Below are 144,179 nucleotides of genomic sequence, written 5' to 3'. Positions count from 1 at the left end.
TATATTCATGATTTTCTTATATATTTGTTGAGATACTTCGTATTTGAGATATTTTATGCATTGCTATGATTCGTGGTTATTCATGTGATGATGTTTAAATGCTTTTATATAATGATTACAGTTAGGATTATGATGATGTTTTATATACATTATGGATACTTACCCCATACTTGCATGTGTATGGTGTGTGTGTTTGTTTTACTTTTCTATTTGTCCTGACTAATGTGGTTGATGGTGGGAGTCATAAGCATCTGCTATTTGGGATATACATGATGTATCACTCCCTATCATTGCATGTTTTGTGTGTGTGTGTGTGTGTGTGTGTGTGTGTGTGTGTGTGTGTGTGTGTGTGTGTGTGTGTGTGTGTGTGTGTGTGTGTGTGTGTTGTACATGCTCGTCTTTTATGCAGGTTGCAAGTATCGGGCATCAACTTCTCTGGATTGTAAGGATGAGCATGCCCTATTGCAATTTCTCTACCCTTCTGAATTCATCAAGGTGACATGAATTTGATTACTTAACCCTTAAGTTTATTTTTTATGTTTTGTTTGGTTGTCGAGTTTCTTTTGAGTATGTAATATACTTTGTGACTTAAAGTGTAATTAGTCAGCCTAATGAATTAATTAAATTAATAATTTAAATGAAAAACTTTAGGAATAAATCATTACCATATTTTATTTAATTAATTGATAATTAATTAAATGAAAGCATTGGATTAAAAGACTTGGTAAAAAGTCTAACTTTGGAATTAATAACAATTAAATTTGTCTAAAAAGCCAAAATTGACGAAATAATAATTATGTAATTTAGCCTTTGTAAATTTAAAAGTTATTTTTTAAATAATGAGAATTAAGTATTATTTTTCTCTCAAAGCATCTTGGTAAATTAAAGTCAAGTAAGAATTATAAAAATAAAATATTGAAAGGCACTAAGTGTGCATGAAAGATCTAATTAAAAATAAACTAAAAAGAAAATTAATAAAGTGACAGGTCTTTTGAAAATAGAAACCCCAACTACGACTAGAGGTCTTTAATAAAGAATTTGAGCTCATTCTCCACACACGGGTTTAGAGGAGCAACTTAAGAATTGGCAAGCAGGAATTTCTCTATGGGCTTTTGGAGATAGGAATTTTCGTGAGCACAAGAATTCAACAGTTTGATTAGCATCAGATTGAGGTAGGGTTTTGTAGAAACCCATTTTTGAAATTCTCTCAAAACCTTTGTCTTTTTTGTGCCTACAAGAATGACAAAATATTATGGCAGATCTGTGAAATTTTTGCATTGTTATATTTCTGTAAATCTAGTAGAAGAATTGGAAACCCTCATTGGAAGGATTGATTGTTCTTGGTTTGGAAACATCTTAGAAAACTAGAGACTGAAAACCCAATAGAAAATATTGAATTTAGAAAATAATTTCACAAGTAGGGTTTGAGAAAAAAAATAACTAGATCTCACTTGGAAAGAAAAAAAAATGTTTGAATAAAACTAGTTTTCCTATTAAATTGATATTGGAAAAGTTTTATATATGTGTGTGTGTGTGTGTGTGTGTGTGTGTGTGTGTGTATATATATATATATATATATAATTGCCACAATAACAATAACATATATTGTTGTGGTAATTTTTGTTGTGCTTATTACACACAACGAGGGCTTGCTGAAATAAAAACACATTTTATAAAAAAATAATATATTTTAAAAAAATCAATTAGGAGCAAGGGGTCCCAACCCCCACCCCCACCAATGGCCATTAGAGTTGTCGCGAGCAACATTGATGTTGCCACATCAAGCCAAAGGGTTTCCACAGGCAACTAGCCCCTATTTAGGGTTGTTAAATTTTTATTTTTATTTTTTTAATTATTGAAGTTTTTGAAATAAATTTTTTTGTTAAAAAATAAATAAATAGGGTTTGCTAGTATGTGTGAATTTAATATTATTCAAGATAGTTATATTTAGTTTACTTTAATTAAAATTTTGATTATAAATAAATAGTGTTTTTTAATATGTATGAATTTAATATTATTCAAAATAGTTATATTTGGTTTAGTTTAATTAAAATTTTGAATGTAATTTAATAGTGTTGAATTTAGTTGATTATTAATTGAATTCAATATGTTTTAAACTATGATTACTATTTAAATTTTGTTTAGTTAAATTTAAAATTTTTTTCAACATGAATTAATCTATAGTTATTAAATTAAGTAATTAGTCATATGTATTCAGTATTGTTCTCTAATAAATAGCTAGTATTTATGGAAAAATATGGATCCTTAAATAATGAAAATGGAACTTATATTTTGATCGAACTGACCTAGGAAAAAGTTATCTACTGAAAAACTTTGGTAAACAAAAACTTAAACTTTATGCAAAATCAAACTTTATGAAATTATAACAAAACTACATAGCTGAAATCTACACTTGTTTTATTCTCTGTTGAGATGTTATGTATTGATCTTGTGATGGATTTTGGGAAACCTCATAATTTAGCCAAATAGGAATGTTTACCAGAGGCTTGGGAAGTGGTTTTGTATGATGGTTTTCTGTGATATTTTTTATGATTGTTCCTTTCTCAACCAATATTCTAAACTCTTATGTTTTGTGATGAGAGCCAGTACTTCTGTGCAAGCTCATGTGTTGTGATTCTTTTGATGTAACCTATGAGGGTTTTGATTTGTGGTCTATTTGTGATTCTAGTTTCTTATATTAGATTGTGGTGAATGATCAGGAAAGTACTGTACATACTCCATAATTAGTGGGGTTCGGGGCATCGCCCCGAAAAAAAAAATTCGTTCTACTCGTAGATTCGCCATTCGTAGATTCGCCACTAAAGTTATGTCTAATTTATGGCCGACATGTTATAACCCTAAAGTGATTTAATACTTGTATAAAAGGGTTTAGGGTTGGGTATTTTCATTATGTTGAGATGCGAAATTGCTTCTTGCAGTGGTATTGAGTTGTAAGGGATTACGGACTGTAATCAAGTTGTAATCACTAGATTGTAATAAGATCAGACTTTCTGTTTGGTGGACGTAGCCTAGGGATTGGGTGAACCATGTTAAATTATGGTGCCTTGTGTTCATTTCTATGTGATCTATTATTTTTTTGTTATTGGTTATATTTGCATGTAGATTTTTATTTCTGTCTGTGGTTTATCCTAACAAGCGGTATCAGAGCGAGGTTTTCTTTCAGTTATCCTCTGTAGGAAAGTCTCACGGTTAAGTGGGAGTCTCACAATTGAGTGGGAGCGATGGAAAATGAGGGTAAGCTGAGGTTTGATAGGTTTAATAGGCAAAACTTCCAGTTATGGAAGATGCATATGGAAGACTATCTTTATAAGAAGGATTTATGGAAGCCGTTGGAAGGAAAAGCCAAGAATCAGAGATCTATGTCAGATGTTGAATGTGATCTTTTGGACAGAAAGGCACTCAAAAGCATTTGATTATGCATGGCACCATCGATGGCATTTAATATTACAAAAGAAAAGATGACAAAAGAGTTGATGAAAACCCTAGCGACACTGTATGAAAAGCCCTCTACTTCAAACATGGTATTTCTCATGAAGCGTTTATTTAATATGAAGATGGTAGAAGGTGGATCTGTTGCAGATCATTTAAATGAATTCAATACTATTACTAGTCAGTTATCTTCCGTGGGTATCAATTTGTTGGCATAAAGTTATTTTCCATTAGTGACAACACTCATCTCACAGTTCAAACCGAGCACAAAAGACACAATTCAAACCGAGCACTGAAGACACAGTTCAAATTGAGCGTCAAAGATACAGTCCAAACTGAGCGTCGAAGACACAATTTTAACTGAGTGAAGATGCACTTAGTGTTAACCGAGTGAATATGCACTTAGTGTTAACCGAGTGAAGATGCACTTAGTGTTAACCAAGTGAAGATACACTCGGTATTAACCGAGTGAGGAAGGACTCGGTGATAACCGAGCTCAAGAGGTTAATGAAGAAGTTAGTTTCTACCGAGTGACACTATATCTACCAAGTCACCAATGGTTACTGAGTTCCAAGCAACATTGTATGACTAGTATGAATCGAGCCCCTACCTCTACCGAGTGCATGACGATGCTGAGTAATGTAGTGGATGCCGCATATCAGAAGGTCATCAAGTCTGTCTGAAGAACCCGAGTTTATTTTACTATTTGGCTGACTCAGTTATATTTTGTTTACTTGTTTTTGGCCGACCTTGCATGAATAATTATTCGAATGGTATATATATGTAATGTATTAAATCATTCAATAGAAATACAAGATATAGAATATTGCAAAAAAAAGGGGACATAAGATATGATATGAGAAGTGGAATATATGGAATTATGATAATGTGAATTCATCAGCGGTAAAGAATACTCAGCAAGGTCTACAAGGAGTAGAAATGATTTCATCAATCACAGAAGGTGATCTACAATAAAGAATCCAGTCAAGTTGTAAGTTGATTAGTTGGTTCATCCTAACAGGTGAATCATTCTTGTAAATCCTTTAACAAGGTAGACTTAACCGTCTTTATTCAAATCTCCTAACAGAGTGCATACTTGTAAAGTATGTTTGTAAATCCTCTAACAAGGTGGATCTAGCAATCCTCTATGCTCCTAACAGGGCAGATCACCAGAAGTGATCATTGTAAGCCTTAACTGGCCAACTTCATACTGCAGTAACAAAGCTTTGTGGGTATCATCCCCACCCCAGTTTTACTTTCTATTTTGGAAGGTTTATGGGTCACCAAATTGCTATGCATATATGGTTTAAATGTTTAATAGTTCTTTTATGCAGCAGGCTAGATGAGTGAATGTTGTATATGGTTATTCTAAATTGACTTAAAAGTTTTATTGTTACTAATTCAGCCCTCCCCTCTTAGTAACCTATTATATCTTGAATATTTCCAACACAATTTTGATGAAGAAATTCGAGCTCTCTTGATTTTGTGTTCTTTGCCTGAAAGCTAGAATGGCTTGGTAATAGCTATGAGTAATTCTGTTCCTGGAACTAGTACCCTAAAATGTGAATATGTGATCGGTGTTGTTTTGAGTGAGGAAACTTGTAGGAAATCCTCAGGTGGATCTACATCAGGCAGTGCTTTGAATGCACAAAGCAGGGGCAGAACAACTGAGAGAGGAAGTAGCTCTGGAAATCATGGGAAATCAACAGGAAAGTCAAAGGGGAAGAGGTCTCAATCGAGAGGACCAAATGATTGCTGGTTTTGTGGGAAACCAGGACACAAAAAGAAATATTTCTCAAATCGAAAGAAAAATGAAGGAGATAAATCAGATAGAGACAAGGAGGCAAATGTGGTAAGTAACAAATTCAAAGAGGATGCTTTTCTTCTATCTTTAGAAAGTGTTGATGATTCTTGGGTTTTAGATTCTGGTGTTTCATTTCATGCTACACCTCATAGAGGTTATTTCATTGATTATGTCTAAGGGGATTTTGGGCTTGTTTATTTGGGGGATAATGAACCCTGTCAAATTGTTGGAAAGGGAAAAATTAAGATTAAGTTGCAAAATTTGAATCATTGGCTACTACATGAGGTAAGACATGTTCCAAGGCTGAGTAAGAATTTAACTTCAGTGGGGTAACTCAATGATGAGGGTTGTGTAGTTACTTTTAATGATAAAAATTGGAAGGTTTCAAAAGGTTCCCTTGTAGTAGAAAAAGGTGTGAAAGTAGGCACCTTATATCTTTGTACAAGTCATATTGTTCCTTCTATTTTGATTGTTTTAGAGAAAATGAATGTTAAGGAACAATTGATGCAGTTGAGCAGGGAGAAAAAATAGCTGTTGTAGATTCTAATACAACGTTGTAGCACAACAGACTTGGGCACATGAGTGAGAAAGGTATGAAAGTACTTCATTCAAAGAAAGTTTTACCAGGTTTGAAATGTGTTAATATGGATTTCTGTGAAAGTTGTGTGTATGGAAAACAAAAGAGAGTGAGTTTTGTAAAGACTGGGAAGGAAAACAAAAAGGAGAAATTAGAGCTTGTGCATACAAATGTATGGGGACCAGCTCAGGGATCTTCCCTTGGTGGCTCTCATTATTAAGTTACATTTATTGATGACGCAACTAGAAAAGTATGGGTTTATTTCCTCAGACAAAAATCTGATGTATTTCAAACTTTTAAGAAATGGAAATGCTTGGTTGAAAATGAGACTGGTAAGAAATTAAAATGTCTCAAATCTGATAATGGTGGTGAGTATTGCAGTCATGAATTTGAATACTATTGCTCCACTAATGGTATTCGTAGACAGAAAAATGTTCCAAGAACTCTACATGAAAATGGAGTGGCTAAACGCATGAAAAGGAATATAATGGAGCATGCAAGGAGCATGAGGTTGCATGTTGGGTTGTCCTTACACATGTGGGTGGAGGCTATCAATACTGTAGTATATTTGATTAATAGAGGTCCCTCCACTCCTTTGGGTTGTGGTACTCAAGAAGAGGCATGGACTAGTAAGAAGGTGAGTTATTCTTTTCTCAAGACCTTCGGTTGTGAAGCTTTTGCTCATATAGACTCTGAAAATAGAACCAACCTAGAAGCTAAATCAAAGAAATGTGTCTTTTTTGGATATGGCATTAATGTATTTGGTTATAGGCTTTGGAATTTTGAAAATCATAAAATTGTAAGAAGCCAAGACTTCATATTTAATGAGAAAATGTTGTACAAAGATCTGTTGTAGCAACATGAGAAGAAAGAAGATGATTATGTAGTGCTGGATGATACTCCAAAAGCTGATGTTCCGTCCATTCCTCATGATGTACAACAACCACAACAACAAATGCCACACACACCAGTGAATGTTAGATGGTCAACGAGGCCAATTAGACCTCCACAAAGATTTTCTCCCTCTTTGTATTCTATTTTACTTACTAATGCTGGTGAACCTAAAAGTTATGATGAAGCTATGCAAGTGGATACTAAGATTCAGTGAGAGTCTGCAATGAAAGATGAAATGGACTCTTTGCTGAAGAATAAGACATGGGATTTGTGCAAGTTGCCTGTAGGTAAAAAGGCTTTACAGAATAAGTGGGTTTATAAGTTGAAAGAAGAGGAAGGAGGTAAGAAACAATTTAAAGCCAGGTTAGTTGTAAAAGGATTTGCACAGAAAAAGGGAATTGATTTTGATGAGATATTTTCTCCTATTGTTAAAATGACTTCTATGCATACTGTTTTAAGTCTTGTGGCTACTTGATTTGCATTTAGAGTAGTTAGATGTTAAAACAACCTTCCTTCATGGTGATTTGGATGAAGAAATATATATGAGTCAGCCACACAGATTTGAGGTCAAAGGTAACGAGAATTTAGTGTGCAAATTGAAGAAAAGTTTTATATGGCTTGAAGCAAGCACCTTGGCAATGGTATTTGAAATTTGACAAGTTTATGCATGAGCATGGCTATAATAGGTGTCATTCAAATTATTTTGTTTATTTTAAGAGGTTGGATGATGATAGCTACATTATTTTATGTTTATATGTTGATGATATGCTTGTAGCTGGGTCTAACATGGATCATTTTAAGGGGCTGAAACGCCAGTTAACACATGCATTTGCTATGAAGGATTTGGGGGCAGCAAAATAAATCCTTGGTATGAAGATTTGCAGAGATAGGAAGAACAAAACATTGATGCTATCTCAAGCTGATTATGTTGAGAAGGTGTTACAACGTTTCTCTATGGAGAATGCTAAAGTTGTCAACACACATTTACCTAGTCATTTGAAGTTGACTAAGGAGATGTTTCCTAAGACACAAGAAGAGGAGGATAAGATGTCCAAGGTACCCTATGCTTCATTTGTAGGAAGCTTGATGTATGCTATGGTATGCACTAGGCCAGATATTGCACATGCAGTGGGAGTCGTTAGCAGGTATATGAGTCATCCAGGATTTTAGCATTGAAATGTTGTCAAGTGGATTCTCAGATATTTGAGAGGAACATCCAATAAGTGTTTACACTTTGGGGGCTCTACTACTGATTTACAGGGCTATGTTGACTCAGATTTGGCAAGAGATATTGATACCAGGTGAAGTACTATAGGTTATGTCTTTACTGTTGGTGGGGCAGCCATGAGCTGGGTTTCTAGGTTACAAAAGATTAATGCACTATCCACTACAGAGGCAGCCAAGGAGGTGATATGGCTTTAGTTCTTCTTGGAAGAATTGGGACATCCTCAAAAAGATAATTATTTGTTTATAGATAGTCAAAGTGTCATTCATCTTGCCAAGAATTCATCTCTGCATTCTAAGACCAAACACATACAGTTACAGTACCATTTCATTCGGTCAATTTTAGAGGATGAACAGTTAAAGCTAGAGAAGATACATACAAATGACAATCTAGTAGATATGTTGACAAAGGTTGTAACAAGGGAGAAGTTGAACTCCTCTTCAGCTTCGGTTGTTCTTCTAGACTGAACATGAATAAAAGAATAGTAGAGTCTAGGGTAGTTTGATCTAGTGGGAGCCCCATGTGGTAGTGGTATTGCTACAGGATTAGTCTCCAAGTGGGAGATTGTTGTTTAGTGTGGAGCCTGATCAGTCCCCAAGTGGTAGATTATTAGATTGTGGTGACTATTAAGGAAAGTACTGTACATACTCCATAATTAGTGGGGTTCAAGGCATCGCCCCAAAAAACAAAAAAAAAATTGGTACTATTCGTAGATTCACCATTCGTAGATTCGCCACTAAAGTTATGGCTAATTTATGGCTGACATGTTATAACCCTAAAGTGGTTTAATACTTGTATAAAAGGGTTTAGGGTTGGGTATTTTCATTATGTTGTGATGTGAAATTGCTTCTTACGGTAGTATTGAGCTATAAGGGATTACGGACTGTAATCAGGTTGTAATCATTGGATTGTAATAAGATCAGACTTGTTATCTGGTGGACGTAGCCTAGGGATTGGGTGAACCACGTTAAATCTTGGTGCCTTGTGTTCATTTCTGTGTGATCTATTATTGGTTATATTTGCATGTAGTTTTTTATTTCTGTCTGTGGTTTATCCTAACAGCTTATATAGAATTGATGTGACTAGTGATTTTATGAGATGCATTTCTTTGAGCATAGGACAGGTCATCTATGTGTATGTTGGGAAGTGGCTTGCAATTGGGGTCAGAGCCCTAAAGAGACTACCTAGGTAATTCATTGTAAGTTGTATTAATAAGAGATAGCATTCTCATTAATGGGGTTAAAATGAATTAACAAGGTGTTAGTTTGATACCTCACCCATACCTCAAGTGCTAGTACAGACTAGGATGGGAGTAGAGAGGATGCTTGGTTGCAACTTGCCTCATGAGTATGCCTTGCCTGTATGAAAGGATATTGATTCCCCATTGAGTCACTAGGAGGCCGAGGACCTGAGAAAATATCAAGGTAACCTTATAGTTGGCTCATTTGATGAAACTTTCTTGTATGCATATTAGGTTTCCTATGTACCTTGTTGACTCTAGGATTGTATGTTACCTTGTGTACTTAATAACTTTACCATAGATTTCTTTCAAGTTCTTGGGACTTCATTTCTTGTTGTGACATAGATTTATATCTATTTGGGACTTGAGATTTTCTCCTCAGCACAATGGGAGTGGGGCCACTTGGGTTCCACGAGGCCGAGAGGTATTGATTCTTTACCATTGAGATCTAACAATTGGACAACGATACTAAATATATCATTGATGCAAATGTTCCATTCTTTCTACTTACTGATTATGTTGTATGTTCACACTCTATTCCTACAAGATGATGTATATAATTTTAGCATTTCATACCCTATGACGTGTGTAGTGGATAAGTATGTACCTTTTGTACTTGTATATTCTTTTATGAGATTTTGTACATGTAATTATCCATGTAATCACCTAAAAATGGTCATCTAGACTATTAGCCCCCTTCTCAGCATTTTGGTTAAATTAATTAATCATTTCTCAAAGAAAATTTGCTAAAACTCAATTAGTTTGATTTTAACCTACAGTTTGACTATATTATTCTAAGTTCATATTTGATTAAAATAACATGTCCCCTTTTAATTAAATAAAAGACCCCATTCTCCTAATCCACTCAATGTGCATGCATAAAGTCATCTTCTTATTTTCAAAATAAAATAAAAGTCTTTTTTCTCACATGAAAAGTCAACTCCTTTTCATTGGTTCTTACACATGGATCATGCCAAAAGTCAACCCCCTCCCTTGATTATCCACTTCCTTGATCTTGATCTCAACCGTTCATCTAACTTTAAAAGAGAGAGCTCTCTCCTTCTCAAAGGATCCATCATCTTGAGTATTGTTATGTTGCAGGTTTCTTGATAGATTTCTTGGAGCTTTGTGGAGAACTTCTCATTTCTTCTCTAATTCTCTCACCACCACTCTCATATTAGCTTAGAGTCATGTGCATAGTAGTTTAATTCATTTTTCAACAGTTTAAATCACCTAACTTAACTATAATGGTTGTTGTAACACTCTCATTTTGATTAGTCTAGTTGCATTGTGCATATCATTATATCATAAACCCATTGCAAGCCTTACTAGCAAGTGTTGTGTTTCTGAGGCTTAGTTGAGAGCTATTCATTTACTCAAAAACACTCCTTTGCACTCCATGCATAGGGAGCTCTAACACAACGTTCAATCATTCCAATTCATGGAATAACCTAGATAGAAGGGTTTAGAGTGGTGCATATTTCTAATGTTCATTTTTGGTATCCACCATGGGGTAGAACATTCTTGTTTTGCTCCTACTCTGCATCTTTTTTCTACATTTTATGCTTGTTGTCTGATCTTTTTATTTTTTACGATCGTGAATTTCTTAGTACTATCGTGCAATACTTTTCTAGTAAAAGTATCATGCACCCATACGGAATTATATCATATTGGTATCGATAGTTTTATCACATGGCTATAGGGAAAAATATCACACGAGACAGAAGTATTATACCACTATATTAAAAAGTATCATATGATACTTTGTCAACAAAAAATAATGCCCAACCTGAAACTAGTTGTTGTTTGGGTTCTTTGATCAATTTTTTTGGTATGTAGCAGTCTTTTTGTTGGGTTTTCCAAGTTCATTAGAGTCTAACAGAGGTCTTATTGCAGATTTTCATATTATTTTTGGGACTAACTCTAGTTGGACTAACGGTTGTGCTTGTAGGTTTTTCCCTAAAGGCTTGAAAATTTTTCTTAAAAGAATGCATGTCAAAGATTCAAATGCAAAAAGACTACTAATGATTGTTTTTAGAGCTTCCTAAAAGCATAAAAACCAAATAGGTGCTTGTATTTCCCTTATTTTGTGTGTGAAAATCTTACTAATTATTTATTTTTCATAGACACATAAGACTTGTGATTGTGGTCTCTCAGCGGTATAAAAGCATGCTCTTCACCCTTGTGGTGAATCAAAAATTTTGACCCATCTTTAGATTTCAAAAGCAAGAGGGTTAATTGAACTTTTTTGGCATGTTTGGGGGAAACAATTGGGATAGGAGAGTATTCTCTTCACCCTCATGAAGAAATCTTGACCCACAAGAGTGGATCTAATTTGTTTAGTCCAGCATCCTTTAGAGGGTCTGCTCCTAAGCAATAAAGGGGAATGAGCCAAGTGGGGATAAGTGAACTCATCTACTATTACCCATTATAAACTCAAGGCTACCAAAGACACAAAACCTTGGTAGATGTAGTGCTCATCTTTGCTTAATGTGAGTACTTGTGGGATTGAGACCATGAGGAAAATTCTAGGCAAGAATGCTTAAGGTTCTGTTGTGACTGCAAGATTGGTTACTTTCCACAAGGCAAGGTTTCCCATAGTTGGGTGCAAGAGGAGCATTACAAATGAAAGCCCAATCTAAACACTCTAGGTTAGTAACTACCCTATTTTTCCACTCAACATCTTGGTGCAAGGATCGATCCTAGTGGATTACCTGGATCACCCCAAGTTTTTACACTCACCATTTGTGTCCCCTTGGTTATTCTAATAGAATCTCCAAAAAAAACCAATATATCTTGTGGGAAAGCACTTGGTGTGAGGTGTAGGGGCACTTAGTGTGGGCCAAGTTGTTGAGTAATGAACCTTGACTCTTAGGTAGATCTGCTTGGCAATTGTTTTCAAATGTGCTAGACCTATGTAAATGTTCTTTCAAATCAAACATCTTGTTAGCATTGGTAGGAATTTTCTTTGATATCACAATTGCGTGTTGGGAAGGTTTCTTTGTCCATTGCTCAATTGTTTGAGACATACAAATTACCCTAATTATTTGCAAACCATAATGTTCTTTGACTAAAACTAAGGTCCTATTCTATCTACATAACACTCTAGTCTAAAAACATTCAACAAACAACCTGAAACTTAAGTTTTTTTTCATAGTTCACTATCACTCTATCTTATGGCCTCTTGAGAAATATCGTGTGACATTTTTTGATAAAATTATATCGCCTACTACAAAGTATATCTCCTAATACTAGTGAAGTATATCATCCTCCTTAAGGAAAAGTATCACCTAAAATAAAAGTATTGCCTCACTATTGTCAACTCTATCATATGATTTCTTTTTTCATAATATCAAATGGCTCTCAGAGAAATATTGTCTGGTTTCTATTGCTTGTAAAATAGAGTTAAAATTGCATCTTGGCTGGTCTAGGGGTGTTGTCACTTCATCCTGCCTAAATCTGGTCAAAAATATTTGTGTTGGGTATTGCTCTAAGTCAAAAAGATGGCTATAGTCTATCAGATGTAAGATAAAAACTATCACTAATGGTCACTTGTCAAATTTTGTTTACCATTCTATGCTAGCTACTTGCTATCGAGCTTCTTACTCACTCTCTTGGCTCAATTCACTAGTGTTGTAAATTCTTGAGCACTCTTGACAAGCCACTCATTTATTCTATCTTTGATAAGTGATTGTTCTTGTCCTTACAAGCTTCAAATCTAAAATACTTCTCTCATCCTATTAAATGAAGACATTCCCTTACATGTCATTCACGACTAGGTTCCAAGTCAGTAAAGGTAGTCATCCTTCTTTCACCTTTGAACAATTGAAAACTCCAACTAGGCACCCTCATGGACAACCTTGTGTGGAGGATCTTGTCTCTAATAACCACAAGAAGATAATATCTGGCATAACCCACTCTATAGATTTGAGAATCCATTTGGTACACCCTTTGATACACCTAGGGGTGAAGACAGTGTCTCACTCACCATGTATCCCGAGGAGATAAAATATTTCTTAGAAGAACAAGCGTGAGAAAATGAAAGACTTAAAGAGGCCACACATATGGCCACTAGAGAAAGAGCCTATCATAAAACTAAGTCTGATGCTCATACACATAGTGACAAAAATAGGGAAGGCTACTACAGCAACCCATTTGATAGCATCCCTCTCAATGGAAATGATGGAAAAAATACACCTCCTAGGACTCCTAGAGTCAATGCAAGAGCATGCCCATTACCACCCAAACGTTCACAATCACATCACAAAAGTGATGATGAAATCATTATTGAAGACTCGATGAGATTCCAATAAGAGGAGGTCACCAAAAGGCTAATGCTCAAAGCCTTTAAAAAAATGGGGACCAATACTTACAATACATGATAGCGAAAAAGGTGATTGAAAGCTTTCGAGAATGAATATCACTTCAGGGATAGACATAGCCCGCTGATGTGTTGTAGTAGTGGGCATGCCTATGTCTTTGATAATGAATTGATGTATGCAAATAAGAGTTCAACCAGTAGGGCAATGGAAAGTCCCTCAAGACTTTTACATGCAAAGGATAATCCAAAAATGATAACCTACCAAAGTTGATATCTTCAGGGAAGAAATGCAAGAACTTAAAAATCAACTTGCACAACTACAAGTCTCCAAGGAACAACCCAAGGTCTCCTTGGTTGAATCAATATGTGCTCTTCCTTTTGATAGGAGTCTTTACATGCTTCCATTTCCTAGGGATATAGAGGTTCCCAAATATGATAAATACAATGGAAATGGTTATCCTCACAATCATATGAGACACTTCTACACTCTTAGTATGGATTTCATGCATGAGACACGTACCTCATGAGGTTGTTTCCTAAGAGCTTGAGAGGCCAAGCCATGGAATGGTTCACAAAACTATGACCTCCCCTCAAAACATTTGATGAACTTGCACAACACTTCATCCAATAGCATTCTTACAACATTCAACATCCCATTACTATGCTAGATTTGTGCAACATTAAACAAAAACAAGGTGAATCCTTTGCAACATATCTCCAGTGTTGGAGATCTTTACATTCTAGATACCCTCGGTAAATTCTTGAAATCGAGAACATTGACATTTTTGTCAATACACTTGTACCAAAACTCTACTTTGACTTTAGAAAACAAATGTTCACATCCTTCAATCTCATGGTTGAAAATGCATACTACATTGAGGATATTGCTATTACAAAAGGTGACATTGTCTTGAATAAAGACAAAAATGGCAACATGAATGGAAAAGAAAAGAACAAGCATTGGAATAAGAACAAATACGTTGTTAATGATGGAGTAGTGAATACTCCTAAGACCAAGGAGTCTTCCTTTAATCTTTCCAATGTTATTTATGTTGTAAAATAACTACAGACTTCAAAGTCTCAAACATTTCATAAAAACAAAACAAATTCTAAGCCAACACTTGTTTATACACCTATGGTAGAACCTTATGAAGTGGTCTTGAAGATGAGAACTCCTGGCCCTATGATCCACCCATCAAACCTACTTGGTGAAGAGAGGGCCATGTCTATAGTTACCATAGGAGCAAAGGCCATAACACTGAACACTAGTTACTTCAAGCTCAAAGATGTTATTCAAGATCTCATCGATGTTAGCAAAGTCATAACTAATGGCTTAGTCAAAATTCTGATCACAAAGCCTTCAAACAACCATTATTGAAATATGTAAAAGGGGAATCACCTAAGGCTAACAACAAAAATCATGATGCAAAGATCAACTACACATTCACTCTTACTGACAATGTAATAAACATGATAGAACCTGTTGAATATCTTTGCATGATGGGTCCTAAGTTTGACAAAGAACCCAATCAGGATATAGATGATGAAAGACCTAAGGTAGTCCTCAAAATGCACAATGTTTCACAATAACATAGGGACACTTGACCTAAGGTAGTTTTTAGAGTGGTGAAATCTTTCTCCTTGTATGGTGAGATGCTTAATGTTGTCAGTAGGGGGAAATCTAAAGTTGTCCTTAAAGTTTCCAATGATCTTAAGAATCTCTCATCGTCTAAACAAGTAGCCACCTTAGCCATCTCTAACTATAACCTTGTCAGTCAGTTGCAAAGAACCCTGAGATAAATATCAATCTTTGAGTTGTTAGAACTATCTCCCTTGCACAAGGAGATCTTTGAGAAAGCTTTACGCATAGCCAATGTCCCCACAGATATTGATGTTGAGTGGTTCCAAACTATGGTGAATTACATTTCTTCACCATATTACCTCACATTCTTCAAAGAAGATGCTAGATCCCTCAGTCATCCCCATAATCTAGCCCTACACATAGAAGTCCAAATCTATCATACTCTCATTCATCAAGTCTTGATAAAAAATGGTGTAGAGTTAAACATTATCTCTTTCAATGTTATTCAATAGCTCGACATGTCTGAATTTTCTATCGACCCTAGATGAAAGATCATTATCAAATCCTATGATGATGTTGAAAGGCCTTCTAAAGGTCTTATTGTGCTACCAATCTGCGTTGGTCCTATTGAAAAAGATATGATCTTCCAAGTTCTAGACATCCCACTAGCATATAATTTGTCTCTTAGAAGACCTTGGATTCATGACATGCAGGCAGTACTACTATGTACCACAAATGTATAAAGTTTCCCTTAATGTAACTAAAATAGTTGTTCTTGGAGACAATTCTATGTCTATCAATACACTATCTATTGGCAAAACACGTGTCCCTCACAATCGCTCTTCTCATGAGCTCAAACCATCTCTCTAAGAGTGTGAACAAAAGTTGAAAATGATGAGCCTAGGTATGGATGAGTACACTCTGGATTCTATTGTTTCTCTACTGATTTCTCCTTGATCTTTTGGGAAGCCTTTTGAAACATTGAAGCCCTTAGCTTTTGCTATGACTATTTTTGGCACTTTTGTTCAGTTCGTGATTCCCTCATAAGTAGAAAAAGAAGACCAAGCTATCAAAGATTGGATATATAGGGAAGAGGAAGATATGGAGGAAGTCATAGTCACTACGCCTATCTCTCCTAAGAATTTTTGAAATGGATAGAAATTTCCAAAAAAACATGGGCTATCAAGGCCACAGATCCTTAACTATAACAAGAAAGCTCTCATAGAACCCTTAAGTCATACTAAGGGTCACAAAAATAAAGATACTACTGGCCTAGGCTATGGGATAGAAGATGAATTACGAAGATTTGACTGAAGAGCTCCCATGTTTAGTGAAATGGAGGATGATGAACCATCCTCTGCTACAATTGTCCTACAAGAAGAGGATTTTTTCGTCCTACTTCTTTCCTTTAGGGAGAAGATTGTATAGTTACTTCTAATGATGTTGAGGCTTCCACATCTCGACAACACCAATCTAATGAATCTGATCATGAAGAGCCAAATAGAGGAAGGATAAGAGAGAATATTTCTTGCTCGATTGCTAGGAAGCAAAGTATAAATTGGGAAAGTCTCTCAGATGTATCTTGTGAATTAGGAGTGGATGTCATCCATGCCTATGCTACCCAACCAAATGTGGTTGAATTTTCTAGTTTAGGGTCTAATGAGTTTGGTTCACAAACTACTTTAGTTGATCATGTTGATCTCTCTAGGCCTATTCTTGATCTGGATTCCTTTGGAACTTTCACTATAGGCTTGACTTATCATGTTACCAAAGATGACTCCTACCATATCAACAACCTTAAAGCCTCCACTTCCCTCTCGTTAATCCATCCCAATCTCAGAGATTGGTCTGCTCAACACCAAAGACCTAAACTACCATCTTTCCAAAATGACTATGAGATCGCCTGCTACCTCAATGCTATCAAACTTGTGATATCTTCCACTAGTCAAAGTTAACATCATAAAAATAGCTATGAAGTACTTAGGTCCTAAAATCAAAAGAAAAGAAAAAAAATGAACATTCAGATGACGAAAACCACTTTGTACCAGTGTCTGAACCTAAAAATAGTAAAAATAAAGATGTATCTAAGGGTGAAAACCTCCTTGAGGTGCCTACGGATGAGGTACTTAGTAGTCTTCCAAGCTATTTTTAAGATAGATCTTCTATTCTCATTGAACCCATGCAACCTATTAACTTGGGTACAAAAGAGTCTACTAAAATCATTCATGTGGCTTAGTCTCTATCAACTAAAGAAAAGGAGAACATTACTAATTTCTTTCAAGAGAACAAAATCAAATTTTCTTGGACCAACTCAGATATGTCTAGCCTTGACACTGATCTAATTATGCATCATCTATTTATTTCTCTTGGTGTCAAGCATGTTCAAAAAAGTTGAGAAAAATGCATCCACATGTGGCTCTTTCGATCAAGGCGGAACTAGAAAAACTCCTCAGTAAAAACTTTATCAAAGATATTGATTATGCATAATGGATCTCCAACATTGTACTTGTGTCTAAACATGAAAATTCCATTCGAGACTGCACCGATTACAAAGGCCTAAACAAAGCATGCCCTAAGGATGATTTTCCACTTCCTAACATAGATATGATAGCCGATATGACTGGAAGATATGATATGTATTCTTTAATGGACGGCTTCTTAAGTTAGAATCAAATCAAAATTGCCCCTAGAGATCACGAAAAAATATCTTTTACATGTGCATGGGGTACCTTTTATTGGAATGTCGTGCCCTTTGGGCTAAAAAATGAAGGAGCTACCTATTAACAAGCCATAACCACCATCTTCTATGACATGATACACAAAAATATGGAAAACTATGTTGATGACACAAGCCAAATCTAAAAAAAGAAATACACATCTCGATGAGCTTAGTTTGATATTGGACCATATGGAACAATTTTAGCTTAGGATAAATCCCAAAAATTGTGTATTTGGTGTCACGTCAAGAAAATCCTTAGGCTATATCATATCAGCAAAAGGCATTGAAGTTTATCCCAAAAAGGTGCAAGCCATCATGAAAATGCCTCCTCCTAGAAATATCATCCAATTAAGAAGTCTTCAGGGACATCTACAATCCATTAGGAGGTTCATTTCTCAACTAGTTGATAAAGCTCAAACTTTCAATAAGAACCTGCATAAAGGCTCCACATCTATATGGAATAAAGATTGTCAACAAAGCTTAGATCGTATCAAAGGGTATTTGGCTAAACCTCCAGTATTAACACCACCTATCCCAGGAAAACCTTTTATTCTATACATCTCAGTTGCAAAGTCTTCCCTAGGAGAACTCTTAGCACAAAGTGATGAAACTGGCAAAGAGTGTGCTATTTACTACATCAGTCGCACTTTGGTGGCTTATGAGATGAATTATAACAACATTGAGAAGGCTTTCCTTGCAGTGGTATTTGCCTCCCAAAAGCTTAAACACTACATGTTGGCTCACATAGTGCATCTCATTGCAAAAATAGATCCCCTCAAATATATATTGAGTAAAGATGTGCTTAACGGTTGTCTAGATAAACGGATGATGATTCTCTCTAAATTTGACATCCAATACATCGAACGCAAAGCTATCAAGTGGCAAGCCATAGCTGACTAATTTGTTGATTTTCCATTGCAAGATACAACTTCTATGCAGATTGAATTGCCTAATGCTTCCATCATGTATATCACTAAAAGTACCTAGGAGATATTCTTTGATATTTCTCACATCTAGAATTGGGTTGGTGCAAGCATCTTGTTTATCACACCTCATGGTTACACGATCACTGAGTCCTACAAACTCATGTTTCCTTGCACTAATAATATAGCAATGTTTGAGGCCTTAACAAATGGAATTTAAATGGTTTTAGAATGGAGAATCACATAGCTGCATATCTATGGAGATTTCCACCTTGTCATAAACCAAGCAAATAATGATTATCAAACCAAAGATGACAAGTTGGTACCTATGAGAAATTGATTGGTACTCTATAGAACTACTTCACATTCATGGTATTTCAACAAATTCCTAGAGCAAAAAATAAGGCTACACATGCTATGGCCACCCTAGCATCTACTCTTTAGTTACAAGAACATGAATCATGTTTTGAGTTCCTAGTGGAAGAATTAAGTCACCCTGCATATGACTCCTCTAATAATCATGTGATCCACACTGTTGTCGGCCATGACTCCTCACATTACTTTGTCATTTTCTCCTACGTGCATAATTAGGTCATTCCTGAAAGTTTCACGCGAAATAAAATATGTTAACTCCTTCACATTACTTCACATTACACCTTGGTCTCTGGTGAATTGTATAGGAAGGGTCTAGATGGAACACTTCTTAGGTATCTAGAACTAGAAGAGTCTAAAAAGGAAATTAGCTGAAGTCCTTGACTACATTTGTGATGCACACTCTAATGGCCTTGCACTTGCTTGAAAGCTACTTAGGGAAGGGTACTATTGGCCAACCATGCAAGCTGACATTATTCGATAAGCTAAATCTTGTAAGAAATGTCAGCTTCATAGTAACTTGATTCATGCTCCTAGACATGAGCTCATACTTTTTGTTACATATTGGTCATTCAACTGGGCCTTTGACTTGGTATGAAAGATTCATCCAAGTTCATCCAGTGGTCACAAGTTTAGCATTACAATGACAAAATACTTTACAAAATGAGTTGAAGTTGTACCTTTATCTATTGCTATAGGAAAAGATGTTGCCTTATTTATTCGCAACCACATTATTTGTCGCTATGACATCAAATCTTGCATCGTTACTGATAATGGAGGATAGTTTAAAAATAAGGACCTTAAACACATGTGTAAGATATTCAAGATCAAACAACACTGATCCCCAATCTACTATCCCCTAGGGAATGGCCAAGGTGATGCCTCAAATAGGACATTGCTCAAAATCCTACACAGAACAATTCACAAATCAGGTAAAGATTGACAACTACAAATCAATCTGGCACTATGGGCCTATAAGACCACCATACGTACTCCTATAGATGTTGCACCTTTTTTTGCTAGTCTATGGTTCTAAGGTTGTCTTACCCTTAGAAGTCAAAATTCCCTCACTACAAGTCTCCCTACATGGGTTGATAACTGATGAAGATCCTAGGGCTATGAGGATACAAGAGCTACAAACCCTCAATGAGCACCACAAGACTACTTTTGATCACATGAGGGCATATCAAAAATGAATGTCTACTAACTACAACAAAAAGGTCATCCTCGTAAGTTCCAAGTGGATGAACTGGTACTTCGAGAAAATCCCAAAAATCAACAAAATAGAGAGTAGAAAGGGAAATTCAAGCCTAACTGGTTAGGTCCTTACATTGTCACACCAATATCTAGATCCGGGGCATATTAGCTTTCTACTCCTAAAGAGGAACAACTTTTTGAGCCTATTAACATTCTACATCTAAAGAAATTATATGCTTAAGGCTCACAACTCAGCTATCTATATATATCTATTGATCTTGAAAAAATCAAAAAAAAGTCCTAAAAAATGATCATCTCAATAAAAACCTAGCAATAGGCACTTTGATGTATCACCAAAAAATTAAATAAAGTCAAAAAATACAAAAAAAAAGAAATAAAAGTCCTAAAACAAAAATCTTCCAAGTGGTGAAAACTTGGAAATGGGTGCTACTTGAGACCTTTGCATCTATGTCTATTAGTCTCACTCATTCACTCCATAACACATTTCCTAGCTTGGAATTATCTCTTATCCTCATCTTGGGGGCACAACTTTTTATCTTATAAGGGTCTCCTTGTGTGTTAGGGTCTCTTTGGCAACTCATTTAAAATAGCGTTTCTCAACACTACCCCCTTGACATCAAGTGTTTCTCCACACTTTTTGGATATCCTATCTATAGCTAAGATGCTACAATATTTCACATTATCAAATTTGAGTATTGAAGAAATGGCCATGTGACATTGACACACGCACTTAAATGGTAAAACTCGTTGAGCTATGATGAACTTTATCTTCCTTGTGTGTTGTTTATGATGTTTTCTTTGCCAAGTGTTCCCTCCCTAATAATCTTTCGAGGATGTCATGGACTAAAAGACTGGGGGCATGGGGCATGTTTTACTTGCTTTCTTCTTGTGGGTATACTTTGTTAGTCTAAGGTGTTTAGAACATTCGCTCTTGTCCTACTTAACACTTTGACTTAAAACGTGTCATTCTTGTCTATTTTCGCAAGACTGCATTCAAGGGTTATCCTGGTGCTTATGCCTTGATATAGGTGTAGCCTTGTTATACTAAACTTAGGGAATCTAACTACATTAGTCATCTTGACTTACATGTCTTTGATGCTTAGGTTGGATGCCCACATTTCTATCTGACATAGATCATATTCATATCCTCATAGTTGTACTAGCGATGATTGTATGATCTTTCAATATCCCTAATAAATGCCCAATGATGAAATTAGAGTCTAAATGTTTTGCATCCCTTGCAAGTAAACCATTTTGCATCTTAGTTTTCATTATATGCTCATTGTAGCTTAATCGTGTATTTTTCATATTGGGAGAACTCTATCTTCATCTTTCACAAGCATATCAATTAATTGCTTTTATCTTTCCTTCACTTTCTTCTCGATCATGTCTTTTCATCTCCTTAATCTGTTGCTTTGCCTCTTTGCTATCTTGTCATCACAAGGGGTTAATCTAAAAAATGACATCTAATATATCCAAGTATTAAATTTTCAAAACATGAGTCTACTTCATATACAAAAAAGCTAAAATTATCCATGAGCATATAAACACGAACATAAAACTGAGCATACATAAACATGAGCAGAAAGCTTAAACATCACCTAGACACATAAACTCAAAATCAAACACATGAGCATAAAGAAAAGACAAATACACAAGTACATCAATTGAATCCAGTATCTCATATATATCAAATGAGTCAAAGTACACATATAATATGGGATACAAAATTTGGATTAATGTCTCAAAATGCATATGGTACAACAAAATTGTCACAAGGACATCATCCTAGACCTACTCCTCACTATAGGACTGACTCCTGCCCTCTTGGGTTGGTGGTGGTCATAGAGGTGGAGCCTGTCTCTTGTCTAATGGTTGAACTGCAACCTCTGATCTCCCAACCTGCTCTGAGTAATCTGGCAGTCCTTGTCCCGATGGCACCACACCTCTGTAGGCAACATAGTAATAGGCAGTATGCACTCCATCATGCTCTGACTCTCGCCTAGAAGCATCTCACTCACTCTGGAGCTCCCCTCTCTGTGCTTGCTCGTCTATCAATTGTTGATCCCGCACCACTAGGGCAACCTGTGTTGTCTGCAACTGTGCCTCTAGGGCCCGAATCCTCACATCTCGATCATTCTCTTTGGCAGGTTGCTCATGTTGTGGCTCAGCATGCTCCACTCTCCTACATCTCAATGGACGCTCCTCCTCCTCATCCCCCTCACTCTCCTCTCTCGCAACTCAGGCCTGCGTCCACCTCCTCCCACCTATTCAGGAACTGCCCTGATCTCCATACGCCTACCTCGGCCTCTGCCTCCTCCACCATCCTCACCATCTCCCCCATGTCCTACTACCATAGGTGGTGCATCTAGTTGTGTGAACCTCGAGAAGGGATGCCTCTGCATTTCATACAAATATGTTCGGTCTATTCCTGCATCTACTAAGTTTGGGAAAAAATCCCAAGGCTCTGACATGAGTGTTGATGTATCTCTTAGGGTTGTTTGATAATCTAACATAGGTAACCAACCCTACACCTCCTCGCCATGAAATCGAGCATAAGTGGTGGTCTCCATTGAGATCACCTACCTCTAAGAAAACTATCGCCATACTCAGCTGACCACAAATCTCTCAACAATCTATAAATGTCACCCAACCAGTGGCTAAATGTAGTCCATGTACTCAAGCTCCCATGCATCGGACCATCTGTGGCACTATTGATACGATCACCAAACAAAAGAAGTAAGCTCATCAAAAATATGCTAATAGTAAGTCACATCTCCATTGTGACTCTGTGGGATGAACCCTGTGTATATGAATATGATGACCTCTTTACGCTCTTGGGATTGCACCCATGGTTAGATCACTGCAATGTGCTCCCAAGCCCATATATTAGCCAGTATTGTACCACATGTCCATGTCCTCCTAGATTGGTACACTATCTTGTCAATCTCATGATACATGTCATCCACAATTGTGAGTCCCCATGCCATCCTTCAAGGCTGCCCAATTAGGTCTACTACTAATCTACCCCATCCTAGTGGGAAGCCCTTCTGGCCCCTGTCATTAACCAAAGCCTAGGCAACCAGTGAGCAAAGCAGGCACGGTAATGGATACTCATCTCCATACTCATCTATGAGCCTCTCCCACCTCAAGTGGCGATCCAAGATGGTTACATCTCGAAATATCTACTATATTGCTAATCTCCCTTCTATTGGGGTCTGATTGTAATAAACCTGTGACATGCAAAAGATCATGTCAGTACATCTCATATGGATATCAAAAACTTGACATGAGCATCAAAACACAACAAATCATACTCGCAGGATCACCATGACATGGAACATTAAGGATGTGATATCTATCCTCCAAGGTGATGGTAGCCTCGCCAGTCAGCATATGAAAGGTGTTGTGCTCGTTGTGCCATTGCTCAGCTAAAGCACTCAACAACCCGAGGTTCGTACGTATATGGAGGATGTGTGTCAACCATCTCAATCCCATGCTCGATATAGGGGCCTTCTCATCAACATCTAGATAGTGAAGGACACGCAACCCCAACACCTTAGGGACTGTGATGAGAAGGGCAGGAAAGACAATCTGCAAAATCATTTTAAATGAACATTGAAAACATTAGTATCAGTTAAAAACAGATCAAGAGCATCATCAATCAAGCAATACAACAGAAAAAAAAATGCTCATACATACAAAATTCAACTATAAACATGCAAAACAGCTCAAAAATAGTTTGTGCGATACTTTTCAATATAACCAGGCGATACAATTTGTTGAATTGTTGTACGATAATTTTTATACTACTCGGGTGATACTTTTTGCCTGGGTGATACTTTGCACCATACGATACAAGATTGGGTATATCTAATACATTATACCTTTATAAAGGCATAAGATACATTTTCTCTGACAAAAGTATTGCATGATACTTCTGAAAGTACTCGTGTAATACTTCTTAAAGTACTCATGCGATACTTTTAAAGTATCTCATGATATTTTTGTCAAAACCCCTAAAAAAGCGTTAAAAACATGTTAAATGCTCAAAAAAGTGAAAATTTTGAAGACTGGTAGGGGCCTCCTACTCAAGTGGCCAGTTGTGCAACCGACTGTGCTCAAAACTATGTATGTGGGTCAAAATGCCATCTAGCATCATGATCTCTCTCCAAATAACTCAAGAGCTCTCCAAAATCACAGAAGATAAATGATTTGAAAATGACCCTTAGACTATATAGTCCTCCGACCTCATTTTGACTCATTGTTCAAACTCCTCAAAATTCCACAAAAATTGCACTCCTAACTAATTTCAACGTCCTAGATCCATTTTTGGGTTCAAAATCAAAATCTAAGTTCATCTTGATAGTGAAAATCGCATTTTAAAATTCTACCTTCTTCTATGTTGTTAGCTGACCTTTCAAGGTCTAATCTTCAAATCTTCGTTGTGGCATCTTCATTTGTCCATGTCTTCACCATTCCTACATTCCATAACTACTTCAATTCACATCTTTCACTCATAAATCATATTTCTACTTGATTTGACCTAATTTTCATACTGCATCCTTCATGGTGAACTCTAGTCAAACTAGGGCATTCTATCACCTCTTATGGTCACTCTTTGGTTCTAATCTCATATTTCTCATCATGGACTTTGATATATCTTGATTTGCTCATATCAACTCATTTTTGCATTCCCTTTAGCTCATTTCAATTTCGATCTCGAGGGAGCAAAAATACCATGACATCGCTTGCTACAACTATTTATTTCTCAAGAGTATATGTTTGATCTTTGCATTTTCTCTTGATCTATCTATGTTGCTTGGTGTTAGTACTCTTTTTGAGTTTTGATATCGTCTCTTTCCTAGTGTTTAGTACTATCACTATCAAGTTGTACATTTACAACTTGCTATCTCTTTCTGCATTTCATTCTTTGGAATCATCTCTTTATCTATTGTTACCTTGGCTTCTATCTTCTTTGTTGTCATGTGTTCCCATATCGATCACATTAGTCAAAGAGGGGCAAATGTAATCACCTAAAAATGGTCATCTAGACTATTAGCCCCCTTCTTAGCATTTTGGCTAAATTAATTAATCATTTCTTTAAGACAAATTACTAAAAATTAACTAATTTGGTTTTAACCTATAGTTTAACTATATTATTCTAAGTTCATATTTGATTAAAATGACGTGTCCCCTTTTAATTACATAAAAGACCCCATTCTCCTAACCCACACAATGTGCACACAAAAAGTCCTTTTCCTACTTTCAAAATAAAACAAAAGCTTTCGTCTCACATGAAAAGTCAACTCCTTTTCATTTGTTGACTTGCTCTTACACATGGATCATGCCAAAAGTCAACCCCCACCTTTGAACATCCACTTCCCTAATCTTGATCTTAACCATCTATCTACCTTTAAAAGAGAGAGTTTTCTCGTTCTCAAAGGATCCATCTTCTTGAGTATTGTTATGTTGCAAGTTTCTTGATAGATTCCTTGGAGCTTTGTGCAGAACTTCTCATTTCGTGTCTAATTCTCTCATCAACACTCTCATATTAGCTTAATCATGTGCATAGTAGTTTAATTCAATTTGCGATAGTTTAAATCACCTGACTTAACTAGAATGGTTGTTTAATGCTCATTTTGATTAATCTAGTGGCATTGTGCATATCATTTTATCATAGATCATACTTACATTGCATATTTGAGAGTTGTTTTGGACACTTCCATTCTTGTTCTTGACTCAAAAACCTCTCATTGCATGGCTTACTGGCAAGGGTTGTGTCTCTAAGGCTCAACCGAGAGCTATTCATATGCTAAAACACACTCGTTTGCACTCCATAGATAAGGAGCTCTAAGCCAACATTTAAGCATTCCAATTCATAGAATAACTTGGATAGAAGGGTTTAAAGTGGTGCACATTTGTATTGTACAATCCCTATGTCATAGATTGATTTGATTATGAAATTTCAACTTAATAAAACTTATATATGTGATTCAACGTTATGGAACTCTCGAGAAATGTAATTGTTACCACTTGCTTATGTATATGATGTGTTTTTTATCTTGAGTACTGCTTCCACATTATTATCTCTTCTATTTTTTAATCTTTCAAAAAAAAAAATGTAGCAAACTTAGCATCATTATAGGTTAATTTCTCTTGGATTCCCTAGTGGGGCATTACAAGCAAGCTCACAACACAAAGAAATGCACGAGTTTACCAAATTATGAATTTGAATTTTGAAAAATTAAAGGTTTAATTCATTAACATAAGAAAGGTCCCAAAAGGTGGATCAATAATATTTGCACATGGATGAATGTGTGATCATGGAGGATGTGGACAATGTAGAATTGTGTGCAAATAAACGTATAGGAATGTTTGAATGTAGGGATGGGTAAAAACTAGGGTAATGAATCCAACTCTACACGCATTTATTCAATTTGTTGATATCTAAATGTATTAAGTTGTTCTTTCAAACTAAACCCAAACTAAACCACAGCTAGCGTAAATGTTCAAAAATCATATTTACAAATTTATATTTTACACTTGACATGATATATCATTATGTATATTAATGAATATGTAGTACATTTATAGGTAACACTAATTGATCATCAATGCAAATATGCATTAACTAATTAATAAATGCACCTTCAACTTAACAATGAAATGCACTTATACTAAGTATTTATTTATTTTTATGTTTTTTATAAACATAACCACAATTAAATCATTGATGATTGTAAAAAAAACATGTTCTTAAGACTTAATCAAATTGAACAAAAGAATGCTATGAAATCATCTAGGGATTTAAATTTAATTCTATATTTTCCAAATTTAATGAAATTTAATTCTCCATTTTTCCTAATTTAATGAAATAGAGGTTGACTAATGAAAAAATATATTTTTAATTACACTCATACTGTAAGTTGTACTCTAAAACGTAAAGACTTTCTTATCAATGTAAGAAAAACAAACAACATTATACTTTTTTAAAGATTTGAGAACACATTTGAAGTGAGGTAGAAAAGTAATTTTGAAATTGGATACCTATAGCATATTTTACATGATTTTTCAACAATATAAATATGCTAAGTTTTCTTCTCAGGTTAATATATCATGCATAATGGAAATTCTTAAGGTATATATGAATAGAATTTTACAAGTTAAAAATATCATGCATAAGGCATATATGGATAGAATTTATATGGTAAAAATATCGTCCATAAACTGGAATTCTTACGGCATACATGTATAGAATGTTATAGAATGGTAGAAATCCTAAACGATAAATTTCAATAAAATATAATTCCTCCTCTGCGCTAACAAAATGCTTGGATATCTCATGTAATGTTAGTTTCAATTAATTTTGCCCCATCTTAAACTTGAGCATTCCTATCCACAAGGTGAGTTTTCTAAGTGCTTAAATTCAAATGAGGGAAAACGACATTTTATATTTTACCGTGCCAATTTAGTTGCTAGAGCATATCTGAACTGTTGATATGCACCTTAACACAATTAATAGTTATAGATGGCCTGCACTGTTGTGTTCTAGATGTTCATGTCCTTAAAAGCAATGGCAGACTGAGAAGCAAATATTCTTCTATTCAAAAAAGTGCCAACAGTGATGACAGGAGAGCACGAATTCATTCCATACATACTGCAGTTTAACTTCAATTACTACTCTACAAGAATGCTAATCAATTGCACTACAATATATTGAATGATGATATGCTAATTTAGAACAATCAATTGCTCGATTCAATTGAAGTTTGTCATTAATTTCCTCATTGCTTGTGGGAAATTCATGATTTCCATGGGCTTCTGATCCGTGTCTCAGATGATCCTTTTTTATCATTTGAATCCTGATAACAGACCTAGGGAAACTCCTGCAAGTTAGTGTTTTAAAATCAAGCAGAGTTATATTAATGCTGTCGCTGTCAGTGGTTATATGCTTATCCTAGCCATTCTAGATGACTCATGGGTTGTAAAAGAATAGCATGATTTCAATAATGGCGCCATCCCAGTTGAATGTTAATGCTTATCACATGAAGAGAGATGTTTTAATTGAATGCTATTCAAAATTTGTCAGTGACTTTTTTAGTATGCCATTCTCAGATTACCCTGGCTATCCATAGATGAAGACAACCAAGGAGTAGAAATACTGTATGTGTTTTCCAACAAATGTTCTTGCAAGATGATGCTCGAGAAATGCCTGCACAAAATGGAATTTGATCGATAGCAGAAATCAGCAATTAGTAAGTGACTACTAGATTAAACACATCCATATCATGTTTCAAACAGTACAACCTATTTTAGTCATAACAACTAGAAACCTCCCTTAATGTATAAATGTTCATAGTTTAGGTTGAGGCCTAAAAAAAGATTTACAAATGCACTACAAAATGCCAAGCATATAAACCAACAATTCTTCCTGGATGTCTGTAGACATTGAAATAGGGTAGCAAATGGACTAAAGAACAGCTCTGAAAACATAGCAATGAAAGAAGTGAAGGCAAGACATTTTGGGGCAGAATCACAATTAAAAGATTTCATCAACAATAAGAATGCAAAAACATGTTTGGAAGATCTCTGTTATTCTTCATATGATACCTATCCGTGAAAAATTTTGAGAATTTTTTCAACTTCTGGACAGCAACGTTTTTAAGCAATTACACGAGTTTACTGCATAATTTTAGTGATTCTCTTCCCCTCAAGACTATAGTTACTGTATTAAAAAAAACATGATTTAACTAATTGACCACCCACATACAAGTATATTCACCAGGTAAAAGGCCAGTTAACTAATCTGAAATTTTCAAAATAGCAATCTTACAGTACAGGGAAAATGGGAAACAGTTCCCTGCTAAGGAGAGCAAATATCAAATCAGAAGATTCAAAATTAAGTTCCACTAGCCTTTACTGATAAGAAATTCTTATCGTTCTGTTCTTTTATCCTGATTCAACTACATTGCTCCTCAATCTAACTCATTAACACATATTTCATTAGTAGTGATTCATAACAACCCATCTCTCATGAAATGGTCCACTTGAGACTCATTGCATCTAGGTGATGCAATCAACTAAGTTCTGTTCATAACAATCAGAATAAATGAAATCTCTAATGCAGCTAAAATACTAGTTCGGAGATTCATCGTCATAACCAGACAACTTCCATGGACTGGTGACAGGTAGTAGTGTTAAGAGATGCAAAGAATTGAGGGAAAGTTCTTTCATCCACAAGAATGGAAATTATAACCAGTATTAGTCTATGCGCAGAGGTAAGACCAAAGAACTTTTACAGTAGCAGAATTGGGCTGATTCTACATGCAACTAGTTTTAAAGCCAAATTACCAGAATCAGCTGGTCTCTGGTTACTGTTACATATCCTGTCTTAGGATTTCTTTGCACCAGAGCTTTTAGCTCAATCGTCCCAATTAACTTTGATTACTATTTCATCTGTAAGCCCTGTGATCTCATAATCAACCAAAGCAAATAGTTTATAACTAGGATGCATGGGTACGCATACCCACCCCCCTGGGACATGTGCCCAAGTACCGGGTACACGTTTCCCAAGTACTGGGTACTCAGTGGAGAGCATCATAGCTAAGGACTTTGATTAAGATTTCTGATTTTTGTTTCGGTTTTTTCTTTGCATATCAGCTTGTTGTTTATCAAGCTCAGTTCAATATGTAATCAATTTGAAACATTGATACGATACCCGATTTACAGTAAATTATATCACTGTTCAAGTTAGAAGATTACCATTTGCAATATGTCATTGTTATTTGATTTATGATCTTCTTGTTCATATTTAAAGTTTGCCTTCTCTGTCATACATCTAAACATTAAGTATATATTTTATTACAAACATATTGCAAATCTGAAATTGAAAATAATACATTACATCTGCAAATTTTAGCACTGTTATTGTTTTGGAAAACCATTGTCATGCCTCATATTTTCAGACTTTCTATAAATATTAAAAAAAATTGATGTACCCAAATACCGTTGTCCCCTCTTTTGAAAAACAGGCACACCTATACCCGCACCCTAAGTACCCAAGTACCCCCATCCCCGTGCAACCTTGGTTTATACCAATCCTGACACCAGAACTTAGAGCAAATGAATCCAAGACCATCTTCCACCTCATTGTTACCTTTTTGGGTATCACTATGAAAGAATTTGTATAAAACAAGGACTTCCAAGAAGCAGCAGCCGTAAGTGCATTAACATTCAATATGCCAACGAGAGAGAGAGAGAGAGAGAGAGAGAGAGAGAGAGAGAGAGAGAAGAGAGAGAGAGAGAGAAGTTCTAACCATATTTGTTAGACTATTATATCATATAGGCTTCTGCTTCAAGGATTTGTCATATAGAGAAACTGCAACTTTCAGGGTGACTCAGAATGCAATGTTGCAATGTATGACAATGTAATAGATTCAGATCCTTAGCACATACAAGAAGATGCATCAAGCAATAAGACTTAATGAGTATTACGTTTATATATAACATAATCTGATCTCTTTGATTCTGAATAGTTCTGAAGAATGCTGGATGCTGGGTGGAGATTTTAATTCTCCACTGTTTCCTTCACATAAACAGGGTGGAATTGATGACTTCTTGAAAGTATGGTGGATCTTTCTGATTTCATTAATGCTGTTGGAATAGTTGATATTGATCTTAAAGGAACTCTCTTTACATGGTCTAATAGGAGACAAGGTGACCATCTTATCCAGGTCAAGTTGGACCATTTTTTATTATCTAATAATTGGGACATTCTGGCTAATCTTTCCTTGTCTGCTCTCCCGACGACCGCATCTGATCAGCCTGCTTTCCTTTTGAAATAGGATGATAATGTCAACAGGGGTCCTTTTCTCACCAGCTATGATATTATGTGGAATACTTGATTTTAAAAACTTGACTGAAAATAGGTGGAATACTCCTTGTAATGGAACTTCAATGTTTCAAGTAGTTCATACACTTAAGACCATAAAGGGAAGGGTGAAAGGATGAACAAAGAAAAAATATTTTGGTGGTAAACTAAAGGAAATTCGGATCAAAATGGAAGGGGGCCAAAATGATTTAGAGATTTGTAAAGAGTAAAGAAATTTGAGATTCCAATGGTCGAAGTTATCAAAAGAAGCTTTTTGGAAACAGAAATGTAGGGTTCACTGGTTAATGGCAGTTGATCAATTTACAAAATTCTTCCATGATTCCATTGGGAAGCATAGAAGCAGAAACAAAATAAAAAGTGTACAAACGAAGGATGGCACGATGATGTTTGAGGAGGAAATTACTGAGACTGCTGTTTCCTTTTTTTGCGGACTTTCAAAAAATTGCTTCTTACTCCACTTCTGATTCAAGTGATCTTTTAGAGCTGATCCCAGAGGTTATAAATGTAACCAGACCTTAAGCATTTGGTGAAACATGTCACAGTACAAGAAGTTAAGGAAGATGTGTTTTCTTATGGAGCTAATAAAGCTTTGGGCCTGGATGGGTTCCCGCTTGCTTTCTTTCAAGAACTTCGGGATATGGTGACTACTGATATCCTTAATGTAGTTGGAGACATTGTTTCCGGTCTTATAAGTTGTTAAAGCAAATGAGCTCAACTTTTATTGTTTTAATCCCAAAATCTGAAATGTTGTTTCAATGAAATATTACCGACCTATGAACTTGTGTAACACTTTATTAAAGATTATTTCAAAGCTGATGGTGAACAAGCCTAAAGATATCTTCAACTTCCTACAATCAAAAACTATTTGTTAGACATCTTGATGATGATCTTAATGAAATAGTCCACTCTGTGGTGTTAAATAAGAAGCCTAGGATGTTAAAACTAGATATATCACAAGCTTATAATAGTCTCTTGGTCATTCTGAATTGTTATGCTTAAAAAGTATTGGTTCAAAGAAGATTCCTGAAATGTTGATTGAATGCAATACTACTTTTGCAATTTGCTAGTTAATGATTACCCTTGGGAATACTTCGCCTATGGAAGGGATTTGACACAAGGCAACCACATCCCTGTATCTTTTCATAATTGTTGCTGAAGTTTTGGGGAAAAATATTTAAAAGAATTCAGATTTAAAACTGTTATAAGGAGTGAAAGCTGCCTCCTCTCTTCCTTTATCATCTCAACAGCAGTTTGTTGATGATACTGCTGTTTTTGGTGAAGCATCTATGGTAGAAGCTAAACGAGGGAAGGAAATATTGGATGATTATGTTGAAGCTTTTGGACAATACATGCACTAGACTAGAAGTAAACTTTTTTTTTCAATGCAGATCCTCTTCACGAAGTGAGAGTAATTAATATCCTTGGCTGTCAGACTGCTGATCTCCTGACTTATCATTTGGATCTGCCTCTTATTTTAAAGAAACCAAGTAAAGTGTGCATGCCAAAGAAGTATGGTGGTCTTTGGAAAAGAAAGATAACTCTATTTAATGGATCCCTTCTCGCTAAAATAGGATGGAAATTGTTGAGGGGGTTGAAGATTGAATTAATATTATAGAAGCTATATATATGGATAATGGCCATTCTAATCAGTTTCTTTTTACTCCAATCTTCCTAATGGTCAGGTTGTCTAGAATAATTATAAGGAATGGCAAGAATAATAAACTGGGAGAATGTGTCAAATAAGGGCGTTGCTTTATCTTCGATAAACAACTTGAGCCATTTAAAAGAAAATCTGATGAAGAATGGAAAAAATTTATTCGACAATGTCAATTGGGAGGGAGAACACCTTAGATGGAAAGATTTAAGAGAGAAGCTCTCCAAAAGCAGAAGTTTGCAAGGTGGAAGACAACACAGACGGGAGAGTGATCTACAAGTTCTTGATCGGAAATTAGAGGATTGCTGCTTCTTTTCTTAAGATAATGATGACGAGTGGATTTGGATGTATCTCCCCCGGGGGAAATTTTCAGTTCGGTCTGCTTACTCTTCCCCAGAAAATCTTATCCAAGGTACCTTCAACTGGAGTCAAGTCCCCAGAAATATACCTAAAATTAATTGTTTATGGTGGATTGGTTCCTATCATAATATTCTCACTATCAGTAACCCAAATAAAAGGGGTTTTGTTTTTGTCAATAGATGCTCATTGTGTTATGAAAATTCTGAATGCATTGATCATCTGTTGTTTCATTGACCTTATGCTTGGGAAGTCTGGTTAGTTGTTTTGTCATCCTTATCTGATTGTTGGGTTCTATCAGGTAATATAAGGCAGTTTGTAAAAAATTAGAGTTGCCACCCATTTACTCATCCTTCTATTATGGATTTTTGTATACAAATTGCCCCATTTGTGTCTTAGGGTTTATGGAAGGAGAGGAATAACCGTATTTTCAAGGATCAACCAAGGAACAGATGGTGCTATTCGTGGCCATAAAACAACAAATTTAGGAGAACATCAATATTGCTTCCAATGGATATTACAAAAACATGCCAACCTATAAAAAACAAGGGATTAAACAAGTTTGGGCATGTAAACAGGAGATAAATAGAATAAATTGGTCTAAAATCTTGAACACGAAATTGAGTAGGTGGCACCCCCCATCTGACAGATGGATAAAATGCAACTTTGATGGGTGTTGAAAGAGGAAAGATATTTCGGGAGCTGGAGTAATAAGAGACAATGGAAGGCTTATAGAATCTTATAGCAGACCTTGGAGTTTTTCTAATAATAAGGCTGAAGCTATGGCAGCATGTGGGGTATAAGATGATTAAAAGAGCTGAATTTCAAGAAAATCATTCTAAAGGGTGACTCAAAACTAACTAATGATTTTAAATGGTGAACTTGAAGGTCCTTGGAAATTAGGATAGTGGAAGAGATTAAGATTATACTTGGGAGTTCCTTTCAATCCAAAGTGAAGCATGTTTATAGAGAAAGTAATAAAGTGGTTGATTTGATGTCAAATTTGGCAATAAATCATAATGGATGGAATTATTTGAATTCTAATCAATGTCCAGTGCTAAAGGAAATATCAATTGATGAAAGATTGTGGACATTCTTAGAATTTAAATATTGGTGACTAACCCTTTGTATCAGGGGGTTGAAGTATATCAACACTTTTGTGGAAAGTATTCTTCTTTTAAATTTTACTTACCATATAATGATGGATTTGCTCAATGATTTTTTTGGAGGTCATTTTGACATGTGTGGACAAGTCTAAGGTGAAAGATCACTTTTTGAAAGCCCAGAATGACCACTTATTATATGTTAAAATTATCAAATTGATTTTTCATGATGGCAGCGTGAATAAAGATCACAATGGCAAAGATGTTAAACTCATAATAAATGTTGTTACTTGTGAGAAATGGGGTATTGTGCCAAGAATATCATTCATCAAAAATGGAAAAGATGACTTAAATTAGCTATATTGCAGAACTTCATTTTCATCACTGCTAAACAAAGTCTAGTTTCACCTATTTGTTGCAGAGATTTCTTGGTTCACCATGTTAAGGTGAGAGCAAAGAAAACGCCATGGGAGGTGTTATTAAGTTCTCGAAGCCTCAAAATTTCAACATTATGAAGCAAAATAAGGATCTATTGGACCTGTTTGATAAGGCTCGACTATTTCTTTTTTTCTATGCCAAGCAGAGGCATAATGACCCCCTTGCATCTAGATTCGGTAATTCCTAGACGAAAGGGAAGATACTATTGGTATCATCAAGTTTTAGAAACTAGGTCACGCCGCAGTTGATTGCAAAGGCAACAGGGCTTCAGAGCAAAGGCTTAACAGGTTTCAAGAAGCTTGGGGGACTAGAAGCAATTCATCAAGAAATTCTTCAAAAACGGTGACAAACCTATGAGATTCCTGAACGGGTATGGTAAGTCTAATCTCCTTGCTCCTTATGGTCTAGTTAGTTATCATGTCATGAGCTATCTTACGTTAGAGGTAAGGAATACAACTATCAATGACTACCACTTCATCCATATTAGACATAAGAAAAGTATTAATATGTCATTTTACTTATTGTCCTCTCTATGCATTAATATTGATAAAGGGGCATCATCGCCCCTAAATCAGGGCCTAAGCTAGCATGATATAGGCATGTGCTTATGTTGTGCTCTCTTTGAAATAAGATGTTAACCCAACATAATTGCCTCATGAAACCCAATAGCTCTATGAGAATTGAACTCATTGAAAGCAAGCCCCACTCTCCTAAAAAATCCAAAGCCTCTAGAGGAAAAAGAAAAATGCCAAGAACAACCCTACTATGTTAGTATAAGAAAATGAACTCTTAAAAAATAACCTTAGAAAAGATGAAATCATATGCTACTAAATTAGGCCATTCTAAAGAAAGGAAATTGGATGCTAAGACTACCAGCAGTAAAAATGTCACCATAAATTTGGAAGACCCTGACTTGGATAATAGAGAAGAGAACAACAAACAAAGGACAATTAAACACAAGATTAGCCATGGTGGTCGTCGGTCTGCTAGCCCTAGAGAGGACATTATAGGAAAAGAGCATATGAGAACAAATAAAGATGAACAAATATCTTTTGAAGAGGAGTTTAGACCCGAAAATAAAGAAAACACCAAGGAGTTCAATATGAGGTTTATAGTGATCTGAAAGATGAGACTGGGTATATCAATGGAGATACTATCGTAATGGAAGAAGAGGATGGAGTTGAGGAGGAACAGAGGAAAGAAGAAACTAAGATTCAGGGGAATAAGGAAGAAGAGACCAGGGATATTAAGGGCTTCCAAGAGATAACAAATTCAAATGACATGAATAATGATCTGGTTGCTAATTTGAAAATTCAAGTGGTAGATCTACAGACAAAAATTAGGGTTCTTGAGATGAAGATTGAAGAATCCTGAGTCAACAAAAAACAGTTTGAGAATGTCATAAAAACCTCACCATTATTAACAATGGTATTACGTGAAAAACAATGATGGGAATAGTGATTGGTCGTAAGATCAAGAAGCAGCTCAAAAAGAATGCAAGGACAAAATGGAAGACAAAAAAGAAAACTACTTTGTCATAGGTGTTTACCGTACTAGGTAAAGAAATCAACACATACAGACAATAGATATGAATAGCAGGACTTTTATTATTATTCGCATATGCCAAAGACATTACATTATGCTTCCATGATAAGATGAATACAATGCTTCCCGAAGGGGTTATAAATACTTTCCGAAGAACTTTCTCGAAGGAGTTCGTCGGCCACATACAACATGTCGCTACATAACAAAAACCTTTCCAAAGGGACCCTTCAGCTACATAACAATTTCCTTTCCGAAGGGACCCGTCGGCTAATACACAATTTCTACCAACATCATCGCCCCCAAAAAGAAAACAACAACCAAAATACATTGACTGACTAACTAGTCTTCAACACTGTCACCTTAGCCAATCTGACATCTGACCCTGATAGCCACCTGTGCCGCTTTCTGCCTTCCAATTCCGAGTACACAAAACCAAGTGTCGCTGTACTGCCTTCAACTGGATGATCAACTCCTCCCGAGCTCTCCCTGCATCCACTAAGACAGCTTCACAGCCAACACCTACTCCAAGTGTAACACCCCTCTCAAAATGCTTGTTCCGTAGATCTTTCCACCTTTGGCACACTATGCCTGCAGCAACTCCAGGTTTCATCAACTGGTCACACTTCCCATGACTGATATCTGCAACGACTGTGGGTCCAAGGGGCAACGCCCCCAGCGGGGTCGAGGGGCAGCACCCCTCGCCGCCAAGACCAAATTAGCACTCCAAAACCCAAAGAAAAATGCACGGAACACACCGTTTCTGTCATGTTCTACCGATTCTACACTCTTTCTGCCAACCGCTAGTTCTTCCTCTACCCTGTGGCATCATCCGTTACTCATTCTGAGCATTCTTGATTTGTCGATTTTTTTTTTTTAGAAAACCTCCTACCACCCTCTACCATGTTACGCAAATTCCTTATGCAATAACCTGGAATGCCATTCAAAATCTGAATGCAATAACAGGTAGAAGCCGTACGCCAAATCCGTACGTCATATTTATCATTTATGCAAAACCCGTACAACATATTATACTGAAAATCCATACATTGGCTAGAACCCGAAATCCGTACGGTGCCTGTACGATAGCATCTCCACTTGCTTCAAGAACTGAACACGGCCGGGGTTCTTGCTTTTAATACTCTGTTCATCATTCGCAGAGACCTTCAAGTACGTACATGTGTGTGCGCGATTCAAGGGCCCAAATCCATTCACCAATGTGCCAAATTGATAGACGCAATGCCTGCTATCGTGTGCAAAACCCATACAGTTGTTCTCATTCTTACATGAATCGTTGCACTCCTGTAATCTTGTAACCCATACAGTTGTTCTCATTCTTACATGAATCGTTGCACTCCTGTAATCTTGTAACCGGCAGTTCAAGCGCTGAAAACTACCAAATCCGTACGGCAGCATTCTAAGAAACCATGCACTGCATTATTGTTATAAAATCCGTACATCACATATTAAAATCCGTACTGTTCCAAGCTCCAGAAAAATCCGTATATTGCCTTCACTTCAGCTTCTTCCAAAATCCGTACGCCGTACGGCAAGAGGATGCAAAAACCTAATGAAATCCGTACTGCACAAAAATCCGTACACTTGCCAGGGAAATCCGTATAGAGAAAAATCGTACGCTCTTGGCAACTTTATAGTATGGGGAATCCGTATGGTGAGCAAGGTCAAAAATTTGTACAATCCACTTCTCTCTCTCTTTTTTTCCTTTTTTTTTAAAAATTTTTTTAATTTTTTAATTTTTTAATTTTTAAATTTATGAATAGCAAAGTCAATTTTCCCTTCGACCATCGTCATCATCGGTCTGCAACGACGAAAGGGTCGCCCGAAGGCCATTCTGTGACACAGAAGTCTTCCAACCGTGGTATACCTTCAGCTTCAAGCCATTCACCGCCTGAGACACTTCCTGTCCATCCAAAGTCCATAATTTTTTTGCTCCATTGTCCCCTACTTCCCGGATCTAATACGACCCGACCCACTTAACTTTGAACTTGTCTGATTTGATCTCATTCCAGTCGTCATACTTCAACACTCACTGTCCGAGTTGAAACCTGCTACGCCTGTTCTATGTCATCTCCATATCGCCCAGTTTGTTCCCGAAGCTCGCTACCATAGACTCCATCAGCTACCCCTTTTGTCCGTCAATAACACATTCACTCTATACTGCCACAACTTTTATTGAACCCTTCCTCTTTGTTGCCTGTGCAGACCGTATCGTGTGTCTTCTTTGTTGCCGGTACCTTTCTGCGATATCTGTGGTTTGACGTAATAATTTCTTCCTACGCAGTCGTACAGTAGAATCTTTCCTTCTTTTGGGTTCGTACTGTATGTTCTTTCCTTCAGCTTCAGTCATACCCGCCTTTCCTTCTTCGGCTTGTCTGTGTTCCTTCGAACATTCATTTCCTTCTTTGGCTTCTCTTTGTTCCTTCGGACATTCATTTCTTTCTTCGGTTTCTCTGTGTTCCTTCAGACATTCATTTCCTTCTTCGGCTTCTCTGTGTTTCTTCGGACATTCATTTCCTTCTTTCTTACCTTCGTCGATCCTTAGCATATTACAACTCGAAAAGAGCTCGTAATCCTCCATCTACCAGTGGTAAAGACCATTTACTGAATCCAAATCGTCATCTCCTTCCAATCATAGGACTCCCTCCTGATCGGGTTCCATACTCTGCCTCCTCTCATCCTCTTCTCCTTCGGAATCCGACGATAGAGCTTCGTCTCCAACCATCTGAGTGTGTAGATCGATGACATAGTTCCAGCCTTTGCTTTCAAGTGATAAAAGTATTTTTCTTCCAATCGTGTTTTGCCTTGGCTTGTATCAACCACCCCCGACCCAGAATAGCATCGTATCCTCTCCGCTTCAGTGGGATCACGACAAAGTCCAACAAGAACGGTTGTGTTCCAATCGTCACTGGTTGCGCTGTGAGTACTCCCAATGGCTTGATTCCATGTTGATCGGCTGTTAACAACTAGAAGGTAGGTGGCCACAATGTCAGTTGTCCCAACTTTTTCCAAGTATCCTCTGGCAGCACATTGACACCGGATCCTCCGTCCACGATCTTGTCCATTCGCACAGTCCTGAGAATGCCCATTTCAACAACCGCCGAATAGTGTCCAGATGAAAGAGCTAACAGCATCGGATCTTCTGCACTTGCGCCACTTCTCCTTTTTGTCCGTTGTACTTGCTCCACTTTCTTGCTCCCTTCCATGTTCTCCTAGTAGTTTAGCAACGAAAACGATGTTTGTGAGTGCCGATCAAAGCTGAGGCATAGTGAGCAACAGATCATTTATCCTGACAGGTATCTCGGCTTGCAATATTTGCCGTACAATGTTCTGTTCTGCACAGTTCCGTACGGAGGTACTCAGCGTGTCCAGGTGTGTCGTTTCTACCTGTGTTGCTCTCTGGATCTCTGCGCGAGCTTCCTCCAATCTCTTCTTTTCCTCCGTCGGATCAGGGTAGAGCTTCGCCCATTTCCGAGTAATTGACAGAACTTCTTCCTCGTCCCTCCCGACAGTAATCAAGTTTACTTCGGACTTTGGGCACTTAGCATCGTCGTGATCGCCAGGTCCACACCATCGGCATAGCAACTTCGGTGTGTTGGCCATTGTGCACTCTCGGGCAAAGTGATCCCACAAATTGCATGCGCGGCATTGGACTATCGGTCGGCCATTCGCATCATATTGAATTCGACTCCTTCCGCCATTATTGTTGTTGCTGCTATTGTTGTTGTTTTGACCATGTCGATTGTTTCTATATCCACCCGATGTGGCACCTTCCGTACTGGTGTTCCCGCTCCCTCTTGACGCGGACGCTTCCTGCATGAGGAACACTTGCTGCGGTGTTCTTGTTTTCAAATTGAAAGGGCATTCCTTTACCGAGTGTCCCATAATCTGGCAAATCTCACAAAATTGATCTTTTGGGCAGGATCCCTTCGTATGGCCTTCTTTCTTGCACTCCGTACACCATAGGTCATTGCCCTTAGTCTCCTTGTTCATGTTTTTGAACTCTTTCATCATCCGAAGCATGTTCTTCTGAAGAAAACGGACTTTCTTGCTGCTGCCTTCATCGTTGCTGCTATCTTCTCCTCAACGCTCATCATCATCTGAACCGGATGAGCTGGTCTTCTTCTTCTTCTTTGTCTTCTGTTCACTTTCGAGGTTCAATGCCCGATTCTATGCTTCAGTATATGTCGATGGTGGCACTATCTTCATCTTTTTCCACAGCTTCGGGTGAAGGCCTTCAATGAACCATCTTTTCTGGAGCCCATCTGTCGGCTTATTCTCCATTTTACTGATTAAGTCCTTCAACCTCCTGGCGAAGACCCGTACTGTTTCATTCTTCTTCTGCTTGGTATTGAATATCTCATTGACGATCTCATTATCATCGCGCAATATTTGAAATTCTGCACAAAACTCCTTAATGTTATCCCAAGTGTTTAATTTCTGCGGATCTGTGTCAGTAAACCAATCAATCGCAACACCCCGTAGGGTGGCTGGAAACTGTCGGACCCATTCGTTCGCATTTGTTATGCCATTCGCTCTCCAGATCATTTCACATGTTTTACAATGTCGAATGGGATCAGCTACTTCATCACCATCAAATTTAGGCAACTTTTCTTTCGGACCTACCATTATCACTGTATGTTGGGGGTTTTGTTGTGTACCTGCACTGTTCGGAACACCCGTGCTGTTCTGAGCTCCCATGCTACTTTGAACACCCGCGTTGTTCTGCACACCCGCGCTGTTTTCTACACCCGCGCTGTTTTCGGCTTCCGCGCTGTTTTCAACACCCGCGTTGTTTTCGACTTTCGCACTGTTTTCAACACCCGCGTTGTTTTCGACTTCCACGCTGTTTGGTGAAGAAGAGGTTTCGTCAACCAAAGTTGTTCGTTCTGGAAGTATATCTCAGACGAAGAGGTCACTCCACGCTTGTGCTCCTTCGGCACTTCGAGCCATGCGAGTCGATCTCCTTTCGTCAGGATTCTCTTCCCGTGGCATATGCAGGTTCAGAAACTCCTCCCTTGCTTCTTCCACCAAATCGAGCGGCTGTCGAGTCTCTTCCAACAATTTTTCAGTGCTTTTGTGTCTGTCGGTAACTTGCTGAAATCTCCCTCTGCGTTCAGCCTATTGTGCCAAAATTAAATTTTCATGTGCTGCGCGGAATTCATCCTTTTGCTTCAACTTATTCTTATTCTTGTTCAACTGATTCAGCATTTAATCTTCATTTGCCTATCGTCGTACCAGGGCCATCGGGCAACGACGCCAAATGTTTACCGTACTGGGTAAAGAAATCAACGCATACAGACAATAGATATGAATAGCAGGACTTCTTATTATTATTCGCATATGCCAAAGACATTACATTATGCTTCCATGATAAGATGAATACAATGCTTCCCGAAGGGGTTAAAATAATTTCCGAAGAACTTTCCCGAAGGAGTCCGTCGGCCACATACAACATGTCGCTACATAACAAAAACCTTTCCGAAGGGACCCGTCGGCTGATACACAAATTCTACCGACGGCAACAGGAAGACTGGAAAGAAAATCTAGAGTTGGCAAAGAATTGGAGACTAATCTCTAGTCCCAAGAATTATGTCTTTTGGTTTTGTTCCTTTTTCATGCTCCTTAGGTTGTGGTAGCTTTCATGTCATTTTAATTTTCATAGTTTGGTTTAGCTCCAAGTTTTTAAAAAGGAATTTTAAATCCTAAGACTTCATTTAGGTTTGAGTGCCTTATTAAGTAGGTACTTTGCTAGTTTAATCATGAAGATTAAAGACCTAATGGTATAGTGATGGTTATGTTTTCTTGATGGTTTAGACTATATAAGAGAGGTAGATGTGGGGATTTTGGACAGATAAGTTGGTTGTTTTTGGGTTGGTAGTCGTTTCTCTTGCTTGATGTTCTCATCTATTGGTTTGTCTAAGGGATCAGGGCCCCTTCCCTGCTTATACAAAAAAACATATTGTTTTGACTTGCACTCCACAAAGTCATAGCAACCTATATTTTGAGTGTTTGACTCAAACTTTGAAAAAACCTACCCAAAACTTTTGGTAAATTCTTTCAAGTCTAACTATAGAGAATCGCAAGTCCATTGAAAGTCACAAATTCTTGGCTACCAAACTTGGGCATGTCTAAATCTTTGCTATCAAACTCTGCAAATCATGACTACAGAATTTCCACAACTTACATAGACTTGAATCTGAAAACCTTCAGTATTCTCAAGTTTCAACACACTGATACTAATAAGATTGAATACATTAGAAAACAAGATAAGACCCAAGATTCAATTGTCAAATATGTACTTCAACTAACACAACAAGCAACTCCCACTTGAGGAAACTAAAATCTTAACCCAATTTACAAATTTCATTTTTAAAACACGAAACATTAACAAGCAATTTAAACACCAATCTATAATGAAAACATATATATCAAGAAGGATATGTTCTTTGTCATATCCAAAGAGCCAAAAAGTTTGGCATCGCTAAGCATTTGTGATTTTTTAGGCAAACAAAGTTTTATTATTGTCAATTTACAAAGTAGGATATGTCAAATATTGATATTGTTAAACAATATGTTGAACCACCTAAGGCATAAAAAGAAATTCAGCTTTCCCTTATTTTTGTTTTTTCTTTTAACTTAAAAGTGATTTTGGGCAATTCCCAACTACATTTCTCACCCAACCAAGCATCCCAAGGTTGTGATCCAAAAAAACCCAACCTAATATAAAGATATTAATGTAATGTCTTTAATGGTCATCTTTAGTGAGTTCAAGTTTATTAGTTATTTTCTATTTTTGGATTTAATTAAAGATTGTTTCATTTAAAAACATCGTCTTGTATGTCTCTATTTAAGGAGATCAAATCTCCTTTAGTAATCTCAAATTATCATGTATTATAACATGGTATTAAAGAAGGTATGAGTTTAATTTCCTCACATGAGGCCCAAGGTTATGTAATTGCATGTTGCTTACATGTGCTTTTTGTGAGTTGCATGTTGCTTGCATGTGTTGTTTTTTGGTACGAAGTGTTTTCTTGTTTTACCACACGATGCAATTTGATTATTTTGTGGGCTATTTTACCATTTGACATTTGGTGTTTTCACACATGAAGGTTTTTGTGACGAGTTGTTTTGGTTTTCACAATTTTGACCCATTTTCTACATTGCGACGGTTTTGCATGATTTTATCCTAAAAATCATGGTCTTCTAGGTTTTCTAATTTTTGTTCTCAAAATTTAGTGGGTGGGTTTAAATATATTTTCCCTTTTAAGATAATTATGTTGGGTTTTAAATTTTAATCGTTTTTCCCTCAAAATTTACATTTTGGTTTTCATAATCCTTCAAAAGTTCTCGAGGGGGGGTTAGTTTTTGTCCATTAAAAAAATTGTGGGTTTTGCACAATTTTCTACCTTAAAATTTGTTTTGTAGAAAGGTTTTACAGTATTTTCTCAAAAATGAAGTTTCGTACTATAATCTATCTCGGATTTTGTTTTGGGTTTGGATCAATCTTTTCCTTAAAATTCATGTTCAGTTTTTTTTTTTTTTTTTTATCATTAAAATTTGTTTTCGGAAATCATGACCAGTGTTGCTAATGTCAAGGTTCTTTATGTTTTCACCCAAAAAAAATATTGGAAAGTTTGGCAATTTTTTTCACAAAAATCATGGTTTCTTGCAATTGTTTTGGATCACAATTAGGGTTGTTAGAGAAAATGTTTGCACATGGGTTTGTCAATTTTCTCCTCAAAATTATGGTTTCAGTTCATCTCAATGTCTATAGCTACAGGAAGTGATACCTTTGTTTCCTAACATCAGGTTGGTTGTTTGCGGCTAACTTGGTCATTTCAAAAAGTTCTGCAAATTCAGGGAGGTCTCAAAAGCAAGCTCATGTTGTAGAGTCTTTTGAAGAGAAGGGGGTAGCCTTGTATGCTTTCTATAGTTAGTATTAGGATAAATGTTTTCTGATGGTCATCTTTAGCAAGTTTAGTTTTATTAATTAGCTTCTATTTTTGGATTAGTTAAAAATTATTTTTTTAAGATTCTTTAGAAACAATGAACTGTATTTCTCTATTTAAGTAGAACAAAACTCTGTTGTTTACTATTGAGTTATCAAGTTTTATAACACCTCACCTTGTGGTTTTAATCCTTGTGCCCCTCGCTAGAATACATTCAACTCTTGTCTCTACTATTACCATGTCCCTTATCCACAAACCTCTACTACTTGATAAGTGTAAAATTGTTTTGGAGGAATGTTACTCTACCACAGCCTTCCAACCCTAGCCCAACTTATCAAGCTCACTATGACCAAGAAACCAAGGTACAAATCCAAGATGGATCATCCTATCCCCCAATCCAAAAATACATCTAAATAAGGGACCATACTTGAAGACTCTAGAGCTTCCCCATGCCACCCTATTGTTTAAGAATTGGATTGTTCTAACTGAAAAATTTTAAGATCATATGGAAATATTACAAGAAAGTCTCAATCTTCACAATAATGTGATGAAATAGTTTCATGCCTATCTCCACGACACTAAACTAAAAATGCAAGAGATGGGCATGAAGGTCTTTAGCCAAGCCAACTACAACCTTGTAATGTCCCCTTCTCGAATCTATTCAGTTTGTGACAACCAGCCTATTTTTTTGAGTTCCAATAAACTAGTAAGGGAAAGGGGACTCCAAAGTTATTTGAGAACACAATTTTAGTATTTATTAGTTACAATTGTGGAAATGACCTTAGTTGGTAGTCTAGAGCATCATGACACTTTTGGAAGTGGTTTTAAACTTTTGGTGTGCTCTCCAAACTTTTTGGAGAGAGCATCTATCTTTACCATGGTTCATCCCTGGACCCCTCAAACCTGCAGAAATTCAAACTGGTTCAAAGTTCACATCTGGTTTGTTGTCCGGTTCGGGCAAGGTTGCAATTTTTTCCTATTGATTCGATCTAGTTCGAACACAAGTGAACCAGGTCAAAAAAATCAAATCAAGTTCAAACCCAATTCAAATCATGTGCTTTCTGGGCCTTGTGGACAGCAAAGAAGTGTTTTTTTGTGCAGAATTTAATAAGTTTTTGGAATCCACAACCCTAAAAGATTGTTATGAAATGCTTTTGGTGTCCTCTCATTGTCAATTTTTGTGGCCTCTCATTGTCATTGTCATTTTTTGAAGAATTTGATGCCAATTCCATTGGTGTTGGTGATGATCCCATTGGCCTTAGCTCTATTGCTGAGTCAACTAATGCCAAAGAAGAAGAAGATGAAGAAGATGAATATGAATATGAAGAAGAAGATGAAGATTGAAAAACTTAGAATATTAATAGATTTTTATTCCATTAGTTGAACAATGAATGTGAAACAAGGATATTTGAACTTCATGCTATGATTTATTTTTAATGTTTTGAATCTTTGATGTTGAACTATATGATGGTATGATCCCTATGATTACAAGTGTATGGTGTTTTTGTTGTTTAAATGTGTTTATGCTATTATGCTACATTCTAATTTTAACTCATGCTTCATATATATATATATATATATATATATATATAATTTTTACATGTTTTTGTACTAACGAACCCAAACAACCTCAAACCCATTTCTAAAATTTTGACAAACTTGCAATTGGTTCTTGAACTTAGAACTTGGAACCAAAACCGAACCAAGAACTTAGATTTTGAGTAAAGCATTTGATTGGCTATATTCATCATCCTACTACTTTAGTTTCATCATGGTATGGTCAAAGTTGGATTCTGATATTGTTGCAATCCGTTCTTTGACTATAATGAAATATTGTCAAATACTTAGATGTTGAATTATATAGTTATTAAGTGTTTTTTTAAAAGATCCTCACATCCCACAAAATTGGATGCCTAGGAGGTGATAAGAGGGTATCCCATATGAACTGATATTTTATATTTCAAAAAGGTCTCTTGAGGTTAAAAATGGATTATTATAATTTTTATATTGCAAATTGCCTCCGAAAAGCTATAAAAGGAGTTGGGGCTTTTTTTGCCCATTAATTGATAAGTATTCGCATTATTCCACTAGAATAAACCCACAAACTCTTGCGAATCTTCTAAGAAAAAACCCTCTCAAGTTGGTTGGTTTTGGGGATGAAAAGCCTGTAGTTAGCTGAATGGATTCTTGCAAAGGCCACCATTATGTTGGAAATTGCAGCTACAATTTTGGGTAATGCAATCATCATGATTTTGATTAGTTTTTGTGTTTTGCCGATCCAAATTTTTTGCATGCTTGAAAGACTGATAGGGCAAATTAGACAACCTAGCTGCTCAGTCGTATCATTTTTACTTGTGCCAATTGTACTATTTATTGGCAACGATGTCCTCGGAGCTTTAATATTGCAGTGTCGTAAATTGTAACCTCACACTTCACTCTAGGCCCTTGTTTTAGTATGCCTCTTACTAAGTCATTCTCAACCTATTTAGGCCCTATCACACCCTAATGTCATGAAAAGTTCAAATTAGGAACTGATTTGGCATCTCAAGCCCCGAGACTCATGACCACCTTTTGATGCCTTATTCTGGTCAAACTATACTCAAACGTATACACAAGCCTATTTAAAAAATTCTTTCGTCTGTACATGTGACTAACTAAAATTCCTCTAAGTTTGAGCCATTGTTAGTGTCAATCTTCTCCTTTTTCAATTCTAGTTTCGATTTTCACATAAGACTATTGGGCTTCGCCCTAAACGTGAAAAATTGTTGAGAACCCTATATAAAGACATCGTGAATAATTCATTTTCATCTAAGAACAAATCTAACAATTTCATTCCAAGTCTTAAATACTTCATTCAAGTACAAGGAGCATCAAGCTACAACAAGATATCTTCAAGCATGTTTCCATAATGGATTTTGTTATAATTTATCATGTTATTGCATCAACACTTGGACTCATCTAGAGAGCATTGCATCGCCACCATTATCAATCCTAAGGTATGATCTTGTCAATTCAGCATTTCATCTTAGATTTAGCCTCTTCCCTAACAAGGTAAGCTCTCTTTTCATCATCATAGCTATTGTGGAGGTGGAAACACCAACACGGTGTATGACTTAGGTAAGCCCCTATATAACACAACCATTTATCCCTCTTCTTTATATGCAGGATACAGACCTAACAACTGAAGTTGCAAAATTACACAAATCAGACTGAGACACAATTTGATACTTCAAATAGGCAAAACCCCTAATTTGTGCTGATTTGAACATGTGACTGAACTTTTGTCTGAATTTTGGTGGAAACAGTCTACAAAACATCCTGATCTGAAATCCAAAGTGTTGGCTGACAGAAGCACATTTAGGTCTAGGGTGCCTAGCACACTTGACTGACACTTTCAACTCCAGATTTCAGAGACTGGTTCCTTTCTGCGCCTCATTTCTAGATTAGTACATCTGAGTTGACTTTTAGTTCCATATATGTTTTGCTGAGTATTATCAATCAATAGAGTGAGTAAACAAACATAAGTAAACTACACCTTTTCAGTGGTAGACCCAATTTAAAATGATGAATCAAATGTTAATTGATGAGTTAAAACTTAAAACACAGCAAGTGCAAAATAAGTTTAAAACATAAACATGAATCTTGTTTTCCCCTGGATATGTAAAGAGTAAAAAGGTATTTCTCTGATTAACAATTTGTAATGTCCCTATTTTCAGCAATAAGCATTTTTATTTAGTTCTCAAGTTTTCCCATAAGATTCTTGGTGAGCTAAGGAGAACTCCAAACTTTGAGTGTTCTAGGTTGGTAAGCGATGACTTTGCTTCTTGGAAATAAGCTAAGTCATTGTTGATCAATATGACACTTTTAAAAGTGAATACTGACTTTCGGTGGTTTTTCCGAACATTTGGAGATCTATTTTTACTTTTTGGTAAGTCACCCAATTGGCTCCAATCATCATCTCGGTGTGATCAAAGTTTGATTTTGATGCTATTTCATGCTTCCTATACCTTGAGAAAAATAATTTGAATGTTCGCATAAGCTTCTAATGATTAATACTTAAGGACAACTCGAGTGTAATATTTTGTTAAAAGCATGATAACTTATTTTAAAAGTGGAAAGTTAAAAGACATGAAGGGGGCCTTTGCATGCAATGCTATAATATTTCAAAAAGGCCTTTTTTAGTAGGAAATAAACTATTATATAATTTGCGTCGTTCCCTTCAAAAAGTTATAAGGAGGTGTTGGGGCTCTTTTTGAAGATAGACTCGGGAATATGATATTGTTATAATGTCCGATTGAACTATGTGCTCTTCCAATTTTTTTGAGGTAGGAAACTCCCAATCTTTCTAGTTTTGAAGATGAAAAAGCCATCTCGCTAGATTGGTGTGATTCCATTTAGGAATCAGCATTGCTACAAATTGAAGCTTCAATTTCTTGGTTATTGGTATGGAGATTTTTTATATGTTTGCAGTAACAGATTTTGGTGTAATTTTGACAAATTGCAAAGTTTGTTTGATACTTTTGACTCTTGAAGGTGATTATGAAGAAATATTGTTGTACACAATTTTCCCATGTCTATTAGTAATATTGCTCTATTCCAAGTTGTACAGTCTTGAATGTCTACTAGTAATATTGCTCTGCAACACTTGTTTAATATGCATTAGGTGCTCCTCTTCAGTCTTGTTGTAGATTAGTATGTCATCAAGATATAAAATCACAAATTTACTCTAGAATTTCTTCAAAACCTCATTCATCAATCTCATGAAAGTAATTGGCACATTAGTTAAACCAAAAGGCATAACCAACCACTTATACAAACCCTCATTAGTCTTAAAAGCAGTCTTCCATTCATTCCCATCTCTAATCCTAATATGATGATATCCATATTTCAAATCAATTTTGGTAAAATACTTTGCTCCACTCAAATGATCCATAATGTCATCCATCCTAGGCAAAGGAAACCTATACTTCATTGTTATTCTATTTATATCTCTGGAATCAATGTGCATTCTCCATTCTCCATTCTTTTTAGGTGTCAATACAACAGGTACTGCACAAGGACTCAAACTTTCTCTGATCAAACCCTTCTCAAGCAATTCTTGCACTTGTCTATTCACTTCTTCATTCTTTGCAAGTGTTAATCTGTTAGTGTTTTATCAAGAAAACTAACTCCAGGTATTAAATCGATACAATGACTAATACTTCTTATATGGCATAATCTATCAAGTACATTGTCTGAAATAATGTCTTGAAATTCAGTTAACAAAAGATCTAACCTCAGGTGCATGCTCAAGTTCATTTTGTTTTTCTATCTTTCTAGGGATCAAAGCAAAACAAACATTACGTTTCTTCATGTCCTTCACAAACTGATTTACTTCAACCAAGCAAACTAACTGTAGTGCAATGATTTTCCTCAGGTTTCTCTATCAAAGGTAACAAGACTTGTTTCTTTCCATTTACCCAAATAGTATACTGATTCAATCTAACATCATGTAAACCTTGTCTATCATACTACCAAGGTCTTCCCAAAAGAATATGACAACAATCCATGGGCATCATATCACACAAGACTTCATCAAAATAATTCCCAATCTTAAATTTCACAAGGCATTGCTCACTTACCAAGAATTTGTGTTCATCCTTGATCCAAGCAATGTGATAAGGGTTAGGATGTTTCAATCTCTGCAACTTAGACCAACTCCTCAGATGCCAAATTATTAGAACTATCACTGTCAATTATCACTTTACAATATTTTCCTTAAATCTTACATCTGGTCTTGAAAAGACTATTCCTCAAAACAGGTTATTCATTCAATTGCTCATCCCAAAAGGTTCTTCTGATCATTAGGTTCTCTCCATTTTCAAGTTCATTAGGAGGGTCAATAGCTTCTTCTTGACTCGAAGCATTCCTGCTACTACTTCATATCTTCTTGCCAAAAAAGGTACATTCAAAGGCTCTATGTCCTTCTCCACACTTAGCACAAGTTCTCTTAAACCAAGATCTATCTTCCCTTTTGCCAATATTCTTATTCCTTGAGTAACCAGAATAATTACCTCTACTGTAGTTGCATCTTCCTCTGCTAACATTATCTTCTTTCAATTCTGACTTGCCCTTGTCATGAGATGCATAATCAGATCTGCTACTTTCTCCTTAAGATCTGCCTCTACTTCCTTGAAATCATCCACCTCTTGTCCTTTGTCTATGGTCTTGTTTCTTTGCCAATATCTCTTTAGCTCTCAAGGCATATAAGTATGCTTCTTCAACACTTTCTATTTTCACAAAATTGATCTCATCCTAAATTGAAGTTCTCAGTCCACTTAGATATCTAGCAATCTTTTCAACCTCATCATCAATATGTCCATATCTAATGTCCAACTTATTGAATTCCTTAGTATATCTTTCACAGTCATGTCTTTCTGTCTCAAATTATGCATTCTTCTTAACAAATTAACTTGATAATCAATACGAAGGAATTTCTTCAACTTACCAACCATTTTCACCCAAGTCTTGGTCTTTTCCTTTCCTCTTCTTTGTCTATCAGTTTGCAAGGGTTCCCACCAATGAGAAACATGTCCCTTCAACTTAGTAGTTGTTATCCTCACTTTTATGTCATTAGGGATACTTTCAATCAAAGTACTTCTCAATCTCGGAGATCCAGTCAAACAAAGCATCAATATCTAGCTTTCCAAATAACTTGAAAGTTTAAAAGAAGGTTTGAAATTCGCTCTAGACAAAGCTCTAAAAATTCTTTCCTCATCTTGTTCCTCTTCAAGTTCAAGATTAGGTCCAACTGCTTCTTCATCACTAACATCATCAAGATGTACTCTTCTTTGCGTTGTTTCAATAGCTTCTAGTCTAGCTGCAATATGTCTCAACATGTCCATTACAGCATTCTCTGCATTTCCTCTACCTCAAACTATTTTGACAATAGTTCCTGCAAGAATCGTAATCCTCTACAAACTATGGGTCAAAAATCACATATGCCACCCTACAACCTATCCAATCCGAGCTCTCCACAATCCCAAAACTTTGCAAGGAAAGAAACCATTGCTCTGATACAACCTGGTGCAATGAAAGAGGGGGGAATGAACCAAGGAATATTCACCAACTTCCCTACTAGAGCACACAAAAGCCAACACAAATATAGAAGAAATCACAAGATATATATAGATTTCAAATGCAGATATGATGAGACAATCTTTTTACAACATGCCAAGAATAAGGCTTACCTCGTTGCAACCATATACAACTGAAAGACAATCTGGGGGCTTAGAAGCTCGCGCCTACGAAGCCAGATTTATGTTATCTTTCTTCTACCATCTAGTTCCTTACTCTAATCCTAGATCTCAAATATATAGCCACCAAGACCACAAGTCTACCTGATACATGCATTTATTTTAAAAAAATATAGGTCCTAGCCAAAAGGAGAAATCAGAGACCAAATAATTAAGTAAATCATCATCTATGGGAACAAACATAGGTCCACGCATGATTCAAGAAGAGAAACCCAAGGCCGCGGAAAGCTTTGAAATCACAAAAACCTTACAGAAGCAAATAACAACACATTACTCGATATGCCAACAAATGAACACACTTTGAGAAAAGAGGACAACTTTTCAGCAAAATCAAATGAAGTTCCGCAAACATAGGAGAGTGATCCACGATAGGTCCTCAAATAAACAACTGCGCAAAAAGAAATAACATGAACAGAAAGGGCCATTCCATGAACAGCAGATAGGAACAATAAACAACAAATATTTTTGGTTAATGCAAGATTGCCAAAGAACCCAAGATGTTCCTACATCATGTACTAGCATTGTAATTCTCTGGATGGTCATATTGCCTAAAGCTCTCTTTTCACACATTGTAACACTAGATGGTAGTACCACAAGTGAGTTGTTTTTATTATTTGCTAATACTTGCCCTACTGAATATATGGTATTTGTTATCGCTCACTACTAAATAAGCTGAAGACTTGCTTATTCGGGTACTCACTCGCCATTGGATAAGCAGAATAAGTTGTGTTTCATTTGAATATTGTATAAATCTTCCCATTGAAAAGTGGAAGTGTCATTGTGATCCCCACAAAAAAAGTGGATGTTTACGTCTTTCAATATTGCATATGCATCTCATTGAACAATTGCTATTGGTTGACTTGTCGCCTAATGCTTTGCTTTTAATTGTTGCTTTCAGATTAGTTGCAATCCTAAACACTATATGCTCTCACCTTGCACACCCTATGATCTACATAATCAAAAAGTGGAAGGGAAAGTGGAGGGGAAGTTGATTTGTAATTGTCACTATTTCAATTGAAATTATTTTCAAAAAAAATGGATGTATATTTCATTATTTAATTAATTAGGTCCCTTTTCACACTAGCATGCTTAAGTTGTCTTAGATCGTGTGGTTTTTGCCTCTTATAGGATGAGGAAAAATGGTATGATCTAATTTTATCCTCTCCTAATGTTTTATCTAGGGTTTCTTAATTTTTCCTTTTTATGAGGATTTATTGTTGTACAATTCATTTAATGCACATTCATTATTTGTGCCTTTTTGGATCAATTGAGCTCTAGCCTCCATAACAATTATATAGTTTTTTCTCTTTTTCTATGGGAAGTCTGTGAATACATGTGATCCTCAACAACCAAAGGATTAAGGAATTAACTCCAACATAGTACCAAACTCGCAAATCTCTAATATAATGCCCATATTTTTAGGGTTTTAGCCTTAAGCAATGAAAGAATAAATACTGGAATCAAATAGACTTGACCACTATGCTTAGAACACCCAAAAATCTTAAAGATAGACTGTCAAATTGTCAAAATCTGAGGTCAAAAATTTTGAGCCGATTTTTTTGTGAGCACTAGATTTATAACACTACAATCTGTATAGTTTTATGAATCCATAAACTTGTATTGCATCGTATAGTTGTGTTGCAATATGTCAAATTGTATCGATTTGTGTACAGATCTGCATCTCTATATCAGAAATCAACTGCAAAAAGTCATACACCAGCAGATTTACCAGCATGTTGCAATTTTCACAATCATAGAGATCATTTTTCAACAAGTTTATTTCCCGCAAATATGGAGGCATTAGCCACAATAGCCAATGTTTACCCTACCACTAGGGCTATGCTCTAGCCCAAGCTTGCGGGATGGACATCCAACAAGTTTTCTAAAAAACAACCAATAATGTTTTTTATGATTGTTGACACTGATTTTCCCAAAGGAGTTTTTCTTTTTGGCATAACTTGAGCATATGGTGTCAAACATTTGGTTCCAAGAACTTTCCAATAGCGCAAGTGTCTTTCCTAGATTTTTACCTGTACATTTTATCACCTATCAAAAGTCAATCTTCATTTTTGGCTCCTAAGCTCAGCTTTTTTGTCTAGATCTCCAATTTTTGTGATTCTTGTGATGTTGAAAAGGCATTTCAAAGTTCTTCATAACTAGTTATCAACATTTTCCAGAATTATCCCATATATCTTTATTCAGTTTGCCATTATTTTACAATATGATTGATTACTTGTACATTTTAGCACTTATAAAAGTTCTATTCGCATGAGATGACTTCATTTGAGCTAATTTATATGTATTTCTAGCATGTGGTCCTTTTGGGTTATCTAAGCATCTATAGAATGCCCCTTTTCATTTGTAACCACCATTGTACATGTAGTTTTGGGATCTTGCACATTATGTGCAATTTTTTTAGATTATGTTGCTTTATATGGTGTCATGGGGGGAGTTGTTATGCATGCTCTGTTATTTGCAATCACAACATTATCTACTTCATGCACGTGTGTCTTGATTTTTGCACCTTTCCCAATTGCAAGTGTTATCTTGTGCACATTTTCATGTTGTTCCTTCTCCTTCATGCACCACATTGAGACACGGTTTCAATGGACCTATCATTCCTCTACCTTGTTAGCATTATGAGGGAGAGATATTATGCAAAGTAATTGGTAAAATAATGAACATGTTATTAAACAAAGATCATAAATGATCTATATATACAAGTATACACAAGAATGTTTCTATAATGAATAAAGAGAAAGAAATAGAAACATTCTGCAAAGAGATACAAAAAGAGAAAGTTTCCATATTGAACAATGAGAGCGTATGGAAACATAGAAGAGGAGTGACCATTAAAAATAGAAATAAATCTACGAAAGAGGGAGAAACAAAAATAAAGAGAATTAACTCTAATACCCTCCCTTAATGGTTAATCTAACTTCAAAACAAAAATCTGCGAGTGAATCCTCAGAAGCCATAAACAACAAACTCAGGTGATCGGTGAGCTTTTTATGTTCTGCAATATTGGTTAGTGGTTGAGACCCTCCCTACTTCCGATTTTCAAGAGCAATACAAATTCTGCAATCTCAGACCACATGACCAAATTTGTGGCAATAGTTACACCAATTTTGCTTCTTCTTGGAGTTATCCTAAGACTAAGCTAATCACTAAGATGGGCCTTTATCCTTGTGAAAGGATTGAGCTATAAATGCTAGTTCAAAGGAGGATGAAGGAGCACTAAAACCAAACTATTGTTTCCAATGGTCATGTTGCAGAAGTTTGGTGCAAAAATCTGAAAATTTGAGGTCAACATTAGTTGCAGTAATATTAAGTGTCTCAATAAAGTGCTTATACAATCATGGTAGACTTTTTGAAGTAATGACCACCATATTCTCTTCCTCCATTGTACGACCAATGGCCTCAAGCTAATATGTGATGTCCATAATCTTTAGAAGATGTTCCAGTAAGGACATGTGCTCATCCATAATACTAGAGAATAGTTGTTTCTTCAAAAAGAAAGCTTTGCTTTTGTTTGATGTCTCATGGAGATCCTTCAATATAGTTGAGATCTCTACAGTTGTCTTGTCAAATGACACTTAAGGCAACTGATCACGAATAACCAAAAGCTTGATGAGCATAACAGCTACATGGTTACGCTCATCAAACTTCTCTTAAGTAGCATCCATTTGCAGAAGTTTGGCGCACAAATCTGAATATTTGAGGTCAACATTAGTTGCAATAATATTGAGCATCTCAATAAAGTGTTCATACGATTGTGGTAGACTTTTCAAAGTAGTGACCACCATATCCTCTTCCTCCATTGTACAATCTTTAGAAGATGTTCCAGTAAGAACATGTACTCATCCATAATAATAGAGAATAGTTGTTTTTTCAAAAAGAAAGCTCTGCGTTTGTTTAATGTCTCATGGAGATCCTTTAGTATAGTCGAGATCTCTATAGTTGTCTTGTCAGACGGCACTTAAGGCAGCTGCTCATTAGTAACCGAAAGCTTAATGAGCATAACAGCTACATGGTTAAGCTCATCAAACTTCTCTCGAGTAGCATCGATTGTGGTAGGACGAATCTCGGTTCCGAACAATTGCCTCAAGGCCACAGTACTCAAAGATCGTCATCATTCTTTGCTTCCAAGTGTTGTAGTTCTTTCTATTGAATCGTTAACTACCTTCCAAGAAAAGATTGATGAGAGATGCCATGACATGTTTTTTGATACAAAAAATGTATATATCTATAAAGGCATGACCTTTGAGGTAGATTGACAAAAGACCGGGAAAAAATGAAGAGACACCTAGAAGATAGATTGAAAAAATAAAATAAAAATTAGTGTCAGATTTTGAATCCACTAACTTGAAAATCGAGGCCCACAAAAAATGATGCACCCAAAAAAACGAAGATAACCCAATTGAGATCTGCAAAACCCCATCAAAGATTTCCATAAAAAAAAATTCAAAATGACAAAGAATCTCAAAGTCTTCAAAAACATTGGCCATTTTTAAAAAACCAAAAAAAAAAAATTATAGGGATTTGAAACAATGGTGAAAGAAGGTTTGGTCACAAATCGAAGACATAGGGTTTAGAAATCCTTGATGGCACCAAAAAAGAAAAAATTGACCATTGTTTGAGTCAAAAATCCCAGAAAAACATAGGCAAAACGCAAATAGGGGCCGTGAAAAAAAGTCTACAACAAAAAAAAATACTAAGGAATGACAAAAAATGTAGTGAGATTGCATTTATGGCAGACGTGGGTGCACAAAAAAATGCAATTTCTAGACCTCAAGAAAAACAGCGACCTCAAAAAAAACGTGATTTGCATGGAAGAAGTGTGAGTAAGTCTAAAAAAAATGACGGCCTAAACATGAATCACAGACCAAAAATGACCTAATAATGGACGTGATTTTCAAGAATGAATTCTTAGAAACCCTAGTTGGATTTTCTCTACAAAAAAATGGCATGCAATAAGCCCCAAAACCTTGGTCGAGTGTTTTGAAAACACTCAAGCAAAGGATTCTAAAAATCTTACAAGTCTAAAATTTCATGAAGAAATTACTGATTTTCAATACTATTTTGAAAAATACCACAGGAAAATTCAATAATGAAATTACTATTTTTTGAAAAAAATGGCTCTAATACCATATTACGCAAAGTAATGGTAAAATAATGAATGTGTTATTAAACAAAGATCATAAATGATCTATATGTACAAGTATACACAAGAATGTTTCTTTAATGAACAAAGAGAGAGAGAAATAGAAACATTCTAAAGAGAAACAAAAAGAGAGTTTCCATATTGAACAAAGAGAGAATATGAAAACATAGAAGAGTAGGGACCATTAGATATAGAAATAAATCTACAGAAGAGAGAAACAAAAATAGAAGATTTAACTCTAATAAGAATCATTTTATTGGTGTTAATGTCTCCTTGCTTTCTATTTGAAGTGAGTTGATTATCTATTTTTTGGTTTGTATGTACTGTGTGTGCAGCAATCGGTACCTAATGCATTTCATTGAGATGGAACACGTCATATAGACCTCTTGCATTATTATTTGTGAGGACAACTATCCATCTTTGGCAGATCAATTTCTTCAAACCATTGGTGCTTATATTTTGACTTACATTATGCATTGCATTAGTTGAGTAGTGTTGTCATCCATATCTAACAATCAAATTGTTACCTTTGTTTTCCATTTGGTAATTGTTCGACAATTGCCATTAAGGTCACTCATGCAAAAGTTCGCCTTATTGATCCTAACATTCATAATGAATTCAAAGTAAGTTGCTTAGATATGACAATATAGTTAATAATCTTTTGACAATTGTTTGCAGCTTCTTCATCCTCCAATGGTGTTCTTCATGTTCATCTATGTGTCTCTATTGTTTTTGAGGCATTATTTTGGAGGCTCCTTGCCCTTCATATGTTTGTCTCTTTTGAATAGGATTATTTCCCCACTAGGTTTCTCCCTCTTCTCCAACTATGAGAATTTTTCCATGAGTACATGGGTACCTCATTAGGCCAATCCTTGTTATCAAAATCCATCATTATTGTTTAAGTATTTGTCATTAAAAGTTTTAATATCTCCCTAAGAGGCACTCGAGGGGAGGTGTTAGATTATAAAACGTTTTTTGAATTTTTCTAATAAGTTTCTGAAGTCCCTCTTCACACTAGCGTACTAAAACTTAGGTCATCTGCTTTTTTTAACTCGAGTCATGGGATGGGGACACATGTCACACTCTCCAATTTTATTCTCTTGCAAGGTCTCACATAGGGTTGCTATTTTCTTTTTCCTTATCATAAGGATTCATTATTGTACAATTCATTCAATACACATTCATAGTGATTAATGCTTTTTGGGACCAATAGAGATCTGACTTCCATAACAATTATATAGTTTCTCTCATTTTGTGGGAAGTGTTTAATTGCAAGTTACCCTTGGGAGATGTGGAGTTGAGGAATCAACTCCAGCAAATAGTGCTAACATAAAACCATGACTCAAGTGGCGAAGACATGTAAAAATTGCACCAAATCAAAATAAGTTGAAAACATAAATCATGATTTCTACATAGCAATTTTGTCCCAAAAGTGCAACAAAGTTAAATCAATTGTAACCAAATCCAACAACATTCAAGTTTTAAAAGAAAAATTCATTTATGCAATGGTGCCCTATTTTTTCATTGGCCTATAAAAAGGAGAAGTGGATTTAAAGCAAACGAAAGCCTTATTTAAGCTATTGATGTATTTTCAAAAGGATAATTATATTAAGATTATTTGATTCCTATTAGCTGCCTTAGAGGGCTATAGATAAGTGCCTCAAACACATAATCTATAATAAGAATTGATGCCAATCTTATGCTACAGAAATGATCATTCAAACCACGATGTCGAGTATCTGTGTTTTGTTTAGTGAATGAAATGTAAGTTAATGTAAGCATATGCTGGAAAAGCTTATCTTAAGGTCATTGATTCTATATTTGTATTTCTGCAGATTAAATTGAACGAAATTATTGTGTTAAGTTTTAAATTGATGTTTCTTACTCATTAAAAATAATAACTTGGTGTATTCCTTTAGCAATTTGTTATCTCAATCAAGTATTTCCTATTGATGTGGACTGTTGGTCTCTAATTTTACCAATAGTCAGCATGTGTAGTGTTCTCTATTTAAATCTTTGTTGACCTTTGTTTTGACTACTAGAAAGTTGCACTGCTCCATGCTTGAATTGTTTATCCTCCTTAAACCCAAATATCTTGCTACAATTCTTGGCTATTGACAATCTAGCACTTGCATCAAAAGCAACAACATAGCGATATATTTATATAGAACGCAAACCACCCATGATACTTCTGCAAAGTGCATACTTGTAATTATTATTTTTAGTTTTAGGTTTACAAAAATATTGTCTTCACCTCATAATTTGGGGAACAGTTTTCCAATAAGTCATTGTTTTGTGTTACCTACCAACAAACAAATCAAAAAATAACATATAATGAACCATCTTTCTCCCAATAGCTTTTTAATTCTTTGAATTTTAAATGGTGATGGACAATTTTGACTTGAAAGCTTATTGTCAATACTCCACTTTTTTCTTCTAGTATTTTGATGGAACCTAGTTCTTTGTACACTATAGGACCTTTCCTTCTAATATTGGTAAGATTTGATTGGAGCTACTAAATGTGTTGATTAGTGTTGATGTTTGGTAGATTCAGTCAAATAAACCTATGAGACAATACTATTATATATATATATATATATATATATGAGATATAAAATATACATATTATACATGAGATATAAATTAGCACATACCATCAGGCAGTGCTATTATATTTGCAGCAATCCTTCCAAACTTAACACGGTATCAGAGCTAGGTCGCAAATGTACAGAGACTTGCAAGAGATCATTACCGACAAAAAGACATTGACTTGAGAGGGAGATTTAATAAGAATATCCACCAATGTTGGCATTCTGAAAACGCAGAGATAGGACGTTATCAATGATGAAGGAGGATAGTGAAGGGTAGAAGGATATTAAGTCTGACCAAAGACTTGAGAGTTGGCAAAAATCTATGCAGGAACCACCAATATTTGTAAGAAGCAATAGGTAGTGGGAGACCTCAATGGAACCATGAACTAATTAATTCTGCTAATACGTGGAATGTATACAAGAGTACAAACTCAGGTGTATGTGAAAGAGACGCCACATCATAAGACATTTGTGTAATCCAACTAGCACATAGGGAATAAATAGGGAAGACAATTAAGAAGGGAGCGATTCCCATGGGTAGACGGAGTGACTAACAAATGACACAATCAACATAGAACACATGTCGAAAGTCGGACAAAGCGTGCATAGGGGACAACTAGTTTGCAACAAAATTCAATTGCCGACAGGCAATACAAAGAACATCGAGGTCCCACATAACCAAGAAACAGTGTCGCAGAGAGATTGACCAATCCTGATTACGTGGTAGGGCGTTGAATTGATGCCACCTCCCATAAGAGGTCAAAACCAATAATGGTGATAACCGCTTTAGTGGGGAAGAAATGATATTGGGGAATTTATAGAAGTCATTGGGTAAGAACATTACAAATCAACATGCAATCACTCCCAAGGCAGCCAATGACGTGGAAGAACTATATGAAGAAGAGGTTACGTGGCATTTTGAAGGACAAAGATATTCACGTGAACAAAATACCTTTGCATTCAATCTAAATAAGGAAGATTATAATTTATTTAGCTCCAAGAAATAAGCCTTTGAAGCTCACATGCAGGTGGGCCAGCATTGAAATGGAATTTATATTTAAAGGCACAAAAGAGAAAGGTGAGTAAGGACTGCATAAGCACCATAAGTTACAACTTAGACCAAAAGATAACAGACATTGGGCCCCACAATAGAGTTCATTAACAAAACAGATAAAGGTAACAAGTTAAAATTGAGGTGGGTAGTTGTATAAGAGTGACACCAATTATTAAAAAGAATTAATTAAATAGAAAGAGTATGAAATGGAAGGATAGAAGAATACAAAACAAAAAACATAAAAAATATAATTTTCGTTAAGATATTTACATTTATATAATGAAGTTGAAATAAAGTTTCTACGAGAAGCTAAGTTGCTGGTACGGATGCAGGTTCGAGATTCGGATTCAACATTCATCCAAATATTTTTTAGGTTGGGTTCAAAATCATTTTGGGTTTGTCCATACCAAAACATATCTTTTTTTTAAATATATGTGTGTTTGTGTGTGTATATGCAATAACAAATAAATCCATACACCACTCTCCTAATAGTAAAGCAGCATAGGAAAATACACCACCATATCTATGTTTCAATATAATAGGATATTAATTACATCATTTAGCCATACATACAACATCATACACTTGCTTGGTCGCATGCATGGGACATATTTACATATCAAGGGACAATTTCAGAATGAAAGGAATCATCAAAAGATAAGTGCAGTCATCTAAATTTATTTTTTATTGGTTAGAAGATTTCTAACCAAGTGAGATCAAAAGTTGAGATTCAGATTTGAAGCACTCGATTCAAAGAATATATAATACTTTTCTTAAAGAAATTCCTCTATAATCGTCAATTTGGACTTCACCAATTGTCATTTTGGATTTCCTCTATAAGCAAGTTTTCATTCTCACTCACAAATGCATAAATGACATAAACCATATTGTTTGGCTTTTTAGTGGTCACTTTTAGGGTTGAGAGGATCAAATAAACCAAATTAGGCAAAAAAACACTTTTAAAAAGTAAAAACAATTTGTTTTGAGAAAAAAAGTAAAAGAGTAATCCAAGTGCCTCATGAAGAGGAGCCACTTCTAGAGATACTACCTCTAAAAGATATTAAAAGAGATAAGTATTTTCTGATTATTATATCTTGAGAACTACCTTTATTTACTATTGTAGTTAATTTCTTATTTATATTTCTATACGTACTATAAAAGCTATTTGCCTTGATCATTTCCTTTCTCTTCGGGGATGATCTTGCAGGAAAAGGAAGATTGCTATTAGATTCAGAGGGAATCTAAAACTCCATGTGTGACTACATGATTTTGATGGGCCTACCCCCTGTGTACATCATGAGGAAGTGATGACTTCCAAATGATTATCACTTGTGAAAGTTCCTGAAAGATGACGATCTTTCAATAACTTAATCTTCTATTGTGATAGACATCTTATGATGAGTCACATAAAAACTAATATGGGTCAATGAGTTTGACTCAAAATAACTACACAATTGAATCCTACTAGCAATATCATAATTTGACTTGTTGTGGAAGATATCTCCTACTTATCAATTGATGAGCTTAAGGGGATTTCTAATGAATAGTTCATAAGGCACAACACTTGCTGAAGGTTTTGCAAATGGGGTTGTGATGAAGGGTGCTCCCCTTAAAACCATAATCTAATAATAGAAACAAAGAAACAACAGCAAATGTGAGAACAAAATATGAACTTCTTATTTGTGCCGCAAATGCGGAATTACAAAATTCTCAAGTACAATATGCTAACCCACATGTGCGCCTTCATTACAATAATCTACAAGACAAACTGTGAACTATCCCCCAGAGCTGTCCTAAACAATGTTCAGGCTTTTCTTAAATAAGCAATTTTATGCCGCCTGAGAAGGTTCTAGACATTGAAACTTAATACCTAGGGCCGACAGACCCGAACAATACATATAGAGTCGGCCAAATACATCTTTGACAATTATTTTAGATATTTTGGGTAGCCCAACTTTGAAAGGCCATAACTCATGAACCGTTGCTCCGATTGGCTAATATAACCACTTTTTGGAACGTCAACTTCTGATATACAAGCTCGCAATGGCCTTCCATCGAGTTTTTGGACCTCATCCGAGCACTCTAAGGCCTCCAATGGTGAGCCTGAAGATTTTTCTGCAAATTTTTCCATCAAAAACCCGCAATAACTTCTTCGATACTTATGCTTGAGCAATAAGATTTTTCTGGTAGGCTTACAACTCTAAAATGAATCTTCCTAAAGAAAATGAGAACATTCTGAGCTCATATGACAAACTCACTAAAAATAGCAAGTTCTCATAAATAGTAACCACCCTGTCTACTAGTCCTTGTTAAAATAGAAAAGACTAAAATACAAATATTTTTGGAGTGATGCAAGATTGCTCTTACACCCAGGATGCTCCTGCATCAGACACCCGAGGTAATTTGAGAAGTGACTCCACATCTCAGGTGTTCAGAGGAAAACCAAGACGGTTAACTTCCTCCTTTGCTAGCCATGATGAACCCTCTACTGGCCTCCCTTTCCATTTGACCAAGTATTCCTCATAAGTTATGTTCCTTGTACTTTTGCCAACACGCCTATCTAGTATCTCCTCAATCTCCTTTGTAGCCAAACTAGTTGTTGGAATACTCCACTGTGCTTCTGCAACTTCATCTCCATCACCTCCTTCATAGTACTCTGTCAAATCTGAAATATTCAATTCAGCAAGCACCTCCACTTCATAAGCATTTCCAAAATCATGCCTTTTCACTATCTTGCACGGGCCAAATGCTTCTTCCTCAAATGAACCATGACGTCATCTCCAATCTGAAATTCCTTATACCTCCTTTTCACATCTGCCTTAGCCTTATACTATGTATTCATCTTTATGATGTGCTTCCTCACCTCCTCATGGATGTTCTTCAAATGTTCAACAAAATCTTCTGCTTCAGCACTACTTATCTCTCCTTTATCCGATTGCCTCAATTCGGAAGCATTTCTAAGACTACTCCCATATACAATTTGGAATGGTGATTTACCAATACTCCTGTTGATAGAATTATTATATACAAATTCTGCCTGTGGTAAAATCGGATCCCATCCTTTTGCCTTGTCTCCAACCAAACATCTCAGCAAGTTTCCCAAACTGCGATTCACAACTTCTCTCTGTCCATAAGTCTGTGGATGATGTGATGAACTAAACTTCAAATCTGTCTTCAACTTCTTCCACAATGTACACCAGAAATACCCGACAAATTTGGTATCTCGTTCTGAAACTATACTCTTTGGCAGGCCATGTAGTTACACCACTTCTCTGAAAAACAATTCTGCTACATGAACAGCATCACTAGTCTTCTTGCAAGAAATAAAATGTGTCATCTTTGAAAACTTGTCAACCACCACGAAAATAGAATCATGCCCACGCTGAGTCCTCGATAATCCAAGAACAAAATCCATGCTGACATCCTCCCACAGCTTCTCTGGTACAGGTAATGACTAATACAATCCTGTATTTTGCTTCACTCCTTTCGCCATCTGACATACTCTGCAACTCTGTACAAACTTCTTCACATCTTACTGCAACTGTTGCCAATAATAATTCTCAGCAACCAAAGCTATGGTTTTATCCCTGCCAAAATGTCCAACCAATCCTCCACTATGCTTCTCCTTGATGAGATTCTCTCTCATTGAACTTCCAGGAATGCACAATTGGCTTCCTTTGAACAACATACTATCTTGGATAATGAAATCCAACCACCTTGTCCTGTCAAGTGTAACAGGTTCTATACAAGCCTTCCACACTTCACCAAAATCAGGATCAAATGGATACAAAGTACTGAGTTCCTTGAACCCAACCACCTCCATCTACATTTCTATCAGCAAAAGTTGTCTTCTACTAAGAGCATCTGCAACTTGATTTGACTTCTCACTCCTGTGTTTCAAATTAAATGTATAACTCTGTAAAATGCCTTTGGTTCAATTTTCCTTGACTATTCAAATATTGCAAAGCTTGATGATCAATATACAAAACAAACTCCTTAAGAAGAAGATAGTGTCTCTACTTTTTCAATGCTTTAACTATAGCATAAAATTCCTGATCATAAACAGAATATTTTCTCTTTGCATCATTCAACTTCTCACTGAAATAAGCAACAGGTCTACCTTCTTGGCTCAAAACAGCTCCTATTGCAGTACCACTAGCATCACAGTCTACTTGAAACATCTTGTTAAAATCAGGATGTGCTAAAACACGTTGCTCAATAACTTTCAGTTTCAACAAATTAAAACTCTTATCTGCTCCTACAGTCCACTTAAACTCTTTCCTATCCCCTCGCATTGTCTCTGTCAAGTGTCCACAAATACTGCTAAAACTTCTTATGAACTTTCTGTAAAATGTAGTCAGTCCATGAAAAGATCTTACCTCTGTCGCACTCCTTGGAGTAGGCCATTCAAGGACAGCCTTCACTTTCTCTGTAGCCACTTTCAGACCTTCTACTAAGACAACAAATCCCAAGTACAGCAACTCCTTTACAAAACTGCACTTCTTCAAGTTTATCAACAACTTTTCTTCTCTCAACTTATCAAACACCTTGCGAATATGGATCAAATGCTCCTCCAATGTCTTACTAAAGATCAATATATCATCTAGGTAAACAATGACAAACTTACCCAAAAATTCCTTCAATACCTCATTCATAAGCCTCATGAAAGTGCTCGGTGCATTAGTTAGCCCAAAAGGCATCACTAACCACTCATACAGTCCTTCCCTTGTCTTGAAAGCAGTCTTCCACTCATCACCTTCTCTGATACGAATCTAATGGTATACACTCTTCAAATCTATCTTCGTGAAATACTCAGCTCCACTCAAACAGTCCATAATATCATCCATCCTTGGCAATGGAAATCTATACTTGATTGTGATCTTGTTGATAGCGCGAGAATCTGTGCACGTCCTCCAATTTCTATTTTTCTTTGGTGTTAATATTGCTGGTACAGCACAGAGACTTAGACTCTCTCGAATCAACCCCTTCTGCAACAACTCATGAACTTGTCTGTTCAACTCTTCACTTTCTGCTAGTGTCATTCTATGCACTCCTTTGTTTAGCAAACTGGCTCCTGGAACCAAATCCATCTGGTGACTGATTTTCCTCATTAGGGGCAATCCATCAAGTACAATATCAGAAAATTCTCCCAACATATCTCCAACTTCTACAAGTACCTCCTCTACTTCTTTACTATCTTTTGGAATTATAGCAAAACACACATGCTCACACTTCATACCTTTAAGAAACTTTTTTCCATCAACAAAACATATTCTGGCAGCACTACATTCCTTTTCTTCTTTATCCTTCAATGGTTTCAACTTATGTTTCACTCCATCCTTGGTCAAAGTGTAAGTATTTTCTCGCCCATCATGTACAGCATGCCTGTCAAACTGCCACAGCCTACCCAGCAATATATGACATATGTCCATAGTTATGATATTACATAGTACCTCGTCCTAGCAGCTTCCAATCTTGAACTTCACTAATTACTACTCATTGACCATAACCTTGTGGTCATCTTGCACCTAAGCAATACAGTATGGACGCGGTTGTTTCTGTCTCTTCAACTTCAACTTGGTGACCATCATTTATGACACTAGATTGTCAGTACTTCCACCATCAATGATCACATCACAACACCTATCTTCACATCTGCACCTTGTGTGAAACAAACTCCTTTGATCAGGTTCATTCTCACCACTTAGCAGGACTCTTTTGTTAACTAGGACTTCTTTCAGCATCCTCAAAATGTGAGGATTTGGCATCTTCATCAATTTTTGGAACTCTAGCTAGGCCTTCAGTTCTTCGATCTATCCTTCCTTGGCGCTAGGTACATTCAAATGCTCTATGCCCTTCTTCTCCGCAGTGAAAACATTTCCCACGGAAGCCTCCTCTTCCAGATCCTTGTCCTCTACCTCTTCCTCTCTGATATCTATTGTTCTAATCATGGAAACGATTGGAATTGTTTCCCCATTGTTTCTAATTGCTACTTCTAGCCTCATCCTTGTTCTTCTGATCATCATTACGACCTCCATAAGATTGTCTGCCAGATCTTCCACCACAACCCCTTCCACTATTCTTATTGTCAAACTTCTTGCTAAGTTTCTCCTCAACTCTTAGGGAAAATTGGTATGCCTCCTCAATACTGTTCATTCGAACCAGACTTAGGTCGTCCTAAATGCATGGCCTTAACCCATTAAGATAACGGGCGACTTTCTCCTTGTCAACTTCTGCATGGCCGGTTCTAATGAGAACTCGGTAGAACTCTTCAGTATACTTTTGAATAGATTTTCCCGCTTGCTTCATCCCTTGCATCTTCTTCAACAGATTAAGCTCATAATCCATAGGAATGAATTATCGCTCCATTTTAGCTATCATTCGATCCCATCTGGTGATTTTGTCCTTCCCTTTTCTATTTCGCTCCAACTAAACCTCTTGCCACTAGAGCTTTGCATGTCCCTTCAATTTTGCCTTCGCAAACTTGACCCTATCTAGATCTTCAATATCTCCATACTCAAAGTACTCCTCTAGTTCATTGATCCAATCGATCAGCTCTTATGGGTTAAGATTTTCTGAAAATGTGGGAACCTCAAACTCAGGTCTTTTTCCAATCTTGGAGATGGCCCTAAAAAGCCTCTCTTCCTTTGGGTTTAGAACTGCCTCTGCTCCAGCATTTTCTTCTACTTCGTCCTCATCCTCGCTTTCATCTCTCACAGGAAGATTTATTCCTCTTCGCATTTGTTCTTCCAATGCTTGCATTTGCCTTTGGAGGGCTCGAAAACCCTAAGGTGTAACACCTACAGCTCTTCCACCACACTCTCTTCATGGAGGCATTTTTGCGCTTCCACTGAAACTCTAATACAAACTGCCTCACATTTGGCGATCTGTCTACACACTCAACCCAAATCGCGGTCTCGGTGCGAACTGCCTCACAATTGATGATCTGTCCACACACTCAAGAACTCTAGCTCTAATACCACTTGATGAAGGGTGCTCCCCTTAAAACCATGATCTCATAATAGAAACAAAAAAAAAAAAGCCAATGCAAGAACAAAATATGGACTTCTTATTTGCGCCACAAATGCGGAATTATAGAATTCTCAAATACAATATGCTAACCCACATGGGCGCCTTCATTACAATAATTTGCAAGACAAGCTGCGAACTATCACCCATAGTTGTCCTAGACAATGTTCGGGTCTTTCTTAAATAGGCAATTTTATGCCACCCGAGAAGGCTCTAGACATTGAAACTTAATACCTAGGGCCAACAGACCCTAACAATACATATAGAGTCGGCCAAATACATCTTTGACAATTATTTTAGAGATTTCGGGTAGCTCAACTTTGAAAGGCCATAACTCACGAATCATTGCTCCAATTGGCTATTATAGCCACTTTTCAGAAACGCCAGCTCCTAATCTACAGACTCGGACCTCATCTAGGCACTCTAAGGCCTCCAACGGTGAGCCTGAAGATTTTTTTGCAAATGTTTCCACCGAAAACCTGCAATAACTTCTTCGATACTTATGCTTGAGCAATGCGATTTTTATGGTAGGCCTAAAACTCTATAATGAACCTTCGTGAAGAAAATGAGAACATTTTGAGCTCATATGACAAACTTACTAAAAATAGCAAGTTCCCATAAATAGTAACCACCCTATCTACTAGTCCTTACTAAAATAGAAAAGACTGAGATACAAATATTTTTGGGGTGATGCAAGATTGCTCTTACACCTAGGATGTTGCTGCATCAGGTTGCAAGCAGAGTGGATTTAACCATGGAGGAAACTCTGTAGCTAAGCACGCTCAAGTTGGAGTAGTGCTAGGATGGGGACCTCTTGTGAAGTCCCGGTGCTTCACCTTTGTGAGCATCACCTAGATCCTATGTCTGTTGGTGTTCCATTCATTCTCATGAGAGATGGATTTTGTGAACCATTACTCGTGAAATATGGGTCAATGCGTTTGACTCAAAAAAACTACACTGTTGAATCCTAATAGCAATTTCATCATCTTATGATGTCTAAGACAGATCATGATGATAACTTGCATGGTGGATTAAGTTCCTTAAATAGACCATGGCTTTCTATTGTTATAGACATCTTATGACGTCTAAGACAGAGCATGATAGATTATATCTTGCATGGTGGATTAAGTCCCTTAAACAGACCATGAATGTTCATATGGTAAGCATTACTGAGAATGTGTGTGCACATATCTTATGAAGATTTCGAGTACTGGGTAAATGTTATGCAAATGGATATTCAGCAAGCTATTACTCAAAGTACTTGGTGAATATCATGTAACTTGATGTTTTGAAAGCCATTACTCATAGCACTAGGTAAATATCTTGCAACTTGACGTTCAGGAGGCCATTACTCAAAGAGTACTTGGTGCATGTCATGTGACTTGACATTCAGGAGGCCATTGCTCTTGATATCTTGAGATGAACTTTAAATGGCGGATATCTTCTTATCAAAGACATCCACAAAGTCACCATTCCTAATATTACGTTGAGGTAATAGCAGTCCCTATGTTTATCCTCCCTAACTAAGAGGGAGTGTTAATGTTTGATAGCTTCAGTTAAATAAACCTATGAGACAATAATATTAGATATATATACACATATATATTTATTATATATGAGTTATAATATATTTATTTATTTATTATACATGAGATATAAATTTATATATATATATATCTAAGTATTATTATGTGAGAGATTAATATAAAAATGATTCATGAAAATTATATATATATAAAACTAATTAAAATCCATTATTATATTTAATTATCTAATTAGGAATAGGCATGTCCTATGAAGGGACATGTCTCTTCTTGGCCTATTCTCAATATAAATACTAGGGGTTGTTGCCTTTGGAAAACACATACCATCAGGCAGTGCTATTACATTTGCAGTGATCCTTCCAAACTTAACAATAAGGATCATATTTCTTGGCTTCACATTTTGCTTGGTTTTATTAGTAATGACAAGAATTTATATAAGTGTGTAATGAAGTTTTGGAATATTTTGTCCACTAAGTTCTATGGTTTGCGTGTAAGGCAATGAACAATGAGGCTTTCTATAGTAAATGATGTTATTAACTAATGCCAGTAGGTCTCTCACTCTCTTGTGAGAAGCTACCTTACTGCTGAAAGTGCCTTTTAAATAGTTTAAGAGTTTCTTGAACATGGTATGATTACCTTAAACAAGGATGTGCTTCTGTAGTCTAGCTGTTCAGTGGCTTTTCTTATTGTGCCAGTTAATAGATGCATAATTGTACATTCTGATCTACAAAATTATAAAAATGAGACTGAGGTTTGTCCTATTGATCCTGGGGTGTTTGGTCTAGACTCTAAATGATGCCTTGACCCCACTATAGGGCTAAAGCTAAAGCTGCACTCAAAAGAAAGGATGGCTTATTGAAGGCTTTGTTGATCATAAACCTAAACTACTTTGGCTAACCATTGTGCAGCGAAAAATATTGACTAGTTGATCAAGTTTTTGAATGAGATGTTTAAAAGGAATCCTTTAAGGTGTCATTGAAACATTTGTTAAATTGAAGGATAAAAGATAGTTTACTTATGGCATTAGCTGTTTTAGCCTTTTCTAATTGCATAACTACTAGATATCTTGTGGCTGTTTATTTGGGCCAATTTTTTTTGTCTTGGTATAACTAGTCTTGGCTAGTGTGGACTTTAGCTTGTGGTTGGCACTTTGTAAAAAGTTGTTAGTTCAAGTACAAGGTTGGATTGGTATGGTGATTGGTTTTCCCTAGTTTGGTACAGTTGGGTATGGTTGGACAATACGTGTGTTATAAAATATATTAAAAAAACATAACTTGCAAAAACAAAAAATACAAAATTGAAAAAAACATATGATAGTAATAAAGACAATTGATGTTTCAGAATTACATCATGTGTATCGTCCGACAAATTTAGCACCCATAATTGGAGGCTCTAGGACCTATTAGATCCCATTCTAGTAATTTTGAGGTTCAAATGTTTGTTGTACTTGATCACAATAACTTGCATTTTCTTCCCCTGCTTCTTTCTAGCAAAATTTGGGTTTATTTTACCTATGACAAGTTGACTAGCCAATTTCTCCCCTAGGTACCAATTGATTGGCTGACTTGTCCCTAGATTTTTGAGCCCATACATGGCCCAAAGACCAATGTCAAGGTTTTCCTTTAAGGTTTTGATTTGTGGTTGACCTTGATTTAATTTGAATCACAAGATGGAGAATAAAAAAGCATCTCCTCCTCTCATTTTCCATAGGAAGAATACCATTCAAGTGCAAGCTATCATCAAGAGTTCAAGTTGTACAATTCAGGATTTGGATTCAAGATTTTAAGGCAATTATCCAATTCAAGATCTCCAAGTCTCCCTTTCTTCAAAATCCATTCAAACAAAGGCAATCTTCTCCAATAGATGTGAGTTTCTGTCTAGTAGTGATGGCCAAGTAGAGAAATTCCCAATCAAGCAAGAAGATCCAAACATCCATTCTTATTTCTCTCCTTCATGTGGTTATCAAGCATATCCACATTCTAGATCTAGGACTGGCAATCATGGATGCATGCATTTGTGAAGGCATGCTTGGTCCTACACTTCATTCCAACGTCAACTCTTTGGATTACATTCAAACATTTTCAAGGATTTGAACAATTACTATATCCATTCGTGAGAGTTTTGTGCAAGGTGAATCAATAATTGACCTTTTAAATTCCTTTCCTTTATGCAGCTACAACATCCGTTCTCCAAGTGATGCAAGTTTCTTTCCCATGATCAACCAAGATCCAAATATCCATTCTTCTTTCTCTCCCTAATGTGGTTATCAAGTATATCTACATTCTAGATCTAAGATTAGCAAACATAGATCCATGCATTTGTGAAGGCATCCTTTAATCTACATTTCATTCCAAGGTAGACTCTTTGAATCACATTCAAGCATCTTCATGGATTTGAGCAATTACTACATGCGTATATAAACGTTTCATGCAAGGTGAATCAACAATTTACCTTTCACATTACTTTTCGTTATGCAATTTCAAGGCTAATTCTTAAATAGGGATTCGACTAAGGTAAACCACTTTCCACAACCTTTTTTGCATTTTCTATGTTTAGGAACAAGTTGCGAAGTTGCCGATTTGGATCATATAAGTACAAGTATGGTTGGAGTATCGAAGAATATTTCATCAGAGTTGGCACTACCAAGAACAAGACAACTTGTCGAACTGTCCCTCAAAAATGACTTGTCCCTGCACTTTTTGGCTGAAAATTATATAGCAAGAAGTTACAGGTATTCGTTTCCTATTGCCCAAGTTTCAGTTCATATCTTTTTTGCTTTAGGGTTTTGAGTCGAGTCAAGTATCAATGTCTTAAGTCTAAGTCTAGATTGCCCATTGTCATGTCCCCTTTTCAAATAATTAAAAAATAATAATCTTTGCTAAGACAGGCAGGCCCAAGAAAGTGAAGTTTCGGAAAAAGGGAGTTAATCTTTGGAAACCGTTGGACTAATAAATGATAATTATTATTAAAATATGTTTCATTAACCTCTCTTGGACGTGAGTTACAGTTATGCCCTTTTTAAAGAGGTTTGGAGGCATTTTGGGGGGGATTCCAGACTTGATTTTCGCTCATTCTTTGTTATTCTTCAGAGGCTGCCAAACCTGTGGAGAAGGAGACCCAAGAACGGGAGTTTGCAGGTTTCCAGGGAGACCCAAGAACGGGAGTTTGCAGGTTTCCAGGAAGGCTAAGGACGGGAGTTTGAAGCCATTCCATGTGCATGCTCATACAGAGTTTGCCTTTGTGCTGAACAGTGCAGATTTGTGAGTTTCCGGGTGTATTTTTGTAAGAGTTTGGTGTTTCCGGTTGAGTATTTCATATCAGTTTTGGTTGCTGCTGTATTTTAGACTTTAAGCTATTAAAATAGATCTGAATATATATATTGGGACGTGATTAAACTTCTGAGATAGATTATTAGTGTTCTTGTGGTGTTTCCGGGCATATTTTGTGCTATTTCGGGAGCCCGATGAGCATAGTTTTGGTCTTACATTTTTGAGCTGTTGTGTAAAGGCTATACGGATCTGGAAATGTCAATTTGTAGGCTGTTATGCTACTGAAAGTTCTGTAAAAATTTCCATTTTCAGATTTATTAGTAATTGGTGAAGCTGTGAAGCTTTTGGCACAATTTCTGGCATACCCGATTTGGGGTTTCTTGAGAAATTTGGAGGATCTTTGTGATATTAGTTGTTTGATTTTAAAGATCTGATTAGAGGTTGGAAATATCATTAAAAATCAGAAAAGGGACATTTCAGTGGTATCAGAGCCATGATCTTGCCAGCCTGAGGGTTTGTAAAAGTTTGCAGGTCAGTTTTGACAACTACCCAGATGTTGCATTTCAATTTTGAGAACTACCCAAATCTTGCATGTCATAATTTATGATTGCATGTTGCTTCTAATCAGCTGCATGTCAAAATTTATGGTTGCATGCTACTTCTAATCATTCTCATGTTAGTTCTTGGTGAATTTGGTGGTTGTAGAAGTTTGCATTTCAGTTTTGACAAGTACCCAGATCTTGCATGTCAGTTTTGACAACTACCCAGATCTTGCATGTCATAATTTGGTGGTTGCATGTTGCTTCTAATCAGTTGCATGTCCAAATCTATGGTTTCATGCTACTTCTAATCATTTGCATGTTAGTTCTTGGTGAATTTGGTGGTTGTAGAAGTTTGCATGTCAGTTTTGACAACTACCCAGATTTTGCATGTCAGTTTTGACAACTACCCAGATCTTGCATGTCATAATTTGGTGGTTACATGTTGCTTCTAATCAGTTGCATGTCCAAATCTATTCTTGCATGCTACTTCTAATCATTTGCATGTTAGTTCTTGGTGTTTGAAGAAGTTATATCCTATTGGGGTTACACTCTACTTTATCCAGAATGGACAGGTATAGTACAGAGTCTCAGAGGGAACGATCTTGGACAATTGATAGCCAGAGTCAAAATAGTAGAAAGGATGGTTATTTAGACATTCGAGATAAACTTATGAAAATAAGCCATGACATGTCTAAACAGTTGGTTGAGCACCACCGTATAAATGACATATTATCTGACCCAACTAAGGTGGATAAGTTGACTGGATTTCTATTTGGCAGATTTTCTCACAGGACAGATGACACAATTCCCAAGAACTTGCATGAGGAGTTTGAGAAACTAACTGATAGCCAGGTAGAGGTCTCAGATTCTACTCTGCCACAGGAGGTGGTGGGAAAGGATATCACACAGATTGATAGTAATAGTCAACTTGATACTCAAATTGAGACTATTGTTTACAGGTCGTCAAAGGGTGATGCCACAGGTATTCAAGATGGTATAGTTACGACAGGCAGTGACTACAGTGTAGTGGGTTCAGATGATGATTATGAGGATGTTGTTGTGCAGGATGGTGAGATACTTGGTAGAGATGAGCAGACATTGAGCATTCATGACTTTGCTGAGAAAGAGTACCAGGCACAGTTAGATGCTTCATCACATGAGGTTGAGGCTGGTAGTACTTCACATGATTTGTCCAGCCAGCTGAAGGTGAACCAAGATAGTATTGTGACTTCATTATCTCATCATGACAGGTATGTGGAGTTAGTTGGTATTGGTCATATTACTCAGGTGAGGAGTTTGCTGGAGTTACCAGTTGATTCTAGTTTACGGATATGGACTCGAGATTGTTATATTGGCATTTGGGATTCAGTTGACTGGAGATCTTTAACACTTTTTGGTAGCAGTGTTTTTTTGGGTGCTATCATGGATTTGATTAGCAGATTACATGGTGTTGTCTTTTCTTGTGCCAGTATCTTGTTTGATGTTGGTATTAGTTTTTATACACCAATGTGGGGCTTTGTTCATATATCCAGTCGACCATACTTGCTGGAATGTGTTGATGATATTTCATATTTGGTAGTGTGTATAGATGAGTCCCAGGATCATATTGGCATTGATGACATCCAGGAGGATGCAGTGGGCAGTTTTGAAGACTTAGTTTCCTTGGGTACAGAGGAGTTGGACAGCAATGCTAATGTTTTTGATACTCCGTATGTTGATATGAGCTTTAGATTTGATTCACAGGATATGGATGGTAATACTCTAGAGACTAGTAACTTTGAGGACACTCCTTCAGACAGTGCATCAGAGGAGGTTTGTAGGAGACAGTCAAGCCAGTGCCATCATGTGTCTAATCAGTTGAGAGTTAGTGACCAAGACATTGCTATCACTTGCCAACATTTTGATGCTACTCGTCAGTTGTTAGCAGTTTATGGATGGGGCTCTCCTACTAGTGATGAGCAGGGAGGAAGTTATCTTTCCTTAACAGAGATCCACTCTTTATGGGAGGCTATTCGGATTTTGAGACAAAATTATATGCAGTTGGTAGCCGACAGAGATTATCTTATGGAGTGGGGCAGTACAGCATATGATGCATTGTTGGCCAAGGAAGATGAGGTGAGTGAGCTTACTGAGCAGCTTGAGGTGACTTCTGAGATTCTTGAGAGTACACAGTTGGCTTTCAAGGAGTCACAGTTCCATTTGGCTAAGGTGACCATGGAGTTAGAGCGACTACAGTCTTTATCTGATTCTATACAGTCACAAGCTATGGTGTTTGGTGATTCGAGGATGTCCATGGCTGAGATTGTTAGAGATAGTGGAGATGGGGATGCATCCATCCTTGATACTAACATTGGCATATCAGGTTCATTCCCACTAGAGTCAGGTTTAGTTGAGTTGGGTATTGTAGCAGATTATTGTATGCCTGACAGGGTGGTGGCCTCTAGTACTGAAGGCACAGAGACTAGAGATGTATCAAAGGTCATGTGTGATGTTGGTGAGTCGACAGTTGGCATGGTTCCTGCTAGTAATACTACTCCCTTGGTGATATCTTTGGAGGTAGTAGTCAGTTCCAACATGGTTGATGATCAATTGCAGTTAGTTTCATCTGGATTACAGTCTGAGCCACTGACTGAGATTGGCGCATTCTATCGGCATTACACTGTGAGGTACGCTCATCAATTTACCTTTGATGACCATGTTGATGAGATTATGATACAGAGATGTACTTTGGTTCCTAGTGCTTATCATCAGTTATGGAATAGTTTGATGCCTCGAGATGAGAGTTGTGATGGGCACGACATGGCAACAGGTTTTGTAGTTGATAGCTTGATAATACATGACTTAGAGCAGGAGTTTTGGAGTGATGCTTCAGCAAGTGTTGTTATTGATTCTACTCCTTTGGCTATGACATCTCCTGACTTAGCTAGTGATCAATCACAGTGGGTTGTATCACTTGTTCATGGTGAGCTGTTGACTGAGGTTGGTTTTTTTAATCAACATTATATTGCAGGGTATGTACATCAGTTAACAATTGATCCTTATGCTGAGGAGTTGATGGCAGGAAAATTTGGTTTGGGTTCCATTTCTTGTTGTTTATCTTGTGATGGCTTTTCACCATCAGGGGTGCATGGGAGTTATGGTTATGAGACAGTGGCCAATGATCTACAGAGTTGTGTTGACTGCAGGAGTTGTACAGTGTGTGGATTCTCCATACTTGGTATAGTTTCATTTGAGAGCATTCACCATTGTTGCAGAGTTGGATTGTACATTCCATATAGGCCAGTGGAATGCATTGATGGTATTTACTATGTTGGTAGTCCACTTTACTTGGGTTTTGATATTCTAAGAGTTTGTGTCTCATGGCTTTTTGACTGTGGTAATGGTGATTTTGGAGTTTGGTTGAGCTATAATTGCCAGTTTGATTATGGATTCCTCTTGGTCATATTGCAGAGGATCTTGCAAGAGTCTGTGTTAATTGGTAGTAGTATAGTTCATGACTACATTTGGGATCCAGGAGGATTGATTGGTTTATTGTTCAGCCATTGCTTGAGGACAAGCAATGTTTGGGAGGGGAGGACTTGTCATGTCCCCTTTTCAAATAATTAAAAAATAATAATCTTTGCTAAGACAGGCAGGCCCAAGAAAGTGAAGTTTCGGAAAAAGGGAGTTAATCTTTGGAAACCGTTGGACTAATAAATGATAATTATTATTAAAATATGTTTCATTAACCTCTCTTGGACGTGAGTTACAGTTATGCCCTTTTTAAAGAGGTTTGGAGGCATTTTGGGGGGGATTCCAGACTTGATTTTCGCTCATTCTTTGTTATTCTTCAGAGGCTGCCAAACCTGTGGAGAAGGAGACCCAAGAACGGGAGTTTGCAGGTTTCCAGGGAGACCCAAGAACGGGAGTTTGCAGGTTTCCAGGAAGGCTAAGGACGGGAGTTTGAAGCCATTCCATGTGCATGCTCATACAGAGTTTGCCTTTGTGCTGAACAGTGCAGATTTGTGAGTTTCCGGGTGTATTTTTGTAAGAGTTTGGTGTTTCCGGTTGAGTATTTCATATCAGTTTTGGTTGCTGCTGTATTTTAGACTTTAAGCTATTAAAATAGATCTGAATATATATATTGGGACGTGATTAAACTTCTGAGATAGATTATTAGTGTTCTTGTGGTGTTTCCGGGCATATTTTGTGCTATTTCGGGAGCCCGATGAGCATAGTTTTGGTCTTACATTTTTGAGCTGTTGTGTAAAGGCTATACGGATCTGGAAATGTCAATTTGTAGGCTGTTATGCTACTGAAAGTTCTGTAAAAATTTCCATTTTCAGATTTATTAGTAATTGGTGAAGCTGTGAAGCTTTTGGCACAATTTCTGGCATACCCGATTTGGGGTTTCTTGAGAAATTTGGAGGATCTTTGTGATATTAGTTGTTTGATTTTAAAGATCTGATTAGAGGTTGGAAATATCATGAAAAATCAGAAAAGGGACATTTCACCCATAGGATGGCCTTTCTTCTCATCATTCCTTTGAGCTAACCTAATGCGGGAATCATATGAGCAATGCATCAATCCAAAGCTAGGTAATTAGGGTTTGGGAGGTTTTTATGTGTCATCCCGATGAGAAGGTTTGGATCTTCTATTGATTTGTTCCTAACCATGATGAAGACAAACATTCAACGTTACATTGTGGTTTCCATGGAAGACATTGCAGAAAAGCAAGGTCAGTGAGCAGAAGAAGCTGTTCGTGCAGAAGAAAACATTCAAAACCTTCCTAAAGTCCAAAAATGAAGATAAGCAAATATGCAATGCCGATTCAGTACATGATTGGTTCATATGCGATCATAATAAGCTACATGGTGGAGAAAAGTCAAATGAATGAAAGAATGCACACCATTGGCCAGTTGACAAGTCAAATGGTTCAAAAGACCAAATCCAAATTGTCGATAAAGATCAAATCAACGGATTATGTTTTAATGATAGAAATATAAGTATTCAATGATGCATCTCGTTGGCCGTCAGATCGAAAATCTATGCTCCACGGAGTTTCCGGGACGGGGACGTTTTAGGGGACGGGAACGTGTTTCCGGTACGGGTACGGGTCGAAGCCAAAATTTAGGGGACGGGACCTCAGGGGACGGCTATAAAATATAGGGAATTTTAAATTTTTTATATATGGAGAATTAGACTTCTTTAGAGATATATTTCTGATATGCATACCATAACAATGATAAATCATAACATTGATAAACCATTCACCATAGAATACATGGAAATTGAAAACTATTAAGATTAGAATCAAAATGAGAATATGATATGATGATATATCCGAATATCGCATACAATTAGCAAAAATGCCCAAAGGCTCCAAGTATCAATCTATCATCATCATGCATGAAATGAAAATCAAAATGACACAATGAAAGTAAATACTAGAAGTGTAAATGAGATGTCCAACTCCATAATAATCAAAAGCAATAATGTATCTGAGTATCTGAAAAGCAGAAAGCCAAATATATGGCTGTCCTCTAGGAATCTAAATCTCTATCTAAATCAAGATCATCATCAATCTCATCCTCTGAATCACTGGCAGGGGTAGGCAGAGGGTCCTCATCCAATGGAACTCCAAGCAGCCCTGGGGGTGTGTTATCCTCATCAATCTGCAATGCATCCTCAGGATTAACATCCCAACGTAGTGCTGGAGTCTGTCGATACTCAAGACTCTGTCGCTCCTGTAGTCGCAATACACTATGAACAGCCACAAGCTTCTCTGATCGTCTAGAGGTAAGGTTGTTCCTCTTGACCGATTGAATGAAGCTATATGTAGACCAATTCCTCTCTGCAGCAGAGGAACTCGCAACCTGTGAGAGAAGACGGGTGGCAAGGGCTTTCAGCTCAGGTGCATCTCTACCATGCCATGTCCACCATCCAATCGGGTCCTTTTGAGCTAATGTAGCTCTATCAGTCCTCGCCTCTGGTCTACCAAATGTTGGACCACGAAGATTGGCAAAGTCAAGCCATTGCCCTCGAATTTTTGCAGCATCCTCTGCACTATACATTTTTGAAAGGGCCTTGAAGAAGCCGTCCTTCACCTATATTGAACAAACAAAAATTAAGAAGTGAGAACTTAGAGTTTATAAACTTTACAAATAAAATAAAATATTTAAAAATGTATTATAAAATCAGAATTCTTTAATAAATTAAACTCACCTCCTCATCATTAGATGGAAGCACTCTCCCAGGCCTTGGTGCATACCATTTTGGATTGACTGCATAGGCTGCCATATGAAGTGGGTTGTTCATAGTGTTCCACCTTTTCATTACAATGGGCTTAAGATGCTCCTCGTAGAACTCCAAAGTAGGTTCCTTATCTTTAACAGCTTGCTTGATCTGCCCAAGCATGCTATCAAAAGTCTCATAAATCTCTCCAAGGCTAGGAGAGTCAGTATCAGCATATCTAATGACCTGCACAATAGGGTCAATGAAGGAGCAAATGTATCTGCAAATGAAAGAAAATTGCAAGTGAGAAACATAATATGTTAAAAAAATCAGCAAGTGCTTAAATCAATTTTTTTTTTTTATTAAATCAGCAATAATAACAATTATGATATCCACCAATTCTTAAGTTTCTTACCTCATTGTGGTCCACCAATGTTCATCTAGGATTCTTCGTTTGACAAGTCTTCCATCTGGGGTGCTTGATTCATGCCATCTATTCCACTCTGCATTGACCACCATGGATTGTAAGGCCTCTTGGACCTCAAGCATCCTCTCCAACAAAATGAAGTAGCTAGCATATCGAGTCTCCACAGGCTTGAGGAATTCTTTTTTGGAAAATGTCCTAAATAATGCAAGAGATGTGTGATGATTGCAAATAAACATTTGCACGTCTCTAGCCTCAAACACCATAGTCTTTATCCAATCAATTTTCCCAAAGTCCTTCAAGGTGTTATTCAATGCATGTACACAACATGGGGTCCAAAAAATGTGTCTATAGGTGCTCTCTATTATCAATCCAGCTGATTTACACACACGGGCTGAATCAGTGACTACTTGCACAACATTTGAAGTCCCTACCTCTTCTATAGCATCCTTCAAAATCTGAAATTGGAAGGATGCATCCTTCTTTTTTCCCGAACAATCAATGGCTCTAAGAAAATAGGCCCCTGCTATACTAGTGACAATAAGATTGATGAGTGGCCGATGTTTGATATCGGTCCAACCATCCATGATAATAGAACATCCATCACTCATCCATGTTTGCCTCATATCCTCCATCAAAATGTTTACTTTTGAGTACTCTTTGTCAAGGATAGTGGTGCGTAATTTAGTCTCTCCTGGTGGTACAAATGAGGGACCAGCAGCATAAATATCTTTGCACATTTGTTTATAGAATGAGGAACGAGAAACATGGTATGGTATGCCATGAGCAACAAGAAATCTGCCAATGGACTCTTCAGCTCTATCTTTTGCTTGTATGTTAAATAAATCAGCCACATTGGTATCTCTCTTAGTCTTGGCCTTTCCCTTCCCTTTACTAACAGTGCTAGTGGGAGTCAATGAGGGTGTGGGTGTGCTACTCATAGGACCCCCGGATTTCAATAACTCCCCCTCCACATACAACCTATTGGCCTCAAGTTTTTCTTCCTCCGTAATTTTTTTGCAACCTTTCACCCCTTGCCCACCTATCCATAAAAGATGGCAATACACTCTTGTGTAGCTCCCAAACTAATGCTTCTTACATAAATGACACTCCCATTCCCTACTACCCCCCGAATTTTTCTTCTTATTCTTGTCTACTTTTGTGGCAAATTGTAGGAGAGGTTTCTTAGGGTTGAATGGGCCTTTGGCATATTGTTTTAAGGCTTTGGAAGGGCACTCAAATGGATTAGGCATAGGGACATCTACATTAGGCTCATCAATGGCTGCCCTAGGTCTTTTTCTTGGTCTTTGTAATTGTGACACTTGAGTTTCTTGCATGGCAACTTCCATGCTATCACTACTTCCCTCACTCTCACTGCTGCTCATGTTTTTGCCTTTGGATTTTACAATGATTTATAGTATACTACTGCAAGTTATAGAAAAAAAAAATATTTCAATGTTCCATTAACATGCCCTCTTTATGTCATTGAAAAAAATGAAAAATGACAACAAACAACAATGAAGTTTGAATCAAACAAAAAGAAAATAAAAAACATACCTAGAATGAAGTAGAAATGAAGGCAAAACTTTCTCTTCCACCTCCAAAACACACTCCTCTTTTGTTGTTGTTGAATGTTCAATGTTTTCCTCTTCCTCTTCCCAACTTGCAAACAACTCCAAATGAGCAATGAGCTCCAACTTTAACTATTTAAGAAGACACATTAGGGTTAACAACTTAACATCCATGTGGGCCCTAGGCGGAATAGAAAAGATTAAATTTTTTTTAAAAAAAACCATTTTTTTTAACTTTTTAACTCACCCATGGCCGGCTGGAAAATAGGGGACGGCGTGGGCAAAAGGGTACGGGCGAGGGACGGGAACGCCGTCCCCGGTACGGAAATCCGTACCCAAGTTTCCTACGAAATTTTTTTTTGCGTTTCGGGGACCGTCCCCTTTCCCCTCAAAAAGGGACGTCGCAGGGTACGTCCAAAATCCGTACCCGCGTCCCCGTTTCGTACCCGGTACGGGTACTAGGGTACAGAGGCAGGGGACGCGTCCCCGTGGAGCATAGTCAAAAATAGATCTACGCTTGTCGCTATATCCTTAAAAAAAGTTGCATGAAGAATAATACTGGCGACATAACGACAGAACGACACGTGTCCTGTGGGCCATCACATTTCACGAGATACAGGCAGAACCTAGTCACAACTTGCCACAAAGAAAAGAAGGTCAATGTCAGGTTCTCCAAGCAATGGAATGGTGCCACCTGTCTGCCACAACATGCATAGCTAGAAAGTGGACCCACATAGCAAAGTAAAAGGGTTAACATCGTATTATCGCCACCATCAGATCGGAAAAAGATCTACGTTTGTCGCTATGTCGCTATGTAAAGTTGCTCAACTGTTATTCATAGCGACATAACGACAGTTCAACAAATGTACACAGAGGGACCTGCGAAGGAAGTTATAAACGAAGGGTTATAATGTTTTAATCGCAATCGTTAGCTTAAGATCGACGGCCCGAATTCAAAACTGCAGTGACTATTCAAATATGAATAATACAGACTTGGCGCGAAACAACAGAATTCGAAGAAAATAATGATTTTCTACAAGATTCTTGAGATTGCATGAAGCTGAACAGTCGTCAGGTGTTTTCAGAAGTACCATGGATTCATAAGCATCGATGGAAAAGATGCCACGTGTTCATAGTTTCTTATTTTATTCTCTTTTTCATTTTGTGACCGTTGCTCTATTGAATTGAAGGCTAACAAAAGACTATAAATGTAACATTAACTGGTGATAAAAAGGTCAGCAAACTTGATGGTGAATTGGTTTGTAATTCCATTTACCCTTATTTGCTTGTCATGTTTTGTTGCCCATGCATAGATTAGTTCTACATTAAGAGTTGAAAGACAATTATATGCGATTATGTGATAATCATATGGATTCTATTTCATTTTGGTAATTACAGTGAAGGTGATTCCATTTACTTTCTTCATATATGGTTTTGTTTCTTCTCTTGTCATTTCATATCATGTTAGATAGTTTTATTGGAAAATGATAGATAAATGTGTATGAATCTATTAGTTATTGGTTGAATTCCATTTCATTCAAGGCTGATAGTGAAAGCAAATTCCATTTGCCCTCATGTGCATATCTCTTCATTCCTCTTTTGCATTTAGATGGTTATTCTGCATTTAGAATAAAATTAAGGGATAAAATCTCAAGATAATCTACTACAATCATTCTATTGGGTGTGATAGGTTATTCAAATTCATCTTGCCTGAATTGTTTGTGCCTACAAATAATTTGGTTATCCTTTACTGCTCTCAGGTTAAGAGCTTATGATGTCAAAACTTCTGATCTTGTAAAAACATATTCATTGCATATCATTGTAGATCATAAGGAGTTGTACCTAGTAATTCAGAGGGCGGTGATAGAACATATACACTAACACATTTTTTGGTAAACATCCTTTTGTCTCTTAAAATTTCTAAAACATTGGGAATCAAAGAGCCAGGTTATAAAATCGAATAGGAGGACAAACTATTAACCAACAGTTTTTGGCGACTCTACTGGGGAGATTTAGATGAAATCTCTAAATAAGTTTCCTTCATATTAATTTGCAATCTAATTCCATATATATGAGTTGCAAGAAAAAACTTCTAGTAGTCAAGTGTTTGTCATAAGAACTTGATACCAATTTTACAGCCTCAACCTACTGAAGACAAGAAGCAAAATCAAAGTCGAAGACTAGTAAGGTAAATTTAAAATACTATTTTATTTTATACACCCTGGATTCCAAATATACCAGGAGTGCCAAGGAGAAAGGAAAGATTGACCCAATATACGAAGAGCTCAAGAAAGCCAATTTTCCTATCCTAGAAGACCTTTGCAAAAGAAGAACACATGCAAGGGAATCTGTGACCAAGCAACCCCAAGATACTCTCTTGTCTGCAGTTTTTCCTCCTAATAGAACACAAAGGAGTCAATCTTCTTCTCCTCTTGTTGTTAGGGCCTCTATTCCTCCTACTTTTGATGCTTTTTTGTTGATTGGTGCAACACTTCCACTTTCTATGACTTTTCAGACAAACCAAATCACTGTACCAACAGCTACAGCACAGCTAATAACGATTTGCCAAGAGCGTCAAGGAAGAATTTTCCAAAATTTAATGGTGATGGTACCACTTCCGCAGAACAGCACTTAAGTGTTTTCCATAAGGCTTGTGGTGTAGTGAATCCTCAACATGAAGATGTGGCTATCAGAATGTTTGTAGATACACTGGTGGACAATGTTGCTGATTGGTTTCAACTTTCAAGACCTACCTACAGGATGCATCACAAATTGGGACACTATGAAACAAAGGTTTGAGGAACGTTATAAAATTACAAAAGATGCACAAGTATTGGTGTTGCAATTAGCACAGATAAAGAAAGAACTGTCAATTTCCATGAGAGATTTAATGCAAAGTTCAACAAACTCATCAAAAGAATACCTGATGCAAGTGCACCTACAAATGATAATAAGAATACCTTCTACATTAGCTCTATGCCTCCTGATTTGGGATATCAAATTAGAAGAGCAAACGTGCAAGCTGCCCAGACACTAGTTGTGGAGATGGAGGATGACATGATAGCCTCTGGTAAGTGGAAAAGGGAATTCCAATCTGGAACCATGGGTAATACAGTTAGTACTTCTAATAATACAGAGGCTATGCTTCAAAAATTGTCTAATGAGCTCATTTCATTGAAGAAACAAATTAATAGGCCTGCTCATTCCTTTCATCAACCTCATCAAGAAGGTTATAGAAACTCAAATGGAAGTAAAGCACTGCAAATACCACCTATTCAACAAAGATCAACAATTGAAGGTGCCCCAAAAAGACAAAATAGGTGTGCTTTTCATCTAAGGGCAGATCATGATGGAGATACTTGTGCTGATATGATCAGATATAGACAAATAGTGGATAACAAAGAACAAACAAATGAATATCCTGAAAGTGAGGATTATCATGCTCCTTGTGGCAACTCTGAAAATTATTTCTTGGAGTATGAATCAAATTCAAAAGCAAGAGGTGACTTTTTTGCTACTCTAGAAGAACCTTAGTTAATAGTAATGACCAAAGGTCAGAAGAATAGAAATCAGACTAACAATTCAGTTCCTGTCAAGAATAATGCACCATCAAACAAAGCTGATAAAGATAATGGCATAGTAACCTCATCTTCACAAAAGGAATACAAAGGTAAGTCAGCTAATTCCTTTGACATCATACAATACTATGAAGAGGTAAGAATCTAGATATCTCCATTGGATTACTTGAAGTCTAATCCTGATCAATTGCAAAGATTAGTTGAGCATTGTAATAATACGGATGGGGGTCATGTTAATATTAATGCTGATGTTGATCACCACAATGAAACTAGCACTAGTGGAACTTCTTTGACTGATGAAGATTTTGCACTCCCTAAGTTGTTTACAGAAGAAGAACCTTTTGTCTTAGTAACATGCCCAAATGAAAAACCGGATCCCTTCTACATTTCTTTGTTCATCAACAGAAATAGATTGAGTAATTGCATCATAGATTCAAGAGCCTCTAATAATGCAATCCTTGCTTCTATAGCAAAAGCTTTAGGACTTCGATTGACTAAAACTTTCAGTAGATGTTATTCAATGGGTGCAAAACAAGTGCCTTTGCTTGGACAGATTAAAGATGCTCAAGTTGCTCTTGTTGCCTATCCTTCCAAAAGGCTAAAACTCGCTATTCTAGTGGCAGACATCCCTGCAAGTTATGACATGCTCCTAAGCAGAAGTTTCTACAAAGACATGGAGGGAGAGATAAATTTAGACTGGTCTTGTGCCACTATCCAAGTTGGAGATAAAAAGGTGAAGCTAGAACCAGAAGAAAAGGCAAAATTCATTGTCTTGAAATTAGATGATCGTAGGTCTCAAATCTTGTATCATGAAATGCAATTTGGTAATTATATGTTGTTCTCTAACACCCCTTATATTTCAAAAGAATCAAAACAAACTAAAGGTGATCAGTTGTGGACTCTGGAATTTGATGGCAGTTGTGCTAATGTTGGTCCAGGTGCAGGGGTAGTGTTGACATCACCTAGTGGGGAAATGACTTGCTTGGCTTATAAGTTAGATTTTAGAAGTACTAACAATACAACAGAATGTGAAGCTCTTCTCCTTGGAATAATGGCAGCAAAACAAAAAGGAGTCAAGATACTTAAAGCTGAAGGAAATGCAGAGTTGGTGGTAAGACAAGTCAAAAATCAATATGCAGTAAAAAACTCAAGATTGAGAAGTTATCGTAATAAGGTGTGGGATGAAATTGAGAGTTTGGATGCCTTCTCAATTACATCAGTACTCAGAGAATTCAATTCAAGAGCTAATTCTCTGGCAGTCTCTACATCATTGCTCTAACCACATCCTAACTTTAAAGATTAAACCTATAAAGAAGTTCTATTCAGGCCTAATGTCCCTGATAATGAAGACTCATGGCAGGTGTTTGAAGATGATAAACACATACTAAAATTCATTGAAGGGGAAGATCCTTTTGAATGCTTGTATTTTAAAGGAAGCACTAATTCTAGTGACAATTGACAAAAAGGAAACAGAGCCTGATATGATTCAATTGAAAGGTAATAAGATTCCATCCCATCTAATCTCTTTAGAAAAACTTTTTGATAGGCATGATGCATAGATAAAGAGGAAAAGAGATAACAAAGGAAAAACTTGAGGTGAAAATGGAGTCAATATAGGGACAGAAGTCAGCCCAAAGATGATAAACATAGGAAAGTGTTGCAAACTAGAGGAGAGGGTAGAGATCAAGAAATTACTTATTGAATTTCAAGATGTATTAGGTTGGAGTTATGACGACCTAAAGAATTTCATGGATGGAAAGTTCAAACATGAAATCCCTCTTAAACCAAAAGCAACAACATTCAGGAAGAAACAAAGAAACTATGACCCCATAGTTGAAGGAGAAATCTTTAAGCAAATTGACAAAATATTGCAGGCCGGGATTATATACCCTATTCATCATTCTACTTGGGTTGCTAATATTGTGCCAGTGAGGAAGAAGAATGGAGATAAGGATTTGTGTAGATTTCAAAAATCTAAATCAAGCCTCACTCAAAGATGATTTTGCTCTCCCTAATATGAATCATCTTTTACAAACTGTTGTAGGATCAGAAATGATGTCCATGTTAGATGGATTTTAGGATATAATCAGATTCAGGTGGATGAAGCAGATCAGTTCAAGACTGCATTTACTACACCATGGGGTACTTTTTCTTACAACAGAATGCCTTTTGGCCTAATCAATGCAGGTGCAATTTTTCAACGTGGCATGAATTTGGCCTTTGAAGATTTGAAAGATATAATTATTGTCATATACCTTGATGATTTGACAATCTTTTCCAAGAAGAGAAAAGATCATATCAGATCATTCAAGCGAATCAAAATAATTCCTTCAAATTTGCATATCCCACTGAAGAAACCCTGCCATGTTCTTATAATGGGCAGGATTTGAAGTTGTATCAAATGCAAAATTGAAAGCAGGTAACCCCTGCATAGTAGTTAGATAGGTAAGTTTTCCTTTCATGAAGTTTGCTTTAGATTAGTTGCTTGTTTTCCTCGGTAGTTTGTTGTTGTTTTCCTAGTTTATTTTGTTCTTTTTGTTTTCAAGTTGTCACCTTTGTGCTGAACCAGAGACTACTAGAGTTCTTTCAAGCATTATCATGCTTAAATATCTAGACAGAGCCAGTTGTTGCCCAAGTTTCAGTTCATATATTTTTTGCTTTAAGGTTTTGAGTCAAGTATCAATGTCTTAAGTCTGAGTCTACATTGCCCATAGGATGGCCTTTCTTCTCATCATTCCTTTGAGCTAACCTAATAAGGGAATCATATGAACAATGCATCACTCCAAAGCTAGGTGATTAGGGTTTGAGAGGTTTTTATGTGTCATCCCAATGAGAAGAATGTCTGGATCTTCTATTGATTTGTTCCTAACCATGATGAAGACAAAGATTCAACATTACATTGTGATTTCCACGGAAGACATTGCAGATAAGCAAGGTCAGTGAGCAGAAGTAGTTCATGCAAAAGAAAACATTCAAAACCTTTCTTAAGTCAAAATATGAAGATAAGCAAATATGTGTCGTTGATTCAGTACATGAACGGTTCAGATGCAATCATAATAAGCTACATGGTGGAGAAAAGTCAAATGAATGAAAGAATAGACAACATTGGCCAGTTGACAAGTCAAATGGTTCAGAAGACCAAATCCAAATTGTCAATAAAGATCAAATCAACAAATGATGATTTAATGAGGATGATGTTTTAATGATGGAAATATAAGTATTTGATGATGCATCTCATTGGCAATCAGATCGAAAATAGATCTACGCTTGTCGCTATGTTGTTATAAAAAGTTGCATGAAGAATAATCCTGGCGACATAATGACAGAATGACACGTGTCCTGTGGGCCATCACATTTCACGAGATATAGTCAGAACCTAGTCACTAAATGCCATGAAGCAAAGAAGGTCAACATTAACTTCTCCAAGCAATGGAATGGTGCCACCTATCTACCACAACATGCATAGCTGGAAAGTATACCCGTATTGCAAAGTAAAAGGGTTAACATTGTAATATCGCCATCGTCAGATCAAAAAAAGATCTACATTCGTCGCTATGTCACTACGTAAAGTTGCTCGACTATTAGTCATAGCGACGTAACCACAGTTCAACATGTGTACATGGAGGGACCTACAGAGGAAGTCATAAAGGAAGGGTTATAATGTTTTAATCGTGATTGTTAGTTAAAGATCAACAGCCCAAATTCAAAACTGTTGTGACTATTGGAATATGAATAATATAGACTTGGCAAGAAACAACAGAATATGAAGAAAATAACGATTTTCTACAGGATTCCTGAGATTGCATGAAGTTGAACAGTCGTTGGGTATTTTCAGAAGTACCATGGATTCATAAGCATTGATGGAAAAGATGCCATGTGTTCATAATTTCATATTTTATTCTCTTTTCTATTTTGTGACTGTTGCTCTGCTGAACTATAGGGTAACAGAAAGACTATAAATGTAACCTTATTTGGCAATAAAAATGTCAACAAACTTGATGGTGAATTGGTCTGTAATTCCATTTACCCTATTTGCTTGTCATGTTTTGTTGCCCATGCATAGATTAGCTCTACATTAAGAGTTGAAAGACAATCAAATGTGATTCTATGATAATCATATGGATTCTATTTCATTTTGGTAATTACAATGAAGGTGATTCCATTTACTTTCTTCATATATGGTTATGTTTCTTCTCTTGTAATTTCATATCATGTTAGATAGTTTTATTGGGAAATGATCGATAAACGTGTATGAACCTATTAGTTATTGGTTGGATTCCACTTCATTCAAGGCTGATAGTGAAAGCAATTCCATTTGCTCTCATGTGCATATCTCTTCATTCCTCTTCTGCATTTAGATGGTTCATCTGCATTTAGAATAGAATTATGGGTTAAAATCTCAAACAATTTGGTTATCCTTTACTGCTCTCAGGTTAAGAGCTTATGATGTCAAAACTTCTAATCTCATAAAACATATACATTGCATATCATTGCAAATCATAGGGAGTTGTACCTAGTAATTCAAAGGGTAGTGATAAAATACTTACACTAACCCATTTGTTGGTAAACATCCTTTTGTCTCTCTAAAACATTGGGAATCAAAGAGTCCAGTTATAAAATCTAATAGGAGGACAAACTATTAACCAACATTTCCAAAAATCTGATGTTACAACAAATTCAGCCTTAGATGATACCTTCACTATGATTGCAACTTCCAATCAATTTCAAGTCAAACTTGGTCTTCCTTGGTTACATCCATAAAATTCATGCCCTTTCCTATTCACAAATGTCGAAAATTTCCTCATTACAGAGAAATCGTGACTATTAACCATGGTCTTTATCAGCCTTGTGCCACAAGACTTAGTGGATCTTGATTTCTTTTGGTCTTCTATGCCTCAACCAATCCAAACCTATGTTGACCATCTCTTTTGATCATATCAAGCCTACAAAGTCCATAAGACTTGTGAACTTAGCAAACCTAAGGATGTTTTGTTTGTTCGTTCTAAACTCGGTCTTCTTCCTACACCACCTATATATGCTTTATGTTCCACCTCCTATAGCTTATGAACATTTCTGATGCCATCTCTCAACCTAGTGTGGTTCCTTTTGTTCTTCCTCCTAAAGAATAAAAGGCCCCAATGTTGATTTATTCTGGCACAAACCAAATTTCTAGCAAAACCAAACATAATCCTCATGCTTGTTACCATCATTGTAAACATTGTGCTAGAACTCATCAATGTGCTTCCCAAAATATTGTTTCACCTAAAACACCTGTTCATGCTTTGATTCGCTTTGATCAACCCATGCTTGAGCCAAAGGAGGAAGTTAACTTGAGAAAAAAGAAATTGAACAAACATGACACTTCTACTTGTATCTTGGGTTCTATTACAATTAATTTAGATGAAGATACTCTTGATGATGATGCCTTTAATGCTAGCAATGATGACATGTATGAGCTTATTGATGTTAATCACGATTTGCTAGCTATTCTTTCATAACAATTACCTATCACTTCTAGTGACAAACATAGTGACTCATATTCAAAGCATGGTCTTTGTTTGGAACTAGCTATTGTTTCATCTATCGTGCTTGATGTTACTCCTCTTGCAAGTTCCCCACCTTTACTCTACAATAGACTTGGGAGGAGGGGGGCCGGAGGATACACTTGACTAGCTCCTTTTGAGTGGTTGATTTTGTGTGTTTGCCTATCGGAATGTGCTTCCCCCATGATCTGTTGCATATTATATGTTTTATTTAGCTTTATTTAAATAACCCTCGTTGCTTCATTGGTGCAAGGTGATAAAGGAATCAAAATGTTGTGTCATTCCTCTATTTGTATCTCACTTCTTCTATATGTTGTTACGTGTTATGTCGTACATGTGCCACTATTCGTAAATGTGTCTTTATGTTGTCTAATTGGGGATGATGTAAAACGGTAACTACCTATTCTTTCTTGTCTTTGTGATGTCATCCCACAAATACTCTTCTTCATAACTCTTAACGTGTCATTCTTCCATTGTCTTGTAGTTCTACTACCTTTGGGGAATGATGACAATTCATTTCAAGATAATATCTCATGTATTAGCATATTATCATACGGACCTCATAGCTAGTAAATCCCTTCTGTGCACTCTTTTGTCATGCCCTTATTTCCCTTGATTCTTGTGGCATCTCATAGTGGAAACATTTCTTATAGGAGGCATATGCTTCATTAAAGCCATTGCACTCGTTAAGGCATTTGCACTCACTTCAACATGGGGGCATATGCTCTGCTTTGTGTTTCACATTTTCTATAAACAAATTGATTTGACGCAATCTCTCTTGTGTTTGACCAAGGAGACAATGATTGCCTTGTGTTCATCTTTTTTCATTTAGTCCCTAAGGAGACAATGCTTTCCTTAGGCCTAATCACTTTCTTTTGATCCCTAAGGAAACAATGTTTTCCTTAGGCTCGATCACTTTCTCTTGACCCCTAAGAAGACAATGCTTTCCTTACATTCAAATGTTCCTTTATCAGATCCCTTGATGGAGACAATGATTTCCATAAGGTTTGAACGTTTTTGATGGATTGACTAGCATAACACAGATTGCTAAACCATTCAATGTCATCTTTAGAGGCTTTTTCCTTTTTCTACAGTCCATAGTAAGACAACCTCTTACTAGGCTAGTGATCACACTTTTCTCTCTTTCAAGCGATGCCTCTTATATTGGTGTTGTATTAAATGGAAACTTGAGTCACTTAGGGGCTTGATGTTTCTTTGTCTTTTTATGCATTCAATCTACTTTAACCTGAGCATGAACTTGTCTCATACTCCTACTAAAGTAGGGGATAAATGTATCGTCCTAAAAAATTAGAACCCATTATAATACCACATTTTGATCACTATCCCTCCATATGAAGTTGTTATTTTCATTGATCCTATTATTAGACATTGTTTGCTCATTAACTAACACTATATGATTGACGTAGATAAACAATTTTTTGCAATCACTATTGCATTCAACAAAGGTATGGATTTATGGATTAGTCGTCCTAATTGGTAAATCCCGTAGAAGTCAATACGTGATCCTCTATCATGGGTAGTATGCACATGGTTGTTTTGTTTATATTGCCTCTATTATTCTAGTGTTTGACACTTTGATCAGTTGATAAGATATTTTGACCAAGTCCACATATATATGTCACTCCAAATCGAGTATTTTCCCACGACATTAATATGATCTTAGGGATGGATATTATATTGCAAGATCTCAAACTCGTTATTTTATGGTCGTAACTTTTATTGTACATCGGTTTGGTAACCAATATCATAATTACAAGGTCTTCGCATATAGTTAATAAGCTTGACCACTAATGATGTATCCATGTTGTAGTGCTTGGATACGTATTTGGCATATAAATTTCAATCTTGAATTAAAATTTATTAATTGCATATCTTTTAAATTTAAGGACATTACAGTATCCCCTTTTGGAAAATGCTTTCCCACAAGCATTCTTATATTATGCATGATCCCTGGATCCCATACATGGAAGCACCATCTTAGCATGATATGACTTTGTTCATAAGCATGTTTATTCATTATGATATTGGTAAAGATTTGAATAGTTAATCTCCATGAGATTAGTAGATCTTCTATTGGATTCATCTTAACTAGAACACGATGATAGAGGTAATTATCCTGCACAAGGAATGTGATGAAAGTATGATTCCCTTTTGCTAACAAGTTTGAATAATCAGTTCTTGCCCTTTGATACAACGTTATAATCTTTTCTTGGACCACATCCTTGGGTACTTTGTATGGAGAACCTTAAGGGATACCAATATGTGATCTCGTCATTAGGTTCAAATAGTTTGGAAGGCCTCCTTGAGGGAAGGTGCACCGGGATCCCACAATCTGCTTTCATCTTTGCCTTTGTGTGATTTCAGAATAGCTTCTTCATTTATTTCTCAGAGTGGGTTGGCATAAATATTGTCCTCTTCAAAAGGTTAAAGATTGCCCATCTACAAACTCAAACTCATCATTCTTTGACTTCCCTTCATTTGATTTTTGTGGGTCATCTTTCAAGCTATTATCATATTTCCATTCCCTTAATGTCAATTCCCCATGATTACCAACCTCATGAAGATGGAGCGGAATACACAAAGTGACTGAATTAGAAGCATTTTCGCTCTTTCTCACTCACAAGTGTTAAGTGTTCTTTGGAAGATGGAAAAGGATTTTGATTGTCAACCTCCCCATAAACTGAATTTATTTCAACATTTATTATGTCATATCCCATGTGTGATCTTTCGAACGAAGTAAGGTCAACGTTGTCATCCTCAAGCATGTGTGCTTAGCTAATTTGTGATATAGGGAGATTCAATAGCCTCCTCTCCTGTCAAATATTTGATGATTATATTTCCTTGTAGTGCCCTCTGATTATCTCTTGCTTGGTCCTCTCTTAGGGTCTCATGCGGTGCAATTTCTTTTAGCTTAATCGCTTCCAATGCTTTTAGCAGCATGTATCATGAGGGGTGGTTGGATGAGACTCTAGATGTACTTGTTCTTTTGCAACTCTTTGAAGTCTTCATGCTCTCCACTTCTTTCTTTGAGATCAAGTGGTGACTTGTTTTCTTTTAAGGTTCATGCTTTATTCGTAGATCAATGTAATCCTTGAAAGATGTGTCTTGTTGAAGACCTCCTTTTATCCAATCTAGCCGGTATTGATCTTGTAAATCAATTAAAGTGGGTTTTGCTCTCTTGTCGTTCCTCCTTCAAAAGAAAAGTAGGAAACATTGGTATATATGTAGGGGCATGATGTCTTGAGCATTCATCAATTCTTGTTTTTTCCTAGTGTTTGGTGGGTATCCTACTAGCTTAGCCATTTTTTCTTGAATCTCTCTTTGTTCTTTAATGAATTGATCCAATCGATTGTTGAGTCTTTCATTTCTCCCATTTTGATCCTCTTTTTATGTCAGTTTCTCACTTGTTTCCATTTCCATTGATCTAAAGTACATTAATCCCACAAGCTGGCAGCATTGTAGCTCTGATACCGATTGTACTATCCTCTTTTTATTAATATTAGGAAACTACGGGAATTACTAGATTCTTTCTACAAATGTGTGCAAATGTAATGTGATGTGAAAGCAATAATAATGAAATAGTATATGACTGGTAATTCTAAATGCTATAATATAAAAGGAACTAATGAAATATAATGCAATTGGTATACTAATGCAGCAATGTATAATGTACAATGCAATGTCAATGCAATTAGATGGATAATATGTTTATATTTACAAATTGTAATTCCAATGCCGCAAAGGAATAGAAAGCTTAGAAGGCTATGTCCGCAATGATAGTTCAAATCTCAATGGGATTCTACGGCTATCTCTGATAAGTGATATGACAATATAGAAAATGCACATTCCCTGCTAGCCATCTCTGATAGATAATGAATTATATGCTGCAATTATAGAGAGATCACTGGCAATATGCCATCTCTGATATTCTCTAAAGTGTTTATACAATCTGCTCTTTCCATGGAGCCGTCTTTAATATAGAAATATAATTATGCTATGTATCGTGTCGTCTCTAATCTGTTGTACATTACTTGCACTTTGAATGTATCTATATGATTGCGATAGCAACTGTATGCTCAAATAGACAAAAAGTCCATAAGGGACCAAATATAAAATCAATTCTTAATTCATACTTCCCAAATGATATGATTGCATTCTCATACATAGTGGGAATTAACATCATGTCTCCTCGACATCATTTGCATCTTTTCATAACTACCCTATAAGCTTGAGTAGTCATACAACTTAACTGCTTATCAGTGACCATAAAATTACTGATAATTATCCACATAATCATTTTGCCTTCACCTCGCAATGTTAATACGATATGTGTCAATATTCGCCAGTAACTCAGGTCTGCAAATAAATGATTTCTTATTATGGTAGTTCAATATTGGTGTATCATAAGCTCTAACTACATTCTAATCACTATCACTCAATATGAAGTTTCTATTTCACTGATCCAACTATTAGACACCATTTGGTTAATAATCAACTTTGTATGATTGACAAAGATAACCATTTTTTTGCAGTCACTATTGCACTCAATGGAGGTATGGATTAATGAATTAGTCTTCCTAATTGGTAAATCCCATAGAAGTCAACACATGATCCTCTATCGTGGGCCATATGTGCATGGTCTTCTTGTTTATACCGCCTCTCTAATTCTAGTTCTTGACCATTTAATCAGTCAGCAAGATATCTTGATGAAGTCCATGAATATATGTCACTCCAAATCAAGTATTTTCCCACAACATTAATATGATCTTAGGGATCGATATTAAATGAAAGATCAAAACCCCAACATTTTATGGTCGTATTATTTTTTGCACATTGAGTTGGTAACCAATATCATATTTACAAGGTCTTACATATAATTAATAAATTTGACCGCCAATGATGTATCCTTGTTGTGGTGCATCAATACACATTTGGCATATAAATTTCAATCTTTGAAATTAAAATTTAATCATGGCATATCTTTTAAATTCAAGGAAATTACAATTCCCTTTTTGTGCATTTAGATATCTAGATATATTTTGTTTGTATTTACATCATATTGTTATAATCTATGCATTTGGATATCTAGGTTCACCTCCATTATACATTTTGGTGAACCTGACTAATTACATTTCCATTTTGATTTTGTTGTTAGATTCCCTTTGTATCTATTTTGTGTTACAATCTATGCATCGGGATATCTAGGTAATATTTGCTTGATCTCTTTCATATTGTTTGCATCAAGATATATAGGTTTATATCTTTGTATCTAGATCCACATTATAAGCTTTTCGTTTTCATAGTTGCATCTACTTGAGTTTGCTCTACATTATATGTGTGAATTTGATAATTAAATGTTCTTTTCATAGAAGACTTTGTTTGGATTGCATATTTGTTTCAAATCTTATTTCTTGCATTGCATTTCTCTTTCCTCTCATTCCCTTGTGCATGAGTGTTATCATTTTGAGTCCAACTTCTAGCATTTCAATTAAAAAAAGTTGTAGACTTATGGGTTCCTTTGATCCCGAATCCTCTATCTTTCCTAGAAAACTTGATGACACCAACATGCATATTAGTGACACCAATCCTATCATGGAGAATAACGCTTCCCATTCTTCTCATGATGAAGATGAGGTTTTGCGAGTTCCTCCAGTGGAAGTCCAAAAACTTACCAATGACTTTGAGAAATTCGACTAATAGCTATCACAAGAAAACTCTAATCCTAAAGTCATTTCCATTGTAGGAGGTTTAAGGAAACTCATTCATAATGATGAACATGGTGTTAACATCTTGTTAATACCAATGTCTAGCCTATTGGCAATTGTGCTCAAGATTTAGGCCTCATTCCATCTACTACTAGTGTTGGGCTTCTATATGCCTATTTCTAGTTTGACTCCTAGTATCTCTACTTATGCTCCATCTATCATAACAACTTCAATTCAAAATCTCAATCCTACACATGTGAGCACTCCTAATCCTATTTGTCTTCCATTGTTTTAAGTGTGTTATGTGTTTCATTGTCTTCATCAATACCTGTTTACCATAGTGCCACCTTTTCATATTCAACTATTCCTTCGATTTCCAACAACATTCCTAACATTTGCAATGTATCCTCTCCTACTATCCTTGCTACCAATTCCACCATTAATAACTTGGCTCAAACTATGCCTTCTTTGCAATAACAAATTGCTTCAATTACTCAATCCAAGTTCACCATTCCTACTTGTGACATTGCTTTTTGGGATTTTTAGGCAAAAGTGGGCTTAGCCACTATAATATATCATATTATAACTATTCAAGGGCTCATGGAAGAAAGAACCAAAAAGAAAACCTCCAATCCCTTCTCATCTACAAATAAATGTCAAATTACAAAAGTAGTCAAATACTTGACATTGTTAATCCTTTGTCTTCGGATATCATCCCTACTATTATCCTACAAGGTATGGAGATTCCTCATCTTGAGACTTATACTGGTAAGATTGATCTTCTGTAGTTATTTTTCTTATGACAATAGGTTCATGGCTAAAGTTGTTACTAGAACCTTTCAAGAGAAAGCCTTAACAATGGTATTGATCTTTGCCTGCTTATTCTATTGATTCCTTCCAAAAGTTTTCTAATGCTTTCTTACAACAATTTCAAGATAACATTGGTCCTAAATTTTTCTTTGACTGATTTAATACATTGTAAACAAGATGTTAAAGAAAAGGTGACTTATTTCATTGGTAGGTTTAAGCATTTGCATGCTTAGATTTCTGATCTTGTGCTTGATATTGATGTGCAATGCATTTTCATTGTTAATTCACAAAATGACATTAGAGATAAGACTCTACTTTTTTTAATTCTCTTCTTTCACTCAATTGTGTGCAGTGCTTCATAATTATCAAATTCAAGTGAGTCGATTTGAGAGCACCGCTCCAATGGCTCTTGTTGATGAGAGTTATGTTGCATCTAACAATTTCAACAAGTGTTGTAAATGAAAAACCTTCATCAAAATCAACAACTCATCCAACATTGTTAATGAACCACTAGTAGTAACATCCAAAGTTGTGGCTCCTTTGTCATCTATTTTTAGACTTGCTCGTAATTATATTAATCTTTCTAAATTTTTGCATAAAGTCAAGTTGAAGTTGATTAATGCTAATGAGTTAACACTTCCTCATATCAAACCCATCAATACATCCAAACCTTTACCCAAACATTGATCACAAATCTTCCTGTCAATACCATCGTCAACCTAGCCATGATATTGAAAAGTGTTTCCGCTTGAAAACTACTATTCAAGACCTTATTGATTCTAGTGTTATATTAGTTGAAGGTGTTGATAATCAAGGAAACAAATTCGTAGCACCTCCTAATCAAAACTTGCACATTTATACCAACCCTTTGTCATCTGATTCAACCAATACCGTTGAATCTACCCAACCTTGGTCTTCTTCTCAATGGGTTGACTATAATAGGAAATGTGACGAAACCATCGTGTTGTTAACTTTGTTGATCAAGTCAAACCTAAACCTCAATTTATGCCTTGCATTACCTTTGACCCTACTGAGACAAAGTACCTAAAGATCAACTCTATACTGTCGCAAAGGTTAATGACCTTTATTCTCAAAGTGTGCTTATTGATCCTAATTGCATGGTGAATATAATAACTAAAGAACAGCATTTTAGTAGACAACTACAACATGATTTCCATGATAAATCTGATATTATGATAAGAGCTTGCAATGGTTTCCTTTATCCTTCCCATGGTTCCATTTTCTTTCTTGTTGAGGTTGGCGATGTAGCTTTAGATGTTACCTTCACTATGATTCCAACTTCCGATCAGTTTCAAGTCAAACTTGGTCTTCCTTGGCTTACCTCCATAAAAGTAGTGGCCTCTCGTATTCATAAATGTCTTAAATTTATGACGAAATCATTGTTGTTAACCATAGTCTTTATCAGCCTTCGGTCCCTCGAGACTCAATGGACCTTAACTTTTTTTTGTCTTTTAAGCCTTAACCAACCGAAACCTATTGTGAACATCTCTTTCGATCATATCAAGCCTACAAAGTCCTAAAGGCTTGTGAACTTAACAAACATAAGGATGTTCCATCTCTTTATCCTAGACCTGGTTTTATTCCTACAACTATTTATGCTTTCTTTCGGACCTCCTATACCTTATAAACATACTCCTAATGTCATCTCTCAACCTAGCGTGGTTCCTTCCATTCTTCCTCCTAAAGAAGAAAAGGCCTTGATGCTGATTAATCGTGACCCAAATCTAATTTCTAGCAAAACCAAACATAATCAGCATGCTCATGACCGTCATCATAAATGTCGTACTAGAGATCATCAATGTGCTTCCCAAAACATGTCTTCACCTATTGATGCTTTGATTCCCTTCGCTCAACCCATGCTTGAGCCAAAGGAGGAAGTTAACTTGAAAAGGATAGAATTGAACAAACATGACACTTTAATTTATATCTTGCATTCTATTACAATTAATTTGGATGAAGAAGATACTCTTGATGATGATGCTTTTGATGTTAAAAATAATATTCATTCTAGTGATTTTGATGAGATGTATGAGCTTATTGACATCAATCATGATTTCCTAACTATGTTCTCACAATAATTATCCATCACTCCTAGTGACAAACACAGTGACCTATCTTCACAACATGGTCCTCGTTTGAAGTTGGCTATTGTTCCATCTGACATGCTTGATGTTTCTCCTCTTGCGAGTTGCCCACCTTCCCTACACAATATAGACAAGATGGGAGGTAGGTGATACGCTTGACTAGCTCTTTTTGTGCAGTGTATTCTGTGTGTTTGCCTATTTTAATGTGCTTCTCCCGTGATGTGTTGCATGTTATATGTTTTATTTAGATTTGTTTGAATGACCCTTGTTGCCTTGTTGATGCACAATGATAAAAGAATTAAAATGTTGTACACTTTCTTCTATTTCTATCTCACTTCTAATGTATTTTATTACACGTCATGTCATGCATGTGCCACTATTCATAAATGTACCTTTGTGTTGTTGATTGGGGAGCAAAACAATAGCTACCTATTCTTTTTGTTCTGTGAGATGTCAACCCAAAAAGACTCTTACTTCTTCCATTGTCTTGAAGTTCAACTACCTTTGGGGAATGATAACAATTCACTTCAATATAATATCTCATGTATAATTATATGATCGTACTAACCCTAGAGCTAGTAGATCATTTAGATTCCCAATGCTTAGGATTCTTTCTACTTGATGTGAGTTTTATTCCACTACAACATGCAAAGTCAAATACTCAATGTTTTGAAGTGAAACACTAAACACCCAATATCATCCCTTGATATAAGGTCATCTCTCATGCTAAGCTTGCAAAGTAAGATCATGAAATAACTTCAAGGTTCCTTCAATTGCAGATACTCTCTCATTAAAATAATGTGATTTCTCAATAATCACTTAGGGTTCGTTTGGTTCCTGGAAGGTGACAGGAATTGGCTTTTTCAAAATCTAGATTTGAAAATTTTTGCTTTTGTTTCAAAATTGGCAAAATGGAATTAGCATACTGGACATCTAATTTTGCCTCAAAACCAGGTTTTCCAACTTCCCACTAGTAAGTAGGAATTGCAAATCAAAACCTGGTTATGTTTTTTAAGGAGTGTAAAAACATCAGATTGGACAGCTTTTTGAAATTTGCCTTCAACTCCAAGCTTACGCATAAAAATGAGTCTTTACACACATCTTCCGAGTAAAACAAACGATTTAAGTAAAATCCCAAAAATCGGAATGAATATTTACAAAACCTTGATTTGGCTAAACCAAGGTTTGTAGAAATCTTGGTTTTTTAAATTCCATGAACCAACAGACCCTTAGGGGACTCATGCTAGTCATTCAATGGATATCAACTTTTTGCACTTCTAAGGATTTCTCTTCACAACATGCAACAAAAATATGTTTGGTTTTCCGATTTTCCACTTTGACATAAACGATTACTTCTACTTCTATTTATGAATGCTAGAATCATGGATAGAATTGGATTTTACTAGATGTAGCTTAACCAGCGACTCCACCCACCTAGTGCAAGCTACCAAGGAACACTCAAATGGTTTTCACATCAATATCTTCTCTTCAATCTCATCAAATAGATGCAAACTAAAGAGTGAATATCAATTGAAGTGCTTTCATCAGCTAACCACATAAGGCACGCTTACAATCAGCAATAAGCTAGTGGCCCGAAATTATTCGAATCAAGCAAGTAAACATCTAGAATTACTTTCATTTAACTAAACTACTTCAACATGAAAATAAATTTACCCCAAGTGAAAGATTGAGGAAACCATGCAACACTTCAAAGCAACTTAAGTAATTCACCATGAAGAACCAACAATGAATTATCAATCACTTTGATAGCATTGTAGCAACAATTTGATCAAGTCTCTTCCTTAGCTAGCCTAATCTAATTTCCTAAACTAAAATATCTCTCTAGCTTCTAACTCCACTACTAATTTATGTTACAAATGAGAAAGTCTTGGCCTTCTATAGTTGTTCCTTACAATGCAGGGCCAAGATCGATTCGTGATCAAGGGCCACAATTAATCCCTACAAACCCTAATTAGGGTTGCCAAATTGTCAATCAATTGCATGAGGCCACCATACTGTCAACCAATAAGAACATTATGAAGATTTTGACAGCCAATGAGAAAATTGGACACTTGGCATGATGCGATTGAATGCTCTTAAATCTACAATTTTTGGACTGGAGACAACTTAGTGCTACCTAATCATCCTTATCCTGTAGATCTATTTAAAAGCATGTGCTTTGAGGCTCGTTGAATGTGTTTGTTAAGACTGCAAATAGTTCTTACTCAATTATTAGAAAGTATATTTTGATAAAGAGAAAACTTCTCTTGAAGCTCAACATTTCTAAATTTTGATTAACTCTTCTAAAACTATCAAGTTTCAACTCCTTGAGGAAGATTGTGATGATCCACATTCCCAAATTGCTTCATCTTTCGAGTCTTTCTTAATCCTCTGGAAGTTTTCCTCGTGGCCCTAACTTCAATGCAAACTTGAACCTTCTAATCTTCGCCTTTGAACTTGAACTTGCATTTGTAGTTGCTAAACTTGAGTGAACTTCTTGAAGTTTTCATATAGCTAGGCTTGACTTGGATTTCTACTTGGATGATTTGATCTCGTACCTCACTTCTCATTTGGAATTCTCGAGCTTGAACTTGAAGCATCCCATCTGTTGGTTCCCAAAATCACAAATTGGAAATCCAAGAGTCTACCACATCTCTGATAGGATTCCGCAATCAGTTATGGCCAACGAACGGGAATACTTCTCGGTTCCCCTGCACTTTAGGCTCCGCTACACCTAGGCGGGTAGACCTTCTCTTCGAACCTAATCACTTGGTTTAGAGCTTTTCTAAAGCAAATTTAAGCTTTGAAGAGTTCTTTGGCTAGCAAAGTCCTTGAACTCAATTAATATGAAACTGAATGTTGAGTGTTTAAAATGGTTGGATGTTTTGTATAATATTTGTAAATAATGGATTTGATACTTGTAGGAAGGAAGATATAGATTTTCTGACTTCAATAATAGAAAGACCAGTGTCTCTGCTCATTCAGGCAATAGAGTCAACTTCAGTGAATTTTCATGTACAAATTCATAAAGTTCTTAAGCATTTATACTGCCAACAATTAAATAATCAAGATGCGACAGATCAAATATTTATGCAATCTTAAATTAGTCCAGATTGAATTTTAACTCCTCTAGTAGGGAGACAAACTGGACACAAATACAGAAACAATTTGACATTTCACAATATCTCTGATGATCGAATTTAAAATTCTAAATGACCATGTCCACTTCTCTGACATTTAAATTGTATACAGAATTCCAAAAAATAATTACAAAGGACGATTCATTTGCAGTTTAAATCTCCACGCCTTTAATAATAAACAAAGAACATTTTATTTTATTAATTTACATTAGAAAAGCCATATTAAGCTCCTTATCCCTCCATACAAAATAATATAAAATGCTTCTTCTTTGAGAATATGAATCTGAATGTTTTTGAATATTGTCTTCTTGCTTTACATTCCTTCTTATTATTTATATCTTAAAAATTAAAGAAATGTGACTTTCCAAAATTAATAACTTATGTCTCTTCAGAGATAAATCGCACCGTTTAGTTTCATTTGGTGCCTTTGTATTAGACTTTACATAATAATATTTAGACTAATATCTTCAAACTTTAAAACATTAACTTCAAAATATTTTAGCGTAATTACTTTTGGTTTTTTATCGCCTTAATAGAATTGGTTTTTATTCAACTCCATCCTTTCACTGTGTGGCAAATCTTGGTCACTTCATTCTATGGGTAATGCCCAATCACTTCTTATTAAGGATACGTGATTCCCTCTGGGGTTTTGTATGAATTTGGAAGTTGTTTTTTGACCTCACAAAGTGAATTCCCTTAATCACTTATCGTCCTTCTCATTTTCGATGTTTTGAAGACTCCTGATGTTATCCAGGTTACAATCGAATATTGTTTGATTATGACGTAGGTATCCTGACTACTTGCCTTTGATCATAGTTCATATGTATTTCGAACATCAAATCTGTTAATTGACAAGATCAATATTCATTCGAACATTGATGTAATTGGTTGGGACTTTCCATTTCTACATATGTTGTAGTTGAAGATTGCCCAGACTATTCTAGACACCTCAATACATAATTGTTGTTGCTGTTGCATGGATTTTTCAATGTAAAATGTTGGCTCGTATATGTACAGGATTCTTTGTACCACATCTCTATATGCTTGTTTATGGACCCGATGCCTTCAGAAGCACACTATCATTCATATCCCATACAATTTTAAGCACTTTGTGACAATGATCAACATTTGCTCTTGTGGTATCTTCTAATGAATGGAGCTGGTGCCAAAATCACTACTTGGGAGAAATACAATCAACCATTCTTGTCTATGTTATGCCTCAACGCACGTCCCAGCTTTAAACTCCAAGCAATAACGTTGTTTTTTAGTTTATTTTCTCTACACACTCGTACAGAAGACTCAAGTTATGTATGGAAGGGAAGTGTTTGTAATTTCTCCTTAAAGGCTATCATCTCTAGCAATTCCTTTGAAAAACATGCTCTATTGTTTGCTTCATCATTCCTGTTCTTCCCATTGCCAGACCAGCTTGCTCATCTGAACTCTCACATTTGATGTTAACATTGTTGTTCAAAGGTGAGAGGAATAATGAATATGCAGAACATACAAGGAAAGTGTATATAAATTATGTAAGAAATGAGTTAGGTTGGATACAAAGGCACATTAAATAAGTGAAGTGAGTGTAATAAACAAATGTAGGATTTAATTGGAAGAAGTACTAAAGGCTTGGGTAAGATCTAGTGAAAAGATATGAGATGCTTTTATGAATTTAGGATCATCTAACATTTTTTGTCAAATGAAGGCAAAAGAATTTTGAGCTCCATCAATGGCTCTTGTTAGGGACATATGCACCTTGTGGGCATAATGAGATTCCAGCTATCTCTGGAGGAACAGACCGAGCACCCATGTCTGGCATGATGCAAGGTGAAGTTGGGTGGCCCAAGGCACACCCCCCCCCCCCAAAAAAAAAAAAAGAACTTTGGTTCTTTCCTCTATCAAACACCTTATTTTGATCAAGTAACACTTTCAACCTTGCTGCATTGAAAGCATCATCCGCATAAACAATACATATTGCTTCTGCTTCATCAATGCATTCTTTGGTATCCAACTCATGTTTAGTCTTTGAGAGGTCATCAAGCACAATGTGGTCCTTGCTGAATAGAAGATACCCATAGTCATGTATTTGATCAATTGCACAAACATCTTGAATGCCCTTCTCTACACAATCTGTCCCATACTTCAAATATTGTTTCTCTTCACAACAAGGCTTTGAGAATGGCTTATCTTCTAGAAGTACATTTTCCCTTTCACCAAGACTTTGATAAGCTAGGATGCTTTGGAAATTTTCAGCACCATGCTTCAATGCAATGTCCTCTTCACACATATCTGATTTTGTATCTCCTTTACATATTTGAAACAACTGCTGCTCATAGGATGAACTAGTGCATGGCTCATTTGCTAAATAAACCTCCTCATTCATATCTTGAGTTTCATCATCTTCAAAGCTGTCATCAAGCCTTCTATCTTCATCATGGTGTTGATGGATTTGGCTGCATAGGAACTCCTCTTCAAACAATGGATTTGAGAATATAGTGAATTCAGATGTATCTTCTATCACTTCTTTTCTTCGAACAAGGGGTTCAAGACTATAGAAAATTGAGGCACACTATCATGAGAGCTCTCATTTGGATCATCAAGTGTATCATCAACAAGACTAATGTCTTCATCAACATTATCTTCTAAAACTTCCCCATGTCCATACATTGTATGCAGTTCTACTTCATCCTCACTATATGATTCCCGTGAATTACCATCTCCTTCATCCAATACCCCTTTAGAATGCATTGATCCATCACCTTGCTCACCATGGTGATTTGAGAAAAAATTCGGACCATTTCTTTCAATATGTTTCTGATATTCCAGATCTAACAAAGCTGAAATTTCTTTCGCGCTTAGAGAATCCTCTTCCTCTTTTTCACATTCACTATCATTTGAAGGCATATAAGTATCATCATAATCGGATTCCTCCTCAAGTTGTTCACAAATTTATTCTCCATTTAAGTCTGATATATCATTAGACTCATATGTCATTTCAGTCATACATTCATTATCCTCTACAACCAATTCATTATCTATAAGCTTGAGAAAGATAAGAAATTGATGATCATATAAGAGGCCTAATTCCCGCATCCTGTATAAAAGATCAGATGATGGAGGTCTGTATTCTGAAGGTATTTCTTGATAAACATTAAACATCTTTATGAAGAATTGTGTTGCAGATTCATCTTCTTTCTTTTCTAAATTCAAATATGCATCCAAAGGAGATATATAACTCGGACTTTCATCCAATATTTGGAAGAGAAACATCAAATCAGATCTCTTGGCAAGATTCCCAACTCACGAAACTTTCTTATCAATTCCTTGCATGAAGGCATGATATCTAAAGGTACTTCCTGAAAATTATCCACCATCCTTATAAATAAGTGCGCCAATGTCTCACCTTCATATCTTTCTAGATTGAAAAAGGCATCAAGTGGGTATATGTCTACTTTCCCCATGGTGTAACATAGATTTGCTTCTTGATCATAATACATATTGTTCATGTTAGGTAATGAAATCATTTCCTTCTAAGTCTTCTCCCTCACCAAAGCTACCAACTGAAACTTTATTGAATAGAGTCGCCACCTCTTTCAAGGAATGTATTGATCTTTTGAGTTCTTACTTCCAACAGAGTACACTTCCAATCAAACTATTACAACTGTTTTTTGATTCTAATCTATGAAATTTGAAACTCTAGGTAAACTTCACAATGATCTATCATCAGAAACTCTCCCCAGTAGAGTCACCAATGTGTTGGTGGACTCGGAAGGGGTGAGTAAAAGTTCTCAAGATCTTTTGTAAATCAAAGTAGGTAAACTTCCAAAATATCTAATGGATAGTTCCCCAGTGGAGTCACCAATCTGTTGGTTCCCAAAACCGCAGATTGGAAATCCAAGAGCCTGTCACTTCTCTGAAAAATTCAGCAATCAATTCTAGCCAACAAATGGGAATGCTTCTCGATTCCCCTACACTTCAGGCTCCACTACACCTAGTCGGGTAGACCTTCTCTTCGAACCCGATCACTTGGTTCAGAGTTTTTCTAAAGCAAATTTAAGCTTTGAAGAGTTCTTTGGCTGGCAAAGTCCTTGAACTCAATTAATATAAAACTGAATCTTGAGTGTTTAAAATGGTTGGATGTTTTGTAAAATATTTTTAAATAATGGATTTGATACTTGTAGAAAGGAAGATATAGATTTTCTGACTTCAATAATAGAAAGAACAGTGTCTCTGCTCATCCAAGCAACAGAGTCAACTTTAGTGAATTTTCGTGTACAACTTCATAAAGTTCTTAAGCATTTATACTGCCAACAATTAAATAATCAAGATGCGACAGATCAAATATTTATGCAATCTTAAATTAGTCCAAATTGAATTTTAACTCCTTTAGTAGGGAGACGAACTAGACACAAATATGGAAACAATTTGATATTTCACAATATCTCTGATGATCAAATTTAAACTTCTAAATGACCATGTCCACTTATCTAACATTTAAATTGTATACAGAATTCCAAAAAATAATTACAAAGGACTATTCATCTGCAATTAAAATCTCCACGCCTTTAATAATAACAAAGAACATTTTATTTTATTAATTTACATTAAAAAGCCATATTAAGCTCATTATCTTTCCATACAAAATAATATAAAATGCTTCTTCTTTGAGAGTATGAATCTGAATGTTTTCGGATATTGTTTTCTTGCTTTACATTCCTTCTTATTATTTATATCTTAAAAATTAAAGAAATGTGACTTTCCAAAATTAATAACTTATGTCTCTTCAAAGATAAATCGCACCGTTTAGTTTCATCTAGTGCCTTTGTATTAGACTTTACATAATAATATTTAGACTAATATCTTCAAACTTTAAAACATTAACTTCAAAATATTTTAGCGTAATTACTTTTGGTTTTTTATCGCCTTAATAGAATTGGTTCTCATTCGACTCCATCCTTTCACTGTGTGGCAAATCTTGGTCACTTCATTCTGTGGGTAATGCCCAATTGCTTCTTATTAAGGATACGTGATTCCCTCTGGGGTGTCGTATGAATTTGGAAGTTGTTTTTTGACCTCACAAAGTGAATTCCCTTAATCACTTATCGTCCTTCTCATTTTCGATGTTTTGAAGACTCCTGATGTTATCCAGGTTACAATCGAATATTGTTTGATTATGACATAGGTATCCTGACTACTTGCCTTTGATCATAGTTCATATGTATTTCGAACATCAAATCTGTTAATTGACAACATCAATATTCATTCGAACATTGATGTAATTGGTTGGGACTTTCCGTTTCTACATATATTGTCGTTGAAGATTGCCCGGACTATTCGAGACACCTCAATACATAATCATTGTTGTTGTTGCATGGATTTTTCAATGTAAAATGTTGGCTCGTATATGTACAAGATTCTTTGTACCACATCTCTATATGCTTGTTTATGGACCCGATGCCTTCAGAAGCACACTATCATTCATATCCCATACAATTTTTAAGCACTCTATGAAAGTGATCAACATTTGCTCTTGTGGTATCTTCTAATGAATGGATCTGGTGCCAAAATCACTACTTGGGAGAAATACAATCAACCATTCTTGTCTGTGTTATGCCTCAACGCACGTTCAGCTTTAAACTCCAAGCAATAACGTAATTTTTAGTTTGTTTGCTCTACACACTCGCACAAAAGACTCAAGTTACGTATGGAAGGGAAGTGCTTGTAATTTCTCCTTAAAGGTTATCATCTCTAGCAATTCCTTTGAAAAACATCCTCTATTTTTTGCCTCATCATTCCTGTTCTTCCCATTGCTAGATTAGCTTGTTCATCTGAACTCTCATATTGGATGTTAACATTGTTGTTAAGGTGGAAGGCATAATGAATATGCAGAACATACAAGGAAAGTGTATATAAATTATGTAAGAGGTGAGTTAGGTTGGATACAAAGGCACATTAAATAAGTAAAGTGAGTGCAACAAACAAATGTAGGATTTAAATGGAAGAAGTACTAAAGGCTTGGCTGAGATCTGATGAAAAGATATGAGATGCTTTTATGAATTTAGGATCATCTAACATTTTTTGTCAAATGAAGGCAAAATAATTTTGAGCTCCATCACCACCTACAGCCTGGAAGCCTCAACCATTAACTTGCATTCTAACCTCCTCCTTTAACGAAGTCCACCTTGCAAAATAGAGGAGAATATAATTAAGTCCATGAAATGGCAAGCAACATGGAAGAATTTTGAGAACTGCGTGAATAGAAATGAGTTACATCAGACCAAACAAGAATGGACTATCCTAGGCTATTCCAATTTAAAAAGAAATCTATATCTATCTATTTTCTTGAGCTATAATTCAGATAATGTCTTCCTACTATCACGACTTAGGAATTTTGTCGCTTTCAATCTCAAAATTCTGGTAACATTCTTCCCCCAAACTCACATAGTCATTGTCTTCAGCCACTAAGAAAGATCTACATGTTAATACATAGGATCTCTGATAGAAATAATATCAGACTTTTATATCAGACTTGTACTTACTTCTTCTTCCTATTTGTGTGCAGCAGGTCTGCAACTTTGATTTGTCTTCAATGCTACCATAATCTTTATCTTGAATGCCAAGTGCTGATGAGAAAGTATTTGATAATCTGCAATATATAAGTCTGCCGATTCTGGGACTGCACATATGTCTGTTATTGATATTGCCTTGTCCACCAAATAGTTTATATTTATAATGTATGAGGAGGAAATGACCATCAGTTACTAAGTCAACCGATTATAATCCACAATAACTGATCATGCCCGACCATGCCCAATAATACCATTTGATACACTGCATGATATATCAATGGTAATAATATGATGGAGCCCGATACTTGATCGGTGATAACAGATGTTTCAATATCAATATCAATGCATCCAATATAAATCGGTGACAGTAATAAGAGAAGCCTGATCTGAATCATAAACATGTAACTCTTATATATATGCATATCTATATATATATATATATATAGACACACATGATTATACATACCCCACTATTTAAGGGAAGGGGAAGGGAAAGGGCTACCCCCTCCCCCAACCGCATATAATCATGTGTGTGTGTGTGTATCAGTTTGTTTACAGCATACTGTAATGAACCAGATTCAGATGCTCTGTATTACTTTGACTAATACTAAACTTAAACACTACACTCTCAAATCTGTTGCCTTCTCTACTAAGATAAATATGGAATCTCTGCCACCCATAGATAGTGTGTTGCTTGCTTAATGGTGATTTTCGGCCATTTCATGAATATGTCTTGCTGAAACTTTAAGCAGAGATAAAAATGGTTCAAATTGGTGATGAGATGGCTCTATTTTCTTCTTTATATAGGCACTTTATATGCTTGAAAGGGCATGTCCTAATGGAGGCCAACCTTGGAAGGAAATGGACCAATAAAATGTTTTATTTGATTGTCATTCTAGTCAAGTAGGTCGATTTCAATGTTTCATTTAATATTTTGAATGCTTATCCTTTTCCTTAAGTCGAACTCATAGGGCAAAAGTTCTTGGGTGAAATCCATGTAAGGGACGGAAATTTTGTCTTATCAGAATTTTGAGAATCCTCATAGCGGATTCTGCCCAGTCTAAAGGATTTCCTCTTGATCGAAATTAATACGCCCCCATTTTTATCATTCAGTCACCTTCATCAAAATTCGTAGCACAAACTATCTTTCATCATCAAGTTGTAATCATGTCTCCCAAGGCAGAAATTTGGTCGTGGCGAGCATTTCTTATACTATCTAGGCACAAATTAGAGTGTAAGGAGGATTCATATCCTCATGGGAGGGCAACTTCCACCCTCCACAAAGGAATGTTCTACTCTACTTGGAATCCTTGTCACCCTCTTCACATTTGGCCTAACACTTATCTAAACTCCGTATCACATTCTTCCTTCACTTAGACGCCTCAAATCTTCAACAAAGCCATGGGTCAGATTTCATAGAGATGATGGGAATTAGGATGCTGAGAGGACAGAGTCCACTTGAGATGACTGAATCCACCACCCTTTGAGGAATTATCCTCACCATGTTTAGATTTTTGCAAAAGCATATTACCTTCAAAATTTGACCAATCTCCTCAAACTCTCTATACACTTGGTCATCATCTTAGGTGATAGTGGTTTGTGTTTCAAACCATTGAATGCAAGGTAGAATTCAGCATACCATTAAGAATTTGGATCCCTCATCCATTCCTATCTCTTGCTTCTCAGATCACATTGATAGCAAATGGTGCCCTACTCAAGTCCAAGGGTCTTGTCTTATCATCTTCATCTAGAATAGGGAAGAGGCCGGATTCTAAAAGGGGCCAGGGCAGGCCCCTACCATCAATAGATGATTGTCTGGCTCCTATGGCTGCCCCCCGCCTCCCCTCCCCACCCGCACCCCCTCCCCCTCCCTCAATAATAGTTGTTTAGGTTTCGCTCTAGGGGGTGATAGGTGTGATACCCCTTCTACTAGGTCAATTTAAAGTGAGCTTCGAAATGAAAATGTGATAGAAGCCAATTCTTAGTATAATTAATCATATTTGAATTAATTTGTAGATATCATCACTAGATTCTATTATATTAGACTCCTTATTTAGGAACAAATTATAATCGCATAAAATATAATCATATCATCAATGTGTGTTTAGACAAAATTCTATTGTTATAATTATATTTTGTAACAATATTATAAATTATTATAATATTCGAAGTTAGTCTTTCCCTCTTGAAAACAATATTGGTCTCCATAAATATGAACATTAGTATTATTTAAGTAATAGTCTTATTTTTTTTAAACATATATCTAATCTTTAAAATTATATAAATTATCATCACATCTATTATAAATTCATAATACCTATTTCTAAATATAAATTAAGTAATAAATGATAATAAAATAAAACATACCTTATATGTTGTCCTTTGACTCACCTTCCATTAATAAAAAAACTAGCGTCTTCTAATTTTTATTTTATTGGGAACTTTGTCCCATACATATCTCCTCCCTCTTTATATTATTACTCCCTAAAATTTCGGCCCCTTTTGCTTTTTGAAGGACTACCTATCAATATACCACTCCTCCAAATTCAATGTCATCCAAAGACACAAGATTTTTGGTTCATATTTTATTCTATGCAAAATATTTGATTCCATGGTCCTACCTTCCTTCCATCCCCCCATTTGTAGGTTCATCTTATTATTATTTCCCTTCCTTTTTATCATGTCCACCCTCATGGGTTTTTGGCTGATGTTCTCTCTGTTTTTTTATTCTTTTTAAGTCTCTCATAGCAATCCACATCAGCAAACCCCTTCTTTATTTTGGTTTTGGACTTTTATTTATACTTCCCCACTTAAAGGGTTGTGTCCTTTGTACATGCTATGCCATTCGACATGTGTGGGTGACCGACCATTTAATAAGGTAGGTTAGTGTGGTTAGGTAATTTATTTTAGCGTGTAGTTTCTTTAGGATTTAATTATTAATCTTTATATTATCCTTTCATTAAAAATGATATGGTGACACTAATATTTATTTATTTTATTCAGTCGATTGATATAGATATTGATTGGTTTATTTATTTATTAATAACTATATATCTAATAATTAATTAGTCATTCTATACATCTTTTAGTCAGTTATGAGTGGGGATATACATATCATGCTATAGATCATATTAGATCAAAGATCTATATCAATTGATCAATGTGTTGTCTAAAGTCTATATTATCATTATTCATTCTACTTCATTCTACATGATATAGTGTTTGCATGTCCAATTTGGGCTCATGACAAATCCACCCTTCCTCAAATTGCTTGCCCTCAAGCAATTTCTATTTTTCACACTACATTTTATAACTTATACTATCCCACCTTAAAGTCAAGGGCTTTGATTACCTTGATCATTCTAGATTATTCAAATAATGATCATACTAAACAAAATCATGAAGTACGACAATGACCCTAACTCGAAGGTTGTCAATAATCACAAGATATTCATCCACTACAATGCAACCAATTTAATCAATTTCAAGTAATGATTTATAATGTCTCTAGTGTTTTTTGCCTTGATTCCTTACTTCACTCCACTCATCCTTAGGAAAGCGTGGATTTACTTATCGTAGGGCACATGACACCAGTATATTCTTTGGTTTTACTCCGCCCCTCCCTACATAACACCATTTATCAACTCCTAGGCTTATATAGGCATTAAAATAAGAGAATTGTCTAAAACATCCTAATCCCTTTGTATTAAGAGTTATATTCATATAAACTTCATTCATATAGTGAATTAGACTTGATATGCAACATTTATTATACATCTATATCATATAGGGGAGTTTATAGGATACATATGCATGAATATGTGAAGATGCAAAGCAGACCAACATTTATTTAAACTAATACTACCAACGGTGATCCTAAGTACTCTCCATTTCCATAATGAATGGTAGAATTATTGAGCTCAAGTAGAAACATGTCCCAAGAGGCTCCCTCATGAACAAAGTCCGTTTTGGGAATCTTCTCCTCACTATGCTCGTGATGCAGGAGCATCCAATGGTGCAAGGGCAATTCTGCATCACCCAAAAATATGCTTAGAGATAGTTTATGTTTAATGTGTTTTTATTTTTGGATACCCATTTGGGTCAAATAAAAGTTCCAACTCTCACAGTTCCACTATTAGTTTTCTGGGTTAGAGTTTTTAAGCACCTTGGGATACGTGTAAATGCAAAAAATGGGTTATTTTGTAATAGAGCCAAAATTATGATGAGTTAGAGGGTGTAATTTGGAGGGATGATTATACTTGTAATTTAAAGCACTCCAAAAAAAGAATCAGGTCAAAAGACTTTATGGTTAAAAAGTTATTGCAGTTTTAAGTTCCCTAGAGACCTCCTGAGAGCGCTTCAAAGTCAGATTTGGGGCACTAAACGGCCTTGTACGAGACCAAAAAATGGGGGACAAGCGAAGCTGTCCATAGGGCTGTAGAGCGCTTTGAGAGCTTCCTGGAAATGTAAACGATTCTTCAATCGAAGTCCCGGTTCAAAAGTTATGCCTCCTGAAAATTGGACTACTGTTTTTGGATTCTTCTAATTTTACACCAACCTCTAATGTGACTTTTGGAACCTTCTGTTTTGGTGGTGGATGCCAACTGGCATATTCTAGAATGTATTCCTAACCTTAAACGAATTGGAGTCTATTTAAGAACATTTCTGGCATTGTAAAAGCAGTTCTAAGTGGAGTTAGAGAGAAGGTACTGTGTGGAGGATTTCTTTCTCCAGAATCATACTATTGTAAGCCCATAGGGCATTTTTCATTGATAATAATATTTCCCTTTTCCTGTGTGTTCATTTTGGTCTTTGGTTGTGTCTCCATCAAGTGGTATCAAAGCGGGAGTTCCTGAGCGTGTAAACAAATGGCCGAAGCTGAGGCAGTTTGCACCAAGACTTGGGTTGGAGAAGTAGTTCTGAGTTGGTCTTGATCTAGTGGTGGATTTTCTTTCTGGATTCCTAGATCTCTTGGTTGTAAGGTGGCAGATCATGGTTCTGACTTGCAATTGCAGAGGGCTTGCAGATTGATCAATGGATGCGGAGATGGAAAACTGATCTTGTTGAGGCATGATCGTAGAGAGTTTGTGGATTGCAGATCCGTTGTCCTAGACTTATGATGTGGTTCCTGATTGTTCATGCGAGGTGGCAGGTTGTGATCTAACTTGCAAACAATTAGAGGTTGTCACAAGGAGCGTGGGAAGGATTTGTTGCAAAGGGTTTACAAAGATCTTGTGAGATGGCTTCGAGAGGATCGGACCCTGAGATGATTGCGAATATCCATGATATAGTGGAGAGGAATTTTTCTAAAATGTCTGCTCGGTTGGAAGCTAGTTTGGTTGATCGAACTAAGAAGGAGGTTGCTCTATTTGAAACTAGTTCAGTTGATTGAGATAAGGACAAGATAAGGAAGGCATTTCATAGATGGAGCTGGAGTCTACCGATCCGGAAGAGGGTTATCTGGCCGGTTAAGCGACTTGTTCGAGAGACAAGATGGCATCGTAAGGTTGACGTGGAAGAAGTTCGTTTTGTTGATCAGATTGTGGAGTCTAATACAAAACTTGCAGAGCAACTAGAGGTTGTTGCTGAGGATATTCCTAACCTTGTTGATGCTGGGATGGAGATTGGTTTTCATGATCAGTTGTTTGAGTCTGACATGGAGATTGCAGAGCACTCAATCGCGGATGATCTAGTTGTTGTTCGTGATGACTTGCATGTTGTAGAACATCTTGTTGTGAGCAATGAGACCACTAGTGTTGTGAGTTTGGCATATGTTGCTGAGGAGTTACATATTGTTGCTGATATGGAGTTTGTTATTACTGGTATGGATTCACTAGTTACTGATGTGGATGAGGGGTTGCTATTGAAGCATTATGTTCAGTTTGTTCGTGGGGGTGAGCAAGTTGATTGGATGGTTGAGATTCTGATGTTTGACAGAGTGATGAAGATGTGGAAGATTTGCATGTTGGCTTTCTTGTCCCTGTTGAGGTGGAAACCTTTGGTGAAGATGAAGATGGTTGTAGATCTTCTTTTAGCGTCAAAGTGTGGGACACACTTTTCTATCTATCGGGGGAGTTTGATGCAGGAGCATCTTGCATCCGAAATAAAAGGGGGCATGTTGAAAGTAAAATTTAAAAATTTAAAAATTTAAAATTTAAAAAAAAAATTGTGGAGAGAGAAAGTGACGAAAATAGAAGGAAAAATAATTTAAAAATAAAATAAGGGAAAAAGGAGAAAAGAAAAAAAGGATTTTCTATTTTTGAGGTGCATAGGTAGCATAATAGAAAAATAAAATAAAAATGGTTGTCATTCCATTTATCGAGGTGTGTAGGTGGAATTCTAGAAGGTTGTGGATATTGTGTAGGTGGAATCCTAGAAGGTTGTGGATATTGTGTAGGTGAAATTCTAGAAGGTTGTGGATAAATCATGCATTGGGTGGTAAGTGCCTATTTAAGCAAGGCATATGAGCATTTCTAATCAAGCTTTGGAAGGAAAAGCTTCAAGGTGTGAAAGTTCGGGAAGTGTAAGCTCTTCTTGTAGAAGCTCTTGGTGTGCAAGTTAGTGGGAAGCCCTTAGTGAGGAAGCTCTCTCATACTGTAAGAATTTGGAGTTCTCTTATTTTAAGTATATTGCAAGGATTTTCAAGTATAATAAAATTCCTTGGGAAGCATTTTGTCATCTCTTGTCTCCGTATTGTTGCATTTTTTGGTTATGAGTTGGGAGGGTGGTGTGGCCCTTCATCAACCCGAATTACTCTACCTTTCACAAACTCCCTCTTCATTGGAAATATGGAAAACTAAGGTTGAATCTTGAACAATTTATTGAGATATGTGAAGATACAAAGTAGACACATCAATGCATGAAACACGAAGCATATACGATGTATATAGATTAATGCATGAAGACACAAAGAAATCGCGAAGCATACACATGAAGACAAAAAACATGATGTATAAACTTTAGACTGTACACTTGAATGTAGAGAGACACAAATAACATACTTAGAAGTTTACTATGTATCTCTTTGATATGTTTATTTATCCACAATATGGGCATGTTATTAATAATTATAGTGAGTGGTCACATTATTGTGTCAGGCATTGAAATGGTCTACTTGAGGCTCCTCATGAACAAAGCCCGTTTTGGTAATTTCTATCTCAACATGACCGAATTACTCCCCTCTCCCTCTACACGACCATCATTCACTATAAGGCTTCAAGGTAGGTAGATACTTATGATAATAGGACTTGGAAACAATTATGTACTTACTATTCACCTACATTGTCCCATTCTTATAGTGAATGGTAGAATTATTGTGCTTGGGTAGAAACAGTCTCCAAGAGGCTCCCTCAGGAACAAAGCCCATTTTCAAAATCTTCTCCTCACTGTGATTGGATTACTCTCCCTTTCTCAGACTCGCTATTCACTATAAGACTTAGGGGTAGGAAGATCTTCACACATGGTGCTTGAATGTTGATCCTCAATTTAAATGTATATATTCAATCTTAATAATTAATTCCTCTTAGTTTTTATTTCCTTTCTTTTATATGTACCCTTCCCTACAGGATGGCAAGATCATGCTCTGATACCACTTGTGATTACCCCTTCTACTAGGTCAATTCAAAGTGAGCTTTGAAAGGAAAATGTGATCTTTTAGAAGCCAATTCTTGGTATAATTAATCATATTTGAATTAAATTGTAAATATCATCACTAATTCTATTATAATAGACTCCTTATTTAGGAACAAATTATAATCGTATTAAAATATTATCATATTCTATTGTTATAATTATATTTTGTAACAATATTATAAATTATTATAATATTCGAAGTTAGTCTTTCCCTCTTGAAAGCAATATTGGTCTCCATAAAATATGAACATAGTATTATTTAAGTAATAGCCTTTTTTTTTAAAACATATATTTAATCTTTAAAATTATATAAATTATCATCACATCTATTATAAATTCATAATTCCTATTTCTAAATATAAATTAAGTACCAAGTGATAATAAAACAAGAGCTCTGTGCACAGAGCTTGAGTCCCTACCTATGCAATTTGTGAAATTTTTTGCTTTATAATTTTTTAATATTTAAGTATTTGTATATATTATAAAATATGAATTCAAAAAAGTGTTAGATATTACAAGTCAGGGGTTTTGTATGACCGAGTTGTAGATTAGGTTGTCTTTTTTATTTTCTTTGCATTACTCTTTAACAAATTCATAATATCCGATAGAGAGGTTCTAACATTGAGAGCTTAGGCTATGTAATGGGCCTCTTTGATTTCTTGTTTATGTGACTCTATTGAATGTGTTATTCATTCTTGCCTTTAAAATGTAATGAATAATGCTTGATTTATGCTTTGTACACCTAGCAATATTATATATATATGGTTAATATATATTATATTTGAAGGCAACGACTTAAATACAATAGTAATTTATGAGCTTTTATTAAGATCTACATTAAAAAAATTAAATTAGATTAAATATTAATCTATAATATTTGAAAGAATTATTCTTCTATATTTTAATTATTTTTTATTTTTAATCAAATAACAAAACATTTTTTACTAACATTTAATAGTCATTTTATATAAATTTAAAAAACATTTATGATTTACAATAAAATTTGCAAAACTAAGATCTTTCATCAACACAAATTAGTTAAAACAAGTTATTTAATTACTTTTACATTATCATGACAATTTGTTGGAAATTTAAAGTATTAAGATTTAATAAGTTTTAAAAATGATCAAATTACTTATTTGTAAATTTCTACAAAGCTTTTTGATGTATGAAAATTATAATTTATTTTATTGAAGAGAATGTGAAATCTTAAAAAAATGTTGAAGGAATATATAAAATAATTATCTATTACAAACCAATGAAAATATGAAACATATTTTCATAGCTCTCTCTTTAACATCTTGATGATGGATCATAGAGTATGATCCGAAACGTTGATGCTAAAAAATCTTACACAATCTTACCCAGAAGCTCAAATACAAAATATCATGGATTGTGGAAATCTATTGCAATTAATATGAAACATAATGAACATGAAAAATACATATAGACTTCTAAATAATATTTATATAAACATAATTTGTATTAAATATTTTTATGGTAATTTTAAGAAATTTTAGTACCTTTTAAAGAGTTATAACAAATTTTGTATTTTATTATATATTTTGAGTTTAAATTTTAGTTAATATTATAACATTTTATGTCTTGTTTCTTATAGAATTTTAGTTTCAATCTATATTTTTTAAAATACATTTTTCAATAATATAAAATAAATAAATAATTATGTTCAATCAATTCAACGAAGTCCTTAAATTATCTTAATCTTTTTTAACAAATTCATCTATTAATCAAAATTACCTTTTTTTACCTAAAACGTAAATTAAATTAAATTAAATTCATCTATTAATTAAATTAAGCTTTCTTACATAAAAAATGCGTAAATAAAGTTACTTTTTACCTAAAGCTATACATGTAATCTAATTCCAAGAACTTCGCTGTAAAACTCATAATTCAAGCGACACAGGAATCCCAATTCATATTGGATATATTAAAGCCCAACCTCTCATTGCTTCTCTTATATTTTCTCAATATTTTTGCCGCACCAAATTTTGTTCTACATTAAAAAGCCTAGCCCCAAATTCACAAGCTTCTCTACAACTTCATCAGGGAGTGGCCCAATGCAGAAATGACTTGTCAATGGCAAATTGGACTGGGTGCTAACTGCGGATAGCACATATGCTTTTCGACGGCTGTATCAGGCAACGGATGACATTAATTGGTACTGGCTAACATTGGATCTGAGGATGGATGACATTAATTGGTACTGGCTAACATTGGATTTGAGGATCTAGGGTTTTTGCCAAAAATGAAATCAGGGTCAATAGATTATCAACGGGAATTTTTTGTCTTGCTATGACAGAAGCGGTGAGGATAAAGCAATCTTTCTCATTTTTTTTTAGAAATATATTAATTTTAATAATTTTAATTAATTTATATAAATTATAAATAATAATATAATTTAATAAATTTATATTAATAAGAGAACTAAAAATTTCCAAGCAAGACAATCTATTAACAATAATTGGTGAAATTAATATGGAAAACTTGTTTACCATCCCTTCTTTATATATATACTGATAACATCTTCACTCTGATATTCATTGTTAAAACTATATATATCATTGTTGTAAGTACGAATTGCCCCATTTTGCGCTTCTTGTAACTCGAGGGGTCATACGTGCCCGTAAAAATAAACAAATGAATAAAATGACACGAAGACTGCCGTATCATACACGGCTACAAAAGTCGGGTCATTGCTTCTTTGCTTTTTTTGTGTCCTCCCTAGCAGAGCAGCCTATATAAACATTTTTTTTTAATAATTCAAATGGTATAGAAATCTCCATTAGGGCTCGCAATTATTATGTGTCTGTGTTTTGTCTCGAGCAGTTAAGTTTGATATAAAGAACCAATGCAGGTACACAGTCTGGGCAGCGGGGTTGCTCGGAGGAGGGAAGCGGCTTGACCACGAGCGGACATGGACGGTTAATTTGGCGGCGGGCACAACGTCGGCAAGGTTCTAGGAACGAACGGGCTGCACTTTCGATGGGAGCAGGAAAGGAAGCTGCCAGACCAGTGACTGCGGCGGGCAACTAAGCTGTAGAGTCTTCGGAGCAGTTCCCACAACGCTAGCAGAGTACACGTAGAGCGACCAGGACTACTACGACGTCTCCCTCGTCGATGGCGTCAACATTCCTCTTGCCATCAACCCAACGAATGCACAGTGCACCGCTCTTGCCTGCAACGCTGACATCAACGCAATGTGCCCTCCGAGTTGAAGGTTGATGGGAGATGCAATGGCGCCTGCAATGTCTTCCAAACTGATCAGTATTGGTGGTATTGGAGCTGTACCGGTAGGAAGGGTCGAAACTGTTCTGGAATTTTCCAGAGCTTAGAATTTTTTCTAATTTTTGAAACAAAAATTTAATTTTACCCCTAGGAAAAATGTTATTAGCCAATCATAAATTAGGAATTGTTAGATGAAAATGAATTAAAAAATAAAGTGATTTTTAACTTTAGGAAGTAGTTAGTATTGATTTATAAAAATGAATTGTCAGCAGCCTCAGTGAAAACATTAGTACCCTGCCTATAGATAAGCAGGGACTAATAAAACATACCTTACATGTTGTCCTATGACTCACCTTCCTTTAATAAAAAAACTAGCCTCTTCTAATTTTTATTTTATTGGGAACTTTGCCCCATATATATCTTCCCCCTCTTTATATTATTACTCCCTATAATTTCGGCCCCTTTTTCTTTTTGAAGGACTTCCTATCAATATACCACTCCTCCAAATTCAATGTCATCCAAAGACACAAGGTGTTTGGTTTATATTTTATTCTATGCAAATCAATATTTAATTCCATGGTCCTACCTTCCTTCCATCGCCCCATTTGTGGGTTCATCTTTTTATTATTATTTCCCTGCCTTTTTATTATGTCCACCTTCATGGGTTTTTTGGCCAATGTTCTCTTCGTTTTTTATTCTTTTTAAGTCTCTAGTGGCAATCCACATCAACCAACCTCTTCCTTCTTTATTTTGGTTTTGGACTTGTATTTATACTTCCCCACTTAAAGGGTCGTGTCCTTTGTACATGCTATGCCATAAGACATGTGTGGGTGACCGAACATTTAATAAGGTACGTTAGTGTGCTTAGTAATTTATTTTTAGCGTGTAGTTTGTTTAGGATTTAATTATTAATCTTTATATTATCCTTTTATTTAAAATGATAAGGTGACACTAATATCTATTTATTTTATTCAGTCAATTGATAGATATATATATTGATTGGCTTATTTATTTATTAATAACTATATATCTAATAATTAATTAGTCATTCTATATATCTTTTAGTCGATTATGAGTGGGGATATAAATATCATGCTATATATCATATTAGATTAGAGATCTATATCAATTGATCAATGAGTTGTCTAAAGTCTATATTATCATTATTCATTCTACATGATATAGTGTTTGCATGTCCAATTTGGGCTCCTATGGCTGCCACCACCACCCCCCAATAATAGTTGTTTAGGTTTCCCCAGTAGGAAGTGATAGGGTGGATCCTCGACCCACTCTATACCAAAAGTCCCTTAAGGTCAAGGCAGTTATTGAGAGAGGATAGAATGAATTCTTTGGGGGTGGTGGATTCTACCACCCTCTAAGGATTTCCCTCATGCTTCCTTATAGTCTGTCCACGCTAGTTATACATTACGTCTTCATTTCATCAAACCTCATGAATTTGATCTCTCCCTTCATACCTCATTATTTTTATCTTGAGAAGATGAGGAATGGCCTCATCATATGCAAATCATGCCATCTAACCTTACTCTAAATTACCATCAAGTTGAGGTTTGGGGACTTGACCGATTTTGGGTCTTTCACTCACTTCCCTGACCTCACCAAACTCATCCTAAGGCTTAAGACCTGAAAGTTGTCGCTAGCTAGATTTTACTTCCACAATTGACGCAAAAAGAGGGGGTCCCCATTTGCAAAGGGGCGATGGTGTGAAAACTTCACAACACTACCTAGCATTGTTATGTGCATGTAGTTCCTAGTCCCGTTAATCTAATTTAGTCCTTTTTCAACATTAAAATTTTATTGAAATTTGTGCACATTGGTGCAATCCTAACATCTATTCCCCTTGAGATATTACTCTGTGGTAATCCTTGGAGTTATAGTTTTAAAACTCAATCAATACTATTGCGTACTATCCCCAAGGCCCATGTTGGACTTATGTTGCATAGCTTGGTATAGACCTATCTTACATACAACTAATATGGGCCTATATTGTGGTCATTATAGGGATAATAATTACTTGATTCGTGGAACTTGTGGCCTATCTACAAATAAATGGTTAGGTGTGGTATTTTTCTAAAAATATGCTAGAGGTGTCCACATTGTTATTCACCCAAGTAAAGCCATCCTTTTCTTTTAAAGCAAGAATCTCAATACCAATGGTAACTCAAGATATTGGCACCTAGTGTTCTTTTATGCTTGGTAAAGCTTCTTTATTGTATCTTAATCCTCTATATGTTTCAATATAGTCTAAGACCATTTCACTTCAAGTAGAATTCCAAACTACTAGAGAACATAAAATAAATAGCACAAAATTTGAGGATAAAGGAAACTGCTAAGATTAAAAAGATAAAGACTACATACAAAAATATTGATGTAATCAAAGATCAATCTGAAGACGAGACAAATACATAAACCTTTTTTCACAAAGTTGAAACCTAGGAAATTTGTGAAATTAATGACAGCTATAATAGAACACATCTTGAAGGCCAAAACTTGTCCTAAAAGACATTAAAGATGATTATGGATTTCAAAGAAAGAGACCAAAGGCAAGCATAATGTAATAAATAATGCATGGAACTTTCATTTAGAAGAATACATTTAGGCTTACCAGATTTAAGATACTTATGCTTAACATTCCACTCAAAATCCCAGTGCTTCTCCTGGTTTTTTAAAGTCCAATATGACCAACCAAATGAAGCTTGTTCATAAACTTCCAATTGAGCATCACCAAACCTTTGATATTCTTCCCTTGAAGCTTCTTTTACATTCCATTCATTTGTCCATTCACCTGTAAATCATTGTATCAAAGAAAATTGGTTAAGAATAAAAAACAGGAAAAACAAATTGGGACACAACGATCAACACGTGCAAATAGATGGATCAAGGAAGATGCTACCACATTACCAACGAATATGAGAGGACCATTTGCACTGTTTAAAGCTAAAAGCTCTGGTTGCCTGTTCTTCAAGATGAAATCAATATTTCCTTGGGCAGTTAAGTTTACATAATAAGGATCAAAAAGGTTGTAGTAATGAACATCAACTACAATGTTTGAAAATATGTCATTTGATTGATATAGCTCATGGGGATCAGCTTTTCCAATCCTCTGGCACATGATTACATAAGCTGTGGGAGAATGCTTTCGCACAACTTCATAGCCATTCATGTAATATTTAAGAAGAACATCAACAGAAACAGTAGTTACAAGAGGTTCATTTAGCAGTTCAATGCCTAGAAGCATAGAATTGTTACCATATCTGTCAGAAGAAAATCACATGATTAGAATTATGATTAAACAGATAGTTGCTGAATAGATTAGAGATCAGATCAGACTAACAATAAGCAGATGTGTCTGCAATGTAAAAGACAAACAGGCCTTCTATACAAGCAGGTCTCATCTTGACAAACAGACAGAAAATGTATGCATTAATTATTTAATGCAATAACTCCTTTTCACCATCAAATAAATATTAGTTTCTGCCAAAAACAAATTCAGTCAATTTTTTACAACCAACAGTTCTTACAACACTACCTTCAATTTTATTTTGCAAAATTTACCAGTTTCTATTAAGGGCAATTACTTGCACTTTCTATAGTTATAAGTTATGGGCATTGGTAAATTTGAGATCCAATATAAACATTCAAAATTTGTTTTCAATTTGTTTAGCTCTAAGAGATAACGAACGATTTTCTGAAGTACGCTTGTCCCCTGGTATTTTAAAAAATTGACAAGTACAGCTTATCAGTGGTTTCAGACAAACCTGGATGCAAGGAAGTCAATAATTTGCAAAGTTTGAGAAATATGTTGTGTAGAGTTAGCCCAGTCAGCAGATCCATCTCTACTGGCACTGTGCTCCATTCCATTTTGTGAGCCTGGTGCTGCATGAAGATCAACAATAACTCTTATATCATGTTTCCTGCAACAAAAACATACGGTCCACTTCAATTCTGCATCTTAAAAAAATGCCAAAGTTACCCAATGTCTGTTCCTTCCCTCTAACCAAATCCCTTCAGCCCAGCAAAACAACAATGGATTAGCAGATGTATATGTCCAAGGGGTGTTTCAACAAATGTTGTAGTCATCTTTCTTACAAATGTTAAGGTTGTTCTAGTTAGTATACAAGTGGGAAAATGCGTCCAGCACTTTTCTGAAAACAAAATAGACATTAAAACCTACTGCGCCCATGTAAAAGCATTATCAAGGGCTTGCAAAGATCCTCCTATGAAAGGGGCTGGAGGGTTTGGGTCATATGCAATCCACCATCCAACTGGAATTCTGACAGTGTTTATACCATTTTTCGAAAGGAAACCAAAATCCTTCTCTTTAATGAAGCTGCTTCTGTGATTCTGCATTATTCCAGTCCCAAGCAGGAGATCCTGCATTAGATAATCTGCATATAACTTTAAAAAATAAGACTTAAGAAATCTCCAACTATGGCATCCTATGTAAATGACAACGCAAAAAGCAAGAGCAAACCAATATTTACATTATAAACAGACTTTGCCTTCTTAGGACCATATCCATTTGCAAGTTGGTAATCTCCATGCAAATCATTTGCCACAATATTCATCTGGAATGTTGCTGCATTATCATCCCATCTGGGTTTTCCTTGATAATCTGCAGTAAGCTGCTCCTTGGATTGTGCCTGCCCATGATTCATACGTCATTGATCTCGAGAAAATTTTCTTCTCAGAAGCACGCCTTATCTGGGTAATAAAGGTTTCCAAATACCAATTGTATCACATACCTGCATGTATGTTCCATTGAACACCCTGATATGTACCCAGTCTCGATGTTTATGGTGCCTAACTATATCGAATGTTTCCCAATTGCCAGGAGAATCTGTTGTTGCTGATACATTTCCACCTCCTCCATTTTCAGCTGTCATAAATTGGCCCCCAAACACTTTAAGTTGGTATCTACCATCAGAGACTCTCCACAACTGCACCCACAGCAAAACTCTCAAAGTCCAGATGGAATACTTCTTACGAAATTTATCCCCAGAGAAGCACAGAGGAATCTCTTGGAATGCACATACAAGATGAATCAATATTTGCCCAGAACAGTATTTAAAAGATATTGAATGTTGGCAACTTTTAAACAGGATTGCCTGTATATATTAGGATTCGGAAGGATTATGTTGAACAGTTAATGTTTATAAACTTAAAAACATGCTAGACAGAGCCCTGAGGGCAAAGGAATCAATTAAAGTAAGGAAGTTTCTAGGATCTGATAAAAATATTTTAGTATTTACTTTTAGTCTTTTTACTATTTCCTTCCTTTAAAGGAACATCTAATCCTTGAAATTTTGACACAGCCAGAAACCACACCAACTTTGAGCCACTTCCTGCAGATTGTTTTGAAATTAATAAAATATACTTTTGATGAAGACATGATCAATGACTAATTTAAGATGCATTTGTTTCAAATCATCCTACAATTGGCACAAGAGGTTTTTTATGCTCAGTTAGCCTGTGTCACTTCTAATGTCTCATTTCAAATGGTTTTTGACCTCATTCCATTGAACCCCTGTTGGTATCTACCACGTTTGGCATCTTGTAGACAGCCCTACAATCAATTCATACTACTTTACATATCATTACGAGGCTCTGCATACTGATACCTCAGTTCTCTGGGCTTGATTTGATGTTGTGTGACAGATCAGATCCCCTCCTCTATCTAACCTCTGGAGGACCGTTGGTTGCAAATATTAAAAATGGGGCATGGAGACTATCCTATTTAAGATTGTTGTGTTGGACCTGAGCCCCAGTCCATTCTTCTGATAATATAAAGTGATTCTGTAGTAACCCTATTGTGGTGATCAAAACGGATGTTGATCCTCCTTTGGGGAGCTGGCTATACAGGCATCAAAAGGCCTGTGACAAAATCTTTAATTCGAATTTAACATTTAAATCAGAAAACAGAATAGAACTGTACTGTGATTTTCAATTTAATTATTAAATTCAAATCGACAGTCTTGTCACAAGCCTTTTGATGCCTGTATAGACAACGCCCTCTTGCTCCAGAATATGATTAGACTAAAATCTAGCTCTTCAGCAAAGCTCCTTTCCAAACTCTTTTGGCTGTTCCTTTGAAAAATGGAACTTGTTTTCACAGAATTGTCTAGGTTTTCCTCATTTAGAAAACACATTTTTACTACGTTTAGTTATAAAGGACCAGTTTTTTATGGTATCTTAGATTCTTCGGCTGGGTTATTTATAAACACTGCTAATTAGCCATCATAAGTTATGTACCTCGAGTTTCATTGAACTACTTTCTAAAGTCGAGACAAATTTAACCTCCACCTGGTTCCTGTTCCCATTACTGCTATAGTCACAATGCGGTCATTTTCTCTTGTAAAAAGCATTCCTACAAAAGATGATTGCAATATCAATACACACAAGATAAAAGGTCATATACGCGTACCTTAAATGTCTCCCAGGTAGAGTTATCATCCCTATCAACCACAATGCTGTGCCCACCACCGTACTCTGCACTAAGGTACTTGTTCAGTTTCAGTGATTTGAATTGAACCTTTGTACCATCCTATCCTCATAACAAACCCAATACCTAGTCAGCTCTTAGAGTAGAAAGATTAAAAAACTACTACAATCAGAACAGTCGAGTAAAATACGGAAGCACCAATGCAATGGGCTTACAAGAAGATCATTGTCCTTGATATCATCAAATAGAGAAGGCTTTATCCATCCTTCAACAACAAGCCATCCACCCAAGTTCACGGCTCTAACCTTGGGAATCACCTCCAACTTCCTCCTCTCTATAAAAATATAACAGCACAATCAATTCAAAAGTTAATCCTCCAAAACCCATATCATTTTGTCCAAGTAATTACATAAAAATATACCTGTGGTTGCAGAAGACAAAGGAATGAGGCAGAGAAGAAAGAGAATCCGCTGCCATTTCCGAAAACCAATACCCATGGCAACAACAACATGGGTAATGAGGTACTGGTCTACTGAATTCTTTACACATGTCTCCATTGGGCATTGAGAAAAACGAGACCCGGAGAGAGGAGGAAGAGGATACATAAAAATGGAGGTAGGCTTGTTGCAGGGTAGGATCTCTATTTGAGACAAAATTTGAAAAGTTTTTTTTCCTCTTTTTCGAACTTTAGAGGTGGATTCAAATACAAGGCAACTTGGTTGCTCTGCAAGGCTGGCAAGCTGACTCCTCGTACTTTTTCATCCACGGGATTCGGGCCCACATATCCCTGATCTCTCCTGTTCTTCGATGTGTATTCCATAATTTGCATCTCAACCTTCACCGTACATCTCGTTTTGCTACAAACTCTCGCACCTGGAATTGTTCCCACGAAAGGGATTTTGGTGATGGTCGTCATATGCGAAAAGTGAAAGTGACCTGCAGGGATTCAATCGTCCTTTCGAAATTTTATGGGCGTGTTTTCTTATGATTTATTGGATTTGAAAGTGTACTTTGAATCAAATTTAATGATAGAAGGTTTGCACAGATTCACCGAAGATTGATTCAATCTAATCAATATATATATACACAAAATGTGTATATAAATATATTTATTTATTTATTTATTTATTATTAGTTTGTAAAGTGGAAGATATTATTGTTGCTTTCATTCAATTGACCAATCAACTCATAAAATTTTAAAAATTATAAGAAATTTCAAATGTTTATATATTTTTCTAATTTTTTATTATTTTATAAATCACATTTTTCATTGACCATATTATTTGTGGTGGTGAGAGAATTTAAATTTTCTTCAACAAAAATGCAAATATTTTGTAACAATCCTATCATGCATTAATGCATTAATGAATGCATTAATTACAAGTTGTTTAGATTTTCAAAAAAATAATCATTTTTATCTTGCATCTCAAAAATGAATGAATGCATAATCAATATTAATTATCACAATCTACTTTTATTACCAAGTTCAAATATAGAATTAAATGTTTTATATTTCTTATTTTAAATATATTTATTAGTTTTATATTGATATTTTTTTTTGTCAATTGTAAAATGCTATTTCTTTAAGTTTACTATGTTTTAGTAGCTACTATTTTACACTCTTGCTTTTTTTTTTTATTGTACTATTTTACAAATTGTAAAACTAATACTACCTCTCAAACTCACTATATATTTTGATAGTTTGAATTAAGTAATTATTTTTTAATTAAATATCTTGACTTATAATTAAATTGGTAGAAATGAGTAATTCATTCATATAATATAATTTCTATTGTTACTTTTATATTTCTTAAAATAATATATAATTATTAATATTTTTAAAATTTCCTTCAACTCTCTTTATCATTCTACATTTACTTGTCCTTATATAACATATCATTCTTTCTTTTGGCTCTCTCTTCGTATCCTTCCTTTCTATCTATAAATCTCTATTTTCCTTCTTTCCAATTATTGGTAGGAACTTTGACGCATTGGGTCTCTTGTTTTATTAAATATATTTGATTGAGGTGAATAATTTTAAATGGTAATATAATTATTAGAATCAAGTGAGAAGTTTTTGAGTCAAATTTATTTAGTTATATTTCATGAGTGGTGGTTTATGATAACCCATCTCTCATTAGAGCAAATAGAAACCACCACTCATGAAATATGATTCAATGAGTTTGACCCAAAAACTATGTAGTTGAATTCCTATACCAATATCATAATTTGACTTGTGGTGCAAAGTATCTCCTACTTATCAATTTTAATTTAGTCTACTAGAAATTAATTTTCTTGAATGCAAAGCTATGATATTATGAGTGAGGTGGGTCCCATGTTCCAAGTGAGTCTAGCAAAAGAATATATCTTGGCTTTTAGCTATTAGTCTCACTCGCACCTCCCTCCCTCTCTCTCTCTCTCTCTCTCTCACTCACACATGTACACAAAAACAGTAAACTATAAACTATAACCATGTTCAATTTTTAATTCGAACTCATTGACACATGTGTCATAGGTAGTGGTTCATAATAACTAATCTTATTATGAACCGTTATTCATGAAACATAGTGACACTTCCCATTTATTCTCATAAAAAATGGGTTATTGTGAATCCTAAAACATAGTTTTCAATTTCTTATCATGAGAGATAGGTTATTGTGAACCACTACTCATGACACATGGGTCAATGAGTTTGACTCAAAAACTACACAATGGAATCGTGATAGCAATATCTCAATTTGACTTGTTCTGAAAAACATAAATAAATTTAGATTGAATATTCACCAATTAGCAAATATTTTATGTCGGCATTTGAAAATGGTGAATAATTTGGGATCAAACAAGGTAGCCTGGTTTTGCCAGCTTTACAATTTTTTGGTCAAATGTCCTTCCATTCACCAATTTTTTTAATTAATTAATAGTATCAATGTAAAGATTTATCCAATAAAATATATATTTTTCAAGTGGTCTATTTAATAAGTTCATATGTCATTTCAAAAGTGCGTCGTAATTGACGACCATAATTCGCCAAAGCCATAAAAAGTTATATTTGCATCAGGACCCAATATGCCTTGCATTTTTTGGAAGTAGTGTCTTAATGTGCCACAATATTTGCCAATTCTATTATAAGTTCATCCTAATGGGTGGTCCATAACTCTCCTAGAAAATTACAACATATTTGCATTTGTAGAGGCTTGATTTACCCTACATTTACATGAGACGTATTAGAATTAAGCTGGATTCGCTGACTGTACAAGATATTTAAAAATTATATTGAATTTTTTAAATATGGATTAGTATAAATACAATCAAGATTTAGTTTTATTTTTACAATTTGATCAATTTTGAGCTCTTAATTTTGATTAATAGACAAATTTCAAACTAGGAACAACCATTATTGCATTATAGATTGGGAGTGTTATTCAACAATAATCTAAATGTAAGTGGTTCTTTTTTAAGTGTTATAATATTATTCATATTAATATGTCTGCAATTTTTAGTTAGTTATTATTGAGTGGGGAGACCTTAGACATCTAGATTGTAGGCCCTATGGCCCTTGAATCATATGATCTATTATTGCTTCTTAGTCAAGTATATAGGTTTAAATAGCCTTTATTTTGTTGAAGATATCAAATAGGAAGAAGGATATGATTCTTGAATGCGGTAAAGGTCAAGAGAGGCCAACAAAATACAAAATTATAACATTAACTTCATACTTTGGCAATGTTTATAATCAAAATGATGAAGGTTCATCATCATAACTACAAGATTCACAAGCTGCACTAAATATTCAAGACGCTTGCAAACTTGATATATCAAATTATGATGAACTTGAAGAATATTTTTTAGTCGATATCTATGGTAGCATAAGTGAGATATTCTATGTGGGTGACAAAGACAATGTTGTAGACAATGATGATGCACAAAAGGGGAGCATAAATCCAAATCAAAAATAGGTTGGGAGTGGGATATATCAAGAAATTTTCAAATTGATTGGATGCCAAAGTATCCATTCATTGAACCAGTAAAGAATTTAAAGAGATGTTGGCCCCCAATAGAATATAGGTGTTAGATATCTAGTTGGAAACATAAAAAAGATAAGAGGTTGCAGCTAAAAATTGACACCAAAGAAAAGCATGTCAAATAAAGTTTATTGAAAACAAGTAATACATGGAATTGAAAAACTAGTAATAAGATGAAAAAAAAAGGAGTAATGTTAGCATGTTAAGAATGCCTTAGAATATAATTTATGTTAGAAAAGACATACAAGGCTTACTAAATGTAAAGGTTATATTGAAGCTAATTTTGGAATTGTAATGACAACAGAACAAATTGGAAATGTTGTTCATTAAATGTTCTTTTATTATATTTTGAGTAGAGGGTGTGTTGTGATAGACTACCCAGAAATGAGTTCTTTATTAGACTTTTTAAAAGTTCTTAAATACCCAATAACCACTAGTTAGTAAAGAGTGGATGGATATGAACAAGTTGTCTTGTGAAGATTGAAAACCAAGATATAGAAAAAAAAAAAAAAAGAGTCAAATTTTATTGCATTATATTTAGATTAAGTTATGACAATAGATCATAAATATTGGTTATGAGTGCATGTTTATACAATACAAAAACATGTCCACCACCTTCATCTACTATTTGTTTCTAAAATAAAGAAGAGTATGATAGAAGAAACCCCATTTCAACTAGTTAAGAGTTCTTTAATTAAATATGGAGGTATGGATGACTTGGCGATTACCAAAATTTTGGTATCTCTAGGAGCGAATGTAGCTTCGATAATGCAAGGTCAGAGGAATGATGTAATGCCCCGTCCGGAGATCCTTGGAAACAAGGGTGAAATACAAGCCAAGAATTTTTTTTTACAAGTATGAATGCACATGACAACATCATACAGGGATCACAACGATCGCAACAAAAGACTTCATCACAATCCCTGCAACCAACGAATCTCCAAACGCCACTACCAAATTGACACACACAAACAAAGCCGACAACGACAATGCACATGATGAGGGCACAAGAAACAACCACTCATCAACAAAACACCAAGCTGGGGTAAAATGCAGAAACTCAAAATTTGGCTAAGCTTGAAATCTCGAAGCCCTGAAAATTGGCTAAGTCTGGATTTCTGAAGCCCTGAAAATTGGCTAAGTCTGGATTTTTGAAACACGAAAACTCAATTTCAAGAGAAACCGACAGAATTCAAAATGCAACAGCATAGGGTCGAAGAACACCCAAAAGGGTATCCAAAACCACTCTCAAAAAGATCAGATCACGAAGAAAAGTGCCCGCTAATGGCAAGCACAGGTTTTTCACAAAAACCGTGCGACACTTTTTACTAAGGGAGGGCGACACTTCTCCCTTACTGCGTGCGACACTTCTCAAGAAGGCGTGTGATATTGGAAAACTATCGCGTGACATTTCTCATAAAGTCGTGCGACACTCTTCTAGTGTCGTACGACATTCTTTCTATGGGCATGCGATACTTTATCAGTGTTGCACAATGCTGAACAAATGTCGCCCATAGAAAGTAAAAACACTTCCAAAACTCAAAAACGGGGAAAAAATGACAAAAGAACCTCCACACCAGGGAGTACCGGATCCACGAAGGCTCGAGGAATGAACACTCGAGCGCAAGAACAACATAGAAAGGAGAACATCTATCCATCTAAACTACAGCAGCAAAGAACACACTGAATAAACATCGCAAAGAACAAAAGCAACATCGCAATGTACATAAATACATCTCAGGAACAAAACAACCAAACTAAGTACACAGTTCCTCCCAACCGTCAATAGCATCATAAGACCATCGTGGGTCCTAGCCATCCCCCGCGCATAACATCCCAAGCTACCGACCAAATCGTCAGTACTGTCATAATAGGGATGTCACTACTAAAAACATGCACAATATCAGCATAAGGAAATCTAACATGCTAGTGATAGCGCATAAGATAATCCTACAGTAGATAACATCACCTATCACATGGTAAACAACAGTAAGCAACAGATATACTACTAAATCAAATAATATCATCTAATCATATGCTAAACATCATGATAAGGGAATGCATCAAGTAAAATAACATCATGTAAACATGATATACAAGCATCCCAATGAAAGCATAAATCACAAGAAAGCATACTCCGGAACTCGAAGTACCAAGTGAAGACATCCAACAACGGTTGCACTAGGACAAAAGATCGTCTCTGTACACCGATCCCTAGCAATGGTAAAGGTAGCTATGCCTCCCAACCACGTGGCACCCATAGGTCCACACCCACCGTGCTGATGGAGATAATGATCCAACCACAAACACACATAAAGTACAACATCTAAGGCTAACACTCACGCCAGATAGTATGATGGCTGCAACCAAGAACCTAAGACAATGCAAGGAGTACAGGTCCTGGTCAGACACTCAAAAGGCTACTAAGTAGGGGCTAACATCATGGAGAGTCGCTTGGCATCGACAAGCCCAAGCTCGGATCACATGTGGAAACACTCACAAGGTACTCCCTTGGAACCATCACACAAAGTTTTATTATCTTAAGTTTTATTACCAGGCACACATTTTCTTTAATTATCACTTGCTTAAAACTTCTTATCCTCCGTCAACCTCCGGCGCCATGAACGTCGAGCTGCGAGATAGAAGCCCCCTTCAGATGCTACCCTACCCTACCCATGCTCATCCTACAACAAGTGCCCGTGGGCATGCATACTCCCATCCCAACCCCAATGATCATAACTTCCGGCAAATCCACGGAAGATCGGGCCTCGCAAGTCACCCAACAAATGTATGTGCACGTACTCGTGTATGGCGCACCACCATCACGAAGATCATAACACAAGGACATGAATGAGAACACAATGCAAAGAAAACACCCAACTGAAAGCAACACGGGAAGGATGGATTCTACACGAATCCCAATGATGCAACAAGACCAAACCTCATGAACTCACTCAACCGGCCTCAATCCGAGAGTATGGATTCTACACGAATCTTATCGTTCACGAACAAAAGCAAAGGTCCAAAAGAAACCATAACAGGTGTAAAATCACTCAACCGAACACAACGTCGGGAGTACGGATGCAACACGCATCCCAATGCAACATAAAAGTGCAAAAGTGGTCTGACTGATATCCAAACGAATCATCAAGGTCCACGACCCACATTGTGCCAAGAAAACCCAAGAAAATAGGGCGGCATGCAAAACGAAGTAAAAACTCCAAAAATTTGGAAAACTACAAAATTAAAACCCATTTGGCCTTTGGGTTCAAAAACTCTAAAAATCCAAAAATAAATGAAATCGGACACCGTATGCAAAAACGGCCAGCATAACGGCGTAAAATTCCAAACCCTCATGCCAAAAAATAGGGAAATGTTCATACCCACCCAATCGGGTAGAACTACCATACAGGAACGGAGGGGAACACTAGTTCTCAGCCTCCAAACAAACGGCTACCAAAAACAGAAGCAGAAACAGAGCAGAAACAATAAAACAGGAAAGCCCTACCTCACAGCCAAAAGGGCAAAACGAAAATCTGAACCATAAAATAAATATCCCGTAGAAGTAGCTGAAAATTGCAGCAATCCAAGGTTTCCCCGAGCTGGATCCAACGAGCCCAACCTCGCAACGATCCCATGCCCATAGCTCCCACAACAAACAAAACAGTAAATCCTCATGAAGAGGGTTTTGGGTTTTACTCTCCAACTTTCCAATTCAAAAGTGAGAAGTGAGGAATTAAATTCCTTTTGGATACTTATTCACTTTTTGGGTGAATAATCGATTAGGGCATTTAACTAGCCAATCCAGTTAAACCCTGAATCGACCCAAATGAAAACAGGCTATTCCTATAAATAGGAATTAATTTATGGCAAAGCTACCAGAAATTGAAATAAATCAATTAAAAAGCCCAAAAACCCAAAAACACATAAATCTCCTGAACAACTTTCGTGACAAAGCGAAACTCTAAATGCACAGACACGCTTACTGGTCTAATCACATAATGCAAATGAGTTCGGATTTAATAATCACTGAAAGGTTTAAATTAAACATTTAATTAAGGATACATCGACCATACAAAGGCGACATTGGTAAAATATGAACGGCTAAATCACTAACTCCATGTGCCACTACTAGGGATATAATCCTGCACACTAAACAACACGATCAAGTGCAATTGCATATAATAACATAGTCGAAGCAAGAAATGCATTAAATCACCTAATTTAACCATTTATTTAATTATATTAAAATAATCTATTTACATCACTCACGTTCGCAAAAGGCATAGCAACGCAGGAATGAAGTAAATAACCATAGCATTAAATCCATCATATAGCGAAATCAGAGGTATGTCCAAATACCAGATAACTAGATAACCAGATATCATCATAAAACACACCGTCATCTCAAAATGACATCATCATGCAATATGCTTAACTGAACAGCATAGTATTCTAATATCTATGATACTGGAATCAAAGAGTAACATTTGACCCTCAGGTCATCTCAAATGTAAAACATCACATGAGTAACAAATATCTCTCTAATCAGAAATATAACAAGGTAAATGTCCGCAGCACATAACCAAATAATCTCACATGAACAATCCATTTCTAATCATTTAAGCATTTAATAATGATTTATTACTCTGCATTAAAAAGGCACTTAAAACACATAAGCAAACATAGTCATAAACATGACTAACCACTGCTACAAGAACCTAGTCCAGTGTAGCATGGTAAAAGAACATAGTGCAATCTCTGAACACATCTCAAGGTAATCACGGAACAACCTCATGATACCACATCGATCCTGGTAACCACTGGCACAAACCTCAGTGAACCAAAAATCATATCATAATCTCAAAGATCAGTCAAAAGCATAATCAAAGCAACTGATAAAGAAACATAAATCCAAACACCTCAATGGTGTAGACCACTCAGGGTCACAATCATGATCCCATCACAACAAAAGATTAGCAAGGTTGCATCTATCAGGATGACTTACAAAAGTCAAATGGGAGAGGCACTACAAATGATCTTTGTGTAAAGATGAAAACTCTTTATTCACCCTACATGATCGTCATTCACTATGTGACCTACAAAATGAATCTAGCTTTCAAATTGTCAGCAATTATCCTCTAGTAACAAATGTTAAAGATTTAGTTGGAGATCTCTACTCATACTTTTATTGAAGTTTAAAATAAGTTTTAGAATTTTAAAATTTTGTTGATCAAATAATCGATAGGATCAAGCTTCTTAAGGGTGTTGATACTAGATGGATCTCCTTGGATGGACCAACATGTCAAGAAAATATTCAAAATATCCATCCTTGATTGGAGTAATCTACAAACATCACCACAAAAGTAGATAAAGTTGTTGACTTTCTTCATAGGTTAAGTGATATAGAGACAATCTTAACTTTAGTAGGACTTCTCCCCATGCTAAAGAAAATAAACATTCTTTTAAAAAATCTTATAAAAGAGCTATGTATATTGCAAAATAGGCTAGGATACATAAAATCACATGCATAGCCCTCTATAATCTCTATCAATCTCAACCAACATTATCTGATGGAAAAATTGTTAGGTGGAGGATAAATTAAAAATTGAATATCCTAATTTTTTTACAATTCATTGTAAAGGGGGAGTTACGTGTCAGTGTACGTAGGTTTGAGATGCCAATGCACTATATTGCCATGATCATAGAACTAGGAAAGCACCCTAAGAATCAAGAAGTATGTGTCACGCGAAAAAAATTGAAATATCCCAAATGGATATTTTCTCTAATGTTGTTATAATTTTTAATTATATAAATTATATTTTTCAATAGATTTGTTGTGATCTTATAGAGTTAGACAGAATTTGCAAAAGAATGTTGTTTCTTTTTGTATTTTTCAGAAAATAAGTATTACAATGAATAATAATAGTCATTGATAAAATGGAAGTCTTTTAAATGATCGAAAAAGAAGCAATGAGAAGTGTTGGCTACCGGCTGGGCTAAGGCATAATCCCTAGCCTGTTTGTTGTTTAACCTTTGCTGATATTCTTCCCTGTTCTTTTTGGATTGCCGGCTGCTAGACAAAGTTTGTTTGGGTTCTGGTTTTTGGAAATCTTTTGCAGATAATTTTGGATTGGGGTTTTTTATTGTTTGCATAGCAGGGCCTGAGATTTCTTTTGCATTGGTGAGGATAGATGGTTCTTCTCCAACTATGCATACAATGAGATCTAAATTGTTTTATTCAGGGGAGAGCTCCAAGATGAAAAAAGATAATGGTTCTTTTTGCATAGTAATGATCGCCCTGTTCTGGTTATTCCTCCAGCGGTTATGATGGAGGACATCGAATATTGGACCAAGCATGCTTTGATATGAAAATTTCTTGGAATTCAAATTTCCATATCTACTGTTGAGGCATGGATTTGTCGCTCATGACAGGTGGAAGGCGATATGGAGATCATGTTGGCAAGGAATAGCTATTCTTTTGTTATATTCTCCTGCATGTCTGATTGTGATTATGTTTTTGAAGGAGGCCCTTATTTCTACAACCATGTGGGGTTATTTGTCAAACCTTGGCATTCAAGATTTAATTCTGCTGAGGATCTCCCTTCAACAGTGCCAGTTTGGGTTTGCTTGCCTCACCTTCCCCTCGAATTCTAGCAAGAAGACATCCTTTGGCAAATTGTTGCTTTGTTAGGAAAGCCGACTGTGATTGTGAATCAATCCCTCGATAAAAAGGTTATTTCTTATGCTAGAATTTGTGTTGAAATTAATTTGAATAATCCATTACCAATTTTTTTGAAAATTTGTCTTGGGGCTTCTTCTTGGGTGCAGCAATTAGATTATGAATCACTCCCTTTCCTATGTCAGATTTGTCATGAGTATGGTCATTTACAATGTTAGTGTCCTTGTAACTTGACTTCCAAAGGAATGGATGGTTCTACAGCCGACAATGCTGGTGGTTTGACATATACTATAGGGAAAGGACAACCTCAGATGGATAATACTACCAAGAGGAAGAATCAACAAGATGCTACAGGAAAGGGAAAGGCTCAAATGCATGATAAGGATGGATTTACCCTTGCTCGCCCACAAGCTAAGGGGCATGGTTAGAAGAGACCTTTGAAAGATAGAATATCTGATTCGGGTTTTAATAGCTTTGAGGTGTTGGATAGTATGGTTCTAGAGGAGGGTATTGCTCCTACTATCTCTTCTGACTCAGTTTTCCCAGATGAGGGATTTGTACCTAATGATGCTTGTGGGGCATCCCAAGTTGTGGTATATCAAAACTATGAAGTCCTTGTAGCTCCTATGTCAAATGCTCTGGTGACACCTGTGGTGTCAGAGGATAATGATGTTGTTCTAGCCGACTTGGTTAAGGATGTGCTAGCATTAGATAAGGGTAAGGGATCTCCTCTTCCCTTGGGGTTGATGCATAGACCCTTTAAGTGGGTTTCCTTTACTCCTCCTCGAAGGAGTGGGCACAAAAAAGACCAAGAGAAGATTAAACTCACAGGAGATATATTGATAGATTCTAGGTCAATAAAACCATTGGATGCTCATTTTCCCCATTCTACTCAATGATGATTATTCTCTCATGGAATGTTAGGGGGTTGAATAACATCCCTAGACAAAAGGCTATTCAGAATCTGGCGATTGATCATTCTCCTGATTTTTTTGTATCCAAGAGACTAAGCTTTTTGTAGAGTCTATGGTCCAACATGCCTCTAGTATTTGGACCCGTGGGCAATGCTAGTGTGTTGGGGCTATGGGCAGTGCTGGTGGTTTAGCTATCTTTTGGGATCCGCAAAAAATTTCTCCCCTTGATTGGGTGTCTTCTTTCTTAGCTCTCTCTATGGTGGCTTCTACTTTAGACTCATGAGAGGTAATCATGGTTACTAATGTGTATGCACCTGTTGATCTTGTGGGAAAGGAGAAACTTTGGAGGCATATTTATTATGTTATAAATTGTCACCCTTTTCATCCTTGGGTGTTAGCAGGGGACTTCAATTTAGTTTTAAGTCTGGAGGAGAAGCAAGGTGGTTTGACTAGATTGGGGCCTTCTTCTACTCTTCTTCGGCAACACAGATCACTTTTGCATCTCTATGATGTTAAGCCTTCTAATGGTCTTTATACTTGGAATAATTGAAGGACTGGGGTTGATGTTATCTCAGAATGTTTGGATAGATTTCTTGTTTCTTGTTTTTGGGTTAGTGGCACCCTTACTCTCTCTTTGGAAATCCTAGATTGGAGGGGTTCCGATCATTGGCTAATTAAATTTTGTGCTATTGGGGCTTGTATTCCAAAGTGTCCTCCTTTTAAGTTCCAGTTGATGTGGCTTCATGACTCCTCTCTTTGTGATTTTGTTTTATGTTGGTGGAAAGATGGCGCTCCTGCATATGGTGCTGCTATGTTCTCATTTTCTAAAAGGCTTCTATATGTTATAAGGCAGATCAGGATATGGAATAGACAATGTTTTGGGAATCTTTACTCTATGAAGAGGCTTTCTTAGGAAGATCTTGATGTCATCACAAGGCAAATTAGAGATCTTGGTTTCTTGGAGGATCTTGGAAGGGCTGAATCCCTTGCTTCTAGAGCTCTAGAAGAATGGGAACTTCAAGAGGAAATTTTTTTGAAGCAAAAGGCTAGAGTTGATTGGCTCCAGGAAGTTGATCGAAACACTGTCTTTTTCCATAAAATAATGTAATTTCACTGGAATCAGAGCAATATATCTTCTTTGGTTAATTCTCAAGGTATCCAACTGACTTCCTTGCCAGCTTGGTTCCAAGAGGTTACTTGGTACTTTTCTACCCTCTTCTCTGAGGACTCTCCTCCTGTTGATAATGAAGAAAATATTATTTTGTCTTGTATTCCTTCCCTTATCACTCAAGAAATGAATGATTATCTCATGCGACCAATATCTTTGGAAGAGCTAGAGGAGGTGGTCTTTGGCATGCCTAAGGGGAAGGCTCTTGGTCTTGATGGCTTTCCAATTGAGTTCTTTCAAGAATTTTGGGACATCATTAATCATGATTTGTTGGAGGTGGTTAAGGAATCCTATTCTAGCAAGCAGATGCTTTGGGCATTGAATTCTACTTTCTTGACTCTTATTCCAAAGAGAGAGGGTGCTAATCAATTGGAGTTTTTTAGACCAATTTTATTATGTAATGTGGTTTACAAAGTTATTACTAAGTTGATTGTTGAGAGAATTAAAAAGTGGCTCCCCATTATTATCTCAAAAAAACAAGGTGGTTTTGTTGCTAGAAGACAAATTTTGGATGGGGCGGTTATTGCTACTAAGGCTATTCACTCTATAGCTACTTCAAGGGAGAGAGAAATTTTTGTTAAGCTGGATATGGCTAAGGCCTACGATAGAGTTAAATGGAGTTTCCTAAGAAGTATTCTTGTTACTTTTGGCTTTAGCTCTGACTAGGTGAGTTGGACTATGAGTTGTGTTACTTCTGCCTCTTTTTCTGTTCTTCTTAATGGTTAACCTTCTTAGCTATTTGGTGCCTCTAGAGGTCTCTGCCAGGCTGACCCTCTCTCCCCATATCTATTCATCATCATGGTTGAGGGCTTGGGTAGATTCATTAAGTATCAAGTGTCCCAAAATTCTATTCAAGGGTGCCGGTAGGGTAATGGTTTACCTACTCTTTTCCACCTTCAATTTGTTGATGATTATGCTCTTGTGGGTCTTGCTAGGATCAAGGAAGTTGAAGCCTTTCGACATACTCTATATATTTATTTGGCAGCTTCAGGCCAAAAAGTTAATGAGCACAAATCTTCCATTCACTTTTTTAACACTCCTGATTGTATTCAGCACAAGATTGTTGGTATCCTACTTATAGAAGCATGGTTCAGGCTGCTCCTGTTTACTTTCTTAAGGAGTTTGATGTTCTTTCTCGATAATTCCTTTGGAGTGGTAATTTGTGTAGCACTAAATGGTAGCTTGATTAGCTAGGAGATTGTTTGTAGGCCTAAAAAGGAGGGTGGTCTTGGTCTTGGATCAGCTCTCTTGGGTAGTCAAGCATTGGTTGCTAAGCTTTATTGGCGATGGTGCTCTGGACAACATCAACTTTGGGCTCATATTATCACCCATAAATATTTTGATGGTGTTGATCCTTGCTCTGTTTCTACACTTCCTCTTGAAGGTTGTGGCTCAATGATCTGGCATACTCTAAAGAGTGGTGTTGTATTAGATATGTAAGGGAGGTTCTGAGGCTTTGTTTTGGTCTAATGCTTGGGATGGATTCCCATCCATATTATCCATGTATCCTCATCTTCAGACTCTTTGTGATTCTTTTCATGCCGCTGGATGGGATGAAGTGGCTCATTACAAGACTCCTCATCAATTGGGACCTATTGTTGGTTACAGATGGAAGCACTCTTTTGATTGGCCTCATGGAGGCATAGACGTGGATTGTCAGGAGCTTTCTTAGATTCTGGCCTCTAGAGAGTGTTCCTCTTTGCTAGGTCCAGATGTTTTGGCTTGGGGAGGTACCTTGTCTAGTAAATATCATGTCTCTGTTGGGTATCAGGAGATAACTAGACAATTATTTAGGGATGTTGAGGTCCCTTGGTGGAAACAATTTTAGAATAAAGTTTCTTGGTCTAAGTGCAATTTTTTCATGTGGCTAGTGGCTCACAACTATTGTCTTACATGGGATAATATTTGTAAATGTGGAGTTTAGGGCTCCTCTTATTGTGTTTTGTGTGGTAATGGGGAGGAGTCTATCTCCCATCTATTCTTCCATTGCTCATATTCTACTTAGTTATGGCACCTTTGGTAGAGTGCTTAGGGTTTCTCTTGTAGGCATGCTTCCTCTTTGCTTGAGTTCTAGGCCTACTTGGGTAGTGCTCCCTCAAAGTCTTCTCCTCTCCATGCTGCTTGGATTGCTGGCCCATCATTCATGCTCTAGCATATCTGGCTGGAGAGGAATCGTCGAATCTTCCAAGATGTTCAACTTGGTGCTGTGCATCTTTGGTGGAAGGTCTCACATTATCTTCAGGAAACTATTCAAGTGAAGTGTGTGCTAGATGAAGGTATGGGTCTGGTTGATCTTGCTATATGCAATCGCCTCAATTTTCATCTTCAAGATGGGGTTGCAACTCAAAGGTATCCAAGAGTGTCCAAGCAACCTCGACATCAGAGGAATGGTTGGGTGAATTGGAATGGGCACTGGACGACTCCTCCCCATGGATTTTTGAAAATTAACACTGATGGTTCTTCCTGAGGGAATCCAGGCCCTGCTGGTATTGGGGGAGTGGCTCATTGCATTAATGGTGACGTTAAATTCTTTTTCTTAGTACATAAGGGTGATTATAGTAATAATCTCATGGAGGCTCAGGCTATTTTATATGCTGTGGAACAATGTTTCTTGCAAGGATGGAGCAAGATTATCTATGAGTCTGATTCCCAAGTGGTAGTGAACTTGCTTTCCTTGTAGGAGCTTGAGGATGTTAGTTGGTAGTTGGCCACTATTGTTAATTAGATTATTCTCTTTTGTACCTCTTTTGAGTTCATTAAGTTTACTTATATTCCTCGTGAATGGAATAGAGCTACTAATTGTTTAGCTAAATGGGCTTCTAGTCATGCTCCAGGCTGGAATATTATGGATAGGGGGCAACTTCCCTTTGAGATGGTGCAAGAATTTGATGAACTTATTGCTTAGGATAGAGCTCCTTGTTGAGCTCTCCTTGTTGTATTTCTTTCTGTCTTAATAAATTTTTACCCCTCTTTTTCAAAAAAGAAAAGAAAAGAAAGTCATTGATAAAATAGAAGTGATGGAAATTATTTACAGTAATACATACTAACCTAGAACTGATTCTAAACAACACCAACAGAGTTTGAATTATTTTAGAATAGTCTCAATACAGACATACTTCAAACAAGGTTGACACCAGCTAAAGATGGGAACCAACTACAACCAAACAAGTTCAAATGATAAAACCGAGGTTGCTGCAATAAAAAAAACTCTAGTCTGTTGCAAATAAACACCCCAAAATTCCTCATGTGAGTTGTTGCAAGGAAACACCAAGCTAAACCAAAGTGGTCGCCTTCCCTAAAAATTGACTGCTTGCAAAGTGTGACTACAATACTAAAAATCAATCCTTTGCCTTGATTAAACTATATGCATAAGAAGCTTTGAATCTGATCTTGTTGAGGGCTACGTCCCAACAAATCTACTCTCAGCACTAAGGTTTGTGTCCTAGGTGAGGAATGCTCTTCTAGAGCAATGACATCCAAAATAGGTTGACAAAATGATAAAGATCTTCCTCTTTAGTTTTCCTTCTCTATATATCCCCTCTCCAAGGCAATTCGAACTTTATAATATAACATTATTTTCCCCAATAAAAGCATCCAAATAGAAAGAAATCATTACTTTATTAATGACAAATAGCTCCAAGCATCAAATAGGTCTTGATAAGTGATAATCAAGTAGTAGAGACTAAGCTCTTTCCAACAAGCTTTCACACAGAAAAATTGATCTAGATGGAGCCAAAAATTCCTTATTACTCCAAAATGGCTAAACACTTAGCCTTATTTAAATTATTAAAATGCTAACTTAGGATAATATTTAAATATATTAAAATATTTTTCAAGTAGCATAGAAATTACCCAAACACCTCTAAAACATGAAAATGAGTTTGTCACTTGCATGTGATTGATGTCAGACAACCTAGGCCAACTAGCAGTCTTACCCTCAAATCTAGGGATACTCCTTAAAAATAGGGAACACACCCAAATCTCCTAAAATTGAGACCAAGGGGTGATCGCATAGAACCTCAACTTTGGAAAACATCACCACCTCCTAAAAGGTAGGAATCTCCTCTTACAATCAAGGAACTACTCTCAACTAATCTACTACTGCTTGTAATACCAAATCTAGATGCTGAAAACCCTAATTGATTCCTGATCACCATTGCCAGTCTATGAGACTCCATAATAGGATAACTCTCATGTCATTGCTAGACAGAGCTAAAAAAGGGACATGATAGTCCTCCCCTCTCAAAGATGCTTGCCCACAAGCAACTGCAAAGTTGGATGTTGTAAAATAGTCTTGCCCTCCCAAGTGGTGTCCTTTATAGGGAGACCTCTCCAGTGAATTAGATACTCTTAAATCACCCTACTTCTCAACTAGTGTTCCCTCTCTTCTAAGATCTTCTTAAGAAGTAATGTTAGCTTACCTTCCTCATCCAAGGGAGGTAGATCTAGAGATGGTATAATATGTTGTCCCGATGCCTTTTTCAGACACGACACGTGGAACACATTATGAATCGTACTGCCAAATGGTAACTCAATATCATGCACAACCTCTCCAACATGCTTGATAATCATGTATGGTCCATAAAAATGGGGTTTGATATTCTTAGCTCCACCCCTTTTAAGGGTGCTCTGTTGGTAAGGCTACAATCATAGGTACACAGTATCCCCCACCTCAAATATCCTCTCAATCATGTGTCGATCAACATAGACATTTTGTTAATTTTGTGCCTATTGAAGATTCTCTCTAAGAGATCTCATGATGTCCTAGTTCTCCTACGCCCAATCCTGTGCCAAAGGAACCCTGTTGTCACTAATCGCTAGATTAACAAAAGATAGAGCATTGTATCTATAGAGGGCTCTAAATGGAGTCATAACAATCGACATATGATATGTAGTATTACAAAAAATACTTGCCCAAGTGCAACCAATGCACCCATGTCCTATGCTACCTTGACGCATAACTACGTAAATACCCTTCAACCCATTTATTAACAATCTTGGTATGTCCATATGTCTATGGGTGGTAGCTAGTACTAGGTGTCAATTTCGTACCTGTGACCCTAAAAAGTTCTTGCCAAAAAAGAAGTCATGAACTTGCTATCCATGTCACTCACTATAGTCTTGGGAAGACCATGTAGCCTAAACACCTCTTTGAAAAATAACTCTACTACTTGAGATGTTATGAAGTCAACTGCAATAGGAAATAAGTGGGTGGATTTAGTCAACCTATCAACTACCACGTATATGCAGTCTTTCCCTTGTACTTGAGGGAGACCTGTAATGAAATCCATGGAGATTTCCATCTATTTCTGTTCTGATATGGGTAAGGGTTGTGATAAACTAGCAAGGTGAGTATGCTCAGACTTACTCTATTGGCAGGTCATACACTCTCAAACATGACATAGAACGTCATCCTTGAGACCCTTGCAAGAGAATCTCTCCCAAACTACCCTGTAAGTCTTACTATACCCTGGGTGCCTTGCCGAAGGAGTATATGGTAGGCCTGTATAATCTATTACTTCAACTAAGAGCAAGGGACAATAAGGACTTTTCCTTTGTAATAGATGACATCATCTACTACATTGTACGTATCATCTGAAACCAATTCATC

At 36.1% G+C, this 144,179-nt stretch overlaps 2 protein-coding genes and 1 pseudogene across 3 annotated transcripts; 1 reads left to right on the top strand and 2 right to left on the bottom strand.

The window, feature by feature from the left end:
- Nucleotides 1–27,910: 27,910 nt before the first annotated feature.
- Nucleotides 27,911–126,736, bottom strand: LOC149541977 (glucan 1,3-beta-glucosidase-like). Of its 2 annotated transcripts, none has more exons than XM_089797028.1 (10): nt 126,204–126,736; nt 125,998–126,116; nt 125,765–125,884; nt 124,086–124,280; nt 123,825–123,983; nt 123,515–123,714; nt 123,099–123,254; nt 122,242–122,594; nt 121,946–122,125; nt 27,911–28,540 (listed from the first exon to the last, which is right to left on the bottom strand). In XM_089797028.1, exons 1-10 carry the CDS (start codon nt 126,385–126,387, stop codon nt 28,440–28,442), a joined length of 1,767 nt encoding a protein of 588 aa, XP_089653154.1. In that variant the 5' UTR covers nt 126,388–126,736; the 3' UTR covers nt 27,911–28,439. The 2 variants fall into 2 exon arrangements, with proteins under 2 accessions (XP_089653154.1, XP_089653155.1); XM_089797029.1 differs by having other exon boundaries at nt 123,515–123,684.
- LOC149541979 (uncharacterized) lies at nt 78,199–81,475 on the bottom strand. The gene is made up of 4 exons (XM_089797027.1): nt 80,966–81,475; nt 79,400–80,830; nt 78,976–79,264; nt 78,199–78,857 (listed from the first exon to the last, which is right to left on the bottom strand). Exons 2-4 carry the CDS (start codon nt 80,347–80,349, stop codon nt 78,294–78,296), a joined length of 1,803 nt encoding a protein of 600 aa, XP_089653153.1. The 5' UTR covers nt 80,350–80,830; nt 80,966–81,475; the 3' UTR covers nt 78,199–78,293.
- LOC149541978 (pathogenesis-related 5 protein Jun a 3.0101 pseudogene) lies at nt 104,989–119,461 on the top strand (annotated as a pseudogene).
- Nucleotides 126,737–144,179: the final 17,443 nt, after the last annotated feature.

This window comes from Cupressus sempervirens, chromosome 8 (genome assembly GCF_028749045.1).
Source record: "Cupressus sempervirens isolate cs-2001-9-10 chromosome 8, ASM2874904v1, whole genome shotgun sequence".
NCBI classification, from domain to species: Eukaryota; Viridiplantae; Streptophyta; class Pinopsida; order Cupressales; family Cupressaceae; genus Cupressus; species Cupressus sempervirens.
Note: the sequence above shows the minus strand (reverse complement) of the source record. Positions and strands in the feature narration are given on the sequence as shown.

Bases quoted from the DNA above. Each gene is read 5' to 3' on its own strand.
- LOC149541979 (XM_089797027.1), bottom strand. From the start codon at position 80,349: ATGAGTAGCACACCCACACCCTCATTGACTCCCACTAGCACTGTTAGT. The intron at 79,265-79,399 runs GTAAGAAACTTA...TTTCATTTGCAG, and splicing joins CATTGGTGGACCACAATGAG to ATACATTTGCTCCTTCATTG. The intron at 78,858-78,975 runs GTGAGTTTAATT...TGTTCAATATAG, and splicing joins TTCCATCTAATGATGAGGAG to GTGAAGGACGGCTTCTTCAA.
- LOC149541977 (XM_089797028.1), bottom strand. From the start codon at position 126,387: ATGTATCCTCTTCCTCCTCTCTCCGGGTCTCGTTTTTCTCAATGCCCA. The intron at 123,715-123,824 runs GTAAATATTGGT...TATCTAATGCAG, and splicing joins AGGCAAAGTCTGTTTATAAT to GATCTCCTGCTTGGGACTGG. The intron at 122,595-123,098 runs GTTTGTCTGAAA...TTCTTCTGACAG, and splicing joins ATTGACTTCCTTGCATCCAG to ATATGGTAACAATTCTATGC.